The 144,179-nt window shown below is 41.9% G+C and overlaps 1 protein-coding gene across 1 annotated transcript; it reads right to left on the bottom strand.

Annotated features, from left to right (window-relative positions):
• Positions 1-60,608: 60,608 nt before the first annotated feature.
• LOC135528174 (adherens junction-associated protein 1-like) lies at positions 60,609-138,173 on the bottom strand. The gene is made up of 6 exons (XM_064957074.1): positions 137,294-138,173; positions 97,783-98,534; positions 70,374-70,461; positions 69,981-70,223; positions 68,517-68,649; positions 60,609-67,662 (listed from the first exon to the last, which is right to left on the bottom strand). Exons 1-5 carry the CDS (start codon positions 137,320-137,322, stop codon positions 68,577-68,579), a joined length of 1,185 nt encoding a protein of 394 aa, XP_064813146.1. The 5' UTR covers positions 137,323-138,173; the 3' UTR covers positions 60,609-67,662; positions 68,517-68,576.
• Between the last annotated feature and the right edge of the window lie 6,006 nt (positions 138,174-144,179).

Below are 144,179 nucleotides of genomic sequence, written 5' to 3'. Positions count from 1 at the left end.
CACTCTTAATTTGCCTTTATGTCTAGGCACATAATTAATGTTGGCCATCAAATCAATCTCTCCCGTGGACGTGTTCAATGGGACGTGGGGAAGGAGTGGCACGCCTAAACATACTTGTTTGATCCATGTCAGGTAGCCGTATTGTAACTGGCCATAACGATAATCAGAAATGAGCTAGGGTAGGTAGAGAGAGAGGGAGAGGTCCCAGGGTAAGATACATATTTGATGGAACTCTTGATAAAAGGGCTAACAACCTGAATTATTGAAGGGACAAGCTTCTATTGAACTGAACCCAGAGCCAAACAATGTACTGTTAATTATTTACCTCCCACATTTAACTCCAGAACACCTCACCAGTTTAGCTGACCTGTGACCTCTAGGAGCATCCCTCACCTGAAGTGAAATTTGTCATCAGACTGGACTGGTATTAATGTGGGGATTAAAAGATACCAGATACCAGATTCCAGATTTAAATGCCATTTTCTGGAGCATGAGTGGCTGTGGTCGGGGCCAACAGATCTCATGGGACTGAGTGATCTCGTTCCATATGTGTGGCTCAGTCGGTAGAGTGTGGCTCAGTCGGTAGAGCATGGCGCTTGCAACACCAAGCGTCGTGGGTTCGATTCCCGCTGGGGCCACCCATATGTAAAAAGTAGTGGCCCCAGCCGACTTGTAAGTCGCTTTGGACAAAAGCGTCTGCTAAATGGGATATATTATTATTATTATATGGAGATACAAATTAGTGAGCAGATATGGCAACCATGATCCAGATGTTAGCTAGCTGTACCTGTGCTGCTGGTGCTCTGTGCTAGGGATTAACACCAGTAACGGGGATCCTGGGGACTGTTCTGAGACCACTCTTCACATTTCCCGAAATATATTTTTTGTGCAATTCCACAAAATACACAACATGCTGAGCAGCAGATTAGAAAAATATGAAATAGCACATTATTCAAACAGGTTGACACATGTAAGCCTTTAGCCTAATTTATTTACTTCACACAAAGTCGCCTTGAGACCTGAATGCAGTTTAGAGTTTTCATCAGAACTGAAAATTTGATCCAGGTCTGACCCAAACTGGTGAGCTGAAGCACGAGTCCAGGCCTGGTTCGACCTAAAATAAATTGAATTAGCCTGAATCTGAAAAAAATGACAGATTTATAGAAAACAGGCTACATTGATTTAATCTGATGTTGAGAACATCGCGGCGGAGGCTGGTAGCAATGGAGTGAGGAGAAGAGGAAACAGATATTAGGTCTATAAAAAGCTCAGAGAGAGGAAAACTAATCTTAGTTATTATCAATTAAATTATGAAAATGTTGGATAAAAAGTAGTTGAGGGCATGTATCAAATTCTTGTTTATACTGAAACTTCCAAAGTCATGTCACCTAGATCATCATTAAGCACCGTTTTTATTGGGACAGCGCAGGCACGCTACTTTGAGACAAGTGTGGGGGACTCCTCTAGATAAATCAATCAATGTCAGATTTTTGTTTTCACTGAATCTCCGTTTGGATATTAGGAAACAATTAGGCTGCTGAAATGTTAGCTGAGTTGAGATGAGTGCTAATGATCATCTTTATTCTAGTTGCTCATACATTAGTTGATCAGAACATTTTGCTAGCATGTTATACAAGTCTGCTTGCTCTTCACTCGTGTAGTAGCCTGTCGTACTCCCGACCAAAATCCTGTGTCTCATAAACAATCAATGTTTCACCGAATCTTTGTCTATATATTTGGTTAGTGGTAGCTCATTTATTAGTTTGCTCATCTATCAATGATCAGAAACATTTAGCATGCAATAATGTAGCCTAAATCAAGTGTAGCATATTATTTATTAATTGACTCACGCAGTAGCCTTATGAGCAACATTTACACTTCAGGTCAAAGGTTAGTTCCCACATATTCTGAGCACTTGTTGGCTGCTTTTCCTTCCCTCTGCAGTCTGACTCATCCCAAACCATCTCAATTTGGTTGAGGTCGGGGGATTGACGGGACCAGGTCATCTGATGCAACACTCCATCACTCTCCTTCTTGGTCAAATAGCCCTTACACAGCCTGGAGGTGTGTTGGCTCATTGACCTGTTGAAAAACAAGCGCAAACCAAATGAGATGGCGTATCGCTACAGAATGCTGTGGTAGCCATGCTGGTTAAGTGTGCTTTGAACCATAAATAAATCTTAGACAGTGTCACCAACAACCCCCCCCCCCCCCCACACACACACACACACCCATAACACCTCCTCCATGCTTTATGGTGGGAAATACACATGTGGAAATACACATCCGTTCTGGGAGACACAGCAATTGGAACCAAGAATCTCCAATTTGGACTCCAGACCAAAGGACAAATTTCCTCTGGTCTAATGCCCATTGCTCGTGTTTCTTGGCCCAAGCAAGTCTCCTCTTATTATTGGTGTCCTTTAGTAGTGGTTTCTTTGCAGCAATTCGATCAGGAATACCTGATTCACACAGTCTCCTCTAAACAGTTGATGTTGATGTGTCTGTTACTTGAACTCTGTGAATAATTTATTTGGGCTGCAATTTCTGAGGCTTTTAACTCTAATGAACTTATCTTTTGCAGCAGAGGGAAGTCTGGGTTTTCCTTTCCTGTGGCGGTCCTTATGAGAGCCAGTTTCATCATAGCGCTTAATAGTTTTTGCAACTGCACTTGAAGAAACTTTCAAAGTTCTTGAAATGTTCCTGATTGACTGACCTTCAAGTCTTAAAGTAATGATGGACTGTCGTTTCTCTTTGCTTATTTGAGCTGTTCTTACCATAATATGGACTTGGTCTTTTACCAAATAGAGATATCTTCTGTATACCGCTCTACCTTGTTACAATACAACTGATTGGTTCAAATGCATTAAGAAGGAAAGAAATTCCACAAATTAACTTTTAAGAAGGCACACCTGTTAATTGAAATGCATTCCAGGTGACTACCTCATGAAGCTGGTTGAGAGAATGCTAAGAGTGTGCAAAGCTGTCATCAAGGCAAAGGGTGGTAATTTGAAGAATCTCAAATATATCATATATTTTGATTTGTTTTACACTTTTTTGGTTACTACATAATTCCATATGTTTTATTTCATAGTTTTGATGTCTTCACTATTATTCTACAATGTAGAAAATAGTAAAAATAAAGAAAAACCCTTGAATGAGTAGGTGTTCTAAAACTTTTGACCGAGTGTAATTTAACAATGATATGTCAGCACACTGTACAGTGGATGGCGAAAATATTCACCCCCCTTCTCATTTTTCCTATTTTGTTGCCTTACAACCTGGAATTAAAATAGATTTTTGGGGGGTTTGTGTCATTTGATTTACACAACATGCCTATCACTTTGAAGATGCAAAATATTTTTTATTGTGAAACGAACAAGAAATAAGACCAAAAAAAACGGAAAACTTGAGAGTGCATAACTATTCACCCCCCAAAGTCAATACTTTGTAGAGACAGCTTTTCCAGCAATTACAGTTGCAAATCTCTTGGGGTATGTCTCTATAAGCTTGGCACATCTGGCCACTGGGATTTTTGCCCATTCTTCAAGGCAAAACTGCTCCAGCTCCTTCAAGTTGGCTGAGTTCCGCTGCTGTACCGCAATCTTTAAGTCATATCACAGATTCTCAATTGGATTGAGGGGATGAAGTTCGCGGGGTGATGAGAGGTGTTGGGTTTGATGTTCAAAAAGCTACATTTTAGTCTCATCTGACCAGAGTACCTTCTTCCATATGTCTCCCACATGCCTTTTGGAAAACACCAAACATGTTTGCTCATTTCTTTCTTTAAGAAATTGCTTTTTTTCTGTCCACTCTTCTGTAAAGCCCAGCTCTGTGGAGTGTATGGCTTAAAGTGGTCCTATGGACAGATACTCCAATCTCCGCTGTGGAGCTTTGCAGCTGCTTCAGGATTATCTTTGGTCTCTTTGTTGCCACTCTGATTAATGCCCTCCTTGCCTGGTCTGTGAGTTTTGGTGGGCAGACCTCTCTGGCCAGGTTTGTTGTGGTGCCATCATTTTTTTAAATAATGGTGCTCCGTGGGATGTTCAAAGATTCTGATAATTTTTTATAACCCAACCCTAATCTGTACTTCTCTACAACTTCATCCCTGACCTGTTTGGAGAGCTCCTTTGTCTTCATGGTGCCCTTTCCTTGGTGGTGCCCCTTGCTTCGTGGTGTTGCAGACTCCTATTTATCAAATTATGTGACTCCTGAAGGTAATTGGTTGCACCAGATCTCATTTAGGGGCTTCATAGCAAAGGGGGTGAATACATATGCACGCACCACTTTTCTGGGTGTTTTTTTGTATAATTTTTTGAAACAAGTAATTTTTTTCATTTCACCAATTTGGACTATTTTGTGTATGTCCATTGCAGGAAATCCAAATAAAAGTCCATTTAAATTACAGGTTATACTGCAACAAAATAGGAAACCACCAAGGGGGTGAATAATTTTGCAAGGCACTGTAATAATTTCAGTCTATAAAACCATCAACTTGTTGAAGGACACACTCGTAATTTGAGTGATGCAATTTATGTTCCACTTTTAAATAATAAAATGAGCATGAAATTCATCAAAGGGATAGTTTCTTAAGGAGATCTGCTTCAAAAGTAGCTTTTATTTACATAGGCATGTACTGTAGGCAATTTCTCAATCAATTAAAAATCTTTCTCTGGTATATACGTTCAACTTGAAACCCTATGTTTTAGCGTATTACACGGACCAAGTTCCCTGATCTTTTATTTCTGACAGGTTTGTGGTTTTTGTGGTTTATGCAAGTTTATTACAAACTGAAATTTGGACAAAAGCCAGGGCTGCACTGTATCACTCAGACTGAAGAGTCTGCAGATTCTACTCTGCTAGTTTGTAGTAATTAGCTTACTAACATAGCAACATCTAACTGGTAATTAAGAGGGAAATTAGACTGATGTCTTGATGTCTGATATTATGAGAAACCAACATGTTGTTCTGTCCGGGTCTGCTCTAACTATAGACACCTGGATGCTAATCAGATGTTATAATTCAGTGTGTCATGAGAAAAACGGTTGTTCTTTAAAGGTACACACCTGCATCTCTGGGAGTCCTGCAGCATTCTCATTTAGATAGTAGAATTGGCCTGATTTAATATATCTATGTTGTATTCTCTGGTTGTTATCCCAGTGTACTCAAGTTTAAGGGTTGAACTGAAGATTGTGCCAGAATCTTCAGTTCAATCAGGAGAGACTGTTTCAGGACAGCTGTTTTCAGTACAGCTGGTTTCAGTACAGCTGTTTTCAGTACAGCTGGTTTCAGGACAGCTGTTTTCAGTACAGCTGGTTTCAGTACAGCTGTTTTCAGTACAGCTGGTTTCAGGACAGCTGTTTTCAGTACAGCTGGTTTCAGGACAGCTGTTTTCAGTACAGCTGGTTTCAGTACAGCTGGTTTCAGGACCACTGTTTTCAGGAGCTTTATGGTCAGGATATGACGATGCTTTTCTGCAGATCTCTTTTAACCGGACAAGCTTGAGTGTTTTGTTGCAACTTCATTTGAATAGACAGAGTTGATTTTCGATGGTATTTGGAGCATGATACTGTACCTTGGGTCCAATGATGTCATGGAGGGAAGATGCTAAGCTAATGTTAATCTCTGTGTACTGTAAGTAGGCTTTTTGGCAAAGTCTGAATCCACAGATTACATTACTTGCTAGTTAAATATTATTTGTAATTTGGAAGGACATCCACTTTAAATCTACTAGCATACAGTGCTCTCTCCAACAACATCCTTTGTTTTCTTTCAGTCAAATGCTCAGAAACCACTCTGTCAAAAAGCTGTAGTAATGAGGTCATCAAAATGTCACTTTCCATAAGCATCCCTCTTCAGTAGCGTACAACAAATTACTTCATTATGATGGTGTCATGAGCTCCATGTTGTGCCAGATGACATTTAGCTTTTGACTCTAGCCATATTACTGTTTCTTGAGTTTATCCCCGCTATCATCCAGAAGGCGAGGTCAGTACAGGTGCATCAAAGCTAGGACAGAGAGCCTGAAAAACAGCTTCTATCTCAAGGTCATCAGACTGTTAAACAGTCATAACAAGCACATTAGAGGCTGCTGCCTAGACTAGAAATCACTGGCCACTTTAAGGAATGGAACATTAGTCACTTTAATAATGTTTACATATCTGTCATTTTTCATCTCATATGTATATACTGTATTCTATACTATTCTACGGTATCTTAGTCACTTAATAATGTTTACATATCTGTCATTTTTCATCTCATATGTATATACTGTATTCTATACTATTCTACGGTATCTTAGTCACTTAATAATGTTTACATATCTTGCATTACTCATCTCATATGTATATACTGTATTCTATACTATTCTACGGTATCTTAGTCACTTAATAATGTTTACATATCTTGCATTACTCATCTCATATCTATATACTGTATTCTATACTATTCTACGGTATCTTGGTCACTTAATAATGTTTACATATCTTGCATTACTCATCTCATATCTATATACTGTATTCTATACTATTCTACAGTATATTAGTCACTTAATAATGTTTACATATCTTGCATTACTCCTTTCATATGTATATACTGTATTCTATACTATTCTACGGTATCTTAGTCACTTCATAATGTTTACATATCTTGCATTATTCATCTCATATGTACAGTATATACTGTTTTCTATACTATTCTACTGTATCTTAGTCTGTTCCGCTCTGACATATATGTATATAGTCTTAATACATTCCTACTTAGATTTGTGTGTATTGGGTAGGCGTAGAAGCACATGCATTTTGCTAACATCTGCTTATCACGTGTATGTGACCAATACAATTTGATTTGATTTGATTAGCCATATTACTGTTGCCTCATTCCAAATGTGACATAATTAGCTGTTAGTGTTTTCTCTGAAGTGAGAGACGAGTCTGCTACAGAGGAATACGAGAACAAGGAAGTACACACCATCTCTGTTGGAAAATTAGGCTAAACAGGCCTGGGCCTGTTTGTTGGTAGGCCCTCAGGCAAAATCACATTCCTGCTGAAAGTGGTGTTAGCAGGCCAGTAGGGGGCAGCTTTTCCTCCAATGCCCCGAGGCAGTCGTGACAGGGATACTGTGCCCTGTGGGGTGTTGTCATTTGGTTTGGTCGTTAGCAGAGAGGAAGAGGCGAAGCGAGAGGTTCGACTCTGCCCAAAATCTGTCCGTGCAAATAACAAACTTGTACCGTTAAGCAGACCAAGTGAGGAGATTTTGTATGGGGGGCAATGAGAAAGTAGAATCTGGTCAAGATTAAAGTTAATTGATGTTTTGATAAGTGAGACTTATTTGATTAAATCTAAGTTTCATTCAAAAAAAATACCTTTATTTAACTAGGCAAGTCAGTTAAGAATAAATTCTTATTTTCAATGACGGCCTAGGAACAGTGGGTTAACTGGCAGAAACAACAGATTTGTACCTTGTCAGCTCAGAGATTTCAACGTGCAACCTTCCGGTTACTAGTCCAATGCTCTAACAATTAGGCTACCCTGATGCGTAGGTTGTTACGAGTGTATTGATATTTCGACAAGATCATTGGCTAGAATGTTCCCACCTGATCTCGTCTCCTCCCGCCTGCCTTTCACCTTAGCGAAAATGTATTTCCATTCTTAGAGCGGAAGGGTCCAGTCAGGAGTCATCAAGCCAGGTAGTCCTGAGTCATGGTCCTAGGGCTCAGGTCCTCCGGGAGGGGAGAGAGAGAGAGATGGGAGAATTAGAGGGAGAATACAGGACAACAGATAAGACCAGAGAATTTCACCAGATATGACAAGGACAGAGTGACCCTAGCCCCCTGGCACATAGACTATTGCAGCATAAATACTGGAGGCTGAGACAGGGGAGGTCGGGGGACACTGTGGCCCTGTCCGACAATACCCCCGGAGAGCACCAACCAGGCAGGATATAACCCCACCCACTTTGGCAAAGCACAGCCCCCACACCACTCGAGGGATATCAACAGGCCACCAACTGACTACCCTGAGACAGGCTGAGTATATCCCACAAAGATCTTCTCCACCTGACAGGAAGATCACGTCAGTGACTCAACCCACTCAAGTTGAGTATAGCGAAAAAAGCCTGGCGCGATGTGACGCACACCTCCTAGGGACGGCATGGAATTAACTATATGCCATGTGCATTTGTTTATGTCTGATTTTGAGACATGACACATGTAACAGTTCCTAGGCTGTCATTGTAAATAAGAATTTGTTCTTAACTGACTTGCCTTGTTAAATAAAGGTTCAATTAAAATAGAAAATAAAAACCATGAAATAGCTCCCAAATGAAATGTTTATCTTGTGCACTAGAATTTCATGTTTGTTTAATTATATAAAAGTGGAACATGAATTGAATCATTCAGGTCATGAGTGTGTCCTGAAGTTGATGGGTTTATTGATCCCCTTTCCACTCAATGGAAGTCACCCTCGGAGTTTCGTCAGTAACACATGACAACAGGTGGTTTGCTGTTCACTGTATGTGTCAGGACCCGGTTTCGAACCTGGGTCTCCGGAGTGAGAAACAGTCACTTAACCAACTGAGCCACGAATAGACAGCAGAACCCAGAAGATGAGGCAGACACAGCAATACTTAAGACGGTGTATTTAATAAAGAAAAAATCCTAAAAAACAAAAAATGGCAAATCCAAAAGGTGGTAGGAAAAAACACAAAAAGACCTCAAAAGAAACTCACCAAAAATAAACAAAAACAAAAAACAGAATACCACAAGAACTTCACCCGGAATCGACAAGAGCACACAGAACACTAGGGCAGGGTGCTAACATACAAACACAGAGCACAGAACTGAGGGAAACAAAGGGTTTAAATACAATCAGGGGAAACGAGACACAGGTGCAAATAATAATGGGGATCAAGGGAAAAACATAGGGACAAAAAGCACAATGCGCATCTACTGACAAAAACCCGGAACAACCCTGGCCAAATCCTGACAGAATCCCCCCTAGGAACGGCTCCTGACGTTCCTACCAGCTCTCTCAGGGTGGAGGACCCTGAACTGACGAATGAGGTCAGGGTCCAGGATGTCTTTGGCAGGAACCCAGGAGCGCTCCTCAGGACCGTAGCCTTCCCAGTCCACCAGATACTGCCAGGACCGCTGCACCCGGCGGGAATCCAGTATCCGGTGGACGGTATAAGCCGGCTGGCCTCCAATGACACGAGGCGGAGGGGGAGGTCTGTCTGCCGGGACAAGGGGAGAAAAACAACAGGTTTTAACAATGACACATGAAATGTGGGATTAATCTTAAGGGATCTGGGTAAGTGTAGGCGAAAAGAAACTGGGTTAACTCTCCTGGCAACCTTGAAGGGACCGATGTATTTTTGGGACAGCTTGCGAGACTCCACCCGTAGAGGTAAGTCTCTTGTGGAAAGCCAGACTCTCTGGCCGGGGCGCAGGGTAGGCCCGGGACGGCGACGTCTGTTGGCTTGTTGTTGATACCTCTGTGAGGAACGCATCAGATTAAGACGGGTCTTCCTCCACATAAGCCGACAGCGTCTGACGAACCTCAAGGCTGAAGGCACTCTGACTTCTGCCTCCTGGTCCGGGAACAATGGAGGAGCATAGCCAAACTGACACTCGTGCGGGGACATACCAGTGGAGGAGGAGCGCAAGGTGTTGTGCGCGTATTCGGCCCAAACAATAAAGGATGACCATGTGGACGGGTTGTCACGAGTCATACATCGGAGGGTGGTTTCCAGCTCTTGATTCATCCTCTCTGTTTGGCCGTTGGACTCCGGATGGTACCCTGAAGATAGACTGGCAGAAGCTCCCATGAGTTGGCAGAAGGCCTTCCAAAACCTTGAGGCGAACTGGGGACCTCTGTCAGAAACCACATCTTGAGGAATGCCGAAGACTCGGAACACATGATTAATTACCAACTCAGCCGTTTCCTTGGCAGAAGGTAACTTAGTCAGAGGGACGAACCTGGCCGCCTTTGAAAACCTGTCGATTATGACTAGGATAGTAGTATTGCCATGGGATGGAGGAAGTCCAGTAATAAAGTCCAATGAGATATGGGACCAGGGTCTGTGGGGAACAGGTAAAGGGTGAAGGAGTCCTTGAGGGCGGAGGTGAGAAGATTTGCCCTGGCAGCACACGGGGCAGGCATTGACGAAAGTGGCAACGTCTTCTCTTATGGTAGGCCACCAGAACTTACGCTGGATGAACTCCAAGGTGCGACCTACGCCCGGATGACAGGTGAGGCGAGAGGAGTGCCCCCACAGAAGGACCTGAGTCCTCACTGCCTTGGGGACAAACAACCGATTGGCAGGGCCTCCTTTAGGGTCCGGTTCGCTAACTTGAGCACGTCTCACGGTATCCTCAACTTGCCACGAGATCGGAGCCACAATCTTAGCAGCAGGAAGGACAGGCATGTCCGTGTCATCTCGAATGGCAGGAGCGTAGACTCAGGACAGGGCATCCGGTTTGAGATTCTTCGACCCGGGCCGATAGGTGAGGATAAACTGGAATCGATTGAAGAAAAGAGACCATCTAGCTTGTCTAGAGTTCAATCGCTTCGCCTGCTGGATATACTCCAGATTTTTGTGGTCCGTAAGCACTTGAAACGGGTGAGAAGCCCCCTCGAGCCAGTGTCTCCATTCCTTCAATGCCATCTTAACCGCTAGGAGTTCACGATCCCCACATCGTAGTTCCTCTCAGTCGGGGTAAGCCGGTGTGAGAAGAAAGCGCACGGATGAAGCTTCTTGTCTTCACCCTCTGAGACAGGACAGCTCCAACACCAACCTCTGATGCGTCTACCTCCACCACAAATGGTTCATCCGTAGTCGGTAGTATCAGGATGGGAGCAGAGAGGACGCGCTGCTTGAGTCCTTGGAAGGCCGTCTCAGCTTCTCTTCCCCACAAAAACCTTGCATTGCCACCTTTGGTTAAAGCTGAGAGAGGAGCTGCCACCAAACTGAAGTTCTTGATGAACTTGCGGTAAAAGTTTGTGAAGCCCAGGAAACGCTGAACATCCTTAACGGATTTGGGGGTGGGCCAATCCGCTACCGCCCCTACCTTCCTAGGGTCCATTTGGACTCGACCGGGTTCCACTACGAATCCCAGGAATTGTACTCGGGATGAATGGAATTCACATTTTTCCGCTTAACGTACAGATGGCTGTCCAGGAGGCGTTTGAGTACTTGTCTGACATGCTTAGTGTGTTCTTGAAGGGAGCTCGAAAAGATGAGGATGTCATCCAAGTAAACGAACACAAATATGTTAAGCATATCCCTAAGCACATCGTTTATGAGCGCTTGGAACACCGCTGGGGCGTTGGTCAGGCCGAAAGGCATCACCAAGTATTCATAGTGACCAGTAGGCGTGTTGAAAGCGGTCTTCCACTCGTCACCAGGTCTGATCCGCACAAGATGGTATGCGTTCCGCAGGTCAAGCTTAGTGAAAACAACTGCTTCCTGGAGCAGCTCGAAGGCTGTGGCCATAAGGGGTAGCGGGTAACGGTTACGGACGGTTATGTCATTGAGTCCCCGGTAGTCGATGCAAGGACGTAATCCACCGTCTTTCTTGGCCACAAAGAAAAACCCTGCTCCCGCCGGGAGGTGGATGGACGCATGAGGCCTGCTTCCAGAGCGTCCTTGATGTAGGTATCCATAGCAGCTCGTTCGGGTGGAGATAGGGAAAAGATCCGACCCCTGGGGGGCAAGTGCCTGGAAACAGGTCGATGGGACAATCGTAAGGTCTATGGGGTGGTAGCATGGTGGCCCTCTGTTTGCTAAACACCAGTTTGAGGTCATGGTAACACTCGGGAACTCGGGTCAGGTCGATGGATTCTAAAGACTCGGGAGTAGAACTCGGGGAATTCTGGAAAATACAAGTAGCTTGGCACGTAGGACCCCACTGCTTGATAGTGCCCACAGACCAGTCGATGTGAGGGTTATGGCTGTGAAGCCAGGGGTATCCAAGGACGAGAGGGAACTCGGAACAGGAGATCAAATGAAAGTTCATCAATTCCTGGTGTTGTGAAACTGAAAGTCTCAAGGAGGTAGTGACATGAGTGACAAGTCCAGATCCCAAAGGGCTTCCATCCAATGTAGTAACCCTCATGGGGTCACTTAGAGGTTCAGAGGGAACGCCATTCTCCTTCGCCCAGACACCATCCATGAAGTTACCTGCGGCTCCAGAGTCTACCAAGGCTTGAAGGTGAAGCTTGTGGTTGTCCCAGGAGAGGGTGACTGGAATGAGCAGACGGGAGTTGGACGGATGGGAGGAGGTTATGTTTCCCGTTACAGTTCCCCCGGTCTGTACGGGACAGAGCGTTTCCCTGGAGCCCGGGACACGTGGAACGGAAATGGCCCGGTTTGCCGCAATATAGACAGCGTCGCTCCTCATCCGGCGGTCTCTCTCAGCCTGGGAGATGCGTCCAATCTGCATGAGTTCCGGTGGAGCCAGCGATGATAAAGGTGGGGACTCGGAGCTGGGACTGATAGGAGCTAGAGGTCTACGGTTGAGTTCTCTCTCTCTCAGACGCTGGTCAATGCGTGAGGCCAACTTGATCAGGGACTCGAGATTGTCCGGTGGTTCCCGAGTGGCCAGTTCATCTTGGATAGTGTCGGAAAGGCCTTTCAGAAAGCACACCGTGAGCGCCTCGTTGTTCCAGCCACTCGCTGCTGCCACCGTGCGGAACTGGATGGCATAGTCCGTCACGCTGCGCCAACCTTGATGGAGAGTCAGGAGCTGTTTGGCTGAGTCAGAACCACTGCTTGGGCCTTGAAACACTCGTTTGAATTCCTCAGCAAAGGCAGAGTAGCTGGCACAGCAGGAACTATGGGCATCCCACACAGCAGTAGCCCAGGCCAGGGCTTTTTCCGACAGCAGGGTGATGATATATGCGATCTTAGACCGGTCGGTGGGAAACGACGAGGGTTGCAGCTCAAAGGAGAGAGAACATTGAGTGAGAAAGCCTTTACAAGCACTTGGATCACCTGAGAACCGTTGGGGAGGTGGAAGACGAGGTTCAGCCAGGGGGTTAACTGCCATGGGTACGTGAACCTGAGGTACTGGGACGGAAACTGTTGCCGGGGTAAGTCGATCAGATATTTGCTTAATGGAAGTCAGCATCTCCGACAGAAGATGAGAATGTCTAGCCATTAAGGCCTCTTGCTGAACCAGGGCGGCTTCGTGGCGTTGGACAGTCTCCTGGTGGTGGGACAGCGTGGCAAAAAGGTCCTGGGAACTGGCTGCCTATGGGTTCATTTTTGGCTCTATGTTTCTGTCAGGACCCGGTTTCGAACCTGGGTCTCCGGAGTGAGAAACAGTCACTTAACCAACTGAGCCACGAATAGACAGCAGAACCCAGAAAATGAGGCAGACACAGCAGTACTTAAGACGGTGTATTTAATAAAGAAAAAATCCTAAAAAAACAAAAAATGGCAAATCCAAAAGGTGGTAGGAAAAAACACAAAAAGACCTCAAAAGAAACTCACCAAAAATAAACAAAAACAAAAAACAGAATACCACAAGAACTTCACCCGGAATCGACAAGAGCACACAGAACACTAGGGCAGGGTGCTAACATACAAACACAGAGCACAGAACTGAGGGAAACAAAGGGTTTAAATACAATCAGGGGAAACGAGACACAGGTGCAAATAATAATGGGGATCAAGGGAAAAACATAGGGACAAAAAGCACAATGGGGACATCTACTGACAAAAACCCGGAACAACCCTGGCCAAATCCTGACAGTATGTCTAACATAAACTTTTATTTTCCATGATAGAATTGGCTGTGATCCGCCATTAACTGATGTATGGTGAGAGTCCTTGAAGAAAATGGCTGCTGTGTGTTACCCGGTGGGGTGTTGAACATGGAAGATGGATGAGATGGGTTACCAATGCAATATACAGGACCTGGCGAATGACATAATATTAACCTTGTCCATCATGAAAATCCATCATGATAAAACTCCATCTTTATAGTCAAGAGCGACATGCTGCTAAAAATATAAAATACATTAGGCATGGTATTTCATTCATATCATTACATGCACCCTACCTACATGTACAGTATTTACAGAAGCCAGAAACACTAGCACTATGGTATTCTATGAATACCATGAAGTGTGGAGGAATTACTTGTGATGCGGAAAGTGTTAAACATTCTAATTGCCCCTCCTTTGGGGATTTAATCTGGAACAAACCTCATCATCACTGATGTGAACCAGCCTCTAATACAATTAATCCTTCCTGTTCACTCCAGCTCCACACATGCACATACAGACACACACGCACACACACGCACACACACATGCACATACACGCTCACACACTCAGTCAAAGGCAGACAAAAACACTCATTCAAATGCACACATACACACACACGCTCAAGCACTCATTCAAATCAAATGTTATTTGTCACATGCGCCGAATACAACAAGTATAGACTTTACCGTGAAATGTTTGCTTACAAGCCCTTAACCAACAGTGCAGTTCAAGAAGAAGAAAATATTTGCCAACTAGACTAAAATAAAAAGTAATAATAAAAAGTAACACAATAACAATAACAATAACGAGGCTATTTACAGGGGGCACCGGTACCGAGTCAGTGTGCGGGGGTACAGGCCAGTTGAGGTCATCTGTACATGTAGGTGGGGGCGAAGTGACTATGCATAGGTTACAAACAAACAGCGAGTCGCTGCAGTGTATAAAGGGGGTCAATGTAAATTGTCCGGTGGCGATTTTTGTGAATTGCTCAGCAGTCTAATGGCTTGGGGTAGAAGCTGTTGAGCCTTTTGGTCATAGACTTGGTGCTCCAGTACTGCTTCCCATGCGGTAGCAGAGAAAACATTCTATAACTTGGGTGACTGGAGTCTCTGACAATTTTATGGGCTTCTTCTGACAGCGCCTATTATATAGGTCCTGGATGGTAGGAAGCTTGGCCCCAGTGATGTACTGGGCCGTTCACACTACCTTCTGTAGTGCCTTACGGTCAGATGCCAAGCAGTTGCCATACCAGGCAATGATGCAACCGGTCAGGATGCTCTCGATGGTGCAGCTGTAGAACCTTTAGAGGATCTGGGTCTTCTGAGGGGGAAAAGGTTTTGTTGTGCCCTCTTCACGACTCTCTTGGTATGTTTATACCATGATAGTTCATGGTGATGTAGACACCAAGGAACTAGAAACTCTCGACCCACTCCAGAACAGCCCCGTTGATGTTAATGGGGGCCTGTTTGGCCCGCCTTTTCCTGTAGTAAACGGTCTGCTCCTTTGTCTTGCTCACATTGAGGTAGAGGTTGTTGTCCTGCCAGTTGTCTGACCTCCTCCCTATAGGTCGTCTCATCATTGTCAGTGATCAGGCCTACCACTGTTGTGTCGTCAGCAAACTGAATGATGGTGTTGGAGTTGTGTTTGGCCACGCAGTTGTGGGTGAACAGGGAATACAGGAGGGGACTATGTACACACCCCTGAGGGGACTATGTACACACCCCTGAGGGGCCCCAGTGTTAAGGATCAGCGTGGCAGACGTATTGTTGCCTACTCTTACCACCTGGGGGCGGCCCGTCAGGAAGTCCAGGATCTAGTTGCAGAGGGAGGTGTTTAGTCCCAGAGTCCTTAGCTTAGTGGAATGCACACACATATATGTACACACACACTCATTCAAAGGCACACACAAACACACTTTCATTTTCCACAGGAAAATCTATCATCCCTCCAAGACTAGAGAGGAGTAAGCAAGTCACGACACTGACAACCCGGCTCCTTTGTAAACAGATACTTTTACACTTAGTTAGTTTTAAGGTTGACTGCCCCAGTTACTGTACTGGGGGAAAAAGAGACTTACAGCATTTCAAAGGCATGCCCCAAGGGAGGCGTGAGGCAGGCGGCTTAGAGAGCTAAAATGAATGAGATCTGGTAGAGTGGAACAAATGTATTGGAATTGGAGTCTAAAAAGATACTCAAAGAGCCCGAGATGCAAAGGCGAGCTCCCAGGGGGAACTTGGCACAGTGTGGCGTGGCCCACGTGTACTGGAAGGGGGAGCGAGGGGTTATGGGACACAAGGACGGGAACATTAGCTCCTTTTCTCCTACACAGGAAACCAACACCATCATAATTTGCCGTTCTAATAGAGCAAGGTGCAGGAGCTAATGCACACTGTCACAGGAAATTCAAGAGACAGCCCCCGCCCCACCTTACGTGGGCTTAATGATAGTCTTCTAAATGTTTCTCCTCATTTAGATGTAATCAGGACAGTCTTATCCGAAAAGATGAAAGACTCCTCTATTCTGGGGTTCATTCCCTTTATACTCCATAAATGACATAGCCACTTAATTCATCAGCATGATATCTCACCCTTACACTGGAAAGTGGAGCAATCCATATTTCGTGAAATGGGCGGCGGCAAGAATGGCGCGATCCAACAAGACAAGAATTATAACACTGATAAATATTGCAACCACACGAAAATAAGACACCTCTCGTCACATAATGGATAAGCTCTAATTAGGTTTCCTTGATTTAGATGTATGACTACCATCCGTAATGTGTTGCTTTCAGGCCCTTTTTTTTGATCAAACGTTTCATTTTACAATTTTGTACGTCACAGGCACTTTGGGGAGACGGAGTGACTCAGTGTTCTGGGGACTGTGCAATACATCAGAGCATCGTCACATACTCGATTTACCCAGTATGCAGTGTGATGAGAGGACAGGGTCACGTAACGAAGAGGAGGGTCATCTCCTGTCTGTGAATAGACATTAGGACAGTGCCTTCAGAAAGTATTCACAACCCTTGACTTTTCCATTTTGTTGTTGATTCAAGTGAGATTTTGTTTTTAGACTTTTTTTACACATTTATTTTAAATTAAAGCAATAATAGTGGTTACTGTAACATGATCTTTGAATTACTACTAAGATTAAACCTCACAAAATAAAAAATGTATCTGAAATGATCTGATTGGTCCCTCATTGCAAGCACAGATTCAACCAAAAAGACCAGGGAAGTTTTACAATGCCTCGCAAAGAAGGGCACCGATTGGTAGATGGGTTAAAAAATAAATAAAAGCAACCAATGAATATCCCTTTGAGCATGGTAAAGTTGTTAATTAAGCTTTGGATGGTGTATCAATACACCCAGTCACTACATCCTTCCTAACTCAGTTGCCAGAGAGGAAGGGAACCTCTCAGGGATTTCAACATGAGGCCAATGGTGACTTTTAAACAGTTACAGAGTTTAATGGTTGTGATGGGAGAAAACTGAGGATAGAGCAACAACATCGTAGTTACTCCACAATACTCACCTAAATGAAAAGGGAAATGAAGGAAGCCTTTACAGAGTACAAATATTCAAACATGCATCGTGTTTGCAACAAGACACCACAGTAATACTGCAAAGAAAATGTGGCAAAGAAACAACCTTTTTGTCCTGAATACAAAGCATAATGTTTGGGGCAAATCCAGCACAACACATAACTGAGTACAACGCTTTCCAACAGACATTGGGAGACAGATTCACCTTTCGGCAAACAATAACTAAAAACACAAGGCCAAATCACCACTGGAGTGGATTACCAAGACAACATTGAATGTTCCTGAGTGGCCCAGTTGCAGTTTTGATTTACATCTGTTGGGAAATCTATGGAAAGAAATAAAAATGGCTGTCTAGCAATGATCAACAACCAACTTGACAGAGCCTGAAGACTTTTTTACGGAATAATATTGTACGCCCCAGGTGTGCAAAGGTCTTAGAGACTTACCTCAAAAGACCCACAGCTGTAAAGGCTGCCAAAGGTGTTTCTAACATGTATTTACTCTCCGGGGTGAATACTTATCAAATTAAGATATACTATTGTTTTACTTTTCATCAATTCCTAAAGAATTATAGAATTGTTCTTCCACTTTGCCATTACAGATTGTTTTGTGTAGATCGTTGACAAAAAAATGTCAAATCCATTTTAATACCACTGTAACATAACAACATTTGGAAAAAGTCAAGGGGTGTGAATACTTTCAGAAGGCACTGTATCTCTCTCTCAGTGTTAATGTATGGGAGGAACCAGTCTTAAATGTGAAAATGTATGCACTCACTACTGTAAGTCGCTCTGGATTAGAGTGTCTGCTAAATTACTAAAATGTAGAAAATATCAAATATAAAGTCAGTGCCAGCGCCTCATTTCAGATCAAACCGTTTCAATTCAACGGCTCAGACACGAGACGTATGTGGAAGCGTCTACAGTCACGGATAACAAAAAGAAGACCAGCCCCGTCGCGGACACAGACGTATGTGGAAGCGTCTACAGTCACGGATAACAAAAAGAAGACCAGCCCCGTCGCGGACACAGCCGTATGTGGAAGGGTCTACAGTCACGGATAACAAAAAGAAGACCAGCCCCGTCGCGGACACAGCCGTATGTGGAAGGGTCTACAGTCACGGATTACAAAAAGAAGACCAGCCCCGTCGCGGACACAGACGTATGTGGAAGCGTCTACAGTCACGGATAACAAAAAGAAGACCAGCCCCGTCGCGGACACAGCCGTATGTGGAAGGGTCTACAGTCACGGATAACAAAAAGAAGACCAGCCCCGTCGCGGACACAGCCGTATGTGGAAGGGTCTACAGTCACGGATTACAAAAAGAAGACCAGCCCCGTCGCGGACACAGACGTATGTGGAAGCGTCTACAGTCACGGATAACAAAAAGAAGACCAGCCCCGTCGCGGACACAGCCGTATGTGGAAGGGTCTACAGTCACGGATAACAAAAAGAAGACCAGCCCCGTCGCGGACACAGCCGTATGTGGAAGGGTCTACAGTCACGGATTACAAAAAGAAGACCAGCCCCGTCGCGGACACAGACGTATGTGGAAGGGTCTACAGTCACGGATAACAAAAAGAAGACCAGCCCCGTCGCGGACACAGACGTATGTGGAAGGGTCTACAGTCACGGATTACAAAAAGAAGACCAGCCCCGTCGCGGACACAGCCGTATGTGGAAGCGTCTACAGTCACGGATTACAAAAAGAAGACCAGCCCCGTCGCGGACACAGACGTATGTGGAAGGGTCTACAGTCACGGATTACAAAAAGAAGACCAGGCCCGTCGCGGACACAGACGTCTTGCTCCAAGACAAACTAAACAACTTATTTGCTCGCTTTGAGGACAATACAGGGCCTCTGACACGGCCAGCTATCAAAACATGCGGGCTCTCCTTCACCGCAGCCAACGTGAGTAAAACATTTAAACGTGTTAACCCTCGCAAGGCTGCCGGCCCTTCCCTAGCCGCGTCCTCAGAGCATGCGCAGACCAGCTGGCTGGTGTGTTTACGGACATATTCAAACAATTCCTATCGCAGTCTGCTGTTCCCACATGCTTCAAGAGGGCCACCATTGTTCCTGTTCCGAAGAAAGCTAAGGTAACTGAGCTAAACGACTATTGCCCCGTAGCACTCACTTCCGTCATCATGAAGTGCTTTGAGAGACTAGTCAAGGATCATATCACCTCCACCCTACCTGACACCATAGACCCACTCCAAAAGTCCCAATAGGTCCACAGAAGACACAATCGCAATCACACTGCACACTGCCCTAACCCATCTGGACAAGAGGAACACCTATGTAAGAATGCTGTTCATCGATTACAGCTCAGCATTGTCGTGTCTTTACTATCATTAACTGAAGACTGATAGTTTTTATCAAAGATTCTCTGTAATTAGTTATTATGCGATCAACTGATTAATCACGTAACTAATTAACTAGAAAGTCGGGGCATCAAGGAAACATATTCCGATTACAAAGTTATAATTTCCTAAAATAACTTTTCAGATATTTTATCTGATCAATTAGTCTTCGAATTAATGAATTATTTACTTTACCTGACATTAGTCTCATTCCAAACGTCGTAAATGGTTGGTTATCTGCACGAACCCAGTCTTTACTATGAGTCATCCATACATCAATTGTCTTAAATCATTTATTTATTACTAACTATGTAATTCACAAAAATGCATAAACAAACAAACAGGGTAAATGTGGTTACATTATAGGAGAATGTGCCCTAGTGGGCTAAACCGGCATGGCGGCTTGTTAGACAAAAGGGAAAGTGGGGGTCGACTAAGAAGTCACTCAAAGTGATAATTATAACAATTGAAATGCTAATCCTTTGCACATGAACGCTCACTCATTCGAGAGCAATTGCAATCAATATATATATTTACGCTAATTGTGTCATCTTGATCGCTGGTGAAAAGTTCATTTCTTTTGTAGAATTGTCCGTCTCTCTCCCTCTCTCTCTCTGTCATGGTTATAGGAGATAGTTCAGAGTGACATTCATTCGTTTTGTTATAGAATGGATGTTTCGGTGGTTGTCATTCTTCGCGTTCAATGATACCGAATTCCTAGCTGCAGACTAGTAATTAATATCAAAGACTTGTTCTTTTTCTGTCGGTATCGATAGTCTAAGAGTTTAAAAGTATTGCATCAGAGCCAACTTAGTACTTAGTACGCTCGTTAAGAGAGAGCTGAGACGGTGTCAAAAGCCATTGTAAAATGGCTTAACTTCTACCTCAACAAGAGTAACTGAAATGGTCTCAGCCATTTGCACCACCCCAGGGCGTGGTAAACTAGACATTTGAGACACACACCCTACAATGAATTAGAGGGTTTTCAGCCGTTCCTGTACATTACCATAATCTAAGTGATGAACGAAGCCATATATTATTCATAGATTGGTGATTAATTGGTTGCCCGCCATATTCTCTACCATAAAAAGCTGTCATTACATTCTAATTAATTGTACATGGAGTAACAAAGGACCTGGTAACTTTAAACATACACATTTATGACGCTCAACTCACAAAACAGTTAGAGAAATACTGTAGACAGATAATTGCCTTGGGGAAAAAAACTCTTACTTGCTGTTGATCATGGACTCGTGTAACAATACTACATAACAATTAGGAAGAGCGCACACAGCTTCTCTGCTGATGAATTACTCTCTCCATAAGTGTGCTTTCATATTTATTTATTTTGAATCTAACTATAACAACAGATCACACATTCTTCCATGCATGTAAGGCCGGGTTGTGTTTATTCCACCCAATCTGGGAACCACACGGACTGTGGTTGGTTGAGCTGTAAGCTCACTAAGACCTGTCCAGGGAGATTTGCCCATTGACAGTGAGAGAATGGAGATTCATTCATTTAATGGGTTGCCAGATGCAAACACGAGGCTTTTGACATAGCCTGTATGGCCAGAAGGGGAACTGAATCACTTTTCAGTGACCGAAGGTGATCTGGTGAACTTAAAAACCTCAATAACCCTGAGCCTCGCATCAACCCGTATGGTCAAAGCTCCATCAGAGGCCCGGCTGACATCTTGCATCTGGGACCCTGAGTAGACCCTGTTTAAAACATCAGAAGGAATAGGGGGATTGATTGAACACAAGTGGGGCTCAGAGGCGTTAACCCTCAGTGAATGGGAGATTTACTAAGAAGATGGATGGCGTTTTTAAACGTCCTTTTTAATCCTGACGGGTGAAGGGAGGGGGGGGTCTTATACCTTGGCTTGACTCCAGCGAGGGCTTCGTCTTGCCTCAAAGGCAGCTCTACATCAGCATCCTAATCATGGAGACATTACTTCCTGGCCGATGCCATGACAGTGTAGCCTGAAAATATTTGTGATGTCTCAGATTGTTCTGGACATTCTCAAATAAAAAGTGAATTGGGAGGAAGGATGTTTGATAGATATGGTTTTTACATTTGTAACACAAACCATTTTTAAGAAAATCATGATGAAAGCGGCCCTTTACAATGATCTGTGAACCGTACATAATACAGACAACCCCTTGGTGGCATTATACTCCTAATAATGTGCTCTAAAATAAATGTTGCAACATTCTGAAATAAAATTTTAAAACTATTAATATTAATATCTCAAAAGTACCCTTTTTGATTTAGTTCATTTTTTGACATATTGTTTTAAACTATATATTCTACAAGTACATCACGTTTGCAAACAGGGCTCTCGGATACTTTTAAAGTTACGATACATTTTATGAGCACCACCAACACAGTTAATGGCAAAATCCTTTCAAAGGAAATTCCCTCTGCTGGTGATTTGCTGAATGTGCAATCCTACAGGAAGGCTGTGAAAAGTTAATTACCTATAATGCCAATTTCTATGTATAAAATGTATAATTTCATCAAAAGTAGCTTAGAGCCCACTCTGGACACATTATGTGTTTGAAGAGTCTAAAAATAAGCTAAATCACAAAGGGTACTTTTGAGATATGAATATTAACATGTTTAATGTTGAATAAATTAATGTGGAAAATTGCATTTCAAAATATAGACATACTCCATATTTTAGAGCCCACTATACGGAGTATAATGACACCAAGATGTTGTCTCTACCATGTACTGTTCACAAATTACAAGGTCTTATAGATGGCATGTTAACAGTGCATTTGGAAAGTATTCAGACCCCTTGACCTTTTCCACATTTTTGTTACTTTACAGCCTTATTCTAAAATCGATTAATTAAATAAAAAATAACATCAATCTACACACAATAACCCATAATGACAAAGAGAAAACAGTGTTTAGAAATGTTTGATAATGTATTTATTTTTTAATTATGAAATACCTTATTTACATAACTATTCAGACCCTTTGCTATGAGACTCGAAATAGAGCTCCGCTGCAACCTGTCTCCATTGATCATCCTTGAGATGTTTCGACAATTTAATTGGAGTCCACCTGTGGTAAATTAAATGTATTGGACTTGATTTGGAAAGGTACACACCTGTTTATATAAGGTCCCACAGTTGACACTGCATGTCAGAGCAAAAACCAAGCCATGAGGTCAAAGGAATTGTCTGTCGAACTCCGAGATAGGATTGTGTTGTGGCACAGATGTGGGGAAGGGTACCAAAAAATGTCTGCAGCATTGAAGGTCCCCAATAACACAGTGGCCATCATTCTTAAATGGAAGAAGTTTGGAAACACCAAGACTCTTCCTCGAGCTGGAAGCCCTGGACAAACTGAGTAATCAGGGTACAAGGGCCTTGGCCAGGGAGGTGACAAAGAACCCGATGGTCACTCTGACAGAGCTCCAGAATTCCTATGTGGAGATGGGAGAACCTTCCAGAAGGACAACCATCTCTGCAGCACTCCAACAATTATGAGATACATTGGCTAGATGGAACCACTCCTCAGATAAAGGCACATGACAGCCCGCTTGGAGTTTGACAAAGGACACCTAAAGGACTCTCAGACCATGAGAAACAAGATTCTCTGGTCTAATGAATCCAAGATTGAACTCTTTAGCCTGAATGCCAACCATCACGTCTGGAGGAAACCTGGCCTCATCCCTACGGTGAAGCATAGGGTTGGCAGCATCTTGCTGTGGGGATGTTTTTCAGCAGCAGGGACTGGGAGACTAGTCAGGATTGAGGGAAAGACGAATGGAGCAAAGTACATATTCGAGTCCATATTAACAAAGAAAATGGAAAGACTAATAGTACAGATATATAGCAATAAATACTGATGCTCAGAATAAGTTAGAGGAAAAACAAAAATAAATGTAAGAACTTATTCAAGAAAGATCAAGTGTAATATATTACAAAAATAAAGCGAACTGGAAGGAATATGGGGATAATTGCACCAACTTCTTTTTTAATCTTCCACTTAAAAATGGTCCCAAAAATAATTTACTGAAACTTGTTACTCATGATTAACCAAACAATAGAGCAAGTAAAGTACTTTAAGGATATGTTTTCGTTTTAGTCTTCTCCATCACCACTAACCGAAGCTAATTGTATGGAGAAGAAAAAAAAGTATATTAATAATGTAAAATTAACAGCTGTACAGAAAGACTCATGTGAAGGCCAAATTACAGAGGAGGACCATCATGACGCAATTAAAGCCTTTAAATCTGGGAAAACTCCAGGGCTGGATGGCATACCAGTGGAAGTATACCAAACCTTTTTTGATATACTCAGAGGACTGTTATTAGAATGTTTTAACCACTTCTATATACATCGTAGATTATCAGACACTCAACAAAAAGGACTGATTTCATTATTACTGAAACAGGATTAGTGTGGTAAATATAAAGATCCAGTCCATTTAAAAAAAATTGGAGGCCTGTTCTTGCAAAATGACTAGCGCATAGAATTAAAAAGGTATTGTCGGATACTATTCATCCTAATCAGACAGGTTTTTTACATGGACGATACATTGGAGGTAATATAAGACAAGTACTGGAAACAATAGAAAACTATGAAAAATCTGGGGAAACAGTCCTGGTATTCATAGCTGACTTTGAAAAGGCCTTTGATAAATTACGACTGGAATTCCTGGAATACATTTTGGAGAATGGGTTACAGTTTGGTATAGTAACCCTAGGTGTAAAATAGTAAATAATGACAACTTCTCAAAAAGTTTTAAACTGTCAAGGGGAGCAAAATAAGGTTGTCCACTATCGGCATATCTATTTATTATTGTCATCGAAATGTTAGGGGTTGAAATCGCTGATTCATGTTTTCTTTTAAACCACAATTTTGACCCCTCCACAGCCATAGAGGATCTAGATACTTTTTCTAACCTCTCTGGATTATAACCAAATTATGATAACATATTGGATCACAAAAAATACAACTTTTACAGTATTGTGTAGTTTACCATGATGGGGATGTGGACATACTCGGTATACATATCCTGAAAGTAAGAAATTATCTCACTCCAATACATTTTTTATAGAAGATCTTGCTACCATGGAAAGAAAAATACCTATGTCACGACTTCTGCTGAAGTCGAAGCCTCTCCTTGTTCGGGCGGTGCTCGGCGTTGATGTCACCGTTCTTCTAGCCATCATTGATCCATTTTTCATTTTCCATTGGTTTTGTCTTGTCTGCCTACACACCTGGTTTCAATCCCATTCATTACCTGTTGTGTATTTAACCCTCTGTTTCCCCTCATGTCTTTGTCAGAGATTGTTTGTTATTCAGTGTTGTTTTTGTATTGGTGTGTGACGGGTCCTCGTACCCACTTTGTTTATTGTTACATTTAGTGTTTGGAGTATGTTTAATTTATTTGTTATTAAATACTCCATTACACTCAGTTTGATTCTCCTGTGCCTGCCACCTATACACACGACTCTGACAACCTGTCTATTTGTGGAAAAATCACCCTGATTATCTCTTCAGTTAAGTCCCAGTTTACCTATTTGATTATGGTCTTGACTACACCTAGCGTCCTCTTTTTTTATAATTATATGAGCAAAAAAGATTCAATTTTATTTGAAATGGCAAGCCAGACAAAATTAAAAGGGCCTGTTTATATAATGAATATGATTTTAGAGGGCAGAAATGATAATGGCGTCAGTCACACAAAAGATATGCTTAAATCTGAACTGGTTCTTCAGCAAATTAATAAGAATGTCTCACCCCATGTTCAAGAATGGCCTTTTCCCCTTTATTCAGATTACAAGCTCTCACTCTTGGATATTTGAAAATTAAGTAATATCCAAAATATTGTGATTTTTAAAACAAGCCATAGAAACGTTGTTGCAATTTCAGTTTAATTCACCAGAAAAGACAGAACAAATCATACAACAAATATTGTGGTTAAACTCAAATATACTAATTGACAAAAAAAACATTATTTTTCAATAAAAATGTTTTTTTTTAAGTATAATCTTTGTAAATTACAGTGGGGCAAAAAAGTATTTAGTCAGCCACCAATTGTGCAAGTTCTCCCGCTTAAAAATATGAGAGGCCTGTAATTTTCATCATAGGTACACTTCAACTATGACAGACAAAATGAGAAAATAATCCAGAAAATCACATTGTAGGATTTTTAATGAATTTATTTGCAAATTATGGTGGAAAATAAGTATTTGGTCAATAACAAAAGTTTATCTCAATACTTTGTTATATACCCTTTGTTGGCAATGACAGAGGTCAAACGTTTTCTGTAAGTCTTCACAAGGTTTTTACACACTGTTGCTGGTATTTTGGCCCATTCCTCCATGCAGATCTCCTCTAGAGCAAAGATTTTCTATGGGGTTGAGATCAGGAGACTGGCTAGGCCACTCAAGGACCTTGAAATGCTTCTTACGAAGCCACTCCTTCGTTGCCTGGGCGGTGTGTTTGGGATCATTGTCATGCTGAAAGACCCAGCCACGTTTCATCTTCAATGTTTTTGCTGATGGACGGAGGTTTTCACTCAAAATCTCACGATACATGGCCCCAATCATTCTTTCCTTTCCACAGATCAGTCGTCCTGGGCCCTTTGCATAAAAACAGCCGCAAAGCATGATGTTTCCACCCCCATGCTTCACAGTAGGTATGGTGTTCTTTGGATGCAACTCAGCATTCTTTGTCCTCCAAACACGACGAGTTGAGTTTTTACCAAAAAGTTATATTTTGGTTTTGTCTGCCCATATGACATTCTCCCAATCTTCTTCTGGATCATCCAAATGCTCTCTAGCAAACTTCAGATGGGCCTGGACATGTACTGGCTTAAGCAGGGGGACACGTCTGGCACTGCAGGATTTGAGTCCCTGGCGGCGTAGTGTGTTACTGATGGTAGGCTTTGTTACTTTGGTCCCAGCTCTCTGCAGGTCATTCACTAGGTCCCCCCGTGTGGTTCTGGGATTTTTGGGGTGAGATCTTGCGTGGAGCCCCAGATCGAGGGAGATTATCAGTGGTCTTGTATGTCTTCCATTTCCTAATAATTGCTCCCACAGTTGATTTCTTCAAACCAAGCTGCTTACCTATTGCAGATTCAGTCTTCCCAGCCTGGTGCAGGTCTACAATTTTGTTTCTGGTGTCCTTTGACAGCTCTTTGGTCTTGGCCATAGTGGAGTTTGGTGTGTGACTGTTTGTGGTTGTTAACAGGTGTATTTTATACTGATAACAAGTTCAAACAGGTGCCATTAATACAGGTAACGAGTGGAGGACAAAGGAGCCTCTTAAAATAAGAAGTTACAGGTCTGTGAGAGCCAGAAATCTTGCTTGTTTGTAGGTGACCAAATACTTATTTTCCACCATAATTTGCAAATAAATTAATTAAAAATCCTACAATGTGATTTTGGTACGGAAACTGCACTGCCCACAACTGCAAGGATCTCCTGACGGTGGTGTGGTCTGCACAACGCATCGCCGGAGGCAAACTACCTGCCCTCCATGACACCTACACCACCCGATATCACAGGAAGGCCAAAAAGATCATCAAGGACATCAACCACCCGAGCCACTGCCTGTTCCCACCTCTACCATCCAGAAGGCGAGGTCAGTACAGGTGCATCAAAGCTGGGACCGAGAGACTGAAAAACAGCTTCCATCTCAAGGCCATCAGACTGCTAAACAGCAAGCACTAACTCAGAGAGGCTGCTGTCTACATTGAGACCCAATCACTGGCCACTTTAAGGCCATCAGACTGCTAAACAGCAAGCACTAACTCAGAGAGGCTGCTGTCTACATTGAGACCCAATCACTGGCCACTTTAATAAATGGATCACTCGTCACTTTATACAATGCACTCTAAATAATGCCACTTTAATAATGTTTACATATCTTACATTACTCATATTACATGGTATATACTGTATTTTATACCATCTATTGCACCTTACCTATGCAGCTCGGCCATCGCTCATCCATATACTTACATGTACATATTCTCATTCAGTCCTTTAGATTTGTGTGTATAAGGTAATTGTTGGGGAATCGTTAGATTCCTTACTGATATTACTGCACCAACCTCAACAGAGGAGGAGAGATCTAGGGGTCTGAAGATGTGGGGGTTTTATGACCCCTCACGTCCCTGGTAAATCTTAGGCCACACAACATTCCTGTGTCCCCTCAAAATGGAAAACCAACCTCAGAACATTAAACATGAAATATGAAACATGAAATTTTGGAACAATGGTTTCCGTCAGCCACAATGGTGGTCATGACAATAGATGGAATATGAAAATGTACATCATTTTTGTTTTGTTATTGAAGGTTAATAGATGACGTTATTACAAAAACATTGTAACGTGAAGAGTTTTCCTAGTATAGGTTTGATGTTTATACATTGTACGTTGTGTGGAAAATGGCCAAATCATAGAGAATGTTTTGGTAATTTGTCATTGCAGGCAATCTCAACGCTGTGCGTTACAGGGAAAACAGGGAAGACATCCTCCTCCCTCATGTGGTACCCTTCCTGCAGAATTATCCTGACATGACCCTCCAGCATGACAATGCCACCAGCCATACGGCTCGCTCTGTGTGTGATTTCCTGCAAGACAGGAATGTCAGTGTTCTGCCATGGCCAGCGAAGAGCCTGGATCTCAATCCCATTGAGTACGTCTGGGACCTGTTGGATCAGAGGGTGAGGGCTAGGGCCATTCCCCCAGAAATTCCCAAGAACTTACAGGTGCCTTGATGGAAGAGTGGGGTAACATCTTACAGCAAGAACTGGCAAATCTGGTGCAGTCCATGAGGAGGAGATGCACTGCAGTACTTAATGCAGCTGGTGGCCACACCAGATACTGACTGTTACTTTTGATTTTGACTCCTCCTTTGTTCAGGGACACATTATTCAATTTAAGTTAGTCACATGTCTGTGGAATTTGTTCAGTTTATGTCTCAGTCGTTGAATCTTGTTGCGTCCATACAAATATTTACACATGTTAAGTTTGCTGAAAATGAACGCTGTTGACTGTTTTTTTTTTGCTGAGTTTATGTGAATATACATATATTTATATACACAGTACCAGTCAAAAGTTTGAAACACCTACTCATTCAAGGGTTTTTCATAATTTTTTACTATTTTCTACATTATAGAATAATAGTGAACACATCAAAACTATGAAATAACACATGTGGAATCATCTAGTAACCAAAAAAGTGTAAAACAAATAAAAATATATTTGAGATTTTAGATTTTTCAAAGTTAACACCCTTTGTCTTTTCAACAGCTTTGCACACTCATGGCATTCTCACAACCAGCTTCATGAGGTAGTCACCTGGAATGCATTTCAATGAATAGGTGTTCCTTCTTAAAAGTTCATTTGTGGAATTTCTTTCCTTCTTAATATGGTAGAGCCAATCACGTGTGTTGCGACAAGGGGAAGAGTTGGTGTGCACAATATAGCCCTGTTTGGGAAAAGACCAAGTCCATATTATGGAAAGATCAGCTCAAATAAGCAAAGAGAAATGACAGTCCATCAGTACCTTAAGACATGAAGGTCAGTCAATGCGGAAAATCTCAAGAACGTGCAACAACCATCAAGCATTATGATGGAACTGGCTCTTATGCGGACTGCCACAGGAAAGGAAGACCCAGAGTTACCTCTGCTGTAGAGAATACATTCATTCGAGTTACCAGCCTCAGAAAATGCAGCCCAAATAAATGCTTCACAGAGTTCAAGTAACAGATACATCTCAACATCAACTGTTCAGAGGAGACTTCTGAATCAGGCCTTCATGGTCGAATTTCTGCAAAGAAATTACTATTAAAGGACACCAGTAATAAGAAGAGACTTGCTTGGGCCAAGAAACATGAGCAATGGACATACACCGGAAATCTATCCTTTGATCTGATGAGTCCAAATTTTTGATTATTGGTTCTAACCGCCGTGACTTTGTGAGACACAGAGCAGGTGAACGGATGAGCTTCACATGTGTGGTTTCCACAGTGAAGCATGGAGGAGGAGGTGGAATTATGTGGGGGTGCTTTGCTGGTGACACTGTCTGTGATTTATTTAGAATTCAAGGCATACTTAACTAGCATGGCTTCCACAGCATTCTGCAGTGATACGCCATCCCATCTGGTTAGTGAGACTATCATTTATTTTTCAACAGGACAATGACCCAACGCACCTCCGGGCTGTGTAAGGGCTATTTGACCAAGAAGGAGAGTGATGGAGTGCTGCATCAGATGACCTGGCCTCCACAATCACCCGAACCTCAACCCAATTGAGATGGTTTGGGATGAGTTATATTTCAGTTTTTTATATTTTATACATTTGCAAAAATGTATTAAACACCTATTTTTGCTTTGTAATTATGTGGTACTGTGTGTAGATTGATGAGGGAAATGTTTTTTTTAAATCAATTTTAGAAGAAAGCTGTAATGTAACAAAATGTTGGAAAAGTCAAGGGGTCTGAATACTTTCCGAATGTACTGTAGATCTATAAAGGCCCTAAAATGGCCACTTTCATTATGATTAAAAAAAGTATTATTGTTTGTGATACAAATGTGAAAACAATATGTCAAACATCTTTCCTCCCAATGGAATCGCCCTACTCTTGAGAAGATTCCGCCTACATCTGAGAGTATTTATTGCTCATTTGATGGTTGTCAGATCCAAGACTCTCCATTATATGAAGCCACTTTTTTAAATGTCCTACGTGTTCAGTTATGCATGAATTCTTATACTATATTACATTTGATAATCTTGTATAAAAAATATAGCTGACGTGTCTTGATACATTATCAAATCAAATTGCATTGGTCACGTACGTGGCAGGTGTTATGGCAGGTGCATCGAAATGCTTATTTTCCTAGTTCCTATCAATCAATGCAGTAAATGTCAACAAGCATAAAATATATAGTACAGCATTAGATATATAAATAGTATAGAAACATTATTAACATTATTAAAGTGACCAGTGTTCATGGCTATGTACAAAAGGCAGCAGCAGTCCCTAAGGTGCAGGGTAGAGTACCCGGTGGTAGCCGGCTAGTGACAGTGACTGAGCGGCAGAGTAGGGTACTGGGCAGAGGGCAGGGTACTGGGCGGAGGTTGTCTAGTGGAGGCTGTTTAGCAGTCTGATGGCCTGGGGATAGAAGCTGTAAATCAATCTCTCTGTCCCATCTTTGATGCACCTGTACGATCTCCGCCTTCTAGATTTTAGTGGGGTGAACAGGCCGTGGCTCAGGTGGCTGAGGTCCTTGATGATCTTCTTGGCTTTCCTGTGTCACCTGGTGCTGTAGATGTCGTGGAGGGCAGGCAGTGTGCCCCCAATGGTGCGTTGGGCTGACCACATCACCGTCTGGAGAGCCCTGCGGTTGCAGACAGTGCAATTGACATACCAGTCGGTGGTACAGCCCGACAGCATGCTCTCAATGGTACATCTGCAAAAGTTGGTGAGGGTCTTAGGGGCCAAGACAAGTTTTGCCACCCTCCTGTGGTTGAAGAGGCATTGTTTCGTCTTCTTCACCACTCCGTCATTGGGAAGGGACCATTTCAAATTCTCAGTGATGTTTACGCCAAGGAACTTGAAGCTTTTGACCCTTTCCACTATGGCCCGGTTGATGTGGATGGGGTCGTGCTCTCTCTGCTGTATCCTGTAGTCCATGATCAGCTCCTTCACTTAGTTGACTTTGAGGGAAAGGTTATTTTCCTGGCCCCACTTCGCAAAGGCACTCACCTCCTTCTAGACTACAGAGGCTTTCTAGTCGTCGTTAGTAATTGTTGTAAGTTGTAATTTAATTTGATGATTGAATTGGAGATGTGCGTTGCCATGCAGTCATGGGTGAACAGCGACTACAGGAGGGGGCTGAGCATGCACACCTGTGGGGCCCCCATGTTGAGGATCAGCGTAGGGGGGGGGGGGTTGTTGCTTACTTTCACTACCTGGGGTCGACCAGTCAGGAAGTCTAGGACCAACAGTTGAAGTCGGAAGTTTACATACACTTAGGTTGGAATCATTAAAACTCGTTTTTCAACCACTCCACAAATGTCATGTTAATTAACAAAATACAGTTCTGGCAAGTCAGTAAGGACATCTACTTTGTGCATGGCACAAGTAATTTTTCCAACAATTGTTTACAGACAGATTATTTCAATTATAATTCACCATATCACAATTCCAGTGGGTCAGAAGTTTACATACATTAAGTTGACTGTGCCTTTAAACAGCTTGGAAAATTCCAGAAAATTATGTCATGGCTTTAGAAGCTTCTAATAGGCCAATTGACATCATTTGAGTCAATTGGAGGTGTACCTGTGGATGTATTTCAAGACCTACCTTCAAAGTCAGAGCCTCCTTGCTTGACATTATGGGAAAATACTAAGAAATCAGCCAAGACCTCAGAAAATAAATTGTAGACCTGCACAAGTCTGGTTCATCCTTGGGAGCAATTTCCAAACACCTGAAGGTACCATGTTCATCCGTACAAACAATTGTACACAAGTATAAACACCATGGGACCACACAGCCGTCAAACCGCTCTGGAAGGAGACGTATTCTGTCTCCGAGAGAAGAACGTATTTTGGTGCAAAAAGTGCAAATCAATCCCAGAACAACAACAAAGGACCTTGTGAAGATGCTGTAGGAAACAGGTACAAAAGTATCTATATCCACAGTAAACGAGTCCTATATCGACAAAACCTGAAAGGCTGCTCAGCAAGGAAGAAGCCACTGCACCAAAACCGCCATAAAAAAGTCAGACTATGGTTTGCAACTGCACATGGGGACAAAGATCATACTTTTTGGAGAAATGTCCTCTGGTCTGATGAAACAAAAACAGAACTGTTTGGTCATAATGACCATCGTTATGTTTGGAGGAAAAAGAGGGAGGCTTGCTAGCTGAAGAACAACATCCCAACCGTGAAGCACGGGGAGGGGGGGGCAGTATCATGTTATGGGGGTAATTTGCTGCAGGAGGGACTGGTGCACCTCACAGAATAGATGGCATCATGAGGGAGGAAAATTATGTGGATATATTGAAGCAACATCTTAAGACATCAGTTAAAGCTTGGTCACAAATTAGTCTTCCAAATGGACAATGGCCCCAAGTATACTTCCAAATTTGTGGCAAAATGGCTTAAGGACAACAACGTCAAGGTATTGGAGTGGCCATCACAAAGCCCTGACCTCAATCCTATAGAAAATGTGTGGGCGGAACTGAAAAAGCACGTGCAAGCAAGGAGGTCTACAAACTTGACTCAGTTACACCAGCTCTGTCAGGAGGAATTGGCCGAAATTCACCCAACTTATTGTGGTATTGAGTGTATGTAAACATCTGACCCACTGGGAATGTGATGAAATAAATAAAAGCTAAAATAAATTATTCTCTCCACTATTATTCTGACATTTCACATTCTTAAAATAATGTGGTGATCCTAACTGACCTAAGACAGGTATTTCTTTCTCTGATTAAATGTCAGGAATTGTGAAAACTGAGATTAAATGTATTTGGCTAAGGTGTATGTAAACTTCCAACTTCAACTGTAGTTGTGTAGGGAGGGTTTCAGACCCAGGGCCCTGAGATTAGTGATGACCTTGGAGGCCACTATTGTGTTGAAGGCTGAGATATGTTACGTTGTTATTTAACCTTTATTTAACGAGGCAAGTCAGTTAAGAACATTCTAATTTACAATGAAGACCTATTTATATGCCACTATAATTACACTTAGATAACGTACGGTTAATATTAGCAGAAATGTGAAACCACCATAACGTTATGTACCTGGTAGATGACAGTGTTCCATGTTCTCATGTCAGCCCTAACATTTACCTGCCCTTAATATTCATCTTCATCCACTTCAGATGTGATCCACTTTTGGACAGTGAGACTTGGTGAGAGCGAAAACAACTTGGATTCGTCTGGGCGGCTGTTTCTATTGAGCGATTCATGGGTGGCGCAATCATCTTTTAATGGCCATGCTTGGCGGGAGCTTGAAGTGGCCTTTTGCTGATAGTCCTTTCCCAGTGATTCGGCTCTGGATTACACTGGTCTCAAGTTACATCCACTGGCTATTGACTGCAGCCACAGACACTATCTAATCAATATGTGAAAGAGTGCACTATAGAAGTCGTAAGGCCATTGCAATTTCATTGATCCCTCTTGCATTCTACAAAAGGTTAGAGAAATAATGAAGTTGCCTTTGACTGCAACAAGTTTCCTAAGGCTATGGTTTACAGGCAATTTTCAGCCAGCGGGAACAATCTTCTGAGAGTGGTCTTACAGCGTGTAGTGCCATTATCATCACATAGTTGTTCACATTTTAGAAAATCCTCATGTTTTGTAAAGGGAGGCTGTCTCTGAGAACTGGGCCTGTGGCTTGTTATAAAGATATTTAAATAAAGAAAACACCCAGTTGGTTACAAAAGTATTTCAGGTTAGTTTTGTCTTTAAAACATCAATGGTTTAATTGTTTCTAATATGTGGGCAAGAAAACTGTTTATGACACACCAAATGCCAGTCATCATATTGCAGTTTGAGACACCATAAGATTCTAACTAGCTAAATAAATCTGTGCATGTTGGCTAGGCTAAATACATATTTCTGAACACAAAACCCCAACATGATAGCTGATGAACTAATATCAGGGTGCAGTGCCAGACAAACAATGTTGTGATGCCGAACGAAAACCATAAAAAGAACATTCAGAGTTTGACACATCACCTTTTTTTCTCTCTGTGTCATAGAGTGATATTGTCACGCCCTGACCTTAGAGATCATTTTTATGTCTCTTGTGGTTTGGTCAGGGCGTGATTTGGGGTGGGTGTTCTATGTTGTGTAGTTCTATGTTTTAGCCAGGTAGTGTTCTCAATAAGGGACAGCTGTCTATCGTTGTCTCTGATTGGGAACCATACTTAGGCTGCTCTTTTTCCCACCTGTGTTTGTGGGTAGTTGACTTGGTTTAGGGCACATAACCTTTAGCTTCATGGTTTGTTTTTGTAATGTTTATTGTTTTGTTCGGTGTCATTTTCCAAAGAAAATGTACACTCACCACGCTGCACCTTGGTACTCTTCCTTCAACAGACGTGACAAATATGCTGTTCTTCAACAGCATACCATTGTTTAGAGTACTATGAAATAATGAGTCAGTACTCTATATAAGCGAAGCCGCCTGTGAATGATGCAAAAACCCTAGCTTGTCAGTGGGCATCAGTAAACACAAACCACTCTATGGAAAAAGCCAGATGCTGCATGTAATGTACATGTTCTGGGCTACCATATTTATATTTGCATTTAGGAACAACCCGTATTAATGTAGGCTGGCATGTAGAATAGGCAATCAAGGGAAAAATATATACTTGTCTATAACATACCGTACAATTCTGTCTGCCTGTAAAAACATCAAGGTTTGATAATTTGAATCAGCTGTGTAGTGTTAGGGCAAAACCCAAAATGTTCACCCCTTGGGGATTTAGCCTACTGAGGAAGTCAACACAGGAAGTGGGAAGAAACCTGGCTCAATGACTTAGCAAGTGCTCCAGAATGGGCTGCCATTGAAACATGCCCAGCCAAAGTGATGGACGCCACACTAATTTGTATCCATGCTGATGGGGAGGATAAGGTTTGTCTGGGCCGAGCAGACCTCAGGTGCAAGACCCAGAGCAACTGTTACTGGGCCAGATACACCTTTGCCGGCTGCGCACGGACAGCCCTCTCCAGCTGAGCCAGGGTCTGTTGTCTGTGCTATATATGACACGGCCGTGGTTAATTAATAGGCTTCTAATAATAACAATGGGAGCTGTTAGAGATCTCTTTCCTCACAGCTCCCTGCTGTAGTAGAACAGCCCCGCAGCCATTTGCACTGCATTATTGATTAAGCCAATGACTCTCAAAGAACTGCAGATAGAAACAAGACTATATCTCTGTATTACCATTACATTTTTTTGTAATTTCTCTTGATTGTAACACACACTTGCATCCATTTTTTATAACCTGGTTGCATCATGGTATGAAAACCAGTTGTATTTACTTTCCCTGTCCATCTGAGTTGCTAACAGCCTCAAGGGGTTGGATGAAGCTGTGCTGTGATTTAGCCAACACAGCGAATCTCCCTTGTCAGACTCCCCCAGTTTAAGCCAATGGTGTGAGTGCTAAGTTGAGGAGTTTGGGTGGTTGGCTTATGGACACAGTCCATTACTTCCTAATACAGTGGAGAGGGAATTTTGGGAAATCTAGAGAGGACTTTAGACTCCCAAAAGCTCCTCCTTGATCGGTCCAGCAGAACTCTTCAAGCTTGGTAAACAAAAATATACTTCCTCGGCCTAAATAATAAATGGCCAGATTGGTATTCTCCCTGGGGAGCCCATTCCCTAGTAGTTGCTGTAATTTCCGTGCCCTCCCTCCCTCCTTTACAAGGAAAAAGCTCTCAACGAGCGGTAAATGTCAGCAATTCCATTCAGATGACTGACTTCACTTTACCTTTGTTGACCCATTAAAGGTACATTTCAGCTGAACTCTGCCACTGTATCTAGTCAGAACTATTAACCACATTACGGGGCCAATTGCTGTATATTTGAAACACATCCCACTGACCTAGAAGTGATACAAATGTTTTGGGGGGAAATTTCATTTTAAGGAACCCAAGAGAAGCTGAAGCGATCTGGGAGTGTTTTCTGGTCCACAAAGTGGTTGATGAGCACCAGGATTTTTTAACTTCATTTTGACAAATTGATGTTCTGGTGATTGATGAACCAACATTCCTGAAAATATTGTGACCATTGACTGAAGTTTAACATGCTAAATCAGCTCACACAATACTATGTGGTAACAGCTGAGTCAAAATGACTAAAAAATAAATGGGCAAATAACAGTCATTATGTCGCTCAGCTTCTGGTCTTGATCCATTTTGGAACCTTTAGTCGTCTTTTGAAATGTTGGACACCACATTCTGGGCCTTATTTACTATAGCAGGAGGCTCCAAGAGTCTTCAATCATTCCTCTTACCCTTCCTGCTCTAAAACGGTTGAAGGATTTGGATGAGCAGGCTGTGACTTCAATGAGATTAGAGCAGCTAGGAGAACTAAGAGACTAACTGGGAACTCTCCCTGACAACCAGTCAGATGGGATGGGAGTTCTGGAGCGCCAGGTAATTGGTTTGTTGCAAACATAGTTGACTCGGGTATGTCTTGGGAGCACAAGCCTGGGAAAAACACTCGCCAGTGTCGATTACAGCCCAAAACTAATGTGGACAAACTCAAACATCCCAAGGTCCCAGCGGGAGAATCCCACAGAGCCAAGGAGCTATGCTTCAAGACATTGTTTCCGTTTTTTTCTGCTTCATGATTGTTTGTTTTTAGCAACGAGGAAGGTATTTCCGTGCATCAATTGACACCGAGACAAGAGACACTGAGAAGTTACGGCCTCTCAATATTACTGTTATTATACATGTTCTATATTCTGAAGATTAAATTGAGGGTTAAGTAAGTTGTTTACAGTAGTCAACCATTTTTTTTTCCATTATTGTAAATCGACAGAAGGGTATCACAGTTGGAGACTTACACGTGCGTATATAGGATGGGAAGTGTTTGTCAGATGCTACAGTATGTAGTAGTTCTCAAACCAAATCAAGCAATCAACAAATAAATATACAAGTGGAAATCAGTTATGAGCTTGGCATAATCAAAATGTGACATTAAGTAGTAATCATAATACATTTAAACAATCTCATATATAATTTTTTTGTAAACAACTACAAAGCCAATTTTCTCTGTTCCAGGTAGGGAAAAAAAGTGTTACTTGATTGCGTTATGTTTAAATGTGCTCAGATCTTGATTTATAGGCCTGCATGTGACACTGGGTGGTGGGTGGCTTCATCATAATCACCAATCTCATTGTGAAAGACATTTTTTCTGTACTCATTAGCAATGCCTGATGAAGTTCGCAATCAATATGCAGATGAGGAGCACATCAATTTGTTTTGACTCTGTCATGATTTTCACTACCCTGCCGTCCTCTGGATTGCTGGAGCGAAGATGTCAACATCCTAGATTCCTATCTTAATTTTTGATTCTCGGCGCTGTGCGTGATGATGTACGTTTAATGTTTTGATTGGAATTTTTAGTTCTAAGAAACCGTAGCTATAGTGATATTTTACAAATACTTCATCAAAGATCTAAAACTCTATAGACACTATTCTTTCCAATTCTCTCTTAAAACATGGTGCTGCAAAATTCATAAATATTTAGTGATCTTTTGATGAAAATCTTTGAAAGCTTATCAGGAAGTGTTTGTGCCATTACCAATCAGTCCATAATTTGCCAACACTTTGACGATCTGCCTTTGACAAGGGCCAACCACTTCTTTAGCCCAGTGATTCGGCCGTAAACAACTCTATGATTTCTCCATGATCTCCGGCACACAATCTTCTCTCTCCTCTCTTGTGTGGCTGTGTAGCTTGATCCCTGACAGGGAGGGCTGCCGCTCTGTGTGAGGGGGTGAGTTATTAACGCAAAACCACCAGATCAGCAAACACTGCCAGAGAGACTGATGAGACTCTCCACCAGACTCAGATATTCTCATCACTCTTAAACCAGAGGAATTTACCTCCCTGTCATCGAAGCAAGAGGAGGGCCCTCTCACCATGCAGCATGAATACATAGAATCTCTGTCAGAGTGGAACATGGCTGCATTTCAAAACACTTCAAGTCAAAAAGCACCAAAAGAGCTTTGTTTATTTAATGAAGAATACTTTAAGTTTCAGAGATTTCACTTAACAAATTCCATCACCTAAACTCAGCAGGTGTGGGGTGGGGTTGGGGGGTGGGGGGTTCTGCATAGGAAACTGCATTACTCATCACCTCTTATAATGCTGCTTCTTCTCCCTTTGGAGTAGTCTAAACATGTCCACTGATGCACAGCACTCTCTAAGTGGTAAGCAGAAAGTTTGCATAAAGGCTGAGTCATGTAAAACATCTTGTCATGTGTGAGTGCGAAGTACCCGTTAGCACATCAGAGGAGTTCATTCTCAGATGCATTCGTTTTACCAGCGCTGAGTGGGGATATCAAAGGAATTGCGAGTGCTCCTCGAAATTCCCAGAGACGAAAAACCATACAATGCTATTCCGAGACATATTGAAAAAAACCTTGCACATGTCACTGCAATGGCTGAGGGGAAAACAAACAATTAAGTCAAAGTATTTGATTCACTCCCGGCTTGTAAAACAACATTTTGTGGAGATTTTTTCAAGCCGTGGTCAACTCGGATGATTGGCACCTTATCCTTGATAGTCGCTAACAACCAGAGGAAAGGGTCAACCTTTCTTCTCTGACTGTTGTGTTCGTTCCACACATGCATCCTCATTCTTCCTTCCTTTTCACACCTTCCGCTCTGAGTACACTGTCAAAGACTCTCTGACATCAGTGCTTTGCAAGACCTCTTTTGAACAACTTCATAGATCTCTGCCATTGCATTCCGAAATGTCAGTCACATATTTCAGAGCATGGTCTCCTTAATTGAAACAACAAATGGAAGCCAGCCATCTAGCAATCAGGATGGATTCATTAACACAGCCTAATAACATTCACTGTCCTGTTGCCAAACTGGTTCTTATTCAAATGGATGCTCTGCATATGAATAATTAATTGTGGAAGACAGGGAACAAAGGCAGAGCGCTGTGGAGAAAGTTTGGTGTATGTTGATCAGCAGTCTCAGAGGCTGCTTCATTCTTTACACCCTTGTTTGACTCTTCCCTTGTGAACAGTGAAGGGGCTGTATTTCCTGTCTGTCAGAAAAGAGCAGTCTCTGGCATCAGTGCGGGACATGTAAATTACAGCTTCACAAACCTTACAAGTTTCACAAGAAACAACTGTTCCTCACAGTGATTGGGTTGTGTTGTGTCTCTGCAAAGCGTTTCAGAAGGTCTGAAAGACTTTATCTAAGACATTGCAAATGCATTTTCAACCATTTTTTTGACACACTATTTGAGACTAACAGCTCTCAGTGTCAAAGCATTTTCAAGCCATCAAAGCTTGACACTTTGTAAACATGTTGCTTCTTTATTGTTTCCATTAAGTTCCTTGCCTTGTTGACATTCAAGGTAATGTGTACTGATTGATTGATCTAAAATGCTATGAGCACAAATGAGGAAAAAAAAATCCTCAGTAAAGGATAAACATCCTTATTAGATTCTTAGATTGCAGCCTTATTTCTTAGAATGTATTGATGTCAGATATATCTGGGACAACTGTCTCTATTTTACTACTACATGTAATACTTATAATTTGTACCTGCGCAAATATGATCTCACAGCATAATCCATTGAATCCGGAAGGATATGATTGCACTAAAAAGGTTTCTGATTATATGCATTTGAAGACATGCCCAGAGATTTTTTGTACGTGATGCTGCTGGTGTCTCTCCTAATTGTGGAATGCTTGAACCATCTTGATTCAGAGCTCCAAGCATCCTGACATGTCAACACTCATGATATTTCCCAACCTTGAATATTCCCTTTTGATAATCTTTGACAGAAATGTTTGAACTCGGATTGATGTTTACATTATTCAGAGGATTCCATTTCCTTGGCTTCAGAGACAAGATTGAGTGTCATGTTACGTCCTCTCAGTAAGCCACTGGTCATAGTTGCAGATGCAAAAACAAATCAATAGATACATATTTACACAGTGATTCACCATCTGAAACCATGGCCACACACTCTTAGTAAAAAACATTCTAACAGGGTTCTTCGGCTGTCCCCATAGGAGAACCCTTTATGCTTCCAGGTAGAACCATTTTGGGTTCCATGTAGAACCCTTTCCACAGAGGGTTCTACATGTAACCCAAAATAGTTCTACCTGGAACCAAAAACGGGTTCTCCTATGGGGACAGTCGAAAAAGCATTTTGGAAACCTTTTTTCTTAGAGTGTAGTGATATGATGAGTAGAATACAAGGAGCGAACCAGCCAACTGAGTGCTAGCATATAGCATATAGTGATAGCATGTATCTAACTTGCTATAGTGTAGGTATATAGGTGATACTAACTGGTGCTAACTGAATGTTAGCATATAGCTGACACAAACCGAGTGTTAGCATATAGTTTATTTGCTATATAAATGATGAGTTTAGCACAGGGACATGTACTTGTTTTAGTATAAGGGGCTGGGGAGTGACCAGCAGATGAACATAGTCTTTTTTATCTTTAAATGTTCCTCACTTTTTAATTGCTGCGTGGCTCCCCCGCACGGTGACTGTACTATGAGTGCTGGGTAAATGGCACAGTTGTGTAGATTTTTATGTCACATCTAATGGAGGACAATGCATGTAACATGTATTCAATGTTTGTAAGCAGCTACTAAATCCTTTATCACCACCAGTTTGGCAATTACTTGATTCCTCATACAATACATGCCCAATATTAGGATCTTAATAAACTAGGGACCAGGTTGCCATTGATAACTGGTATTTTGCTGCCTGTTCAAAAGTGTAACGTTTTTAAATGAGCTATTCCACTTTACAGAACTGTCACAGCATCTGCCTTTATGCATGACTATACTGAATATAGCCCAATTTTACTAATGCAGATGTTGGTCATATATCAAATTATGACCATGAACACACATCTACATAGAGACATGCAGATGTGCTGTAATGCACTGTTCAGCCTTGTACAAACACATTGAAGGGTGACAGTAAAAAATCTATACGTTGTGTGTAAAGGTGTGAAACATCAAGGTCTCTAGCACTGGCCTACTCACTCAGTCATTCAAATTCTCCCTAAAAGCCACAGGTGAACAGTCGAAAACCTTTATCTCTCCATCTCGAGGCCCACTTTACAACGACATCAACAGAGAGCAAGTAATGAATACATGTCACCCATTCCTCACACTCTCCTCTGTCAGCCTGTCCATTACATTTTCCTTCAGTGATCGCCCCATAGACTGGAGGTGGGAGACTTTAATAAGGCAATGGTGTCTTTGGCAGGGTGAATACATTTGGGAAATCCATAGAGGCACCTGTGATTGAGTGAGAGTGCCAGCACTAAAACCCCCTCATCCAGATGGGAGTGATGGGTAATGCATCTGGTAGAGGACAACTGTCCCTTTGTTGTTGCCTTTTTTATAATAAAGAATCAGTGTGGAGAAGGTTGGATGCACGTGTCCACTATGGGTTTAACGTCAATAGATTATCTTGCCCCATTAGTGTTTTCTTATGTTGTTTTTTGGACTCAAAGGACAAAAGTTAGCGGACATCTAAAGTTTGCTGGAATTCCTGGAAGCCTATCATCATCTCCGTGGTGCATAAGTGCATGTGGCAATTAATAATTAACAAATTGCTCTTTCGAGGGCTTTTTCATTCAAAATAGCATCGACAATGACGAGGACTTGGAAGCATTTCCTGAAATCGGTCAAAGAAGGACCTTCATGAATACATAAGGACGAAGGGGAGGGCTGACATTCAAACTACTGTAGGTGAACGACCAAATAAAGGACTACCATAATGCCTTACAGGATTAACCTACTCCAAGCATGTACTCTTAGTGATAAAGTCTGATTAGGGAGAGAGACTGTTTTTGTAATGTTACCTGTAATGTTCCCCTGATGTTTGAGTGTCCAGTTTTCCCTTCTGAATTCTGCTCATCCAAAATCATGGTTATGAATATGTAGTTGGTCTCCCTTATGCTGCTATAACAGCCTCCACTCTTCCGGGAAGGCTGTCCACTAGACGTTGGAACATTGCTGCAGGGACTTGAATCCACGTTCTCAGAGTCAAATGGTGGCGAGCTTTACACCCCTCCAGCCAACGCTTGGCATTGTGATCTTAGGCTTGTGTGTGGATGCTCGGCCATGAAGCTCCTGAAAAGCAGTTCTTGTGCTGACGTTACTTCCGGTGACATTTGGAACTCGGTAGTGAGTGTTGCAACCGAGGACAGATTTTTACGGCTACACACTTCAGCACCTGGCAGTCCGGTTCTTTGACTTTGTGTGGCTTATCATTTTGTGGCTAAGCTGTTGTCAAATCCCAGGTTAAAACATGTTGAATAATATTTCCTGTATAAATGAACATCCACAATGTAATTATTTCAGTTGAAAACATTGTATGTTAAAAGCACTGTGTGTGGGTGTCCCTAACCTTGACAACAGACAAATAACTAGAAATAGATCAGTGGTACAACAATTAGACCCTGATGGGCTTGTGTGTACAGAAATACATATTTTTGGGGGGTGAACTTTTCTTTGGGACCATCAAGCTAGATCCTAGAAACATCTTTAGGGATGTCCCGGAACATGCTGGACAAAAACCTAGACAAAAACTAGACTAGACAAAACCTCCAGGGAACCATGACAGAAAGCCCTATGTTTTAATTGGACACAGAAATGCTTTTGCAACGTTCCCATGAAACGTGTCTAGAACATTAAAATAGTTTATTCTGACAACATGGCAACTATGTTCTGTGTATGTTTGATGTGATGTTGATGGAATATTCTCCTAACCCTCAGAAAACTAGACACTGGAATATTCTTGCAACGTTCCAATGAAACATGTTTAGAACATTAATCTAAAATATTCTCAGAACATGGTAACCACGTTCTAGGTAAGTTCTGTTTGACATTAAGGGAATGGGCTCTTAGAAACAGTCCTTGCACATCACTGGAACAATCCTATTAAAAAGTGATGTAATGACCTAATGAGACTCTTATGAGAACATTTTCCAAAGTTGTGGGAACATTTATTGTTAGCTGGGCTACTATATCAAACGCTGCTGTCACTGTCGTCATCATCATAGGCTGTGACCACCATCTGGTTGTAGAAAAGACACACCATACAGACTTCCAGGTGATTATTCTAGTCCTATAGGTTTCTATCAATTCTAATGATTAATAATTCACTTGGATCTCATGGGCCCAAAGGACTAATGATGATTAGAGTAAACTAGTAATTGTCAGATGCATTATTGAATCCTCTGAGCCAGTACCAAAACATGACGAGTCGTACACATAAGGACTATTGTACTGCAGAGACCTCCTAACATACAGTACAGTAGTTATGTTTCCAGCCAGGTGGTTGGTTCTCCGTGCAGTCAGCCCTGGTATAGTAGCTAGTAGTGACAATGCACTGACCATTTTTTCTCCATGTTCATTTCACTGGGTTATATTCCCCATAAATCCTAACTAAGAAGGGTGTCTTGCTTCCCTGTTTATTCCCCCACTCTGTCATCGTGCTCGGGGTGCTGCAGTTACTTATCTAGCCTGTCCGGACATCTGAATCTGGGGCCTGATTGGAATGTACCATCATAAACCCCTGAGTGGGTCCCGCAGCCCGCCTCGCTAGGGGAGCCAAATGCCAGGGCTCTAGATCATAACAACCATGATAGTGGTTTCCTATGACAGTGGGAACAGGGAGCTATTGAAGGGCCCTATAAAGGGCTCCATTCAGGCCCCTGGCAGTCCCTATGTGCCCCTAAATGCACCTGCGGCTGCTGCGGGGACCCGGAGACCAGAGAGAAGAGCAAGAGAGAGAGAGGAGAAAAATACAAAAAGAGAAAGAAAATGGCAAAAGGAGAGATAGATGGGATTTAGCATGTGCAAAGCATCGCCGGAGGGAGGGACAGTCAGTCAGTCCGCTGGGGTTAGGAGAAGGAGACTGCCGCCAGAGCTGCTGGGATATGGATGATAATTCAACCGGAGTGAATCATTTCCACTGTGGAATTCCCATTACAAATCTGTTGAAGCAGGCCGATGACCCGGGAGTGAGAGATCAGCGTCAAGCAGGAGAGCCTGATTACAAATGTCTCCATTAGCTTCCTCAGTAATGTCCACCCTCAGGATTAGTGGATGGCCTGTCGGCCTGTGTTTAACTCTAATAACCCTTCATTTAGGCAGTGTGGCTCCAATTCTAGGGCATCTACAATGGGCTGCACCTCTGCCATTGTCGTGGGAAGAAAACGCTACTGGTGAATGAGGGAGGAGGTCAAGAATTTGCTTTAGTTCTTCCAAAAATGTCTAAACGTTTACTCCAGAGTGGTTATGCAATGGCATAGTTCACACAGTTTGTACCACTTATGTACAGTGCATTTGACACATCGTTTGTGATACAACAGATCATTTTCATGAGTTTGTCTGCTCAAAGCTGTTTACCCAACCGTTGTGGAGACACCACACAACCGATATGGTTACGCAACATGTTGATGTTTCAGGTCGCTTCTCCTGACAAAATGGGTGCATCCTTTTCTATAGTCACTTGAAAATAAATGTCAGTACCATAATGTTCCCTGTTTTTTTTTAATCACTTGACATTAATATAAAACTTGTACTTAATTCAAAGTGCATAATTGAATTCATGAAAGGAAACTCCAATGAGTTACCAGTGTGGTTATTGTGTGTAATCACACAAATGCATTACAATATTCTAGTCAACTATGTTACCTTCATGTACAGCATGACCTCCAAAATCTCTGTATAGCAGTCAGACTGATGATTAATAGGGACACCCATAGGTGCAGAATAATCACAGAGTGGCCACCGGGGTTCTGGGGTGTCGGCCCCAGCGTGCCCCTCTCTCTCTCTCTCTCTCTCTCTCTCTCTCTCTCTCTCTCTCTCTCTCTCTCTCTCTCTCTCTCTCTCTCTCTCTCTCTCTCTCTCTCTCTCTCTCTCGCTGTGCATGCAGCTCCTCTAAAAGCACTGCTATTCTAGGAGCAAGGTAACAATCAACATGGCCAAGATCATTAGCCTCAGTTTTCCCTGCGGGCCAGACACAGAAAATAACTTTCCCTTATTCCTGGCATCTGCAGATACTGGGGTAAATGAAGACATACAGCCCCCAGGTCCAGCGGCTGGCTCAAGGTAACCTCTGCTGTCTGTGCACATTTACTAATGCCGGCTGCAAGGGGCCGAGATAAATAATATGCCACTGAGGTAATGCCCCTGATATAAATAAAGAAATAGGCCCATTTCATTTCCAAGAGTGAATTTATGGAGGCGAAATTTACCTTCAGATTTTTCATAACTGGTTTTCTTGTTTTTTTCTTGCGTGATGACACTTCTCGCCTCGCTTCTCTGTTTGGGTTGCACGAGTGATAGACCACCAGGGACTAAGCAGCGCACAGGAAAGAGACATGCTACACTTTAGAAATATGCATGAATACCTGTATTGAAATTGAGCGTACTGTATTGAAGGGAGATGATCGAGTTGAGTTCTCTTCATTATTCAGTATAGAAGGGAACATTTTTTTAGTGCTATGACAATAATTGTTTCCCAAAATATACTAAATCACTAGAGTCTCCCTCTGATGAAATAACATTGGGCTTGTAAGTGACATACAGTCAGGTCCAAAATTACTGGCACCCTTGATAAAGATTAGCAAAAAATATACAAATACTGAGCTATATTGTATGCAAAAAAAATGAAATTATATTATATTTTATTAATACAATGCCTCAGAGAAAGAGATTTTGTTTAATAATAAAACATAGAAAAAAAGAGAGGTAAAATTTGTTTTCAATACTCCAGCACCCTCCCCTTACATGGATAATGACATTGAGCCTTTTTCTAAAATGTTTTATGAAATTGGAGAACACATTGGGAGGGATCTAAATCATTCCTCCATACAGAATGTTTCCAAATCCTTGATATGCTTTGTCTGCACCTATGGATATCCCTCTATAATTCAAACCATAAGCCTCACTGCTATTAGCCTATACAAACACATTGAATAACAGATTCACCTCATGGAGCAACAGATTGTCCCCCAAAAAATCTAAAGGAAGTTGTTCTTTTTGTTCTGAATTGTCTGTCCTATATCTGAGAGATTATATATATATTTTTAACTTATATTTAACCCTTTATTTTTAGCGCTAAACGGTTTCTATATATACTTCCATTCCTTTTTTGCAACTGGTACCGGGGGACCTTCAGACCAGTCTTGTGAGGCCTGTGGGCCTCGTAGAGTAAAATAACCGACATGTACGTGTTTCCACAGAGGTGTCATATTAGTGTGTAGCCCAAACGGTTCGGACACTACAGACAGAAGCTGGCAGATCAGCTGTGCCGGCTTCAGACAAGTCCCAAGACACTTGTGGGGGTCGTAGAGCAAAACGGAGAACACCATCGTGTTGTTGAGAGTATCATCTATCCATAGATGGGTCATAATAGTTTGGACTATACAGATGATTTTGTGAGAAGACCGATTTTCGGGATGTCTCATGGTCTGACAAACACTTCTCTAGATATGTCACCTTTCACTGCAGATGAGTAAGTGTGACATAGGTGGATGCGGTTGATTGCATATCCAATGCAAAAAAAACATATTGTAGTAACCACGAGCACAACTCTAGCTTAAACTGACAGATTTTTATGGGGACTTTTTTACTATGCTAATTAGACTTCCACAGGGGCTCAGACATCCACCTTAGTAGCTTTCATTGGGGTTCAAGTAATAACTTTGGACCTGACAGTTTGAGACGGTTTGCCAAGCATAGATCCACAGTTAAAACAGACTCTCTGTAATCAATGAGACACGCTATACTGGCCGCAGAAGTAGCATGTCAGTGAAGCGAGTGTCATTTTAAGCTTCAACACAATTTCAAGTGTTTCTACACGTCTCTAAAGTAGTCTCAACTGATAAAGTGGCTTGTACTTCTGATGTCTGCCTCTGTTAGCTGCTTCTGGTGTAGCAGGCTAAAAACAATGCTAACATCAATGCTAACGGAAGGTAAATTCAACACGTGCAGCGCACTTTTCAGAGTGGGAATCCAACAAAATGAGCAAGTCTTATCTGTCAATACAAAGTAATGGTGAAATATTATGATATCTCAAAGAACCATACTTACACTTGATAAATACTTCATTAACTACTTTAAGAGGAACCATGAGGTTCTGAGCATGGTTTTGTCCAGACCAACATGGCCTCCCGAGGTTTACCAATCAAGTTGCTTACTGAGACCTGCAGAGAAATGTTCAACAAATGCAATTAGTTATGCCATTATTCCAATTTCGACATCAAAATGTCAAGAGACTACAGTAACACGGCATGATGAAAGAGTTATTATATGCTTATGCTATGATCAATTAGATCTAGCCTCTTTGGAGAGGCAGCGGGCTGATACATTTTTTTTAAGTGCATACTGGAGATGTGCGCATTATTACCACTAAGATAGCTGAAGTGACAGCCAACATGGAGCACAGGGCTGAGAGAGGGATTGCATGCATGTCTCTCTCTCTCTCGCTCTCTCGCTCTCTCTTTCCCTCTCTCTGTCTTCTTCTGCTCTATCCTCTCTCTCTCTCTCTCTCTCTCTCTGTCTCTCTCTCTGTCTCTGTCTGACAGCAGCATAGCTCCTTTGGGAGGTAATTAGGAAAACCTCAACAGAGACACACACAGCAGCTGCTGAAAAAAGGCTCTCAACATTTTTCTCTCTCCCTCCATATTACAAAAATGGAGGGAAGGGAGGTGCAGGGGGGTACAGGGGAACTTTGAGGTCCTCTTTGGGGAATGGTGTAAAAAAAATGCAGCTTTTGTACTCCAAACTTTTAGGTGGGAAGGTTCTGATGCAACTTTTGACTAACTTGTTCTTGCACTGTTTGTGCGAGAAGTAGGTAGCGATTGATGTTTTTGAAGTAATGTGATGGAAGGCTAGGGAGATAAATAGCAAAGGAATTAACAGGAACAGTATTCCCGTTGAGGAGATGCTGGCGATTGATGGCCAGGTTCTGTAGGACGCTAAGGATGGATAGATGGCCATGCTGTTGGAGATAGTGAGGATGAATGAATGGTTAGTCTATGGTACAGAGAGGATGGATGGATGCTCATATGATGTGCCACAGTAACGAGGTGCAGAGGATGGATGATGCCAATAGAAGTCAGTGACTCCCCTTTCCCCACCCTTGTGTGCTTCCAAATGGGCAGGGGAAACATGTATAGATACCATACCATATACAGTACTACTGTGTAGCATATTACTAAATGTAATGCAACCTGCTCTTACAGAACCAGACACACAACAAATTAATAGGTACCCTTTCCTCAGAGTTAGATACAGTACAACACAGTACAATCCCCAAATCTTTGTTCTAGTCTATGCATCCCCATAACATAAAATCACTACTAAATCAGCAACTCAGAAATGCATTCATAATCAAATTGTACAATAGCTGCGCTTTGTTGATGACAACTGAGAAGCTAAATAACTAAAACTGCATTACTCCAATAAGCCTACCATTGGTATTATATACCGAATCCATAAAACCACAAGTATTGCAGTGGAGACAGGAGGCAAAAACAAAGGTTGGAACATGCCAAGGAAAGAGAAAGCAAGAAAAAGGGGAATCTGAGGAGTTTTTTTGTGATTTATGGAAAGATGTCTGCATGCATCGTTTGCATCGGAGGACCACTCACGGGGGCATACTGTACGAGCAGCAAAGGGATGTATTGCCTTTCCTGGTTATTAGATGGGAACTGTGATACACCAATTCTTGCTTTGTAGTACCTACAGATTAAACATGCTATAGTCTTAAAGGAGGTCTGGGTAAGGCCAAAATGTCACAAGTGTACTTTCAGTTACAAATGTAAAATATATGTCAACAATCCTTCCTCCAAAGGACCCTTCCTTCTATGGATTACATTTTGTGAAAATGTTTTGTGTTCTAGTTTCATGAGGAATCACCCATTAGTGAGATGAAAGCAGCCTTTAGCCACCGTGTGTATTGGGACCCACAGCTCTACTGTTGCTTTAATTTAACAGGTTAGCTTTTTAGAGAGGCGTTAATAATCCACAGCTTTTAATTTTCCACTTAAGTCAGTAGAAACCAAAGGCGGACAGCGGAAAAGGGAGGACGTGAGTCTTGTAGATAATGTTGACACAACAGAGCACAGTGGGGCCAAAACATTAATCTCATCACCAAACAATAAAGGCTCCCACGAGCATGTTCAAAGTAGTGATATGGCTCCGTTGGGGAATACAGACAGGCACAGGTGAGTTTACTAGGTCTCAAGTATTTACTCATAAGGCTCTGGGGAGAGGAGAGGAAACAGGAAGAATAAACAGCTTCACAAGTGTTTTTGTTAGCTCAATAGAGACCTATAGTACATGTACGTACAGATGGCTAATGCTTTCGCCTTGAAAATGGAGCTAAAATAGACTTTTTTATCACAATCATATAAAATAACCCAATTCAATGCAACCATTAGGACTTGTGAGACTACATGAGACGTATAGCTCTGCCTGAAGTGGTTGGGAGTCCATTATGTGTAGTCAGATATCTGTTTAAGTTAAAGGCTCAACTCAACAGACACAAATAATTAATATTAATTTACAAGACTCGATAAATTGCAAAAACAAACCCTTCTGACACACAAAACTCTTAATAGCTCCATAGTCATACAACTGACAGAGTTTTGCTTTCTCTACAGAGGTTACTGAAATGGTCACAGGAATAGATGGAATTATTAGGATGAGGATAATAAATTCAGAGTGCGGGTCTCTATCCCCTGCAGGGGCTTCAGTATGTTGATCATATAAATGGAAAAGTCCCCTGAAAACAGGAAAAAGGTCAACCTGGCGGGGCACTGTCTGCAAAATATGAAAATCTTCAATCTGTGATTACAATCACAACGCACAACGTCTTCTTCACATCTCCCACTGCCTGTGTCCAATTATCACCTGTAGCTGTAGGAAGGCCTTTGTGAGGAAAGGTTTGTAAAATGCCTTCATTACAACGCATGATGCACTGTCAAAAAAACTAATAATCTATGCCTTTTGCAATACTTATGGAAGACATCATTGTGTTTGTTGTTGCTGCGTGTGGTTGAACATGTTATAAGATTTGTGATGACAGGAAATTACACTTTATTCTATTGGCATAGTGTGTTGTTGTTGTGTGTTTTAAATCTCAATGGCCTGTGACCTGTCCGCATGCATACATCAACAAACTTGCTTATGGTTTTATTTGTACTGATTTACTGAAATCAGTCTATTGGGCAATCAGCATCACTCTTGTCAATATCTCTGTGTGTTTTCTGCAGTGAAATATGCCCACAAACACTTAAACAGCACTTTAACACAATAATGTCCATGATACAACTACAAGACAAAATAAAACTCCCTTCCATGCATCCACCAAAGTCATCTACAAACGTAGGTTCCCTTCATTGTTTTAACCTCACTTGACTCTTTTGTTCACGAAGAGCAAAGGTCACAATGAGCAAAACTGTCAGGAAAGACTTTAGCTAATACCAACCCAAATCTGCTCTCCCGGGGTAGATAGAGGCTATGACTTAAATATTAAACTCTTAGCTAGCTTTGCTCTTACTTAGCCCTCTGGTGTGATAGATGGCGAGTAAGTAGTTTATACTGCTGGGTGACCCGAGCCGCCCTGGAAGTTCTGAGAGCATGTCCGCTATAGTCAAACGTTCAAAAACAGAATAGCCAATAACAGTAGTGCTATGCTTTGTGTGTTTTTCGAGATGGAACTGATGCACTTCCACTGCTATGTCCAGTGTAATCTATTGAGCAGTTTCGACCAATCAAAATTAACCTAAAATCTCAACCTGTTGAATGAGGCCAAGCCCATCATAAAGCACTCACTGTTGTTTGACTGTGCAGTTATTTATTCAGAACAGAACACTTAGCTGAGCCAATGAGGAGAACTAATGTAGGTCCTACAGAGTGTAGAGGTGAGAAGATCAGGACTGGGATGATCTGGACTGGTCTCCTGGGCAATGTTGTCTTTAGGACCGCTCCTAGACAAGTGTTATTAGACTCCTAACACGGTAATCCAGGCATTGAGAAGCAGTGGGGTGAGATGAGGTAATCAAAGACCTCTGTGGGTGGAGGGGATCCATGATGATGAGGAGGAGAACCAGGAAATGCCCTGGAGATGGACCGAAATAGAGAAATACATTAGGCCCCCCCATCTCAGCTGTTCTCCAGTCAGTCTGGGCCTGCTCTCTCTTTCTCTCTACCCCCACTCTCTCTTTTCTCTCTCTCTGTCATTCTTTCTCTTTTTCTTTCTTTCTTTCTTTCTTTCTTTCTTTCTCTCTTTCTCTCTGTCTATACTTTATTTTGCTCTTTCTCTTTCTCTCTCCTCTCTAACTCCCCTTGCTCTCTCTCTCTTTCATTGTGAAATAAGGATAGCCTACGGGGCTTCCTTCCTGCTTTACTGCAGCTCACCGATAACTATTTTAATATAAACTCAGGACCCTGTCTTTCAAAGATAATTCGTGAAAATCCAAATAACTTCACAGATATTCATTGTAAACAATGTTTCCCATGCTTGTTCAATGAACCATAAACATCAGCTGGACTGAGGGCTTGTAGGCCTGTTGTAAGGCAGGTCCTCACCAGACATCATCGGCAACAACGTCGCTTATGGGCACAAACCCATCGTCCGTTGCTGGACCAGACAGGACTGGCAGAAAGTGTTCTTCACTGACGAGTCGTGGTTTTGTCTCAACAGGGGTGATGGTCGGATTCGAGTTTTGTTGTCGAAGGAATGAGCATTACACCAAGCCCGCATCTCAATCCCATTGAGCTTGTCTGGGACCTGTTGGGTCAGAGAGTGAGGGCTAGGGCCGTTCCCCCCAGAAATGTCTAGGAACTTGCAGATGCCTTGGAGGAAGAGTGGGGTAACATCTCACAGCAAGAACTGGCAAATCTGGTGCAGTCCATGAGGAGGAGATGCACTGCAGTACTTAATGCAGCCGGTGGCCACACCAGATACTGACTGTTACTTTTTATTTTGACCCCCCCCCTTTGTTCAGGGACACATTATTCCATTTCTGTTAGTCACATGTCTGTGGAACTTGTTCAGTTTACGTCTCAGCTGTCTCAATCTTGTTATGTTCATACAAATATTTACACATGTTAAGTTTGCTGAAAATAAACGCAGTTGACAGTGAGAGGACGTTTCTTTTTTTGCTGAGTTTACATTGAACTTCCACAGGGCAGAACCAATACCTTGAAGAGGCTAGTCCCAGACTGAAATGTGTTGACTCTAACAATGAAATGTGGACAAAAGCTTGACAGTCAGTGTACTATACATATCAATAATCACTAACATCATGTTTGATAAGGAGAAATGATGCCTTTGTCCCTAGTGCAGATAGGGTGTGATAAAACTATAGTGATAAAACTATTTTAACACTGGACCAGTTACGAGTTTTACCACTGCATCCGTTCTGCATCTATGAATGTTCTCCTGTATACTGCAAAATAAGCTTGGAAGCCCTATTTGAAGGAGATTGAATCAGAGAAGACAGTTCATGCCAACATTATACAGTTTAGGACCAAGAGGTTTCAAAAACCCATAATGACTTCTCTTTGTATTATTATGTCAACAGTGAGTCATTTGTTCACATAATGACTTCTCTTAGTATTATTATGTCAACAGTGAGTCATTTGTTCACATAATGACTTCTCTTAGTATTATTATGTCAACAGTGAGTCATTTGTTCACATAATGACTTCTCTTAGTATTATTATGTCAACAGTGAGTCATTTGTTCACATAATGACTTCTCTTAGTATTATTATGTCAATAGTGAGTCATTTGTTCACATAATGACTTCTCTTAGTATTATTATGTCAACAGTGAGTCATTTGTTCACATAATGACTTCTCTTAGTATTATTATGTCAACAGTGAGTCATTTGTTCACATAATGACTTCTCTTAGTATTATTATGTCAACAGTGAGTCATTTGTTCACATAATGACTTCTCTTAGTATTATTATGTCAATAGTGAGTCATTTGTTCACATAATGACTTCTCTTAGTATTATTATGTCAATAGTGAGTCATTTGTTCACATAATGACTTCTCTTAGTATTATTATGTCAATAGTGAGTCATTTGTTCACATAATGACTTCTCTTAGTATTATTATGTCAATAGTGAGTCATTTGTTCACATAATGACTTCTCTTTGTATTATTATGTCAACAGTGAGTCATTTGTTCACATAATGACTTCTCTTAGTATTATTATGTCAACAGTGAGTCATTTGTTCACATAATGACTTCTCTTAGTATTATTATGTCAACAGTGAGTCATTTGTTCACATAATGACTTCTCTTAGTATTATTATGTCAACAGTGAGTCATTTGTTCACATAATGACTTCTCTTAGTATTATTATGTCAACAGTGAGTCATTTGTTCACATAATGACTTCTCTTAGTATTATTATGTCAACAGTGAGTCATTTGTTCACATAATGACTTCTCTTAGTATTATTATGTCAACAGTGAGTCATTTGTTCACATAATGACTTCTCTTAGTATTATTATGTCAATAGTGAGTCATTTGTTCACATAATGACTTCTCTTAGTATTATTATGTCAATAGTGAGTCATTTGTTCACACGTGACTTGTTCTAATTGGACTGTAATCCTTAACAATGAATCGTAAGGTTTAGGTGTGAAAAGGAGTCTTTAACATGCCTAGTTATATGAGATATATATATATCTACAGTACAGGACAAAATGCATATTTGTATTTTTAAAAAGGTAGTACAATGTACCCTTTAACTTTGACACAGTACACAGATGTGCTCAGTGGTTCCAATGCAGAACATGGGGATATGGGAAACTTAATCCTCAGCCTGAGGAATCCCCATTTGCGCCTGCTATTAACTAGCTTTTTGGGTGCCACTGACTGGTAGGACACTTCAAGAGGGCAGTCATGTGTGCTAGCAAGGCAGAGTTCCTGGGTTCAAGCCTGGGTGTGAGCCAAATCAGTAGGAAGTGGTACTCGCTAAGCAGCAGCGTGACATTCTTAACACCAGAAGCTATGGTTGGTGATGTGTAACCTGCCCGGCTTGGCCCTATAGTATGAATCAAGCTTGAAATTGGCAAATTATTTGCTTAACCTGAAATTATTGCTTAAACTGAAAAGGCCATGGCGGTGCACCTCATCATCGCTCTCGGACCCCACGGCATCTCACAGCTCTCCCCGGAGACAGACGTCCATTAGTCAATCGCTCCAAAATGTTTTGTCACTTGCAGATTGGACTGTAAATAATTGAAGACAGCAATCTGTCGAAATACATCAGTGTTGACTCAAATGGCTTGATAGAAGCAATAAACTATATTCTCTTGTGACAGTCCTTTGTGGATTAGCTAGCTAGTTTAGGGTTGTTTGATCCATATAGCCTAGATTAGAAACCAAGTGGCTCTGCACTCAATCATATGCAAACGTAGGGCTAAGAAATATATTAATTGGAGCGAAGACTCAGGTTTCTATTCAATCACAACTTTCCCCTGATTTACATTGAGTTTCACTTTGTTTGACACTTTAAATATTATTTAGCAGATTTTGATGATTCCAATTGTGTGTACTCTTGATGAGACATGACAAATGCTGTTATTGACTTATTCTAGAAACCCAGGAGTCATTTGTATCCAGAGCAGCATACAGTAATGAGTGCATACATGTTCATACTTTTTAAAATCACCATACTGGGTCCCCGTAGGAATCAAACCCACAACCCTGGAATTGCAAGCACCATTCTCTACCAACTGAGCCACATGGGACTGAGCCACAAACATAGCCATAACTTTGTTTATACAGGTCAATGACCACATATTCTTTGATATTCACAGATTGAGGCTAGGCCTAAACCAGTCTCAGTCATCCCTGCACCTTTCCCATGCAGGGTATGAGCTTTGAGCAACAGGGGATTCTCACCATGCACAACAGAACCCTGGCCATCATAGCCAACAGTCAAAAGTGGACAGAGTATACACCGAGACAAGCTGCAAACTAATCAACTCTGACTGGAGTGTCTGGGCTGGCAGTGGAACCTCCTTTGACGGGCACAGGTTGCAGCGGGTACTTTATCTTGCCACACTAAAGCATCTCGCTGGCAGCTGTTGGCATGTGCTATCCACCTCATTGATCCAAGTGTCTGTGTGGGGCTGCATAATTCTGTTTAATGTATGAGGAGCGAGGGGCTCAGAGATTGTCAGAGGGAGTAGAAACTGATCTGCCCTGCCTCATACTAATGCCGTGTGGCAGCCCTCCCTGAGGGGACCGGGGGGAGAGGAAACCAGGGCAGGCAGCGGTGAGGACTCACTCTGCCCATGCACATTCATCAAAGAGGGGCTGGAGAGAGGGATTACGCCCTGGTGGTGGAAGACCATGTCTCCAGGTGATACCCAATTTACAAAGGCCTTTTTAAATATGAAAGTAAAGTCAGACCTTTGTGTGTGTCAGGTGAGAAGTTGAAGTGGTTGACTGTTTGGTCAATCCAGAATCCAGAATAATATTAAAAGTATGAATGAAATGGAAATATTGTTTGCACAAGCAGTAACACACTTAATTTTCTTAAAACAAACATGGGTAGAGCTAGTATTAACTATACAATTAACAGCTGACTGCTTTAGCAGTTTTTTTGTTTAAAGGCAGAGAAAAAGCTAATTATATTTGTGTATATCAAATTTTCTTAGAGGGATACTTTGGGATTTTGGCAATGATGCCCTTTATCAACTTCCCTAGAGTCAGATGAACTCGTGGAAATAATTTTTATTTTATTGTATTTAAAAATGTTGTGTCCAGTATGAAGGAAGTTAGAGGTACAGTAGGTTCGTGACCCAATGCTAACTAACATTAGCACAATGACTGGAAGTCTATGGGTATCTACTAGCATGCTACCAGATACCCATAGACTTCCAGACATTGCGCTAACGCTAGTTAGCATTTGCGTTAACGGTAGGTAGCAACTTCCTTCAAACTGCACGCAGAAACATGGTATCCACTAATTCATCTGACTCTGGGGATGTACTGAAGATAAAGAGCCTCATTGCCAAAATCCTGATGTATCCCTTTAACCCATAAACTACTGATTTATTGATTATTAAGGCATTCTGTACTGTAAATACACTGATAATACAGGTAAAAACACTAAAGTAAAAACAAAAATCTAATATTAATGATTTATTGTTTTCCGGGCACGACATTTAATCAATAAGGTCAGAGGGGGTGTGATATATGGGCAATAGCCCTTAGCCGTGATATATTGGCCATATATCACACACCCCAGAGGTGCCTTATTGCTATTATAAACTATTTACCAACGTAATTCATATTCTTATCGGCAGACTCAGTAGCCTCGGTTTTTCTGATGACTGCCTTGCCTGGTTCAACAACTACTTTGCAGACAGAGTTCAGTGTGTCAAATCGGAGGGCATGCTGTCCGGTCCTCTGGCAGTCTCTATGGGGGTGCCACAGGGTTCAATTCTCAGGCCGACTCTTTTCTCTGTATATATCAATGATGTTGCTCTTGCTGCGGGCGATTCCCTGATCCACCTCTACGCAGACGACACCATTCTGTATACTTCCGGCCCGTCCTTGGACACTGTGCTATCTAACCTCCAAACGAGGTTCAATGCCATACAACACTCCTTCCGTGGCCTCCAACTGCTCTTAAACGCTAGTAAAACCAAATGCATGCTTTTCAACCGTTCGCTGCCTGCACCCGCACGCCCGACTAGCATCACCACCCTGGATGGTTCTGACCTTGAATATGTGGACATCTATAAATACCTAGGTGTCTGGCTGGGCTGTAAACTCTCCTTCCAGACTCATATCAAACATCTCCAATCGAAAATCAAATCTGGAGTCGGCTTTCTATTCCGCAACAAAGCCTCCTTCACTCACGCCGCCAAACTTACCCTAGTAAAACTGACTATCCTACCGATCCTCGACTTCGGCGATGTCATCTACAAAATAGCTTCCAACACTCTACTCAGCAAACTGAATGCAGTTTATCACAGTGCCATCCATTTGTCACTAAAGCACCTTATACCACCCACCACTTTGACCTGTATGCTCTACTCAGATGGCCCTCGCTACATATTCGTCGCCAGACCTACTGGCTCCAGGTCATCTACAAGTCCATGCTAGGTAAAGCTCAGCCTTATCTCAGTTCACTGGTCACGATGGCAACACTCACCCATAGAACGCGCTCCAGCAGGTGTATCTCACTGATCATCCCTAAAGCCAACACCTCATTTGGCCGCCTTTCATTCCAGTTCTCTGCTGCCTGTGACTGGAACGAATTGCAAAAATCGCTGAAGTTGGAGACTTTTATCTCCCTCACCATCTTCAAACATCTGCTATCTGAGCAGCTAACCGATCGCTGCAGCTGTACATAGTCTATCGGTAAATAGCCCACCCATTTTTACTTACCACATCCCCATACTGTTTTTGTTTATTTACTTTTCTGCTTTTTGCACACCTATATCTCTACCTGTACTTGCCCATCTGATCATTTATCACTCCAGTATTAATCTGCAAAATTTTAATTATTCGCCTACTGTCATGCCCTGGTCTTAGTATTTTGTGTTTTCTTTATTTATTTGGTCAGGCCAGGGTGTGACATGGGTTATGGTATGTGGTGTGTTTTGTCTTGGGGTTTTTTCGTAGGTATTGGGATTGTGGTTTAGTGGGGTTTTCTAGCATAGTCTATGGCTGTTTGAAGTGGTTCTCAATCAGAGGCAGGTGTTTATCGTTGTCTCTGATTGGGAACCATATTTAGGCAGCCATATTCTTGTGTTTTGTGGGTGATTGTTCCTGTTCATGTATCTGTGTTAGTTTGCACCAGTTTAGGCTGTTTCAGTTTTGGTGTTACGTTTTTGTATTGATTCGTGTTTCCTTTGTTTCATTAAACATGAATCGAAATAGCCACGCCGCATTTTGGTCCGACTCTCCTTCACATGAAGAAAGCCGTTACACCTACCTCCTCATGCCTTTTGCACACAATGTATAGACTCTTTTTTTATTTTTTATTTTCTACTGTGTTATTGACTTGTTAATTGTTTACTTCATGTGTAACTCTGTGTTGTCTGTTCACACTGCTATGCTTTATCTTGGCCAGGTTGCAGTTGCAAATGAGAACTTGTTCTCAACTAGCCTACCTGGTTAAATAAAGGTGACATAAAAAAATTATAAAATAAAAGTAATTAGAGCAGTAAAAATACATGTGGTATACGGTCTGATATACCACGGCTTTCAGCCAATCAGCATTCAGGTCTCGATCCACCCAGTTTATAATATCCAATAAGTCATTTTACATTAGGGATGTTGAATATATTTAATATGTAGAGTTATAGAAATAATCTGATGAGTTATACTGTATGTACGTGTGATTGAATTACACAGACAGACAGATGCAGGCAAGCAGGCAGGCAGGAAGAGCAAACTTCAGGGTAAGTTGGCAGACTGACAACCCCCCTGGGTGCTTTACATAGACGGGTTTGGTTTGAGAGAGATCTGGGAGGAAATTAGCTTATGAGACTTATGAGGCAATGAGGCTCTTTATCTACAGTACTTCTCCACAGTGGGTACTACTCCCCAGCTAGCCGATTCCGACTGAGAGTTGGGGCACTCTGCTGAGAGTCAGCCTCGGCCAATGTCATGTGGGCCGGCTTCGGCAGTATTACTTATGGCTAGGATGTTGGGATTGAGCTCGGGCTGATTCCGGTGTGAGTTATCTGCCCCTGTATTACTTGAGGCTCGGACCGATTGGGGCTACTCTCTGACATATTAAATACACTACCGTTCAGAAGTTTGGGGTCACTTAGAAATGTCCTTGTTTTTGAAAGAACTAATTTTATGTTCATTAAAACAACATACAATTTATCAGAAATACAGTGTAGACATTGTTAATTTTGTAAATGACTATTGTAGCTGGAAACAGCTAATGTTTTATGGAATATATACATAGACTGATGAGTTTCAGAAGAAGGTTCATAGTTTCTGGTCATTTTGAGCCCATAATCAAACCCACAAATGCTGATGCTTCAGATACTCAAATAGTCTAAAGGCCAGTTTTATTGCTTCTTTAATTAGAACAACAGTTTTCAGCTGTGCTAACATAATTGCAAAAGGGTTTTCCCTTTTTTTTCAATTAGCCTTTAAAATGATAAACTTGGATTAGCTAACACAACGTGCCATTGGAATACAGGCTTGATGGTTCCTGATATTGCGCCTCTGTATGCCTACTGTATGTACATATTCCATTAAAAAATCTGCCGTTTCCAGCTACAATAGTCACTTACAACATTAACAATGTCTACACTGTATTTCTGATTAAGTTGATGTTATTTTAATGGACAAAAACGTTGTTTTTGAAAGGTAGTGTAATTTACATTTCATTATTTATTTTTCCATATTTTCTCATTGTTTCTGTGTTAAAAAAAAATGTACATTTAAATTAAATTCTTTAAGAATTCTGCGTAGTATTTTAGTGTTTTCAAACTTGTGCAAAGCAATTGATAAGCATTAAAAACATTGTGGATGAAGCCTCCTGAGTGGCACAGTGGTCTAAGACACTGCGTCATAGTGCAAACTGCATTGCTACAGATGCTGGTTTGAGACCCGTGCCGGCCGCCACCGGGAGACCCACGAGGCGACGCACAATTGGCCTGAGTTAGGGGAAGGTTTGGCCAGCCGGGGCTGGCTTTATCCCATCGTGCTGTGGCGGGCCAGGCGCATGCATGCTGACACAGTCACCAGGTGTATACTGTTTCCTCTGACACAAGATGTTTTTTTTGTGGATGGCTATAATTTGTATAAAATTGTAATATTTAAATCGGGTAATTTTGTATACATTCATGTAAATTTGCATCGGGCAGCTTCTTGGGGCATTCTGGTAAAATGCCAGCCAAGTCGGCTGAATTCCGGTAGACCCGACGGAAATGGTCCGATGTACTTGGGCCGATTCTGGGCAGTTTTGATTCCGGGCCGAGTCCGACAACCGATTCCGGGCCGATTCAATCAGTTCCGGCCCCCCGGAAGAGGGACGCTTCTCGACGGATTCCTCATTGTTAGCTGGGTCATATTCAAATTGTTTATTTGTTAATTTGTGTTGTTTCCCTAAATCCACACCTATAATTATTAGACAAACTCCCCAGCATGACTTTAGGCAGACAGTCTGTTGTGTTTGAAATTTTATTAATAGCAACATCAGAGTACTAAATGTACAGAGGACGAATCCAATGAGAATCGCATTTACAGTGCTTGCAAATACAGAGCTTAGAAGTACAAGAGTAACCAAATCAAGATCACCTGGAAATTCAAACGTTACCAATACCTACAAAAAGAAGAGAGATGTGATCCATAAGACACAAAATAAAAGTATACAACATTTAGCTGACACAGAAACTTACTGTTTATAGTACAGTCCTTCTGTGTGCGTATGTGTGTATGTGTGTACTATATTCATAGATCTTATACAAAATTAACATAGGTACTCATTGATATATTAAACACAAATATAAAAGTTTAAGAGTCACAAAGTACAAATTTTCAGTTGTTATGGCAACAACACTTCAGTCAGTTCTGTGTAGTAGTAGTAGTAGTAGTATGGATTCTTGTGATTATTTATCTGAACAAATTGTTGTTGTGTGGCGCCGTGTGAAAAAAACACCAGAAAGAAAAATATGTCGTCTCGGTCAGGTGTATGTGTGTGTCTATCGTTTAGCTTTGTGAATGATTTCAATACCTGAAGAAACCTCTTCCCAATATCTCCCAGACATATATCGGCTTGGCTTCGTCTTCTCTGAGAGAGTGACAAGGCAATGCTGAGGCAATGCCTCTGTCAGGGCTGACTCTGTTCCATTCTGATGACCCGTCCAGTGATAACCATGTATCGATTGAGTCGTGCTATCTCAAATATCAACGTTAAACCAGTCCAGATCAATATACACTCCATTTTCAAGGCGTCATACTGAATGTCAGTCCGAGGCCCTTTTTTGTGCAGTGGCATATAGCTATGCTCATAGGCAGATGCGTTTCATGTAACCAGACTCCGCTTGACCCAAAACGGCCGTATAGGAAACGGTTACGTCATTAAATGATAGTTCAAGTCATTGACACTATTGATAAGCACTGGTGATCATGTCAGTACAATAGCTCTTATGAATAGAAAAATAAAAACATGATCTGGGAGGAGAATCGGAGCCCTCCGCTTTAGATACAGTTTAAGCGCACAATACGGGAAGTCATAATAACACGATGAGGGAAGCAGTGTGTGAACGAATGACACTATGTAATGCAAAAATATGCACCACAAAACAACCCAGACACCGTATTTATTCCCTTTCTCTAAGTATTTCAGAACAACTAGGAGTATCCGTAACACCCCTGTGCCGAAACTAGCCTGTGGCCAGAAGAATTCTAATGATATCAATCAGTCACAATGTTCATTATCATAACATGTCCTCCCCCATCAGTATAGTGCCATATTGAAAAACTTTAACCCCCTGGCCTGTGATTAGACTGAGAAACAAGACAGATTGATTATTTTAGTTCTGGAGTGTTCATCATATCTCATAGATAGAAAAGGCCTCTTGGGCCATTGAGACGTCAGGCATACGTCAGGCATACAACTAATATTCAATACAATATTGACATGAAGCGAAATACTGCCCAATATGTGTGTGACATCTGCTTTCCTCTTGCTGATGGCACTGACTGACTGCATCCTTTTGTTAATTGACAGTTTGTTTGTCATAGGTGACACATTGGGGACATTCTGTACCGTTAGTGTCAGGGATCACTGAAGAGACAGCTGGAGCAGATATGTCTCTTATGTAGACATTTGTTTGTTCACAAAAGTTGTTCAGTCTTTGGTGTCAACTTCATATTTCTCTGATCTTACTCCCCCTCCCATTCAGAGTATACACAAGTCATCTTCACAGTCAAGTGGGCTAACTGTGAAATCAACAATGACATAAAATAGTCACGTTAATGTATGTCCAAGTTGCCTAAAATGATAACTTAGTGTTACACATTGTGAAAAATAAATAGGTTTTGCATGAGCTAGGTATGTTCTTTCGTGTTTCCTGATTTTGACCTGCCACAAGAATTGATAACCTCAAACAACTTTCTTGAAATACCGATACAAGGTATCAGGTCAAATGTGGAGGAAGGATGAGTGTACTGTGAAAACATTAGTGAACTACAGCACAGGTCTGGTTCAGTGCATCATATTCTTCATAACAGATTGAGCAGAGAATCATGGTTATTGTAGTTGGCATTGATATTTCACACTGAGGGAAGAACTGAAATCCTGTGAGTGGCTTATGTCAAGTTACATTTTCTTTGCCATTCCAGTGCTAGTTTAGGTACTCAAGTGACGACCCTAAAGAAAGGTAGGTACACACTACATTTGGAAGTCCTATGGGCGTATTACCATTCATATTTCAAGACACTTGAGAGAGTTATGATATTAATGTTGCAAGGTGCAAGGCTTTCACATGTAACAATTTCACAGTATATCAGGAATTTAAGAAATGTGCATTCAGGACAATGTAATATCACGTTTTGATAATTGATTGAGAGCATATACGAACATCTGAGGCTTGTAGACAGCACTCGAGGAACCTTTCACATGAAAGGAATTGTGCCACTGATATTCCTATGATGTCTCAAACTTCCTTCAGAATATTGAGGCAAAAATATCCAAAGATGTTCATGAGAGGGGAGAATTTTGTGGAAAACAATTAGCGGTATTTCAGTCATCATCATATGAAAGATACACATAATTACATAACTGATACATTTCAGTACAAGCATAAAACAATGTACTTGTTCTCTGCATATGCATCAGCAGGTGTCCCTTTTTTAAAATCTTGCCAGTGTTACCATTTCATCAATGAGTGGTTTACCATGAAAGGGGAGTGAAATATTTACACTAAAAACCCATTGAACCCTTAATCTTTGTTTTCTTTACTACTCTATTTCTTTCTGATAATGTATCTATAACTTCAACTCATGCTTAATAATATTGGGGTCATAGGTCTAATAGTTTCCCCTGCCTTTAAAGAGAAAAATAACACGTCTAGATCTCTAGACTAGTTACATGTAGTAAATATTACAACACTAATTCTTTAAAAAGAAACTCAGTTTCAGTGTCGGACTTTCTCTCATTCCAATTATTATTGGGTTAACATTACTTCCCTTTTCACCATGACTAATCATATTTCCAGAAGCAAATAGAATTCCTATGAAAATGGTGTGTCAGCATTTGATAATTGCACATAGTTTATCAACCAAACCCAAGGCAGCAGCATTCTGATCTCAGCCTAGTATACAATCAAAATAACTTCTCACGTCTGTGTAGATTCTCATGGACGGTGGCTCTGTAACCTTTCACAACCCAAATCCTTTATCAGTATTTAAAATATTGCAGCTTCTATTTAAGTATTGTATTAGTTAGCTAAATATATAATACAAGTACTGCTTGAAAGTGCAGGTAGGAAGCTTGGCACAATGTTAGTTTGTGTTGTGAAAGAAATACTGTAGTTACACATGTAAACAAAGACACTATCCCCGACCTAGCTGAACCTTTCCCAAAAAGGGACAGGTCTTTAAAAATAGAACACACCAGTACACAAATAGAAGCAAATATATATAAAATACATTTACACATGTATAATATACAGTAATTTAGTAACCCTCCGACTATCAGGATAACACTCTTCATTCCAAAAATATATGTTATGTTGACGTAACTCAACCTCAACGTACATGTTGGGCCAAATTGGCATTGTCATTCATGGTGTTTTGGTGTGTGAGGGGAGAGAATAGTGTACTTGGAGTCAATATTGCACCGCAGCCTCTGATCCAAGGTCAGTTCTTTACCCCTCCAGGTGCATAAACATATGATTTAGTGATTTAGGCTAACTCATCTTGGACCTATACTAAAGGTCTACTTCTGCCTTGAGCTCAGGGAACAGAATAGCAGAAGCCTGAATCTTGTTTGTCTCCTTGAGTAAGTGCAGATCTCAACCCAGGACAGAATCCAGTCCATCTTTACATCTGTACATATTGCGTTCCACACAAAATAATTGCAATCGAGTGTTGTTGTTTTTTGTGCTTTCTACCAACCCACTAGTGTAATGAAAGATTTTTTGCATTGTCCAAGTGTCCTGACTTACCAAATATGGAATTGAATTAACTTATCAATTAATTAATGTATTACATGTGGCCCAGACTTATTGTTTTTGATTGGCTGCTCCCAATCCCCCTGGTTCTGCATCTCATTGATGATGCTGGAGGTTTTGACGAGGCAAACACACTGATATTCCACAAGCACACATCCATGAGCAACCCCCACGCACCAGGAAAGGACATTCCTGTACAGCACTTGGCATGAAAGAGCTGAGATTGTATTCCTTCATACAGTAGAGGTGAGGTTTAGGGAGGTACATTATTATACATGGTTGTGACTGCATTCACAGTGCAAGATATACAGCTAATTTGGACCTAATTTGAAGGGATACCTTTTTTTAAAAATTGCTGGAGGGGGATGTGCAGATATCAATTTCTTGATTGCATGCATTTCTGACATTATGGTATAGAAAAGACTACTTCCAATTGTAAATACATCACACACCTTTATAAATCTCCTGTGTGAGGAGATGTTAATATGATAATTTCAATTATAATTTCAATTAGCATGTGCTTGATAAATACAACACAAAAAAAGTATTACAATTCCCCAAAAACACACAATAGTGGCCTTAGAAGCACTGTTTGAAAAATCTGAACCTTAGTTATTTTAATATATAATCCCTGAATAATTAGGTACAGCACATTCACTTTTTCTACATTTTGTTACATTACAGCCTTATTCTAAAATTAATTTAAAAAAAATCTCAAATCTAAACACAATACCCTATAATGACGAGAGAGAGTTTTTAAAATACATTTTTGCAAATGTATTAAGTATTCAGACCCTTTGCTAAAATACTCAAAATTGAGCTCAGGTGCATCCTGTTAACATTGATCATCCTTGAGATGTTTCTACAACTTGAGCACCAGAGTTCCTCTGTGGAGATGGGAGAACCTTATAGAAGGACAACCATCTCTGCAGCACTCCACAGTCAGGCCTTTATGGTAGAGTGGCCAGACGGATGCCACTCCTCAGTAAAAGGCACATGACAGCCCGCTTGGAGTTTGCCAAAAGGCACCAAAAGGACTCTCAGACCATGAGAAACAAGATTCTCTGGTCTGATGAAACCAAGACTGAACTCTTTGGCCTGAATCCCAAGCATCACTTCTGGAGTAGCACAATTCCTACGGTGAAGCATGGTGGTGGCAGCATCATGCTGTGGGGATGTTTTTCAGAGGCAGGGACTGGGAGACTAGCCAGGATCGAGAGAAAGATGAATGGAGCAAAGTACAGAGAGATCAATGTTGAAAACCTGCTCCAGAGCACTCAGAACCTCAGACTGGGGTGATGGTTCACCTTCCAACAGGACATCAACCCTAAGCACACATCCAAGACAGCACTGGAGTGGCTTTGGGACAAGTCTCTAAATGTCCTTGAGTGGCCTAGCCAGAGCCCGGACTTGAACCCGATCAAACATCTCTGGAGAGACCTGAATATAGTGTGCAGCAACACTCCCCATCCAACCTGACAGCGCTTGAGAGGATCTGCAGAGAAGAATCTGAGAAACTCCCCAATACAGGTGTGCCAAGCTTATAGCGTCATACCCAAGAAGACTTGAGACTGTAATTGCTGCCAAAGGTGCTTCAACAAAGTACTGAGTAAAGGGTCTGAATACTTATGGAAATGTCATATTTCAGTTGTTTATTTAAATACATTTGCAAAAATGTCCAAAAACCTGTTTTTGCTTTGTCGTAATGGGGTCTTGTGTGTAGATTGAGGAGAGGGAAAAATTTTTTTTTTTAGAATAAGGCTGTAACATAACAAAATGTGAAAAAGTTAAGGGGTCTGAATACTTTCCAAATGCACTGTAGTTGAGGAGATATTCAATATTTCTTACTAACTGTAATTGTAGAGTTAGAATAATTATATTCTTACAAGTTAATTCTAAATTGACACCCTTGTGCAGTACTGCTCATATCCTACCACCACTCATAGTAACTGACCATGTCTTATCACTTGTGAATAATGCTTGGGATGGAAGAGGAAATGAAGACTTATACATTAGACATGACCTGAGGCAGTATATATGTAAACATACTGCTAATCCTCTCTATTTGCCTTAGCTATCTGGATAACCATTCAGATTGAACTGACCACAACAGGATATAGGGTATGCACTGTTCGACAGCCATCGAGACAGAAGTTGAAGAAATGTAGTAAGCACAATCAAAAACCACTGAGAAATAGGTCATACCGAATGGGGAATTCATCTGGGCTTGGATTCGATAAGTGTTTTGAAATTGTCCCCTTTGCTTTAATATCTGATTGGACAACGGCACGTCATTAACAGTCCAAACATTGTGTGGCATGGGAACTGCACTGCTTGGGTTGTGACTGACCTCTTTTTATGTATAAAAATAGACAGACTATTCTGGTTTTAAAATGGGACCTTAAACAATGCCTTAAATGTAAGTGTTGGATAAAGCATTTACCATTCTTTTTTTTTTCTTCTTGGCCTCAATGAATAGTGCTTCATATAATAAACATTTTTGGGACTTTGCAACACAATTCTTAAAACTACATCAGAAAAGATATTCAAATACTTAACTTTTTTTTTCTTCACTTTTCTTTTAAAAAAAGAGTTGGTTTGATACAGAGTTAATATAGCAATATTTTAGTTGTCCATAAATTGTCGAAAGTTCCTTCTGTACAGATTGTGGCACATAGTGGCATTATTGGCACATTGTTCAGTAATACAGGTCAGTTTCTTCCACTGTGCGCAGCGTCTCAGAGTCTCCTAGCTCTCCAAGGCAGCTAGTCTTCTTCAAGGTGTCGCTGACGTCAATGGTCTTCTCCTGCACATCCAGTAATATAGCTACACATTAACTCTAACTACATATCTAAACTACCACAGGTCTCTGGATAATAATATGAAGTGGCAGCGGTATGGCTGCTCGGTTTGTCATCATTTTTAGAAAAATAAATATCTTCATCAGTGTCCAGAGAGAGAGTTCCCACTATCTTACAAAATGGGCCATTGTTTGAGTCACTTCTTTCTCATGGTTGGAAAAGTTGACCAAAGTGTCCTGTGGAGAAAAATCATGACATACTTCATTAAAATTGTCAAAATATCTGTAGAAAATCAATAGGTTTGAAGCAGTAGTTGGAGCAAAATAAGCATTTATGTGTCAAACTCATCATAGAGCACATCAAATAGCCTACAGCATGTGCCATAACTCCCAGTTGTAAGTACCATGTCACAATTCACCCACACTGCAATACATAGTATATGCTCATCGAACTACCGTGGCTCTCCATGTCTTTTAAGACTGCCGTGCTGGAAGGAAGAACTGGGGCGTTTGGGTTCTTTCTCCAAGACCAATGTTTGTATAGATACAATGGTTTTGGGCCTCTTCCTTATTCTATGGTACCTACAGGCTTTCTATTCCTTTCTGAATCTGGGTCAATAACAGACGTGTGGTATTTCAGCCACACTCTGGGCCGGAGCATGTGTTTAACTTTCACGCTTTCAATTTCAAATGGAGGCAGTCCAGCCTATCGTGATGCATAAAAAAATGCAGGAAAGTCACGTGAAAGTGCCCCTTTCCCATAACAAAACATTCAAACAATATTGCACTGACCACATGAATGAGGGCTGCAACTTCAATAAATGCTTAATATATGTTTCATAAAGGCAAATAAAGACACACTAGGCTGTCAAAGGAAATTAATCAAACATAATCAAGCCTAAACTTCTAATAAACATTTTGAATTATAATAGCTAATGAATGACCTTTGGTGATCTTGCCATTTAAATTGCATTTAGCAAGGCAGTTTATGAAAAATCATCTACGAAATAACAACCATATGCCAAGTTCCCTTCTATTCCCAAACTGGGACAAAAATCACCCAGGGACCAAGGGGGAAAAGTGGTACTCACCAGAGCATAAATACAGGAAGTCTATTCCACCCACGTGACGTAAAAAAAGACTTCAACTGGTCAGCAGGAGATCTCAAACCACTTCTCTGACACAAAGGCCACAGGAATCAGCTGCCTCTCAGTGGGAGAAGGTCTGTAGGACAAAGGATTGAGACAAAAAGACAGTGAGAACCTGACATTTACTCATCAACTAAGTCCAGGACACACTCTTAAAGAGGTACTTTGGAAAGGAAACCATACCAGTTACATTTGACCCTCTCACCAGGCTCGATTTTGACTCACGATATTACCTTACTTAGAATATCTCAACAGCATGGGATATTAGGTGAGAATGACATGTCCAATAAGAATCCCTATTGTAAAATATCTAGGGTGATGACAACTAGGGTATTAACTTCAGATAGAATGATTATAGATTTGTTATTATATAAGGACATGCTTACCCATGCATTACATGAAACCGAAACAGTAAATGACTCCACCAATGCAACAGACATACGTTTCAAGATCTGTATTATCACATTTTCAATGTACCACATAAAAAGATATATAAAAAATAATGAACCCCAATGAGTCGTGCATAACCCATGTCCAAATGACTTGCAAGCTTGCTTAAACCCGTTGGCACGCGTTGGAGCTCAACAAAAATGAAGACAGACAAAGTCCCGAAGCACCCCACCGTTGTGGTTACTCACTACTCCTAGATATTTCCTCAGTGAAGTATGGCAGTTCCGAACAGGTGTCCTCACAATATCCCCAGCATGCACAGCTATCAATGCAGACAGTGCTCCTTAGCAGCAACAGATATCCCATGGAAACATGAACTCGTTAATCTTCCACAAGCAATTCTCTCCAGGTCTCGCACGTTGCTAGGCTAACCACAAGGCTGTCAAATACCTCCACGATGAGACGGTAGCTTCAGTCTAAGTTTTTCTTAACAAAATAAAAATACTCTTATAAAATAAACATTTCCCCTCCAAACTCAGTAGGTATGGGGTTTGTTCTATTTATCGTCTTCTTTCTAGTTTGTTTTTTCTTCACCAGCACTGATAATGTCTCCATCTTTCTTTCTGTTCAACTCCTCTCTTTCTTTCCCAGGCCTCCTATTAACCAGGTCAACTCTCCCATTGGCTACCTTAGTGGTCAAAACTTAAACCTTAAAGTAAACCAACCTATTCATTTGTACATTAAATCAATATTTATTCAAAGGAAATGCATTAACAGCATTGCAAACCCCTTTTAAACCCCTTTTAAATGTAATACCAATTATTTGTAACACTATACTTGGTTTTAACAAGGGTATTACATACAAGAGGGATTTGCACCATTTCCCAAAGATAGGGCCAGGACTTTTTCCCAAATGTGATTTTACCAGGAAAAACTCATAACTAACTCAACAGTGAGAGGGAAGCACTTAAACTGACCCAGAAACCTAGAGCCAAGAGCAATTTAAAGCCGACATACCTATTTCCATTGTAGGTGGTCTTGTATATAGGGGTCTGCTGGATCATCTCGTCCGTGTAGACGGGCACGGCGGTGCGCACACACTCGTGCGAGCACTGCAGGCTGTCGTTGTAAGCGGTGAAGATGTCCACCTTGCTGGGCACGCGGGCAGGGGTGAAGTCGGTCAGGTTCTGACAGCTCTCCTCCTGCTGGTGGATCTTCCGCTGATGGCTACTGTGACGGCCATTCCCCGACTGTGCACAGCTACAAAAACACGTACCAAAGACAAAAAACAAACATAAAATCATACCTTGTACCACTGGATGAGTGGCTCTGGTAAGAGCTTCATTGGCATTTCAAAAGTGGTGTATTGTGTGTCAGGAAGTAGTTGCAAAGTAAAGGAATCTTTCCTACCAGTTTTTAAGGACAAGTGTAGTTATCAAGGCTGCAATGACCATAATGAGAGACACAGTGATTGTAATAATCTGGTGAACTGCCAGACCTGCAAAGAGACAAAGACACAAAACACACAGAAACGCTTAGTTCCGAAGGGAACTGTTTTAAAGGCAGGTGGTGATTTTCCATGTTATAGAAAACTATATAGTGATATTTTAAAGATGTTTTTGAATGAGGATATGTGCTCCACATTGCACCTTGGGTGACCACATGTCCCGGATTGTGTGGGACAGTTACGCATTTTGTCCCACATTCTGCAACCAAACCATCATGTCCCCCATTTTATCAACAAATTCAAACACCACTCATTTAGAAAAAAAAGGTTGATTTGTCCTCTATTTCAGTCAAAATGTCCAACCTGTCTCTTGAAGTCATGTTGCGCTTATGAAAAGATACACACTTAGTATACCAAACATTAAGAACACCTGTTCTTTCCATGATTTAGACTGATGAGGTGAATCCAGGTGAAACCTATTATCCCTTATTGATGTCACTTGTTAAATCCACTTCAATCAGTGGAGATGAAGGGGAGGAGACAGGTTAAAGAAGTATTTTCAAGTCTTGAAATAATTGAGACATGGATTGTGTTTGTGTGCCATTCAGAGGGTGAATGGTCAAGCCAAAAGGATTTGAACAGGGTATGGTAGTAGGTGCCAGGTACAACGGTTTGTGTCACGAACTGCAACGCTGCTGCGTTTTTCAAGCATAACCATTTTCCGTGTATCAAGAATGGTCCACCACTCAAAGGACATCCAGCCATCTTGACAACTGTGTGAAGCATTGGAGTCAACACGGGCCAGCATCCCTGTGGAACACTTTGGAAACCTTGTAGAGTTCATACCTCGATGAATTGAGGATGTGTTGAGGGCAAAAGGGGGGGTGGGGGGTTCAACTCAATATTAGGAAGGTGTTCCTAATGTTTGGTATACTCAGTGTCAGGGGTGCAACTTTGGTTTTAGAAGTGGGGCGGCATATTATTATTTTAATTTATTTTCAGCCGGATAAACACTCCAAACATCCTACCCGGCCGCTCGGAGGCGTCAGCAGGGCCCTAAAGCACACCGTTGCCTCGTTTTGTATCACATTACAATTATTAAAATGCGGGGACTTCAGAATGTTGACATGTCCCCCCCGTACCCAGTGAAAGTTGCGCACCTTCTCAGTGTATGGATGTGGTAGCCTAAACCTACTGATAATGTTAAACACTCGTTGTTGAGATCTAATATTCTGCACAGTGCTAAGATGAGACGTAGGCCAATGTCATAGGCCTATCTTCAACTAATCGTATTTATAAAATCCTTTCGAGCTAAATTCCACCTGAACTTGGAAAGTACAGATCGGCTTACCACAAAAAGTAAGTAAATAGCCATATTAGACTGACTGATGTGAGGTAATTTAGTCAAAATTGTGAGGCTCTCCATGCTCATTAGTTCCTCTTTCAACATATTTTCTGCAACTTTTTCATAAAACAGCCACGTGGTCTCTCTTTCTGCATCCCCAACTTTTCCGTGAGGTAAAAAAGTAGGCTAGGTGCGCTTCATTTGCTCATTCAGTGCAACAGACTGCAGGTGTGTAGTGCTGCCAGAGCATCGGTGACTCCACCACTTCTCCAAATGGTGCTTGTTTAGTAAAGTTACATCAAAGCTGAATCGATGTCTCGGAAGTTCACACAATGATTCATTAGTATTCTACATAATATAACCAAATATAATAGCATAGTATAAGTATTTGTAAGTTGCTCTGGATAAGAGCGTCTGCCAAATGACTTAAATGTAAATGTAAATAACATTACTAGCTAGGTTTCCATCCAATTTGCGACAGATTTTCATGCGGATATTCTAAAATCTGCATAAAACAATATGCAAATATTTCCACCAGAGATGTTTCCATCACACTGAAATGTTGCAGTTAGTGATGACATAGTTCACATAATAGTAACTTTTGCCATTAAATTATTTTCTCACAAAAACTGTTGCATTTTACAGCAAACGTGCCCACTCTGGTCTTGGCACACGTGCTCTAGCCAACAGCTGGCAGATACAGTGCAGGTAGGCTACCTACATTATGAGATTATTATGGAGAAGAGCGATATTATTTGTATTTGTCAAGCATCGTTATCCATGTCACCAGAATAAGACTCTCATTATATATTGGTAAGGAGCATCAAATCAAATGAAATCACATCAAATTTTATTAGTCAAATGCACCAAACAGGTGTAGATCTTACTGAAATTCTTACTTACGAGTCCCTAACTTACGAGTCCCTAACCAACAGCGCAGTTTTAAAAAATACAGATAAGAATAAGAAATAAAAGTAACAAGTAATTAAAGAGCAGCAGTAAAATAACAATAGCGAGACTATATACAGGGGGGTACCGGTACAGAGTCAATGTGCAGGGGCACCGGTTAGTCGAGGTAAAATGTACATATTGCACATTCACCACCCTGTGAAGTTCATCATAACGTATTTAATATGTAGACACATTTTTATTCTTTTTATTTAACTAGGCAAGTCAGTTAAGAACAAATTCTTATTTACAACGACGGCCTAGGAACAGTGGGTTAACTGCCTTGTTCAGGGACAGAACAACAGCATTTTACCTTGTCAGCTTGGGTATTCAATTTAGCAACCTTTCGGTTACTGGCCCAACGCTCTAACCACTAGGCTATCTGCCGCCCCTAAGCTATCTGCCGCCCCTAGGCTATCTGCCGCCCCTAGGCTATCTGCCGCCCCTAGGCTACCTGCCGCCCCTAGGCTACCTGCCGCCCCAATAAAAAACTGCATGCTTTCCCGAATCATAGTGGGAGGACCACACAACATATCATTACATGACTCCAAGTTTACTTCAATATGATGGTTATTATTTCAATATATGCGCATAAAGGCGTTTCGAACGACATTTCTCGCATAATTAATTTTACCGATACAAAAATATCCAACTATGTCGTAGGAACAAATTGTCTGTCTGCATTTATAAAATTGCAGTGGCATTTGATGTTTCCATTAGTCCGGTCGTGACTTTTTTCATGACTCAGGTAATTAATCTGCATGGAATGCTTGGATGGAAACGTGGTTACTGTTACACACACACAAAAAAAACACATTTCGTATGAGATTTTAGGATGGTTAGATGAATAGTCAGAACAAATTATCCTGTGGCCAAAACTCAACAGGGCGTGCAACTTGGCAGAATGTGCTTTGGTGCTGTCAAATGTGTTTATTAATGTAGGCTACACTGTCCCGCAAATGTCCCGCAAAATCATCCTGTTGTCCTGCATTTGCGTATTTTATATGTGGTCACCCTAATTGCACCAAGGGCAATCAACTCAAAGTCAGAGGAAGATATCTGTGGAGAGTTTTACTTTAGGTATTGATAAAGATATGATTATTCTCTTTATTAAATAACAGAACATTAAAATATTCAAATGAAGCCATGCACCCACATGTTCGATTAGAGTTCTTTTATAACTTTTACAACTTCTCTTGAACTGGTGGGAACCTTTAAACTTACATTGAGTTTCTTAACACTTTCCTGATTCCTTATTAGTGAATTCAAAGCCCTAATGCTTGTCACTTGTCAATGTTTGTCAGTTTACCTCAAAAATACATCTAATTCAATTGAAATACAAATATACATGTTTTTATCTTTGCCCAGGCTTTTTTTGATGGACCCATACAGTTTTTAAGTTCATATTTCGAGTTAGCTATGTTTCAACAGCCTCTTGCATGGCTTGCATTAGCCTCATTGGACCAAATTGAATTAAACCAATGGGAAATGCTACATTTTGTTTTCCTCACCACGCATCTAAATTATAATGTTTTGAATATTGAAGTCTGTATACTTTGAATTTTGAATCAATTCAATTTGTGTGTAACAACCAATTATTTATATATACACTAGATGACTGATAAGTGGCGCTGTGTTGAAGCAACCGTGCCTCCATCTTGGCACTGCCCCAACATTGGCAGCAGCATACCACCCTGCATCCTACTACTGTCTTGTCTCTGAAGCCAAGCAGGGTTGGTCCTGGTCGGTCCCTGAATGGGAAGCCAGAAGCTACTGGAAGTGGTGTAGAGGGCCAGTAGGGGGCTCTCTGGTCTCAGGAGATATTACCCTGCGTAGGGTGCCGTCATTCCACATTTTGTAATGTTACAGACAGAATTCAAAATGGATTGAACGTCAGTTACAACCCCAAAAATCAAATAAACACAGAAACTGATTGGATTTACAAAAAGTCATTAAAGGAAGGTCATTTAATATTTTTTTCACCCAAATTTAAATCCAATAACATGGTGAAATGTTTTGTTGATTTCATGTTCAATTCACATTAGTTTACAACTCAACCAAATGCAAATCAAAACTAGATGTTTAACTGACATCTGTGCCCAGTGGGAAGACTGTAATGAGAACAAAAAATAAACATTTGCACATTTCTACAGGGCAAATTACATTGTCCACAGTGTTGCCCCCTTTCTGAGTTTTGGATCACAACCCTCCATCCCTTAATCTCCCTCCACCAATCGCAGCCTTGCTATTGCACAACGCCAATTCACAATAATTCACCAGTAGTGGGCCACACGCAGCAGAACGCAAAGCCCTTCATGATGAAAATGTCCTCGTGGGCCCATACATCCAGACCCTCTCATCAGCCAATTGTCTGCTGATCCAGGCCAGTTTGTTTTAAGAATATCTCAAAAGGAGCTGCCACTCCTCACGGACGTGCCAACGCTCCTGGTGTCTGCTAGCTAGCTCGTGCTACTCTAGCTCCCTCATTGTGCTGCATATGCACTTGGATAGCAAACTTCTGTGGGCAGGGCACAAAGCAGCCAGGTCAACCTTGGACGACTGATATCTCTGGCTGGCTCAGGAAAGCCTCCTTTCCTTCGCTGCAATCACAGTCCCTCTGCCGCAAAGGCACTTTCACTTATCTGGCATTTGCATTTCTCGCTCTCACTGCTCGCTCCTCTCCCTCCCGTCCTGTCTGACATCAAGGCTGAAGTTGAAAGTGTGGAGTAATAAATTAACAGCTGTCCAAGTTCATGGATAATATAGCTTGCCCTTGAACTTGATCAATAGTCTACGTCTCCATAGAGAATTGTTTCGTTTTACATTTGTGTCACAGTGAAAGGCTTTTCTGGCAGAGATTTCCGGCTTAATACTATACCAAATCAATATCAGGCTGAAGCACTGGCCATACAAACCCAGTCTTAGGTCTAATTTTGACCTAATTTCAGGGCAGTGCATTAAGCAGAAAAGATCAAGTCAGGTAATGACTCCACTGACACAACCGAGAGTCAGTCCAGACTATTTTCTATTCCCGTCCAGACCTGCCAGCTGAAGGGAGAAATATTTGGCCCTGCTAGCTCAAACTCATTGTGCTCTGGCAGCGAGGCTTAAAAATCACCTTTGGCAGTCACCTTGCTTCAGAGGTGCTGGGTTAGGTTTTATTTGGACGAATCAGTGCCAGACAAGAGAGGGGGAGAAAAGAGAGAGAGGAATAGAGAGAGCTACACCAATGCTCCCAGAGAGAACAAAATGAGGTTTTCACCTTTGTGGTCTTGACAGTTTGATGAACATGCCATTGACAAGCACTGTGTTTTAATAAAATCGCCCCCGCTACCTGCCTTTATTAAAATAATAGCTGGTGCAGCCCACGTTTGCTGCTGATATCATATTCTATCAAACACATTCAGCTTAACATAAATATATACTTATGTCTATGCACATCCAGTTCATTAAATAGTAGTGGATACAAGCCAAGGCCAGCATCCCAGAGTCGCCTCTTCACTGTTGACATTGAGACTGGTGTTTTGCGGGTACTATTTAATGAAGCTGCCAGTTGAGGAATTATGAGGCGTCTGTTTCTCAAACTAGACACTCTAATGTACTTGTCCTCTTGCTCAGTTGTGCACCGGGGCCTCCCACTCCTCTTTCTATTCTGGTTAGAGTCAGTTTGCGCTGTTCTGGGAAGGGAGTAGTACACAGCGTTGTATGAGATCTCCAGTTTCTTGGCAATTTTTCACATGGAATAGCCTTCATTTCTCAGAAGAAGAATAGACTGAAGAGTTTCAGAATAAAGTTCATTGTTTCTGGCCATTTTGAGCCAGTAATCAAACCCACAAACGCTGATTCTCCAGATACTCAACTAGTCTAAAGAAAGCAAGTTTTATTGCTTCTTTAATCTGAACAAAAGTTTTCAGATGTACTAACATAATTGGAAAAGGGTTTTCAATGATCAATTAGCCTTTTAAAATGAAAAACTTGGATTAGCTAACAAAACGTGCCATTGGAACACAGGAGTGATGGTTGCTGATAATGGGCCTTTGTATGCCTATGTAGATATTCCATAAAAAAATAATCTAAAATAGTTTCCAGCTAGAATAGTCATTTACAACATTAACAATGTCTACACTGTATTTCTGATAAATTGTATGTTATTTTGATGGACAAAAAATGAGTTTTTCTTTCAAAAACAAGGACCTTTCTAGGTGACCCCAAACTTTTGAACGGTAGTGTATATCTGTGGCAAAATACCACAGCCAGTTGATAAAAAGCTAGCAACACTTTAGTTCTTAACTCAGCCTGGTCTCTTGATGTAGCATAGACTAACCCTAACCCTAACCTTAACCCTGACCTTAATCCTAACCTAGCTAACGTTAGTGTTAGCCACCTAGCCAATGTTAGCCACAACAAATTGCAATTAGTAACATATTATACCATTTGTTATTCATAACATATCATACCAAACGGATGATGGACATCCACAAATTAAAATATACTATATGAAACGTAACATATACTGATTGAAGTGGGCTGGATTTACATTTACTATGTTACATCTACCCCTGAGTCCAGGCTGCTTAACTGGCCAAAATATGAACCATATTCTAGCCAACCTCGATAACGAAACGGGACACTGATATTGAGCTGAAAACTCTTACCTGTTAAGTCAATGGTACCAGAAGCAAACAGTGTATTTAGTAAAGAAGCCATCCACTCTGTGCTCTCCATAGAGATAGAGAGGACTCATCTTTGTCTCTGTGCCATTATAGCGTCTGTGACAACATACAGTAGGCAGTCCCATTCAGGCAATTTCCATTTTGAAGTAGTCAATTTTCTTCTTCACGATTGGCTGATCCCTCCTGATGACCCAGTTGAACATGACTCATCCAGTTGACTACATTAAAATAGTGGAAGCACTCATTGACGCTGCTCATATTACAATGGCTTTTTGGCCACTAAAGGTCTCTATCATTCTCTATGATGCTCCTCAATAACTGAACATTGGCTTTGCTTCACATTACAGCTGTTTACCCTCTCTCACATCTGTGTTCCCGATAGCAGAGCCTGTCAATTTTACAGCCTGGCTATTTGAATTGCTTGTGGGCAGCGATTTGATACTCTTATAATACCATTTGTACACAGACCGCCTTCGAGCGGTTAGTCCTCACAAAATTGCCTCAATAACGAATGCATAGTTAAGGCATAGTTAAGTACTGCATCCGCTAGCAGCTTAAAAGCTCATGAAAAATGTAAATGGAGCCGTTGTGGAGATCGAGCCAGCCAACGCACTCCCTCCCACCCACCCACTGCAAATGTCCGGAATCTGCCTCTCATTTATAATGCATTAAACTTACTGGAGAGTGTGAGGGGTGACATGTAGTAGAACCCACCTATCCCCTCCGTTCTCCTCTGTGGCCCCTCTCCAATCCATCCTCCCATGCGTGGTACTTGAGGGAAGGGAGGGATGGGGCGGGGGAAACCTTCTATGGAAGCCTGCTGATGGCTCGCAATGGCCAATTAACACTGATGTCAAATTGTCAATCTGGCCTGATTTCCACTGAGTCACCGAGCAATCTAAAACACTTACAGAAGAAGAGAGGATGCTTTTGAAGAGAGAAAGTGGAGAGAAAGAGAGCTACAGAGAGAGAGAGAGAGAGAGAAGAGAGAGAAACATCAGAGTCAATTATTCCAAACTCCTTTTCTCCCAATGTCAAAGGCAACACTGCATAATTCAATCACTCCGGATAGCAAACTTTGACAGGAGAGGAGAGGTGGTCGGATTCGTGCTCATGTTCCGCTCATTTTATTACTGACCAGGAAATGCAGTTGTCCTTCATGCTTGTACTTTATTTGGGGAAATTTAGCTATAAAAGACTGGCCTGCTCATCTTCTAGTTAACTCCACTGAGGCTAGGACACACTTTCACCACCGATAAATCCACGATCATTGAGAATTTCAAAAAACATTTTTCTACAGCTGGCCATGCTTTCCACCTTGCTTCCCCTACCCCGGTCAACAGCCCTGCACCCCCCACATCAACTTGCCCAAGCCTCACCCATTTCTCCTTCACCCAAATCCAGATAGTTGATGTTCTGAAAGAGTTGCAAAATCTGGACACCTACAAATCAGCTGGGCTAGACAATCTGGACCCTCTCTTTCTAAAATTATCCGCAGCAATTGTTGCAACCCCTATTACTAGGCTGTTCAACTTCTCTTTCGTATAGTCTGAGATAACCCAAAGATCGGAAAGCTGCCGCGGTAATCCCCCTCTTCAAAGGGGGAGACACTCTAGACCCAAACTGTTACAGACTTGTATCTATCCTACCCTGCCTTTCTAAGGTCTTCGAAAGCCAAGTTAACAAACAGATCACCGACCATTTTGAATCCCACCGTACCTTCATCGCTATGCAATCCGGTTTCCGAGCTGGTCATGGGTGCACCTCAGCCACGCTCAAGGTCCTAAACGATATCCTGCCATCAAGAAGAGACAATACTGTGCAGCTGTCTTCATCGACCTGGCCAAGGCTTTCGTCTCTGTCAATCACCACATTCGTATCGGCAGACTCAACAGCCTTGGTTTCTCAAATAACTGCCTCGCCTGGTTCACCAACTACTTCTCAGACAGAGTTCAGTGTGTCAAATCGGAGGGCCTGTTGTCCGGTTTTCTGACAGTCTCTGTGGGGGTGCCACAGCGTTCAATTCTTGGGCCGACTTTTCTCTATATACATCAATGATGTCGCTCTTGCTGCTGGTGATTCTCTGATCCACCTCTATGCAAACGACACCATTCTGTATACGTCTGGCCCTTCTTTGGACACTGTGTTAACTAACCTGGAGAAGAGCTTCAATGCCATACAACTCTCCTTCTGTGGCCTCCAACTGCTCTTAAATGCAAGTCAAACTAAATGCATGTTCTTCAACCGATCGCTGCCTGCACCTGCCCACCCGTCAAGCATCTCTACTCTGGACAGTTCTGACTTAGAATATGTGGACAACTACAAATACCTAGGGGTCTGGTTAGACTGTAAACTCTCCTTCCAGACTCAGATTAAGCATCTCCAATCCAAAATTAAATCTAGAATCGGCTTCCTATTTCACAACAAAGCATCCTTCACTCATGCTGCCAAACATACCCTTGTAAAACTGACTATCCTACCGATCCTTGACTTCGGCGATGTCATTTACAAAATAGCCTCCAACACTCTACTCAGCAAATTTGATGCAGTCTATCACAGTGCCATCCGTTTTGTCACCAAAGCCCCATATACTACCCACCACTGCGACCTGTATGCTCTCGTTGGCAGGCCCTCGTTTCATATTCGTTGCCAAACCCACTGGCTCCATGTCATCTATAAGTCTTTGCTAGGTAAAGCCCCGCCTTATCTCAGATCACTGGTCACCATAACAGCACCCACCCGTAGCACACACTCAAGCAGGTATATATCACTGGTCACCCCCAAAGCCAATTCCTCCGTTGGCCACCTTTCCTTCCAGTTCTCTGCTGCCAATGACTGGAACGAATTGCAAAAATCACTGAAGCTGGAGACTCATATCTCCCTCACTAACTTTAAGCATCAGCTGTCAGAGCAGCTCACATATCATTGCACCTGTACATAGCCCATCTGTAAATAGCCCATCCAACTACCTCATCCACATATTGTTTTTTTGTTTGTTTTGCTCCTTTGCACCCCAGTATCTCAACTTGCACATTCATCTTCTGCACACCTATCACTCCAGTGTTAATTGCTAAATTGTAATTACTTTGCCACTACGGCCTATTCATTGCCTTACCTCCCTAATCTTACCTCATTTGTAAACACTGTATATATATTTTTTCTATTGTGTTATTGACTGTACGTTTGTTTATTCCATGTGTAACTCTGTGTTGTTGTTTGTGTCGCACTGCTTTGCTTTATCTTGGCCATGTCGCAGTTGTAAATGAAAACTTGTTCTCAACTGGCCTACTTGGTTAAATAAAGGTGAAATAAATCAAATAAATTAACAGAAAGGGGATTGCCACCAATAAGTGGGACTTTAGAAGAGAGAGTTCTATGGGTTGGATGTATTCAAACGAAATACCTCGCATATCCTCCCCACTCAATTATCTGGCTTGATGGTTCTTCACACTGAAATTTGAATTTGTGGGGAAAAAAACTAATGACGGACACAGTGAATACTTGCTGTTAGAAATTACCAAAATAAAAAAATACATATTTCTTGTCAACAGAGGGTAAAGAAACAATTTGCTAGTTTTTTAAATGGTTGCTTGCCAGTAGTGTACCTTTTCTTCTCAGAGAAAATGACAGACATGAAAGAGCTGAGCATTAGAAATATGAAGTAAAGCAGCATCTGTTCATTCTGGCTACTCTTCATCTCCTCTTGGCTGAGTTTCTGTAAATCAGGAGGATTGACTGTGCATGGCTGTCACCAGGCATCAGCACTTAAGTCCATATTTAACACTCGGGAAGAAGATTCATTTTTACCCAGTTTATTGAGAGTCAATATAGAGTAATGGCGAGATAATTAGATTGCCATGGTAACCAGTGGGGAAAGTGTTTCTCTCATTTTCTCTCTCTCTTTTCTCTTGCTCTTTCTATCTGTGCCTGAAGGGCCTCTCTCTCTACAGAAGCCTACGCCTCTACAAGTCCCACCGAGGTCACAATGTAGCATTAGTGGCATGGCATTTGCCACATTTGCACACCTCTTTAAATATAGATACAAAACTGAAGCACTCGAGCACTTAACATACATTTTTATATGTGTTCACTTTGCTTTGGCTGGATTCTACCCTTACTTATTTACTGTTTGTTTAACCTCGTCTCTTCAGAATGTGATAACAAAACACAAATTAGCAGCAGGTTCTATACATTTCTGTTGCGTCCATCACATTTTTGGCAGGATTTCACATTTACTTATTGACTCCATTGCGTTGTTTAACCTATGCAATAACAAGACCTGAACGATCAGCCAGCAAGATGGACGGTAGTTTTAATCATCTCATATCCATAATGAAGCTGACAGCTCCATCTGTGCGGCTTTGAGAGAGCAGAGCGGAGTTAGCACAATATCATCGGGAACAATCAGCCAGCATCTGGAGGCTCCACAGCTGTACATCTGCTTCACATGGTGGGCCACAGGACCACTAAAGCATAATGATCTACAGCACACCCTGTCCTCCATCATCCTAACTGTACTCTATGGTATTGTCTTCCACGTCATGCTATGTGTGTGCTAGCCACCCCCGGTGGCTCTGTCTTAACTCTCTGAGTCACAATGAAGTATGACCACAGTGTGGATGTGAATTTACATAGCGGCACACTTATCTGAAATCTTCAATCTTTATGGAAGATGACATATTGATTTTTGAAGCATGTGCAGTGCATTCAAAATAATTTGTATAAGGATGGGCTTATGCCTCTTCCTCCACATATTTTTCCCCATTCTTTTGAATGCACTGATAGCTGATATCAACTGTTTCCACTTTCACTGCTAAATGCTCCAAATTATGCTAGCAACATAACCAGCTAACAAACTTAAAAAATTGTCTGGATTGAACGTAAACACAATATTAAGTTGAAAATAAGTTAAAACGTATGTAAAAATATAGAAATTCCCCTATAAGTGAGAACTGCAGTTCTAACAACAACAAAGCATAATCCCGCCACTGTTTTGGAAAAAAACGGAGTGATGGGCCTGGACAAATGTAACCACTCTCAAATTCATTGATTGAGCTCTGGATATAAGGACTGACCATCCATGAAATCAAAATGATAGTTTTAAGCATGTTTTGAGGCTATACGGTGGTTGTTAAAGTTTACATTGTTTACAAACATTGGCATAAAACAAGCTTATATTTTGGGTTGTGATGGGGTACGACAGTTGAAGTAAGCTCATGAGGCATTTCTAATTTATATTCTTCAATAAGCAATGCATACACACTTAGTTTATTAGGTACACCCATCTAGTACCGGATCAAACCTCGCTTTGCCCCCAGAATAGCCTGAATTATTTGTGCATGGAAACATTGCTTAATTGGTATCAAGAGACCTAACATGTGCCAGGAAAAAATTCCCCACACCCTTACAACACCCCCACCAGCCTGTACCGTTGACACCAGACAGGATGGGCTCATGGACTCATGCTGCTTACACCAAATCCTGACTCTGTCATCAGCATGACACAAAAGGAACCGGGATTCATCATCCCAGGCAATGTTTTTCCACTCCTCAATTGTCCAGTGTTGGTGATTGGATGCTCACTGGAGTTGCTTTCATCTTGTTATAGCTGATAGGAGTGGAAACCGGTATGGTCGTCTGTTGCAATAGCCAATCCGTAACAAGGACCAACGAGTTGTGCATTCCGAGATGCCATTTTGCACACTACTGTTGTACTAAGCCATGTTTGTGGCCTGCCTGCTAACTTGCACAATTCTTGTCATTCTCCATCAACCTCTCATCAACAAGTTGTTTTTGCCCACAGGATTGCCGCTGACTGGATGTTTTTTGTTTGTCACACTATTCTTGGTCCTGGACTTCCTGATGGGCCGACCCCAGGGGGTAAAGGTAGGCAACACCTCCACTACGATGATCCTCAACACGGGGGTCCCACAAGGCTGCGTGCTCCGCCCCTTCCTGTACTCCCTGTTTACCCATGGCTGCGTGGTCACGTACGTCTCTAACTCAATCATCAAATTTGCAGATGTCACAACAGTGGTAGGCCTGATTACCAAAAATGATGAGACAGCCTACAGGGCCCTAGGGGAGTGGTGTCAGGAAAATAAATATTTAAACAGCAGCAGTAAAATAACAATAGCGAGGCTATATACAAGGGGTACCGATAAAGAGTCAATGTGCGGGGGCACCGGTTAGTTGAGGTAATTGAGGTAATATGTACATGTAGGTAGAGTTAAAGTGACTATGCATAGATAATAAACAGAGAGTAGCAGCAGTGTAAAAGAGGGGTCTGGGCAGCTCTTTGATTAGCTGTTCAGGAGTCTTATGGCTTGGGGGTAGAAGCTGTTAAGAAGCCTTTTGGACCTACTGTAGACTTGGCGCTCCGGTACCGCTTGCCGTGCGGTAGCAGAGAGAACAGTTTATGACTAGGGTGGCTGGAGTCTTTGACAATTTTCAGGGCGAACTTCCTCTGACACCGCCTGATATTGCGTACTGGGCCATACGCACTACCCTCTGTAGTGCCTTACGGTCGAATGCCAAGCAGTTGCCATACCAGGCAGTGATGCAACCAGTCAGGATGTTCTTGATGGTGCAGCTGTAGAACCATCTGAGGATCTAAGGACCCATGCCAAATCTTTTCAGTCTCCTGATGGGGAATAGGCTTTGTCGTGCCCTCTTCACAACTGTCTTAGTGTGTTTGGACCATGATAGTTTGTTGGTGATGTGGACACCAAGGAACTTGAAGCTCTCAACCTGCTCCACTGCAGCCACGTCGATGAGAATAGGGGTGTGCTCGGCCTCAGTTTCCTGTTGTCCACAATCATCTCCTTTGTCTTCATCACGTTGAGAGAGAGGATGAACAGTTATTGTGCTGATGTTGCTTCCATAGGCAGTTTGGAACTCGGTAGTGAGTGTTGCATCCGAGGACAGGCGATTTTTATGCACTACGCACTTCAGCACTCAGCGGTCCCATTCTGCGAGCTTGTGTGGCCTACCAGCGCTGAGCCGTTGTTGCTTCTAGACGTTTCACCTTCACAATAACAGCACTTACAGTTGACCGGGCAAGCTCTAGCAGGGCAGAAATTTGCTGAACTGACTTGTTGGAAAGGTGGCATCCTATGACAGTGCCACGTTGAAAGTCACTGAGCTCTTCGGTAAGGCCATTCTACTTCCAATGTTTGTCTATGGAGATTGCATGGCTGTGTGCTCAATTTTATACAGGTGTAGCTGAAATAGCTGAATCCACTAATTTTAAGGGGTGACCACATACTTTTGTATATATATAATGTATATTTCATCATATCACGGTACCACAACCATGCTGTAAGAACATTTTAACAATGCTCTACCTGCAAATCACATAGGCCCATTAGTTTATATGCCAATCTACAGAGGTACAAATATGGCAGAAGCCTATTCTGAAACAGCAAACTGTTGAATAAAACAAGACAGTTTGCTCTGAATCACAGCTCCTATCAGTTCACGGGAAAGCTTCGCTAAAATATTAATTGGCCGATGGTTAGGGAGGATGTACTTCGAATAGTTGAATCATTTTGAGGGGCACAGTCCTATCAATACCCTAGATAAGTCCAAAGGAGTAATCTTTCATCGCTGAATGATATTTCACTTTTTTTACACACATATTCACCACACTCTTACTTAGTGGCTTCAAGAACTATTCACACCCCTCGACTTTTTCCACGTGTTGTTGTGTTACAAAGTGGGATTAAAATTGATTTAATTGTAATTGTTGTGCCTTAATGCTATTATAAACTGGTTACCAACATAATTAGAAGAGTAAAAATCTGTTTTGTCATACCTGTGGTATACCACAGCTTTCAGCTAATCAGCATTCAGGGCTCAAACCACCCAATTTATAATAGAAAATAAAAGACTAATATACACTATGTTGATCAGATAAGTATTCAACCCCCTGAGTTAGAATCACCTTTGGCAGTGATTACAGCTGTGAGTCTTTCTGGGTGAGTCTCTAAGAGCTTTGCACACCTCGATTGTACAACATGTGCCCATTATTCTTTTAAATTATTCAAGCTCTGTCAAGTTGGTTGTTGACCATTGCTAGACAACCATTTTCATGTCTTGCCATAGATTTTCAAGCCGATTTAAATCAAAACTATAACTTGGCCACTCAGGAACATTCAATGTCATCTTGATAAGCAACTCCAGTGTGTATTTGGCATTGTGTTTTAGGTAAAAGTCCTGCTGAAAAGTGAATATTACAGTGTCTTTTGGAAGCAGACTGAACCAAGTTCTCCTCTAGGGTTTTACCAGTGCCTAGCTCTATTCCGTTTACTATTATTATTATTTCTAAACTCCCTTGTCCTTGTCGATGACAAGCATACCCGTAACATGATGCAGCCACCACCATGCGTGCAAATATTAATTGGTACTAAGTGATATGTCGTGTTGGATTTGCCCCAAACATTGCTTTGTATTCAGGACAAAAAGTAAATTTCTTTGCCACATTTTTTTGCATGTAAAAGCACCACTGGAGATACACCTCATCACTTGAACTGGGCCTCTGTTGCCTCCCTGTTGTGCAGTCTGTCTCTGCAACTTCTCTGCTGTCCCTCTGTCTGTCTCTCAATCTGTCTCTCTGTCTGTCCAGCCATTCGTCTGTCACTCTGTCTGTCTGTGATTCTCCTTTTGCTCCTCTGTTGTCGCTTTGTCTGTCTGTCCGTCTTTCTTTCTGTCTGTCTGTCATTCTGTCTAACACTCCTAAATGTTAAATGCTATAACATATAGAGCCAACATATAAAGGAACTTGCAATACATCGGTGTCTCTCTGTTTTCTTCCTACTTGTACTGCACTCACCTCTGAGCTCAAATCAAATCAAATTGTATTGGTCACATACACATGGAAAGCAGATGTTAATGTGAGTGTAGCTGTCACACCCTGTTTGCTTTGTATGTTTCTATGTTTTGTTTGGTCAGGGTGTGATCTGAGTGGGCATTCTATGTTGTGTGTCTAGTTTGTCTGTTTCTGTGTTTGGCCTGATATGGTTCTCAGTCAGAGGCAGGTGTTAGTCATTGTCTCTGATTGGGAACCATATTTAGGTAGCCTGTTTGGTGTTGGGTTTTGTGGGTGATTGTTCCTGTCGCTGTGTTTGCACCAGATAGGGCTGTTTAAGTTTTCTCACGTTTATTGTTTTTGTTAGTCTATTCATGTATAGTTTTCTTTATTAAAGAACCATGAATAGAAACCACGCTGCATTTTGGTCCGCCTCTCCTTCGACTCAAGAAAACCGTTACAGAATCACCCACCACAACAGGACCAAGCGGTGTGGTGACAGGCAGCGGCAGCAGGAGCAGCGCGAGGAGGACTGGACATGGGAGGATGAGTTGGACGGTAAAGGACCCTGGGCACAGCCAAGAGAATATCGCCGCCCCAAGGAAGAGCTGGAGGCGGAGAAAGGCGGAGAGGCGCTGGTATGAGGAGGCAGCACGGCGGCGTGGACGGAAGCCCGAGAGTCAGCCCCAAAAATTTCTTGGGGCACACAGGAAGTGTGGCGAAGCCAGGTAGGAGACCTGCGCCAACTTTCTGTGCTCCTGGGGGGCGAGAGCCCGGGCAGGCACCGTGTTATGCTGTGAAGTGCATGGTGTCCCCAGTGCGGGTGCATAGCCCGGTGCAGTACATACCAGCTCCGCGTATCGGCCGGGTTAGAGTGAGCATCGAGCCAAGTGCCATGAAGCCGGCTCTACGCATCTGGTCCCCAGTGCGTCTCCTTGGGCCGGCTTACATGGCACCAGCCTTGCCCACGGTGTCCCCGGTTCGCCTGCATAGCCCAGTGCTATTCCACCTTGCCGCACTGGCAGGGCGACCGGGAGCATTCAACCGGGTAAAGTTGGGCAGGCTCGGTGCTCAAGAGCTCCAGTGCGCCTGCACGGTCCGGTCTATCCGGTACCACCTCCACGCACCAGCCCTCCGGTGGCAGCCCCCCGCACCAGGCTGTCTCTCTGTCTCAACCCCACAGGTGGTCCCGCCAGTCCGGCGCTGCCGGAGTCTCCCGCCAGTCCAGCGCTGCCAGAGCCTTCCTATCCAGCTTTGCCGGAGCTTCCCGTCTGCCCAGCGCCGCCAGTGCCGCCAGTCTGCCAAGCACCGCCAGTGCCGCCAGTCTGCCCAGTGCCGCCAGTCTGCAAGGAGCTGCCAGTCTGCCAGGGGCCGCCAGTCTGCCAGGGGCCGCCAGTGCCGCCAGTCTGCCAGGGGCCGCCAGTGCCGCCAGTCTGCCAGGGGCCGCCAATGCTGCCAGTCAGCCAGGGGCCGCCAGTGCCGCCAGTCAGCCAGGGGCCGCCAGTCAGCCAGGGACCGCCAGTGCCGCCAGAGCTCTGAGGACACGGCTAGGGATGCTGCCTGGGCCGGCAGCCTTGCGAGGGTTAACACGTTTTAATGTTTTCCTCACATTGACCATAGAGAAGCAGAGCCCACAGGCTTTGGCAGAGGGCTGTGTCAGTGGCACTGTATTGTCCTTAAAGCGAGCAAAGAAGTTGTTTAATTTATCTGGGAGCAAGACGTCGATGTCCGCGACGGGGCGGGTTTTCTTTTTGTAATCTGTGATTGACTGTAGACCCTGCCACGTGTTTGAGCCGTTGAATTGCGACTCTGCTTTGTTTCTATACTGATGCTTTGCTTGTTTGATTGCCTTGTGCAGGGAATAGCTGCACTGTTTGTATTCGGTCATGTTTCCGGTCGCCTTGCAATGATTAATAGTGGTAGTTCGCACTTTCAGTTTTGTGCAAATGCTGCCATCAATCCACGGTTTCTGGTTAGGGAAGGTTTTAATAGTCACAGAGGGTAGTCTCCGATGCACTTGCTAATAAACTTGTTCACCGAGTCAGAGTATACATCAATGTTGTTGTCTGAGGCTATCCAGAACATATCCCAGTCCACGTGATCGAATCAATCTTGAAGCATGGAATCCGATTAGTCAGACCAGCATTCTATTAACCTGAGCACGGGCGTTTCCTGTTTTAGTTTCTGTCTTTAGTCCGGGAGCAACAAAATGGAGTCATGGTCAGACTTGCCGAAGGCAGGTCGGGGGAGGGCTTGTATGTATCGCGGAGGTTTGAGTAGCAATTATCCAGAATACTACAAGCTCATGTCACGCATTCGATATGCTGATGGAATTTAGGAAGTATTGTTCTTCGGTTAGCTTTGCTAAAATCCCCAGCTATAATAAATGCAGCCTCAGGATGTATGGTTTCCAGTTTAAATAGAGTCCAGTGAAGTTCTTTCAGGGCTGACGAGGGATCTGCTCGGGGGGCATATACACAGTTGTGACTATAATCGAAGAGAATTCTCTTGGAAGACAATGCAGTCGACATTTGATTGTAAGGAATTCTAGGTCAGGTGAACAAAAGGACTTGAGTTCCTGTATGTTGTTGTGATTACACCATGAGTCGTTAATCATAAGGCATACACCCCCGCCCTTCTTATACCAGGGAGCTGTTTGTTTCTGTCAGCGCAATGCATGAAGAAACCGAGTGGCTGTACCGACTCTGACAACATATCCCGAGTGAGCCATGTTTCCATGAAACAGAGAACGTTACAATCTCTGACGTCTCTCTGGAAGGCAACCCGTGCCCTAATTTCGTCAACCTTGTTATTTATAGATTGGACATTGCGAGTAATATGCTCGGAAGCGGTGGATGGTGTGCTCTGAGTCTGACCAGTAGGCCGCACCGTCAGCCTCTCCTGCGTCGAACACATCGTTTTGGGTCGGGCTCTGGGATTTGATTGCATGTCCAGGATGGACAAAGGATCCGCATCGGGAAAGACGTATTCCTGGTCATAATGATGATAAGTTGACATCGCTCTTATATCCAATAGTTCTTCCTGGCTGTATGTAATAACACTTGAGATTTTCTGGGCTAACGGTGTAAGAAATAATACATAAAAAACAAATAACTGCATAAGGAACTGAAGCGAGGCGACCATCCTGTTGGCGCTATCTCTGCTAAGCTTAGCATCTTTTCCCACATCACTGGTACCAGAAGACCAGGGGACAACACTGCATTCTAGTTGTGAATGAATAAACACATGTATTAGATGAAGAAGAAAGATTACTGAATAAATGCCTAATAGATCATTGGCTCATAATACCTGATAGACTTATGATCCACCCCCACCCCTCTCCCTCCCCCCCAAGTTCCAAAGGCTGGGCCTTAAATAGTGTATATGGGGTCATACAATACGTTTTGTAGTGATTCCTATGTTGAATATGTAAATAATATTTGCTGGTGTGTGGTATGTAATGAGGAGCAACAGGCTCTGCACTTGACACATTTATGAAATAGCTTATTCCAGATACTAATAAGCATGTACCCATTAAGAATATTACTGTAAAAATGGTTTAATCCCCAAGGATTGATGAGGAATTGAAAAATTGTATGGTCAAGAGGAATTAGGCAAAAGGAATGGCAAATAAGTCTAGCTGCACATGTGATTGGCAAACATACTGTTAATTAAGAAATCAAATAACTAATAAAAGTAGGAAATTGTACTATGAAACAAAGATGAATGATATAAAGAATGATAGTAAAAAGCTTTCGAGCACCTAAAATGAAATGTTGGCAAAATGGCGAACTCGGCTCCATCATTCATTGAATCAGATGGCTCATTCATCACAAAACCCACTGATATTGCCAACTTCTTTAATGATTTTTTAATTGGCAAAATTAGCAAATTTAGGCATGGCAACAAAATATTCTGAACTCTCACAGCCATGCATAACTGCACCAAATTATGAAAGACACGCTTTGTAATTTTGAATTCCGTAAAGTGAGTGTGGAAGAGGTGAAACAATTATTGTTGCTTATCAACAATGACAAGGCACCTGGGTCTGACAGCTTGAATGGAAAATTACTGAGGATGATAGCAGACCATATTGGCACTCCTATTTGCCATCTATTCAATCTAAACCTACAGGAAAGTGTGTGCCCTCAGGCCTGGAGGGAAGCAAAAGTAATTCCGCTACGCAAGAATAGCAAAGTACCCTTTTCTGGCTCAAACAGCCGACTAATCAGCCTGTTACCAAGCTTTAGTAAACTCTGGCAAAAAATTGTGTTTGACCAGATACAATACTATTTCACAGTAAACAAATGAACAACAAACACACTTATAGGGAAGGGCATTCAACATGTACTGTACAGCACTTACACAAATGACTGATGATTGCCTGAGAGAATGTTCGAATAAACAGATTGTGGGAGCTGTTTTGACATCAGTGCAGCTTTTGATATTTTCGATGATAATCTGCTGCTTGAAAAACGTATGTGTTAAGGCTTTAAACCACCTGCTATATTGTGGATCTAGAGTTACCTGTCTAACAGCACACAGAGGGTGTTCTTTAATGGAAGCCTCTCCAACATAATCCAGGAAGAGTCAGACATTCCCCAAGGCAGCTGTCTAGGCCCCTTACTTTTTTCAATCTTTAATAATGACCTGCCACTGGTTCTAAGTAAAGCCTGTGTGTCTATCTGTGTACAGTGCCTTGAGAAAGTATTCGGCCCCCTTGAACTTTGCGACCTTTTGCCACATTTCAGGCTTCAAACATAAAGATATAAAACTGTATTTTTTGTGAAGAATCAACAATCAGTGGGACACAATCATGAAGTGAAACGACATTTATTGGATATTTCAAACTTTTTTAACAAATCAAAAACTGAAAAATTGGGCGTGCAAAATTATTCAGCCCCTTTACTTTCAGTGCAGCAAACTCTCTCCAAAAGTTCAGTGAGGATCTCTGAATGATCCAATGTTGACCTAAATGACTAATGATGATAAATACAATCCACCTGTGTGTAATCATGTGTCTGTATAAATGCACCTGCACTGTGATAGTCTCAGAGGTCCGTTAAAAGCGCAGAGAGCATCATGAAGAACAAAGAACACACCAGGCAGGTCCGAGATACTGTTGTGAAGAAGTTTAAAGCCGGATTTGGATACAAAAATATTTCCCAAGCTTTAAACATCCCAAGGAGCACTGTGCAAGCGATAATATTGAAATGGAAGGAGTATCAGACCACTGCAAATCTACCAAGACCTGGCCGTCCCTCTAAACTTTCAGCTCATACAAGGAGAAGACTGATCAGAGATGCAGCCAAGAGGCCCATGATCACTCTGGATGAACTGCAGAGATCTACAGCTGAGGTGGGAGACTCTGTCCATAGGACAACAATCAGTCGTATGTTGCATAAATCTGGCCTTTATGGAAGAGTGGCAAGAAGAAAGCCATTTCTTAAAGATATCCATAAAAAGTGTTGTTTAATGTTTGCCACAAGCCACCTGGGAGACACACCAAACGTGGAAGAAGGTGCTCTGGTCAGATGAAACCAAAATTGAACTTTTTGGCAACAATGCAAAACGTTATGTTTGGCGTAAAAGCAACACAGCTCATTACCCTGACCACACCATCCCCACTGTCAAACATGGTGGTGGCAGCATCATGGTTTGGGCCTGCTTTTCTTCAGCAGGGACAGGGAAGATGGTTAAAATTGATAGGAAGATGGATGGAGCCAAATACAGGACCATTCTGGAAGAAAACCTGATGGAGTCTGCAAAAGACCTGAGACTGGGACGGAGATTTGTCTTCCAACAAGACAATGATCCAATACATAAAGCAAAATCTACAATGGAATGGTTCAAAAATAAACATATTCAGGTGTTAGAATGGCCAAGTCAAAGTCCAGACCTGAATCCAATCGAGAATCTGTGGAAAGAACTGAAAACTGCTGTTCACAAATGCTCTCCATCCAACCTCACTGAGCTCGAGCTGTTTTGCAAGGAGGAATGGGAAAAAATTTCAGTCTCTCGATGTGCAAAACTGATAGAGACATACCCCAAGCGACTTACAGCTGTAATCGCAGCAAAAGGTGGCACTACAAAGTATTAACTTAAGGGGGCTGAATAATTTTGCACACCCAATTTTTCAGTTTTTGATTTGTTAAAAAAGTTTGAAATATCCAATAAATGTCGTTCCACTTCATGATTGTGTCCCACTTGTTGTTGATTCTTCACAAAAAATACAGTTTTATATCTTTATGTTTGAAGCCTGAAATGTGGCAAACGGTCGCAAAGTTCAAGGGGGCCGAATACTTTCGCAAGGCACTGTAAATACACACACTACCGTTCAAAGGTTTGGGGTCACTTAGAAATGTCCTTGTTTTTGAAAGAAAAACTATTTTTTTGTCCATTAAAATAACATCAAATTGATCAGAAATACAGTGTAGACATTGTTAATTTTGTAAATTACTATTGTAGCAGGAAACGGCTGATTTGTTATGGAATATCTACATAGGTGTACAGAGGCCCATTATCAGCAACAGTCACTCCTGTGTTCCAATGTCACGTTGTGTTAGCTAATCCAAGTTTATAATTTTAAAAGGCTATTTGATCATTAGAAAACCCTTTTGCAATTATGTTAGTACAGCTGAAAACTGTTCGTCTGATTAAAGAAGCAATAAAACTGGCCTTCTTTAGCCTAGTTGAGTATCTGGAGCATCCGCATTTTTGTGTTCGATTACAGGCTCAAATTGGCCAGACACAAGAACCTGTCTTCTGAAACTCGTCAGTCTATTCTTGTTCTGAGAAATGAAGGCTATTCCATGCAAGAAATTGTCAAGAAACTGAAGATCTCGTACAATGCTGGGTACTGCTCCCTTCAGAGAACAACGCAAACTGGCTCTAACTAGAATAGAAAGAGGAGTGGGATGCCCCGGTGCACAACTGAGCAAGAGGACAAGTATATTAGAGTGTCTAGTTTGAGAAACAGACGCCTCCCAAGTCCTCTACTGGCAGCTTCATGAAATAGTACCTGCAAAACACCAGTGTCAATGTAAACAGTGAAGAGGCGACCCTGGGATGCTGGCCTTCTAGGCAGAGTTCCCGATGTCCAGTGTCTGTGTTCTTTCGCCCATCTTAGTCTTTTATTTTTATTGGCCAGTCTGAGATATGGCTTTTTCTTTGAAACTCTGCCTAGAAGGCCAGCATCCAGGATGTAGCAACTACAGATTGCCCCTTTAAATCTATCAAAGCGTGCAAGTTTGGGCATGTGTCCATTAGGACTATGTATTTTTATGCAGCTGTTGCAAGAGCACTTTTTCAGTGGCTGTCCACTGGTTTCAAAAACAAATGATAGGCAGCTTAAACTTCTTGAATTCAACCATTATTGGATTCAAATACACATTTAGATTTGTGAACAACCATTTACAACAACCACAGTCCATACAGCGCAAATAGCTAAATGAGAGAGCAGCAGTGTGATTCACATCAATGCTATGTAGATACCAATAATTAATAAGTGAGATCTGTAACACCGTAGACTTCACCACTGCTGTCATCCTTTACCTCCAAGCGTTTATTCAAGGTGGATAATCTTTGGATGCCGACAGCAGTCGCACCATTGAATGACATAGCTTGGACTATAAGCCTACAAAACTCTATTCCTGCACTTTTCCCTCGATCCATCAAACACATTTGGTGTGTCATCATAGTGGTCTCTGACTTGTGGTCAGACTTTCTCAGGTGGAACAAACTTAAACTTGCGCCTTTTTCAATGCTGATTTGAATGTTATTGAGAAAACAGAGAAGTGTCAAAGATGTTTTTTTCAAACATCCTTTCTGAATTTGAAAGTAATCGTTGAAGTAATCATCTAGTTTTTCTGAAGTATCCCTCTTTATAGCTGACCATTGGTTTATATAATACCTTATAACAGCCTAACTACATTCCTTAATGTTAAGGAACTGGCAGTCTCACTCTCTCCCTCGCTCTCTGTTTTCTTCTATTGAATTCAATATACAAGCTTCTGTGTTTGTCAAAGAACGATGCTGGGACTAGTTTATGTGGATGCGGATAGAGTTCCAGTGTTGTGATTTGTTTGACGGTGCCACACGCATATGCGTATCTTTCTGCCAAGAAGTGACAGGGTTTTTTTGTGAATGAAATAAGCAGGACTTTCCAGCCTTCAGTGCAGTGTCTATGAAATGTAATCTGCCACCAGAGTCACTTGTTACTACAATTTATAAACTCACCCGCTGGGCTGAAGAGGTTGAGATTCAGAAGTAAATGAAACAATTACAATACACTGATAGTCCCGGATTGACATTTATTGTAATACTTGATGATGTTTAGTAAAAAGCACAGTATAAATGTCTAGTAGATGGCTATTGGCTTACCTACCGTATGTTATAAAAGATAATCTAATGACTTGTTAGGCTATATTGCAAGTAGCCTACTGTCTACAGCGCATTGGAAAGTATTCAGGCCCTTTTCCACATTTTGTTATGTTACAGCCTTATTCTAAAATTGAATAAAAAATGTTTTTCCCCTCATCAATCTACACCCAATACCCCATAATGACAAAGCAAAAATAGTTTTTTATACATTTTTGCAAATGTATTGCAAATAACATTTACACAAGTATTCAGACCTTTATTCAGTACTTTGTTGAAGCAATTCTGGCAGCGATTAAAATCTTGAGTCTTCTTGGATATGACGCAACAACCCTGGCACACCTGTATTTGGAGAGTTTCTCCCATTCTTCTCTGCAGATCCTCTTAAACTTTATCAGGCTGGATTGGGAGCGTCACTGCACAGCTATTTTCAGGTCTCTCCAGAGATGTTCAATCAGGTTCAAGTCTGGGCTCTGGCTGGGCCACTCAAGGACATTCAGAGAGTTGTCCCGAAGCCACTCCTGCGTTGTCTTGGCTGTGTGCATAGGGTCGTTATCCTGTTGGAAGGTGAACCTTCGCCCCAGTCTGAGCTCCTAAGTGCTCTGGAGTAGGCTTTCATCAAGGATCTCTCTGTACCTTGATCTGTTCATCTTTCCCTCGATCCTGACTAGTCTCCCAGTCCCTGCCACTTAAAAACATCCCTACAGTATGATGCTGCCTGCCACCACCATGCTTCACCATAGGGATGGTGCCAGGTTTCCTCCAGATGTGACACTTGGCATTCAGGCCAAAGTGTTCAATCTTGGTTTCATCAGACCAGAGAATCTTGTTTCTCATGATCTGAGAGTCCTTAGGGTGCCTTTTGGCAAACTCCAAGTGGGCTGTCGTGTGCCTTTTACTGAGGAGTGGCTTCCGTCTGGCCACTTTACCATAAAGGTCTGATTGGTGGAGTGCAGCAGAGATTCTTGTCCTTCTGGAAGGTTCTCCCATCTCTACAGAGGAACTCTGGAGCTCTGTTAGAGTGACCAATTGCTCGGGCAGCTAGCTCTAGAAAGAGCCTTGGTGGTTCCAAACTTCTTCCATTAAAGAATGATGGAGGCCACTGTATTCTTGGGCACCCTCAATGCTGCAGACATTTTTTATACCCTTCACAAGATCTGTGCCTCGACACAATCCTGTCTCGGAGCTCTACAGACAATTCCTTCTACCTCATGGCTTGGTTTTTGCTCTAACATGCAGTGTCAACTTTGGGACTTTATATAGACAGGTGGGTGCCTTTCCAAATCATGTACAATCAATTTATAAAAACATCTCAAGGATGATCAATGGAAACCGGATGCACCTGAGCTCAATTTCGAGTCTCATAGCAAAGGGTCTGAACACTTATGTAAATAAAATATTTCTGTTTTTATTTTTAATATATTAGCACAAATTCTACAAACCTGTTTGTGATGTGTCATTATGGGGTATCGTGTGTAGATTGATGAGGAATATTTTTTTTAGAAGAAGGGTGTAACATAGCAAAATGTGTTAAGAGTCAAGGGGTCTAAATACTATCCGAATGCAATGGATATATATCACTGTATATACAGTGATGCACATATATTTATTTATTTTTGTTAATTTCAACCATAAAATATGGTCTTTGTAGTGACTGGGTGTATTGGTACACCATCCAAAGGGTAATTAATAACTGCACCATGCTCGAAGTGATATTCCCTCCCCCTCCCCCAATGAATCGATAGGTGGCTTTCCTTGCGAACCTCCCTGGTTTTTGTGGTTAAATCTGTGTTTAAAATTCACTGCTCAATTGAGTAACCTTACAGATAAGTGTATATGTTGGGTACAGAGATGTGTGGGGTATAGAAATCATGTTAAACACTATTATTGCACACAGAGTGAGTAATTTTTACTCCTGAACTTATTTAGAAGTGCCATAACAAAATTGTTGAATACTTATTGATTCAAGAAATGTCAGCTTGTCATTTTGTAGTAATTTGTAAACATTTCTAAAAATCATAGTTCCACCTTGACATTATGGGATATTGTGTGTAGATCAGTGACACAAAATCTGAATGTAATCCATTTAAAATTCAGGCTGTAACACAACAACATGTGAAACATTAAAGAGGTGTGAATACATTCTGAAGGCTCTGTATCTGTCCCAGACAACAGCACTTCATGCCATAATGTTGCTTCTCGCAGTTAGAAATAGGGTTGTTCCACAAAATTATATTGATATTTTAAGTAAAAATTGTGCACTAGTTATTTTGTTACATTGACAAAGTAATTTCTGAATATTATAATTTTTATTCATGTGATTAGTGATTTAATTTATGTCTGTCCCTCATTTTAAGGTTCAACCCTGTTACGGGAACTGAACTCTCATTTTATTATGGTGAAACTATTCCTTTTTAAATATGATTTTCTTTCAAAATGAACATTAAACATCTTATAGTGAAATGATAGTGTAAAAGCAGGTGAGGATGTTCAACACTTAGAAAGAGAGGTTCCAAAACGGTTCTTTAGCTGTCCTCATAGGATAACCCTTTTTGTTTCCAGGTAGAACCCTTTTTGGTTTCAGGTAGAACCCTTCTCACAGAGGGTTGTACATGTACATTGAACTCAAAAGGGTTTTACCTGGAACCAAAAGGGTTCTACTTTGAACCAAAACATTGTTCTTCAAATGGTTGTCTTTTGGGGACTAATGAAAAACCTTTTTAGAGTTTAGATATCAATTTTTCTCAAAGAGTGTACTCTTATTGGCCATTTTCTGGTGTTTTGTGGTGGAAATTTGAGCATAACAAGTCGTGAAGCTTGCATTCAATTGCCACTGCCTGTTGCACACAACAAGCTTCCATTCCCCCTGTCACAAGGAGATTTATGGCTGATTTAAGATGAAATCGTCAACCCTGTTACTTTATTTGGCACTGAATAGGCACTTTCTTTAGTCATTATTTTATTTAAACCTCTTGAAACAGAATGCTAGATTTTTTTTTTACCAAGTTACACATCTCAAAAGGCACCGAATTGGTAGATCGACCCAATAACGTCCTACTCTCCTACTGTCTTTCTGACTATTCTAGCCTTGACAAGCCAAATCCAACTCCACTCCTTCAAGTAGGACTATTATTCACTTAACAGTGGAATGCAGGATAGGAATACAAATGAAAGAGTTTTAAAATAGCATGATCATAAACAGAGGAGAGAAGTTTTACCTGATGTGTCTCCATATGGCTTTGGTGGTTTGACAGTCTCCCCTAGACTGACACTGGCCTTGGTGGTGCTCAGCCTTCTGGGGTGAGGGGTGGTCACCACTGCGAACGTCCTCTGGGGGCTCTTGGTGGTTGTGGTGGTGGTGGTGGCCATGGCAGTGGTCAAGGCCTTGGTGGACAGCGTGGAGTTGGCCGCCGTTTTACCCTCACTGTTCTCAAAGTTGTCCTCTGTCCCCGTGGGTCCCCAGTCGATATATCCAGCCACCGTCGTGGTCCTGCCGTCCTGAGATTTGTCATCGCTGTCCCATTTCAGCTGCCTCCTCGCCCTCAGTAACAACCTCACCACGTCTGTTTTGTGCCCCATGGGAAGATCTAGCACCGCTGCTAAATCCCCCACCTCGGTGGATGTGTATTTCAACCAGCACTCCTTACATGGCTGTCCTTTATGTGCCAGTCTCCTGTGCTTTTGACCCCTGAACTTTGGCCCTGGCCCTCCCATATTGGCTGGCGGTGGGACGGGGTTGAGGAGCCGGCGCGCCGGCGGCCTCACTGTCCTCCAATGGAGCATGTTGGGAGTATCCCAGAGGGGCGCCGAGCGGGGCCGGGGACGAGGCACAGGTTTGGGGATGAGCTTGATTCCTAGGCCCTGACTGAGGGGGCTACACAGGGAAAAATCCAGGGTGAGGTGGGTCATGGCCAGGAGGATCCACACCCGAAGCCCTACACAGCTCCCCGGCCGTAAAGCCGACATCTGACTGGGGAAAAGAGGACAGAGGAAATTTTAGATTTCGCATTGGTTCACATTTAAAACCAAAAGGGATAGTAGTAGTTTTGTAGATGAAGGGTTGGTTTCCCGAGCATGGATTCAGCCTAGTCCTGGACTAAAAAGCACTTTCAATGGATTGAACATGTTTTTTAGTTCAGGACTAGACCTAATCTACATTTGAAAACCATCCCAAAGTGCTTTTTAACTGTGAGATTGACACCACTGAAGTTATGTTGATGGAAATCTAATTACCTAGACGATGAAACTGTTGTAAAATGTATGTCGATGTAACATTGTGTGGGTCTGCATCTGTATTCTGCACTGACCTGCTTCTCAGGCAACTTTCTGCTCTCTGACTAAGTCAACTCTGGCAAATTGAACTCCGATAATAATTTGTTTAGCGGAGCACCTGACATTACAAAGGTCAAACACAAAATAAATGGTGTAATTCATTTTCAAAGATTACGGCTTTAACCTCTATTGCTATGTCCTGTCAAACGCAGCAAGGATTTATCCTTGATTTTAGAGGTTTACTTTTTCAATCCCGCCATGATTAACTGTCGAAGGACAAGGTCAGCCCTATTTTAGCTGATCATAATATTCAGCATAATCATGTAGTATAGAATGTCATCTTGATTCCCAAAGGGCAATTTGATTATGCTGCGAGAGCACTGAAAGATGTCATATAATATAAAGTCAGAGTTAGACATGGCTTGATGTGAATATGATATTGAATATGAAAACGCAAAGCATACACAGCGAGGCGACTTTGTGCTTATAAAATATCAACAACAGACTTCAAATCTCTTCCTTATATGGGTATGTCTCAAGGGAGGGCATGGTGGTCGTATTGGCAGATTTTAACATTTTGTTTTTGTTATTATTGATATCTGTAAACAGGACACCGCCCCACTACTACCTTTTACATTAAAATTAATACATTTTGTATCACTTTAGTCATCATCGTCATTAAAACTGAATTCATACTAGTATTGTCTCAACAAAAAGAGTAATTTATAACCTTTGCATTTTAACAACTGTGAAATTGTACCCTGTTCACAAACCTTCGCTTATTTCACAATCCTGACTAGAACATAAAGAAGAATTGATCTGCTGAGTGCAACCTTCTATGACCACAATGTGACAAAGCAAAACTTGATTCCAGAGGGAACAACCTCATCATGAGGTATCTCTAATCGTTATTGTCCTTGGTCAATTTATGTCAGTTGAATTGCACAACTAAACCAGGACTACTGTAAACAAAGTCACGTTAAAAGAGGCAACCACCCACCCACTGAATCATGAGACTGTAAACATAGTGAAAGTAGACTGAGACTCTGCACACTAACCAGCAGTTGTTTTCCATGCAAGTTTTTAGAATCACAGTCATCATCAAACATCAAAAAAGCAAAACTGCACAGTGGAGGACAAATAACTGTAATTCATTGTGTGAGGTCCTTTTGAAGTTCTGAGAGAATAAAGATCAATGAATCAAGTTTCTCATCGGAAGTCCCATATGGCGGCGCACAATTGGCCCAGCATCATCCGGGTTAGGGGGGAGTTTGGCTGTCATTGTAAATAAGAATTTGTTCTTAATTGACTGCCTAGTTAAATAAAGGTTAAATAAAAAATAAATGGTAATGTCTGGTGACTTGGATTGGTCCTGCTCTCAAGCCAAATTGTGTTAAATTCCTAAAAAATACACTTGAAGTGAATCCATTCTCACCTAAGACTATTGACTGAGGGCTCTGGAATGAGTATAATCTCCAATGAGGGAAGCAGTTGTTTCCCGTCCTGAGTAATATCGATTCTAGCAGGGGATGGGAATGTTTAATGACCACCTTGGTTCAGCATGTACCCCACTGCTCTATTGGGTTCCAACACAGCCACAGGGAAGAGTGTTCTGTTACAGACCTATCTGAGTGTGAGTTAATATGAGTATTAAAGGGAAAGGGTTGTTGTACAGATGTAGGATCTTAATTTGCAGGAATGCAGAACATTTAGAACATGTTGTGTATTTGACGTTTAAAAATGATTCTGAAGTTTGTAATTTCCACTTTGACATTTTTGACAGATTTTCCTTTATGAAAAAAAATGTCCATGAATTATACACATAATAATTCACATTTTGTGTTGCTGCAGGATTCTTTTCCTGCTGCAGCAAACTGGCTCAGATTAAGATCCTACATCTGTAGGTCTAATGGTTGCCATATCTAGCCACATTCCCTGTTACAGTCGGTCATATTGATCACCTACTTTGCCGTAATCAGGAATGTGCTGCTCTGTGAAAGCAGTAAGGTCATTGTAATTGGGGATTGTAAACAGGATGACATATGTAGCTTGATAGATACCTCTGCATCATTAGCATTAGCATCTGATTCGCCGCCATCAAGGAAAGGGAGCATGGCTATTGGCAGAAAGAACTCTGTGGGCTTAAATTACAATTTCCCAGGATTTGAATTTGTTTTATATTACAGTAATCTAAATATATATTCTATAGGTGATGATGTTGGGGATAGCGAAAGCCATAAAAGGAGAGGATAGCCCTCTAGCTTATAAGTATCATGATCAGCTGACATTGACATTCAGCTTGACACTTGTGATGAGATTTCTCTATGGGAGTACAAACTCACATCATGGGAAAGTTATTCTGCTTTGAAAGTTGATACATTTGTTATCCCACTTAGGAAACAAGTAGGAGAAAGGGCCCTTTGAAAGATTTGTATGAGATTTTCACACTTTCAAGAGACACTTTCTTGTCTTTGTTTATGCCCATTCAGAAGGTAGCAGGTTGCCTAGAGAGTAGAGGTCGACCAATTAATCAGAATCGGAAATCTATAATTTTGGACACCGATTTTGCCGTTTTTTTTTTTACACCTTTATTTAATCTTTATTTAACTAGGCAAGTCAGTTAAGAACACATTCTTATTTTCAATGATGGCCTAGGAACGGTGGGTTAACTGCCTTGTTCAGGGGCAGAATGACAGATTTTCACCTTGTCAGCTCGGGGGACCCAATCTTGCAACCTTACAGTTAACTTGTCCAACGCTATAACGACCTGCCTCTCTCTCGTTGCACTCCACAAGGAGACTGCCTGTTACGCGAATGCAGTAAGCCAAGGTAAGTTGCTAGCTAGCATTAAACTTATCTTACAAAAAACAACCACAATCACTAGTTAACTACACATGGTCGATGATATTACTAGATATTATCTAGCGTGTCATGCGTTGCATATAATCTGACTGAGCATACAAGCATACAAGTATCTAAGTATCTGACTAGGCGGTGGTAGGCAGAAGCAGGCGCGTAAACATTCATTCAAACAGCACTTTTGTGCGTTTTGGCAGCAGCTCTTCGTTGTGCCTCAAGCATTGCGCTGTTTATGACTTCAAGCCTATCAACTCCCAAGATGAGGCTGGTGTAACCGATGTGAAATGGCCGGCTAGTTATCGCGCGCTAATAGCATTTCAAAAATCACTCGCTCTGAGTCTTGGAGTGGTTGTTTCCCTTGCTCTGCATGGGTAACGCTGCTGCTTCGAGGGTGGCTGTTGTCGTTGTGTTCCTGGTTCGAAGCCAGGGAGGAGTGAGGAGAGGGACGGAAGCTATACTGTTACACTGGCAATACTAAAGTGCCTATAAGAACATCCAATTGTCAAAGTTTAATGAAATACAAATGGTATAGAGGGAAGTAGTCCTATAATTCCTATAATAACTACAACCTAAAACATATTACCTGGGAATATTGAAGACTCATGTTAAAAGGAACCACCAGCTTTCATATGTTCTCCTGTTCTGAGCAAGGAACTTAACTTAATGTTAGCTTTCTTACATAGCACATATTGCACTTTTACTTTCTTCTCCAACACTTTGTTTTTGCATTATTTAAAAACTTCTTCGATATAGGGGCCGCTCTTTAATTTTTGGATATAAAAACGTGCCCGTTTTAAACAAGATATTTTGTCACGAAAAGATGCTCGACTATGCATGTAATTGACAGCTTTGGAAAGAAAACACTCTGACGTTTCCAAGACTGCAAAGATATTGTCTGTGAGTGCCACAGAACTAATGCTACAGGCGAAACCAAGATGAAATTTCATACAGGAAATGCCCCAGATTTTGAATGCGCTGTGTTCCAATGTCTCCTTATATGGCTGTGAATGCTCCAGGAATGAGCCTACACTTTCTGTCGTTTCCCCAAGGTGTCTGCAGCATTGTGACGTATTTGTAGGCATATCATTGGAAGATTGACCATAAGAGACTACATTTACCAGGTGTCCGCTTGGTGTCCTCCGTCGAAATTATTGCGCAATCTCCAGCTGCGTGCACTTTTCCATTTGGTTCAGAGGAGAAAGGCAACTGCCACGAATGATTTATCATCGAATAGATATGTGAAAAACACCTTGAGGATTGATTCTAAACAACGTTTGCCATGTTTCTGTCGTTATTATGGAGTTAATTTGGAAAAAAGTTTGGCTTTGTAATGACTGAATTTTCATTTTTTTTCTTAGTCAAACGTGATGAACAAAACGGAGCGATTTCTCCTACACAAATAATATTTTTGGAAAAACTGAACATTTGCTATCTACCTGAGAGTCTCCTCATTGAAAACATCCGAAGTTCTTCAAAGGTAAATTATTTTATTTGAATGCTTTTCTTGTTTTTGTGAAAATGTTGCCTGCTGAATGCTAGGCTTAATGCTATGCTAGCTATCAATACTTTTACACAAATGCTTGTGTAGCTATGGTTGAAAAGCATATTTTGAAAATCTGAGATGACAGTGTTGTTAACAAAAGGCTAAGCTTGTGAGCCAATATATTTATTTCATTTCATTTGCGATTTTAATGAATAGTTAACGTTGCGTTACGCTAATGAGCTTGAGGCTATGATTACGATCCCGGATACGGGATTGCTCGACGCTAGAGGTTAAACCAAATTGAACATGTTTCATTATTTTTTGAGGCTAAATTGATTTTATTGATGTATTATATTAAGTTAAAATAAGTGTTCATTCAGTATTGTTGTAATTGTCATTATTACAAATAAATAAAATTGTCTGATTAATCGGTATCGGCTTTTTTGGTCGTTCAATAATCGGTATCGGTATCGGCATTGAAAAATCATAATCGGTCGACCTCTACTAGAGAGGGCTTAAGAGGGTTGGGCCAGTAACCAGAAGTCGCTGGTCCGAATCCCGAGCCGCCAAGGTAGAAAAATCTGCCGTTCTGCTTTTGAGCAAGGCAGTTAACCCCCAACAACTGCTGACTTGGATGTCGACTAAGGCAGCCTCCCACCTCTCTAATTCAGAGGGGTTGGGTTAAATGCAGAAGACACATTTTGGTTGAATGCATTCAGTTGCAACTGACTAGGTACCCCCCTTCCTTAAATCTAGATGTGCCGAAAGTGTCATTTTAAAACAAAATAAATTTACATTTTTATTTGCTCTGCCATTTTTAAAATCATATCCCCGTCCTTGACTTTTCCTAAATAAGTATACAGTATATAACACACTGTTGTTGTTAGAATCTTAATATTAAAAACATTAATTGTGTTATAAGCTGAAATAAGAGGACATAGAACGCCAGTCATCGAAACTACACCTAAACTATATTGAAACTAATTTCAGACACATAATAATAGAGTTATCTTAAAGACAAGATTAAATTGACAATAGTCTAATGGGTGACAACATTATAAATTTTTACATTTTATAAGAAAAATCTGATTAACAGCGCAGCTTGGAATTGACACAGAGGCAGGGAAACAGAGTTTCCAAAAATGTTATTTTTCAAGTCCTCCTACAGAGTTACAAGCAGGTAAGACGTTTTGATGTCTGTATAGTTTCAGAAAGAGCAGATTTGGCAGTTTCCAAATCACCTATCCTTGCCAAAAAACTCTTAAAAATGCTGTGATTCCATGCGCTCCACAAGTGCACTCAGAACACTCAAAGCATAGTAGTCTTTGTGACTAGTTTCAGGAAACTAGGTGTATGTAGCACGTCACTACTTTAGAGGAGGCATTTGAAAGTAAACATACATTTTCGATAAAAATGTGTTTTTTTGGCAGAAATACCTTCTGGAGCATGTGAACTTCCATGTGCCTTAATAATAAATGTGAATGCCATCTGTAAATATGCAAAAAATGTTAAATTATGAGCCTAGATGGTTTAGCCAAGGAAAAAGACAGGAAAATTGTTTTGAATTCAGTGGAATGCCCGGTGGAAGCTGAGTATGATAGCTAAGGAGATGCCGAATATTCTGCTGTTTGTTTGCAAATATGTGGATGGAGTCGGAAAGACAACCCACAGAAGGCTGTTCTATAAATCAAATCAAATCAAAAAGTATTTGTCACATCCGCCGAATACAACAGGCGTAGTAAAAGGGCTTACAAGCCCTTAACCAACAATGAGATTTTAAGAAAGATACATGTTAAAAGTATTTACCAAAATGAAATGAAGTAAAAAAGAAATACATTAAAAATCTATATAAATGAAAGAGCAACAATAAAATAACAGTAGCGAGGCTACAGTTGAAGTCGGAAGTTTACATACACTTAGGTTGGAGTCATTGAAACTCAACAAATTTCTAGTTAACAAATTATAGTTTTGGCAAGTCGTTTAGAACATTTCCTTTGTGCATGACACAAGTTATTTCTCCAACAATTGTTTACAGACAGATTATTTCACTTATAATTCACTGTATCACAATTCCAGTGGGTCAGAAGTTTACATACACTAAGTTCACTGTGCCTTTAAACAGCTTGGAAAATTCCAGAAAATTATGTCATGGCTTTAGAAGTTTCTGATAGGCTAATTGACATCATTTGAGTCCATTGGAGGCCTGCCTTCAAACCCAGTGCCTCTTTGCTTGACATCATGGAAAAATCTAAAGAAATCAGCCAAGACCTCAGAAAAACAATTGTAGACCTCCACAAGTCTGGTTCATTCTTGGGAGCAATTTCCAAACACCTGAAGGTACCACGTTCATCTGTACAAACAATAGCACTCAAATATAAACACTATGGGACCACACAGCCATCATACCGCTCAGGAAGGAGACGCATTCTGTATCCTAGAGATGACCGTACTTTGGTGCGAAAAGTGCAAATAAATCCCAGAAAAACAGCAAAGGACCTTGTGAAGACGCTGTAGGAAACAGATGATACGAGTCCTACGTATATCGACAACCTGAAAGAACGCTCAGCAAGGAAGAAGCCACTGCTCCAAAACCACCATAAAAAATCAGTTTGCAACTGCACATGGGGACAAAGATCACACTTTTTGGAGAAATGTCCTCTGGTCTGATGAAACAGATAGAACTGTTTGACCATAATGACCATCGTTATGTTTAGAGGCAAAAGGAGGATGCTTGCAAGTCGAAGAACACCATCACATCCGTGAAGCACGAGGGTGGCAGCATCATGTTGTGGGGGTGTTTTGCTACAGGAGGGACTGGTGCACTTCACAAAATAGATGGAATCATGAGGCAGGAAACTTATGTGGATATATTGAAGCAACATCTCAAGACATCAGTCAGGAAGTTAAAGCTTGGTCGCAAATGGGTCTTCCAAATGGACAATGACCCCAAGCATACTTCCAATGCTGTGGCAAAATGGCTTAAGGACAAGGTATTGGAGTGGCCATCACAAAGCCCTTACCTTAATCCCATAGAAAATTTGTGGGCAGAACTGAAAAAGCAAGGGGGCCTACAAACCTGACTTGGTTACACCAACTCTGTCAGGAGAAATGGAACAAAATTCACCCAACTTATTGTGGGAAGCTTGTGGAAGGCTACCTGAAACGTTTGACCCAAGTTAAACAGTTTGAAGGTAATGCTACCAAATACTAATTGAGTGTGTGTAAACTTCAGACCCACTGGGAATGTGATGAAAGAAATAAAAGCTGAAATAAATCATTCTCTATACTATTATTCTGACATTTTACATTCTTAAAATAAAGTTGTGATCCTAACTGACCTAAGACAGGGAATTTTTACTGGGATTAAATGTCAAGAACTGTGAAAAACTGAATTTAAATGCATTTGGCTAAGGTGTATGTAAACTTCCGACTTCAACTGTATATATAGGGGGTACAGGTACAGAGTCAATGTGCGGGGGCACAGGTTAGTCAAGGTAATTAAGGTAATATGTACATGTAGTTAGAGGTAAAGTGACTATGCATAGATAATAAACAGATAGTAGCAGCAGCGTAAAAACGGGGATGGGGGGGCAATGCAAATAGCCGGGTGTAGCCATTTGATGAGCTGTTCAGGAGTCTTACGGCATAGGGAAAGAAGCTGTTAAGAAGCCTTTTGGACCTAGACTTGGCGCTCTGTTACCACTTTCTGTGCAGTAGCAGAGAGAAAGGTCTATGACTAGGGTGGCTGAAGTCTTTGGTAATTTTTAGGGCTTTCCTTTGACACCGCCTAGTATAGAGGTCCTGGATGACAGTAAGCTTGGCCCCAGAGATGTACTGTGCCGTACGCAATAACCTCTGTAGTGCCTGGCGGTTGGAAGCAGAGCAGTTGCCAAACCAGGCGGTGAGGCAACCAGTCAGAATGCTACTCGATGGTGCAGCTGTAGAACGTTTTGAGGATCTGAGGACCCACGTCAAACCTTTTCAGTCTCCTGAGGGGGAATATGCATTGTCGTCTCTCTTCACGACTGTCTTGGTGTGTTTGGACCATGATAGTTTGTTGGTGTTGTGGACACCAAGGAACTTGAAGCTCTCATCCTGGTCCACTACAGTGCCGTCGATGAGAATGGGGGTGGGCTCAGTCCCCCTTTTTCTGTAGTCCACAATCATCTCCTTTGTCTTGATCACGTTGAGGTAGAGATTGTATATCCTAGCCCCACACAGCCAGGTCTCTGGCCTCCTCCCTATAGTTTGTCTCATTGTTGTCGTTGATTAGACCTACTACTCTTGTGTCGTTGGCAAACTTAATGATGGTGTTGGAGTCGTTCTTGGCCATGCAGTCATGGGTGAATAGGGAGTACAGGAGGGGACTAAGCATGCATGCTAGCTAGCTAGCCACAAGCTAGCTAGCTAGCCACATGTCTAAACAATGATGTTTACATGACCAAGTTAGCCAGGTTTATCTATTGAATTTCAATTTTGATATTGCTACTATGCAAATAACCATTTCACTGTACCGTTTACACCTTCTGTATCCTGTACATGTTACAAATAAACTTGTATTTTATTTGATATAGACTAATGTGAAGAACAACATGCCCCGCACCAAAGTCAGATTAGGATGTAGTCCAAGGACTAGATAAAGTGCATTTTTGCTACTACTTTCACCATTTTTAGTCTTGAAACATTTGGTTGTTTACTACACTACCTTACTCTGTTTAGCACATGGCCTCACATGTGAATTATTAAAGAGATGGGTGGGGCTAAGGCTTAAGACGGTGTGAACAATGCTGATTGTGTGTAGACAAAGAAAAGCTCTCCAGTAGGTGTACCAAAAATATTCAAGGGCCATTATTTTGAAGCAGAATTACTTTCCCATTGTTCCTCAACTGCAGTGGATGAATAACCATTATCTAGCTCCGAGTCTCTACTTTTATCCAACGTAAAAAACACCATTTCAGATTTTGCTACATTGTGCCAAATTGAGCCGGTTAGTCATTCAAACTCAAAATATTTTATCCTGTTCTTTTGAAATGCATTTTCTTAGACCTGCGTATAAATAATTAATAATGAATGATCTTTCCGATGGTGTTCATAGACAGAGCTATGGATGCAAGGACTAACCATCCATGATATCAACATAATAGTTTTAAACTATTTTGAGGATATATAGTGTTTGCTTACATTTACTTTGTTTACAAACATTGGAGTAAAACAAGCTTATATTTTGTGTTCGGGTGGGGTACAAAAGTTTAACTAAGCTCATGAGGCATTTATAAGTTATATTCTTCAAGAATCAGTGGGTGCAGCAACTCCTGATTGCCCCTTTAAGTGTTAAGCCTTAGCCCCACCCATCTCTTTAAGAAATCACATGTAAATGCATGGCCAACTGTTAGCATGGTCAACCCCTATTATCTCAGCCAATTAGGCATTTTTGCAAATTAATTACAATAAAACTTAAATATCACTTTTACATAAGTATTCAGTCCTACTCAGTACTTTGTTGAAGCACCTTTGGCAGCAATTACAGCCTCAAGTCTTCTTGGGTATGACACTACAAGCTTGGCACACCTGTATTTCGGGAGTTTCTCCCATTTTTCTCTGCAGATCCTCTCAAACTCTGTCAGGTTGGATGGGGAGCGTCGCTGCACAGCTATTTTCAAGTCCGGGCTCTGGCTGGGCCACTCAAGGACATTCAGAGACCTGTCAAGAAGCCACTTCTGCGTTGTCTTGGCTGTGTTCTTAGGGTTGTTGTCCTGTTGGAAGGTGAACCCTCACCCCAGTCTGAGCTCCTGAGCACTCTGGAGTAGGCTTTCATCAAGGATCTCTCTGTACTTTGCTCTGTTCATCTTTCCCATGATCCTGACTATTCTCCCAGTCCCTGCCTCTGAAAAACATTCCCACTGCATGACGCTGCCACCACCATGCTTCACCGTAGGGATGGTATTGGCCAAGTGATGAGCGGTGCATGGGTTCCTCCAGGCGGGATGCTTGGCATTCAGGCCAAAGCATTTAATCTTGGTTTCATCAGACCAGAGAATTTTGTTTCTCCTTTAGGTGCCTTTTGGCAAACTTCACGTGGGCTGTCATGTGCCTTTTACTGAGGAGTGGCTTCCGTCTGGCCACTCTACCATAAAGGCTTGATTGGTGGAGTACTGCAGAGATGGTTGTCCTTCTGGAAGGTTCTCCATCTCCACAGAGTAACTCTGGAGCTCTGTCAGAGTGACCATTGGGTTCTTGGTCACCTCCCTGACCAAGGCCTTTCTGCCCCCTTTGCTCAGTTTGGCCGGGCGACCAGCTCTATGATGAGTCTTGGTGGTTTCAAACGTTTTCCATTTAAGATTGATGGTGGAGACTGTGTTCTTGGGGACCTTCAATGCTGCAGACATTTTTTGGCACACTTCCCCAGATCTGTGCCTCGACACAATCCTTTCTCAGAGGAGACAGGATTAGCAAAAATGTGTAGATTGATCAGGGAAAACAATTATTTAATCCATTTTAGCTGTAACATAACAAAATGTGGAAAAAGTGAAGGGGTCTGAATACTTTCCTAATGCACTGTATACTGTGGATATATTGCCTCCTAATATTGTACAATCTGTGTGTTGCTTCATTGGACTGGGCCAGTGTTTGTTTGAATTCAAGACCAGATTGATCTCAGTGTCAGAGTAGCCACTGATTTTCGTCAATTTTGTGGTATTAAAAAAAATTCAGCTAATGTCTTCTGTCGTGTAAATGATGAACTGCATGAAATTAGTTTTTAAAAGGCCAATTTTTTTCCTCAGACCCCGCAAAAATCGCCTCTGCTCAACTGTAGCGCATGCCACATGGCAAACGTTATTATGGCTTTATTATAAAGGGCCTTTTTCTTCAACAGTAAAGATAGCACGTATCGAATTGCATCTTGATGCACAGATTTGTTTACAGAAAATGATGGCGTGCCGGGAAGGGGGGCCTATTTTTTAATTTTTTTTTAAACAAAGCTCCGGGGCCTTTGATTTCTAAATCCGGAACTGGATCCCATTCAAGATTCTAATTAAGGCGCATGAAAGTTCACATGTTCAAGAAGGCATTTCTGCAACCCCCCAAAAAAATATTGAAAGGACCTACTGTGAATTTGGAACTAGCATCAAACGCCCCCGAACCTGTAACCAGTCACATTTAACCCAACCACCACAACTCCCACCCCCTACCACAATACACTCAGATGGTACTGTGGGATCATGGTAGTGGGAGTCATTGTGGATGGTACAGCCTCATTGATCTTCATACCCAGTAAAACAGCAGGAAGAACAATTACTCAGAGAGGGAGCCCACATATCCACATTCATATGCACTTCTTAGTGCCGAGAGACTGGCAAAGGGCAAGTTGATTGTAAACAATATGCATTATTCAGGCTCTCTTTAGACATCCGGCAGATAGCATGCACACACAGGCTCACACACAAGTGAAGGTACACACACACACACACACACACACACACACACACACACACACACACACACACACACACACACACACACACACACACAATTTTTATCCAGAACAAAGATTAATTTTGTTTTCTTTCAAGCCGAAAACATTGTCTAATTGAATGTTAATTACCGGTTAGTACTTCAAATGTGTTTTTGTATGAGGCAGGGACAATATTATTTGTGTGGGTGTAAGAGAGTAAAAACACAGCGGAGATGAATGACTCAAAGCAGCGGGTGGCCGCAGTGTGTTAGCGATGACCTGCAAGGTGGTGATGAACAGTGGTGATTCAACATGTAGAATTGACTGGAAATTAACAGAAATTGGTGGCAGATATTCTGATCAGAGGTGAAAGGAAGGCAACCCACTCGGCCGACGTACGTTGCTCTGGTGTGCTCTCCTCTCTAAAGCACTGAGGTTATCATTGAATTCTAGCCTTTTGAATTCAACAGTTTTGATTGCCAATAACATTGGCCATTTTTTTTTTTATGCATTTTGGATAAAACAACACTTGAATCTGCTGAAGGAATGTTCTCAGTTAATATTCCACATACAGAGCCAGCCTTAGCCTGTCAGTATAGAGTAAATCCACTGTAACGTTATTTTGCAGCTCTATATAAATTCCATTGTCAAGGGGGTTAGGATTAGGCCTAGACAGGCATTCTAAATTAAGCACATGAGCCTCATCCTAGATGAACGTCAATCTGCAACACATTCATAGGTTTTCATTTTAGTAAAAAATATAATTGGCATATGACTCAAAACATGGATTATACTGTTAGGGTAAGTTGTAAATAATACTCTGTGACTATGTTTAAAACATGCCTGTGGACAAAAAACCGACTCTTGAATATCAGGCCGTGTTAACAAACTGGCACCTTGGAGATTTGACAAAGAAGATTAAAGTATATACTCTGAAAATGCATTCAACTGAAAATGTATAATAAATGATGTAGGACATGTTATGAGCAAGAATGACCCCCTTATAATGTCTTCTGTCATCTAATAATGATCCATTTTGAGTCCGTTGAAATGTTAATACATAAAGAAACAACATTTTATACGCCTGATTATAAGACATTATAAATGCTCGGGCAGCGTTATACCTGCAGGCTTTATGTAAAGTGTTACCAAACTTTAAATTCCAGTGTACAAGAAACTGTGACCCATAGAAAATAAATGCATATTCTACTTAATTACCTGCACTTGAAACTTGAGTGTTCCATCAGTCAACACAAAACTATCCAAAAGCTAAATGAGCATAGAGTATCATAACCTTCTTTGATGTCAGTTTGCAAAAATCTATAATCCTTATTTGAATGTTTAGAGGATAAAAAAAAGGATTCATTCAATGTGTTTATGGAATTACAGCTCAGAGCATACTGTGCAAAGAGGATGTGGCCTATATTATGATATTATCAACTCATTGACATTGTGAAGTAGTGAACTGGGCTGCATGTTTGCAGCGATTTAAGCCTGAGCTCTCTGTGATCTATGCATTCTGAGAGAGCGCAAAGAGGGTTCAATGGTCCTCATGCTCAATGGCAGGATGACTAAGACACTTGTGACAGAGAACCAGTGACATTTGACTCCCCCTTCGTCACTGTTTGTAGTTCAGACGGTCTCAGTCTTGGCCTTCAGGGCTTTACTCAGGAGCCACTGACGAACGCACAATGGACTACTATAGTTTAGAGTAATCAAACGTGGCTGGCTAAAAGAGCTGGTTAACGTTTCCTGAAAGGTTGAGAGGAACGCAACTGGAAGACAGGGAGAGACATACATCACTGGTGTAATCAGAGAGTAATTGAATGGATGGTTAGGTAGCAATTCCCTGTTTGGGAATGGATTTATGAGAGCTTGTGCCTGGTGTACAGATCTCAGGTGTGTAATGAGGTCAGGCTGGACAATGTTCTGTGGTTATGAAAAAACAAAGGGCAGAGACAAGGCACACCATCCAGGACAAGGCACACAGGGACACACAGTTTCATGAAATTCCATCACAGCTGAGATGTATTAGTTTCAAGGTAAATAATGCCACGTAACTGGTTGTGCACATCACTCAGCAACTAAGGGAAAAACCAAATTAAGCCATGCAAGATACAGACAACACAAAGGATCAAGGGCAGTTGCTTGCAATATGCACGTTACTATACACAAGGTCTGAACATAGTGCTCTCCTGTCAGTTCTCTCTCCTGTCAGTTTGCAAGTGATTGAATGTGGTCTAGAAAATAAAGGTTTGTTCTTTAGAGGCATTGTATCTCCAGCATACTCTAAGTCGCCGACCCAGTGATGTAGAAAAATATGCAGTCAGCAGTCACCTACTCAGTGACGTAGAAAAATATTCCATTGGCAGTCACCTACCCAGTGTCGTAGAAACACATAATATGCACAATATGCATAAAAACAAAATATACAATTTTTCTTTTTTCTTTATTTAACCAGATGGGACAGTGGAGAACAAGTTTCTCATTTACAACTGCGACCTGGCCAAGAAAAAGCCAAGCAGTGTGACAAAAACAACAACACAGAGTTACACATGGGATAAACAAACATAAAGCCAATAACACAATAGAAAATCTATATACAAAGTGTGCAAATGAAGTAAGGAGGTAAGGCAATAAATAGCCCATAGTGGCAAAGTAATTACAATTTAGCAATTAACACTGGAGTTATAGATGTGCAGATGAGGATCTGCAAGTATACTGGTGTGCAAAAGTGCAGAACAAAAATAAAAAATAAATATGGGGATGAGGTAGGTATTTGGTTGGATGGGCTATTTACAGATGGGCTGTGTACAGTTGCAGCGATCGGTAAGCTGCTCTGACAGCCGATGCTTGAAGTTCGTAAGGGAGATATAAGTCTCTAATTTCAGTGATTTTTGCAATTCGTTCCAGTCATTGGCAGCAGAGAACTGGAAGGAAAGGCGGCCAAAGGATGTATTGGCTTTGAGGATGACCCGTGAAATTTACCTGCTGGGTATGGGTGGGTGTTGCTATGGTGACCAGTGAGCTGAGATAAGGCGGAGCTTTACCTAGCAAAGACTTATAGATGACTTGGAGCCAGTGGGTTTGGTGACTAATATGTAGCAAGGACCAGCCAACGAGAGCATACAGGTCACACTGGTGGGCAGTATATGGGGGTTGGTGACAAAATGGATGGCACTGTGATAGAATGCATCCAATTTTCTGAGTAGAGTGTTGAGGCTATTTTGTAAATGACATCGCCGAAGTCAAGGATCGGCAGGATAGTCCGTTTTACGAAGGGTATGTTTGGCAGCATGAGTGAAGGAGGCTTTGTTGCAAAATAGGAAGCCGATTCAAGATTTAACTTTGGATTGGAGATAGAGACTGCCAGAGGTCCGGACAACAGGTCCTCCGATTTGACACACTGAACTCTGTCTGAGAAGTAGTTAATGAACCAGGCGAAGCAGTCATTAGAGAAACCAAGGATCTAGGGTGTCTCCCCCTTTGAAGATGGGGATGACCGCGGCCGCTTTCCAATCTTTAGGAATCTCAGACGATACAAAAGAGAGGTTGAACAGACTAGTAATAGTGGTTGTGACAATAGCGGTGGATAATTTTAGGAAGAGAGGGCCTAGATTGTCTGGCAAAGCTGATTTGAAGGGATTCAGATTCTGCAGCTCTTTCAGGACATCAGCTGTCTGGATTTGGGCGAAGGGGGGGTCTTGGGCCAGTTGCTGCAGGCGGTGCAGAGCTGTTGGCCGGGGTTGGGGTAGAAAGCGTGCCCAGCCGTAGAGAAATGCTTATTGAAATGAACGATTATCGTGGATTTATCGGTGGTAACAGTGTTTCCTGGCCTCAGTGCAGTGTGCAGCTGAGAGGAGGTGCTCTTATTCTCCATGGAAGTGTCCCAAAACCTTTTGGAGTTAGTGCTGCAGGATGCACATTTCTGTTTGAAAAAGCTAGCCTTTGCTTTCCTAACTGACTGTGTATATTGGTTCCTGAATTCTCTGAAAAGTTGCATATCGCAGGATGTTTTTGTGCTGGTCTAGGGCAGTCAAGTCTGGAGTGAACCAAGGGCTATATCTGTTCTTAGTTCTATATTTTTTGAAAGGGGCATGCTTATTTAAGATGGTGAGGAAGGCACTTTTGACGGGATAAGGTCAATATCCTTCCAGGATACCCGGGCCAGGTCGATTACAAAGGCCTGCTCACAGAAGTGTTTTAGGGAGCGTTTGACAGTGATAAGGGATGGTCGTTTGACCGCGGACCCATAACGGACGCAGGCAATGAGGCAGTGATCGCTGAGATACTGGTTGAAAACAGCAGAGGTGTATTTAGAGGGCAAGTTGGTCAGGATGATATAAATTAGGGTGCCCATGTTTACGGATTTAGGGTTGTACCTGGTAGGTTCCTTGATAATTTGTGTGAGATTGAGGGCATCTAGCTTAGATTGTTGGACGGACTGGGGGTTAAGCATATCCCAGGTTAGGTCACTTAACATTACAAACTCTGAAGATAAATTCGGGGCAATCAATTCACATATGGTATCTAGGGCACAGCTGGGAGCTGAGGGGGGTCTATAACAAGCGGAAAAAGCGGAAACAGTGAGAGACTTATTTCTGGAGAGATGGATTTTTAAAAGTAGAAGCTTGAACTGTTTGGGCATAGACGTGGATAGTAGGACAGAACTCTGCAAGCTAACTACTTTTAGCATTTCTATCTAGGCGGAAAATGTTGTGTTTGTTTTCCGGTTACAGAAGTCAACAAATGAGAGCGCCTGGGGACACACAGAACCTGGGTTAATGTCTACATCGCCAGAGGAACAGGAGTAGGATAAGGATACGGCCAAAGGCTAGCAGAACTGGTCGTCTAGTGCGTTCGGAACAGAGAGTAAAAGGAGCAGACTTCTGGACGTGGTAGGATAGATTCAGGGCATAATGCACAGACAAGGGCATGGTAGGGTGCGAGTACAGTGGAGGTAAACCTAGGCATTGAGTGACGACGAGAGAGGCTGCATCTCTGGAAGCGCCAGTTAAGCTCGGTGCAGTCTCCGCATGTGTGGGGGGTTGGGCAAGGGAGCTAACCAAGTCATGTAGAGCAGGACTAGGGGCACCGCAGTAAAACAAAACAATGAGAGCTACCCTAAAAAACAGTATACAAGGCATATTGACATTAGAGGGAGGCATAAAACAATCACAGGTCTTGATTGGGAGGGCTAAGACAACAACGGGTAAACAGCTAAGACAACAACAACGGATAAATGGCATTGAATGAGCAGAGAGGGTCAGTTAGCTACACACAGGGCCTGAGTTCGAGACTGGGGCTGACAGATAAACAAAATGAAGTACCGTGTTAATTAACAGTCTAGTAGGCATCAGCTGTGCAGCCAATTGATCATAGGTTCCAATAAGCAGAAATGGATGAAACAGGGAGCCGCACGGCAGTTGTCACAACGCTAGATGAGCAGAAGACACGGCGCTCAGAGAGTTAGCGGGCCGGGGCTAGTAGCCGGTCCAAAACCGATATCAACAACGCAGAGGCCGGTTGAGAGAACATCGGCCGAAATATGTCAGCAGACCAGTCGTGATGGATCGGCGGGGCTTCGTGTCGACAAAGGGGTCCAGGCCAATTGGCAAGAGAGGTATTGTAGTTGGTGTACTTAATTTGTTAGCTGCGGGAATGGGCCTAGCTCGAGGCTAACTGATGCTTGCTTCTGGACAAGGGCGTTAGCCATGATAGTCACTCGGTAGCAGATAGCTAGCTGCGATGATCCAGTGTAATGGTCCAGAGCTTTCAGCAGGAATCCGGTGATGTAGTGGGGGGAAAAAGCAGTCCGATATGCTCAGGGCTGATATCGCGCTGTGCAGACTGGCAGATATTATCTGGGCTATCCGAGCTAAAGCGGATGGTGTCTGTGCTAAAGGTAAAGACTGCTAGAAGTGGCTAACAATGACCAAATAGCTAGTAGCTAATTCGCTGGGTATCTTCTGAAGGCTAGCTTCTGATGGAGGTTCCAGTTATAAGGTCTAAAAAAAATTGCAGATCCGTACCACATTGGGTGAGGCAGGTTGCAGGAAGGTATATTTAATTTCAAAATGGAAAAAGAGAAAAAAGCTGAAAATTTACACGGGACAAAACACGGGACAAAAACAAACACATCTTGCTGCTCCTCCATCTTGGGTGTGAATGCTGTACTATACAAAGTGCTAAAGAAAAACATTGCCTATGAAGCTAATCAGTTATTCCACTATAATTTTTGTCTTCTGGCTGGGCAAGCGGAGGTCTGCCGTGCTCACAGTATAGTAATGCTGTGTTTAATATAGGTTGTAATTAGAACTCTTCCTGGGAGTCAGGTAGCAGCAGAAACAAGGCCTTTGGCAGATCCAGGTTCTTCACCGGAGGGAGGTGAGAAAGGCAGGCCTTTAAATAATCTAGTTCACCCCCCCCCACCCCACCAGCCCCTCCACTCAGCTCCCCACCACTCAGCTCCCCACTGCTCCACATCGCCATCAATAGACACTATATCAGCATTGCCCTCGACAACTCTTGCAATGAGTACACATAATTTCCCTTCCAAACACAGCCATTGAAAGGTGCTTTGGTGAAAGCACCTCCCTCTGCTTGGCTGAAAGAGCTTCAGTAGGTGCGATGGCAGGTAGGCGGGTTCCCACTGAATCAGTGTTTCGTTTTTTCTACGTGATTTATAGCCCCAGAGGCATTGTCTCGTGGTTTAAGCTGTTGGCATTTTCAGAGCCTATACAGTAACTGAGGCTTTTTGTTAGGAGGTGTGTAGCAATTGATGGTGTATTTATGCCAGCTATTGTTGTATCATGCTCTCTCTCCCACACAAAGTTTAAAAAAATGGCATTGAGGTCAAATCAATGGGCAACGATATGCAAGCCTCGGAGAGCATGAGTTTCATTTCTACAGTAGGTGGTACAGTTTGGAAGGTACATAAACGAAAACATCTGAGGGTTAAATTTGAATTTTTAGGGGATGAAACTCAAAATCAGTTTTCCTGTCATTTTCAACAGAAATCCATTCCGTTTCCCACCCTAAGATGGTGGTGGTGCCCTGTTGCAGTCCCTAATCTCACCTCTGCTTCCAACAACATGTCATAGGAGCAGGGGCATTGGTGCAACTTGTTGTCAATAATATTTCAATAACCTTGAGATTGTTATACAATACCAAAGGACATTACAGCTGCTAAAATGGAAAAATTGTCTCAAGTCTTCATCAATCATGTCAGCTGCAACACTGTAAAAATCGTTTAATATCGTCCATAGTGCACCACGAGGTGGAATGGTTTAAATGGAGTTTCTAATTCACCCTTCCTTAAGCTCCACCCCCTTGCTTACTGTTGCTACCTATTTATTCAACCTGGACTCAGGGTTAGATGTAACATAGTAAATATAAATCCACGACACTCCATTCAGCATGATGTTACGTTTTGTATTGTATGCATTAGTATGTGGATTTCCATCATCCATGTATGATATGTTATGAATTACAATTTGTGCAATATGTTACGAATTTCAATACGTATAATATGTTACGAATTCTGATTTGTTGTGGCTAATGTTAGCTAGGAGGTTTTGCTTCTAACGCTAAGGTTATCTAGGTGGCAAACGTTAGCTAGGCTAGGGGTTAGGGTTTAAGGTTAGGGTTAAGGTTAGGGTTAGAGGAAGGGTTAGCTAACATGCTAAGTAGTTGCAAAGTTGCTAATTAGCTAAAATGCTATAGTTGTCCGTGATGATTCGAAAACGCAACCTTTGGATCGCTAGAGGGGTGGGTGTATATAACGTTCACTTTATGCACCCACCCATCCACACTGACCACTCTGCTTTGGCTTTTGTCTTAAGTAACTTTCTATCCTATGTAACCATACAAAATGTAACATATCATACTCAATTCAGTGTCCCAGATTTGTGTTTACTATATATTTTTTTTGTCTCAGCAGCTACTCCAAAAGTGCTGTGCAAAGTCAGTACAACATTTAATTGGTGACATGTATTTTGGAGACCTTACACTTAAGGACCACACACACCAAACTGAATGTTGATCTGCTGTTCATCTGCGATTTGACGGTGTGCTGGCAAATTGTTCACCATTTTCATATATGCCTGCATTCATAAAGCCATTATAACACCTACATAGGATATTATAACATCATACACAGTGATAAACTGTAAGTATCTCTTTGTGTCACGCCTGCCCCCACTGCCCATCATTACGCACACCTGTCACACCTAATGCACTACAGAGTGTAGTGTGTATGGCCCAGTACATGGGTCCAAGCTTCCTGATATCCAGGACCTACAGTATATACAAGGCGGTGTCAGGGGAAGGCAAGCAGTACAGGAACGCCAAGTCTAGGACCAAAAGGCTCCTTAACAGCTTCTACCCCCAAGCCATAAGACTGCTGAACAATTAATAAAATGGCCACCCGGACTTTTTACGTTACACCCCCACCCCCCCTTTGTTTTTACACTGCTGCTACTCACTGTTTATTATCTATGCATAGTGACTTTACAAATTACCTTGACTAACCTGTACCCCTGCACAGTGACTCAGTACTGTTACCCCTCTATATAGCCTCGTTATTGTTATGTAATTTAATTGTGTTACTTGTTTATTTTTTTTAAATCACTTTCGTTTATTTAGTAAATATTTTCTTACCTCTATTTCTTGAACTGCATTGTTGGTTAAGGACTTGTAAATAAGCATTTCAAGATCTACACATGTTGTATTCGGCGCAAGTGACAAATTATTTGATTTGATTCAAGCGGCCAGACGGAAGTCAATTCTCAGTTAAGGGCACATGACAGCCCAATTGTACCTGAAGATTCTCAGACCATAAGAAACAAGATTCTCTGGTCTGATGTAGCCAAGATTGAACTCTTTGGCCTGAATCCCAAGCGTCACGTCTGGAGGAAACCTGGCACCCTCTCTACGGTGAAGCATGGTGGTGCATGTTTTTCAGCGGCAGGGACTGGGAGACTAGTCAGGACCGAGGCAAAGATGAACAAAGCAAAGTACAGAGAGATCCTTGATGGAAACCTGCTCCAGAGCGCTCAGGACTTCAGACTGGGGCGATGGCTCACATTCCAACAGGCCAAGACAATGCAGGAGTGGCTTCAGGACATGTCTCTGGATGTCCTTGAGTGGCCCAGCTCGAGCCCTGGCTTGAACCTGATCGAACATCTCTGGAGACCTTGAAAATAGCTATGCAGCAAAGCTCCCCATCCAACCTGACAGAGTTGGAGAGGATCTGCAAAGAAGAATGGGAGAAACTCCACAAATACAGGTGTGCCAATCTTGTAGCGGCATACCCAAGAAGACTCAAGGCTGTAATCACTGCCAAAGGTGCTTCAACAAAGTACTGAGTAAAGGATCTGAATACGTATGTAAATGTGATATTTCCGTTTTTAGATATTTTTTTAATAAAGGTTTTGCTAGCAAAAAAAAACTTTAAAACTGTTTTTGCTTTGTCATTATGGGGTATTGTGTGTAGATTGATCAATGTGGAAAAAGTCAAGGGGTCTGAATACTTTCCGAAGGCACTGTATATTTATTTCCTGAGTTTTGTTATATCTCCTAGATTTAGGACAGACACTTCAGAACCTTGTTTTTTATTATAGATGTTTTCCTTTTTTCCATTTATGTGTGTTATTCAATTCCTTTCTATGGGCTACAGTAGTACAGTTCAAAATCAATATTTGATCAAATAATTTTGTAATATTTTTGGGTATACCTCAAAGGGTCCTAAAATTCCAAATCAAATAGATAAATTATCCATAGTATCCATCTTAAAACAATTCCATATGTCATCTTAGCGTCGCCCCTCCCCACAAGGTTTTAGACTCTAAAGAATTAACAGGTGCCATCAATAAGGGATCATAGCTTTCACCTGGTCATTCTGTCATGGAAAGAGCAGGTGTTCCTAATGTTTTGTACACTCCGTGTATATTACAAAGCTTGTTGTAATTACATATTTCACAACTCTGGAAGAGTATAGTGATTTACGTAACAGGATCAATTTCCAGTTGACTGGGAGAGAACGGCCTCTGTCATTTTACGCCTGTGTGTATTCTGACATAAGACCAAGTTGTCTGAAAAGGCTGCTTTTTATTCCTTATTTTTCATTGCAAAGACACAGCATTGCCAAGGCCTTCCATCACCTTTAGGGTACGCGGGGGTAAGGAGCGACATTCTGAAAACCACAGTCGTGGCACTAAGAACCAGGTTCATCTCTGCATGGAGAGCATTGAAAGGGCATTGAAAGGCATCTGACACTCAAGCAAAATATCAGCAGTAGCTAATACAATGGGAATCCATTCATTCTACCTCACCTCTCCTGAAACTGGCAGCCTCGAGCACCTGCCCACATGAGGGTTGTGATACTTAAAATAGAAGAGTGGGGGAAATGGGAGGGAGGGACGGGAGGGACGGGGGGTAGCATTTGCTTTACCTTGAGAGGAACTCCTGAACAGTTGCAGAGTGGTGTAGCGGGGGAAACTGTGTGATCACATACAGCCCATGGAACAAGGAAGGATCCCTTTCATCTGACTCACGGGGGCAGTGCAGGCAGAAACAGCAATTGGGAGCCCACTGGCAGCAGGACAGATTTGACTGCTTCATCAAATTACAACAATGGCCCCACGAGTGTAGTTAAGAGGAGAGCAGAAGAGAGCCCGAGGCCCCGGGTTCTATGAATAGCTTCAAGCATGCAAGGAGAGGGACCGGGGCTCTGCTATTGTTTTTGGTGCAGCAGCAGATTGTGGTATTACAAGCTGACATCATGTTGATGCATTCCCCAAACAACCATGTGTCAATGCACCATCGACAGTGAGTCTGGATGGAAAATAGCACAGTAGTCTTGTTCCAATGAATGATGCTATAGCTACATCTTAAAAGGATTTGTCGACAGAAACGAATGAACATTATTAGGATTAGGACAATGTAGTTGACCTTGATTGGAATTGGAAAACATGTGTGTGCGCACCAACATGGGTTTGGAAATTACAGTAAACCCCCCAAAGTCTAAATTGGCACACAAAACACACACATGCACCATAGGATGGCAATTACCCCATAATTAATTATATCTGAAGCGTAAATTAACCAAAATATCCACAGTGGGTGGTTGTATCGCCGCGATTCATAAGCAGCCTTTTCTTTTTACATTACCCTAAGTAGATAAGGAAGAGAGCAGGTCATGAGGTTTCTTTCGCTCCTATTTTGAGGGGTACGGCAAAACAAGGGCAGGAAAACAGTCCTTCACTGCCTTCCCACTTCGATTAATACGAGCATTGCCGCTTTAAGGGAGTCTGACCCAGAATAATCACTGTTTTTAAGACGAGGTCAGTGGAGATGCACTTTAAAGCCCGAATAGCCTTAAGCAACCGTGCTCCAAACGACTGAAATAAACGACTGACCACTATGAAAAAAATATATAGAAAAACAAGGAAATTACAGAGAGATTACAAAAAGTCCAATTTCTGTTCCCCTATGACGTCTTTGCACATTGCACCGACATCAACCCCCACTGCAATGTAGTGAAGTGAATGAGTCTCCATGGCTGATTTCTCTATCGCTACCTCTATCAGAACCTTGAAACAGCCAAGTGATTAATAACTTTCTCAAAGAAGCCTGTGGTTTCATACTGTTTTGAGTTTCTTTGAAGGGCTGGTGCTCAAGATGTAGGTTTAGGAATGGGGTGGGGTGGCAGATGATGTGATCCTTCCTTGCCAAGAACTCACATCAACAAATGAGATACAATCTCCACCATCTCCACTTTAGGACACAGGTATCATTAGGAAAACGAGAGCTATATTACAGCGCTTAAGACTGGGGCTTGGAGATGGTTAGGATGGAATTATTAGAGCACTTATGAAGATCTACTGCACCATTCTCCGCTTAATTACTTTCTTATTCTCAGTCACCCTGGTCAGGGATGGTTAACATGACATTCAAGGGAAATGCTGATTCTGCAGATGATCAATGAATCACTGGTAAATTGTTATTCTACAGATAGTTAGAGTGAGACTAACAGTTAGCTCACTGGAGAGAATGATGGGGAGAACGTTAATTGGCAATGGCATCTTCTTCCCCTGAATTAAGCTTGATGGAACGACGCTATAGTACACTGTAATGCAAGTGTCTCTTAAGAGCTGAATTGATGTTAATCTCCAATGTTACTTAGAAAGGAACGTGTACAATTAAGTTAATCATCCGTGATGTTGGTAAAACACCAGCTATAATTTTCCGGAGATGCATAGACATTTACAATAGCCGGACTTCACAGAAAATGGTGTTATTGAAATGAAAAATATGGCAGCCCGTCTTTCAGTCCAAGAAACTCAATGAATTACTAACGATAAGGCAAATTGAATATGTCAGGGTGTATACAAAATACTGACAGGGATTCGGAGGGACCCTGATGAATGCTGCCGCATTTGGAATTCATGAACGATGAGGATACATGGCTGCTTCTTTTATTACATTAACCACTCCCCCAGTTTATCTAGCTACAGCACTACACTCCTCCAGACAAAATCTCTTCCTTCATTGAATGTGCCATCTTCTGACACGAGTAGAAGAGAAAAAACTTGTTATTCTTTCATACAGTCATCACAAAAAAAAAGGTTAGGCCTATTTTATCACACTGTCAGATATTGCACAGTCACAGACAATAAGTAAATGCGGTGCCAGTTGTCTCGGGATACAGAATTAGGAAATACAAGATATAAAGTGCCTCATTCCATATTAGCTTGCATTCTATCCAATACTACCATTGGCACTGAATCTATTATCAAAGCCTGGAAAACATTAGTGTTCTTTTGAGACATCAATGCATTACTTATCTCCTACATATAATCCCCTGAGAAAATGTCACATTGTGGCAGTGCTTCAAATTAGGGCCATTAGCAAATTTGTCTATAGTTATTTTAATCCTTTATTGCCTCTGTTGTTTCCCTTTTTTCCAATAACTGTCTTAGCGTCTGGACCAGAGATAGAACGGGCTCAGCCTTGACCCCCGTTAAGAGTAGCAGTGTTGTGGAGGGGGGATTCAGGGGGAAGGTGGGCGATTGGGGGTGTTCTGGAGAAGAGTATCATTCTCTGGCAGGCTTTAGATAAGTGGCTAAATGGTTGCGATAATCAGCCCATCATAAGATAATTGTTGAAAATGTTTGGAAGTGTGCATAGAATTTTATAATTGATAATATTCTCTAAGCTTCTGTTTAAAACATTTAAGAGGTTATATGCCAAACTTAAACCATGGAGACTAGATTGAGCATACTGGTGATATTGTCATACTGGAGATATTGTTCATTTAAGTCTAATATTTAAGTCTTGTCTGTTTTTGTTCTCCCTTATGTTATTTTTAGTACTTGTTTTTTTGTGTTTTTTTATTTATTTTACCCCTTTTTCTCCCAATTTCGTGGTATCCAATTGTACTATCTTGTTACATCGCTACAACTCCCGTACGGGCTCGGGAGAGACGAAGGTTGAAAGTCATGCGTCCTCCGATACACAACCCAATCAAGCTTCTTAACACAGCGCCATTCAACCCGGAAGCTAGCCGCACCAATGTGTCAGAGGAAACACCGTGCACCTGGAAACCTTGGTTAGCGCACACTGCACCCGGCCCGCCACAGGAGTCGCTGGTACGTGATGAGACAAGGATTTCCCTACCGGCCAAACCCTCCCTAACATTGACGACGCTAGGCCAATTGTGCGTAGCCCCACCCCCCTTTTGTCACTTGTTCATCAACAGAAAAGTAACAGCAAAATACTGTTTTTTGGTAGGCCTAGTGGCTTGTACTTGCTCAAGAAATCCCATTTTGTGAATATTGTTAGCGGTCTGTGTGGTTTCGATAAGTCTGTTTAAAATGGCAAGTTTTAGGAAAGGCTGAGAGCCCATTGAGCCTCCATTTGGAGCCTGTTGGGAGGCCTGTGTGCTCAACCTCTTAGAGTAAGCGTTAGAGCAAACACCACCCAGCATGTTCTCACATACACACACACTACAGTATACACACTCCTCCCATCGCAAGACATTTTGAAATCATGAATCAAACAGTGTTATTTGAGAAATAAGTATAAGCTGGAACTTTAATTAGAGTGTGCAGTTTCCAGCTTCTGGTCAGTGTGGAAACATTGGGTGGGATACATTTTTGTAGTCTAAAAAGCTAATTTCCTGCAATTCTACACATTTCGTCATGACATGTACATTTGATATTTGAGTTAACGTGACTAACAAAATCAATGGGGGACCCCTGAACGTCAGAACACTTGGAGGTCAGGACCCCTGGAGGTCAGGGCCCCTGGGCACGTGCCCTAAGTGCCCTGGTCGGTAACTTTGCCATGATTACTACAACTTTACTGTAAATAGCTGACTAGACTAACTAGACTAAGGGCACTTTCACATATCCTCTTATGATCCGGATCATGGAGAGCTTGGCACCCTGATCCACGCAATAAAGCATGTGTGAAACGCAAACGAACCCTGGCTGAAACTAATCCTGGACCTGCGTGAGTAGTGGGTCCAAGATCTAGGACCATAGTACCAGGTATTGTGACGCAGCAACGCGAGTCGTATGGAACTTTTTTTGCCCATTGTAAACAAGATAGCTCACTAACGTCATGTAAAATGTGTGTCTTGCTAATCATACCCTGAAACTGTTATTTTCAGATCTTGCAAAACGTATTTTGTAGAATTCTCACAAACACTACCGTAAACCAAACCAGGGTGCCGAATTTCATGTGAAAATGCCCTAATTTAACAATCAACTTTTTTTGTTAACCCAGAGAATTAAAAAAAGTTACTTTTTTTTGCCAAGTGTATGCAAAAGCCTTTATGTATATTTCCACACTATGACGTTGCAATAATACTGTGAAATGGTGAAAAGAGCTGTTTGAAAAGACTGCCTGAAATTTCTGCCTGTTTTGGTAGGATGGAGTCTTGGCCGTCCATGGTGACATCACCATGCAGTAAATTAGTTAATAGACCAATAAGAATGAGAGTTCCAAACCTCTCTCACAATATCAGCTAATTTTCTTGCTAAGAATACATTTTTGTTTATTTTTCCCATTTTAATTGAAAACAACCACAGTAATGTACATAATTGTCACCCATAAAGGATTCGATATTGAGATAAAACAACTACATTGGACTTTTAACTGACATGGGGTAATTGAGTGACCGTTGATGCATAAACCAAGAGGGTGGTGCGGTCTGCCCAACGCATCATCAGGGGCACACTGCCTGCTCTCCAGGAACCTAAAGTGTATGCAAATAAAGTAAGATTAGGGAGGTAAGGGAATAAATAGGCCATAGTGGTGAAATAATTACAATTTAGCAATTAAACTCTGGAGTGATAGATGAGCAGAAGATGAATGTGCAAGTAGAGATACTGGTGTGCAAAGCAGAAAAAAACAATATCGGGATGTTGGGTGGGCTATTTACAGATGGGCAACAGACAGGGGCAATGATCTGTAAGCTGCTCTGAAAGCTGATGCTTAAAGTTAGTGAGAGAGATATGAGTCTCCAGCTTCAGTCATTTTTGCTATTTGTTACAGTCATTGGCAGCAGAAAACTGGAAGGAAAGGCGGCCAAAGCAGGAGCTGGCTTTGGGGGTGACCAGTGAAATATACCTGCTGGAGCGTGTGCTACGGTGGGGCTGCTATGGTGACCAGTGAGCTGAGATAAGGTCGGGGCTTTACCTAGCAAAGACTTATAGATGACATGGAGCGACAAATAAGTGAGGGAATAAGTGAGGGCCAACGAGAGCATACAGGTCGCAGTGGTGGGTAGTATATGGGTCTTTGGTGTCAAACCGGATGACACTGTGATAGACTGCATACAATTTGGCGAGTAGAGTGTTGGAGGCTATTTTGTAAATCGCCGAAGTCAAGGATCGGTAGGATAGTCAGTTTTAAGAGGGTATGTTTGGCAGCATGAGTGAAGGAGGCTTTGTTGTGAAATAGGAAGCCGATTCTACATTTAATTTTGGATTGGAGATGCTTGATGTGAGTCTGGAAGGAGAGTTTACAGTCTAACCAGACACCTATGTATTTGTAGACGAAACAGTCCCGTAATGTGAACACAAAACACTGGAACACTGGAACAGGAACAATCACACACAAAATACCCAAAGAATATGGCTGTCTAAATATGGTTCCCAATCAGAGACAACGATAGACAGCTGCCTCTAATTGAGAACCAATCTAGGCAACCATAGACTTACAAAACACCTAGAATAGGAAACACCCCCATAAACCTACAAAACCCCTAGACAAGACTAAAACATATACATCACCCATGTCACACCCTGACCTAACCAAAATAACAAAGAAAACAAAGAAGACTAAGGTCCCCCCCCCCCCGCCGACCACGGACTAGAGGACACCACTGGACTGATGGTCGAGTCTGGAGTGAGTGGCGCCTCTGGATTGGAGGGAGACTCTGGCGGATCCGGACTGGAGGGAGACTCTAGCGAATCCGGACTGGAGGGAGACTCTGGCGGATCCGGACTGGAGGGAGACACTGGTGGATCCGGACAGTGACCCGTCACGGTAGGTTCCGGACTGCGACCCGTCGTGGTAGGTTCCGAACTGCGACCCGTCGTGGTAGGTTCCGGACTGCGACCCGTCGTGGTAGGTTCCAGTCTGCGGCCCGTCGTAGGAGGTTCCGGTCTGCGGCCCGTCGTAGGAGGTTCCGGTCTGCGGCCAGTCGTAGGAGGTTCCGGTCTGCGGACTATCGCCGGCCGCTCTGAACTGGGTACTGTTGCCGGACACTCTGGACTGGGCACTGTTACCGGAAGCTCTGGACTGGGTACTGTTGCCGGACGTTCTGGACTGGCGAGGCGCACTGTAGGCCTGGTGCGTGGTGCCAGTACTGGTGGGAATGGGCCGAGGACACGCAGCTCATGGCGAGTGAGGTGTGGAGGAACAGGGCATACTGGACTGCCGAGGTGCATGGTGCCAGCACCGGTGGTACCGGTCTGGGGACACGCACCTCAGGGCGAGTGTGAGGAGCAGGAACAGGGAGTACTGGACCCTGGAGGCGCACTGGTGGCCTGGTGCGTGGTGCCGGCACTGGTGGTACTGGGCCGAGGACACGCACCTCAGGGCGAGTGCGGGGAGGAGGAACAGGGCATACTGGACTGCCGAGGCGCACTATAGAACTGGTGCGTGGTGCCAGCACTGGTGGTTCCGGGCTGGGGACACGCACCTCAGGGCGAGTGTGAGGAGCAGGAACAGGGAGTACTGGACCCTGGAGGCGCACTGATGGCCTGGTGCGTGTTGCCGGCACTGGTGGTACCGGGCTGGAGACACGCACCTCAGGGCAAGTGCGGGGAGGAGGAACAGGATGTACTGGGCTGTGGAGGCGTACTGAAGGTCTGGTGCGTGGTGTTGGCACTGGTGGTACTGGATAGACCGGACCGTGAAGATGCACTGGAGGTCTCGAGCTAATGGCCTGCACAACCCGTCCTGGCTGGATGGTGACTCTAGCCCGGCACGTGCGGGGCGCAGGCACAGGACGCACTGGGCTGTGCAGACATACGGGAGACACAGTGCGCAACACCGGCGCAGGATATCCTGGCCCGAGGAGACCCACTGGCTGTCTGAAGAGCAGGGCTGGCACCATCTGCCCTGGCTGGATCCTCACCCTAGCCCGGCAGATGCGGGGAGCTGGGATGTAGCGCACCGGGCTAAGCACGCGTACTGGAGACACCGTGCGTTCTACCGCATAACACGGTGCCTGACCACTACGACACTCTCTCTCTCCACAGTAAGCACGGGGAGTTGGCTCAGGTCTCCTACCTAACTTAGCCACACTCCCCGTGTGACCGCTGCCTCTTGGGCTTCCAGCCGTGCTGCCGTGCTGCCTCTTCATACTGCCGCCTCTCCGCTTTGGCTGCCTCCAACTCTGCCTTGGGGCGGCGATATTCCCCCGGCTGCGTCCAGGGTCCTTCTCCATCCAGTATCTGCTCCCAAGTCCAATAGTCCTGATTGTGCTGCTCCTCCTACTGCTGCCCGTTACCACGCTGCTTGGTCTTTTGGTGGTGGGTGATTCTGTAACGATTGTCTTCGGGTGAAAGAGAGGAGGACCAAGATGCAACTAAGGTCAGGTGTGACATGAACGCTGAGCTGTAGTCAATGACTAGAATTCCCACGTCGGTACAGTTGAAGTCAGAAGTTTACATACACCTAAGCTAAATACATTTAAACTAAGTTTTTCACAATTCCTGACATTTAATCCGAGTAAAAATTCCCTGTCTTAGGTCAGTTAGGATCACCACTTTATTTTAAAATTGTGACATGTCAGAATAATAGTAGAGAGAATGATTTATTTCAGGTTTTATTTCTTTCATCACATTCCCAGTGGATCAGAAGTTTACATACACTCAATTAGTATTTGGTAGCATTGCCTTGAAATTGTTTAACTTGGGTCAAATGTTTCAGGTAGCCTTCCACAAGCTTCCCACAATAAGTTGGGTGAATTTTGGCCCATTCCACCTGACAGAGCTGGTGTAACTGAGTCAGGTTTGTAGGCCTCCTTGCTCGCATATGCTTTTTCAGTTCTGCCCAAACATGTTCTATGGGATTGAGGTCAGGGCTTTGTGATGGCCACTCCAAAACTTGACTTTTTTGTCCTTAAGCCATTTTGCCACAACTTTGGAAGTATACTTGGGGTCATTGTCCATTTGGAAGACCTATTTGCAACCACGGTTGGGATGGTGTTCTTCGGCTTGCAAGTCTCCTTCTTTTTCCTCCAAACATAACAATGGTCATTATGGCCAAACAGTTCTATTTTTGTTTCATCAGACCAGAGGACATTTCTCCAAAAAGTACGATCTTTGTCCCCATGTGCAGTTGCAAACCGGCTTTTTTACTGCGTTTTTGGAGCGGTGGCTTCTTCTTTGTTGAGTGGCCTTTCAGGTTATGTTGATATAGGACTCGTTTTACTGTGGATATAGATACTTTTGTACCTATTTCCTCCAGCATCTTCACAAGGTCCTTTGCTGTTGTTCTGGGATTGATTTGCACTTTTCGCACCAAAGTACATTCATCTCTAGGAGACAGAATGCATCTCCTTCCTGAGCGGTATGATGGCTGCGTGGTCCCATGGTGTTCATACTTACGTACCATTGTTTGTACAGATGAACGTGGTACGTTCAGGCGTTTGGAAATTGCTCCAAAGGATGAACCAGACTTGTGGAGGTCTACACTTTTTCCTGAGGTCTTGGCTGATTTCTTATGATTTTCCCATGATGTCAAGCAAAGAGGCACTGGGTTTGAAGGTAGGCCTTGAAATACATCCACAGGTTTACCTCCAATGGACTCAAATGATGTCAATTAGCCTATTAGAAACTTCTAAAGCCATGACATAATGTTCTGGAATTTTCCAAGCTGATTAAAGGCACAGTAAACTCAGTGTATATAAACGTCTGACCCACTGGAATTGTGATACAGTGAATTATAACTGAAATAATCTGTCTGTAAACAATATTTGGAAAAATTACTTGTGTCATGCACAAAGTAGATGTCCTAACCGACTTGCCAAAACTATAGTTTGTTAACAAGAAATGTGTGAAGTGGTTGAAAAATTAGTTTTAATGACTCTAACCTAAGTGTAGGTAAACTTCCGACAACTGTAGCTACGAACCTGGGAACTAGCCCAGCGTCATGGTTTCTCAGTAGAAATCCACTATTTCAGAGTAAATTGCTCTAGCAAAGGTTCTGCTGATTTATGGATTGCCTCAGTGCAGGCCTCTAGGTGGTAAATATTTTACAACATATATCAAGTGTTTCAATACAATGCTTGAGGTTCTCACATGAAAAGCTGTAAAAAGTCAACCCTGCCATAGACACAGACAGACACACACACACACACACACACACACACCCACACACACACACACACCATGCCTGTAAGGCAGAGCAGGCAGCAGCTGCTACCACGGGCGGATGAAGTAATGTTGCTTCTCCGCTAGCTGTGGGAACCTACGCCTGGAAAGACAAAAAATGTGGAGGATCCAAGATGCAACAGCCAAGGGCGCTTTGACGTTCCATTAATTAATCCCTCAGCACAACGTCCTCCACTACTGTGTACATGACCCACATGCTGAAAAAGATAAGCGGGGGATGAGGCTGCATGGCGAAAGGAGAGGGATGGGGGGAGGACCACCCCAAGCTTCCTGATTGGACTTATGGGACAATGTTAGAATCAACTCAGTTCTCATACTCAAGTTTTCCGCCTCCTATCCAGCCATCTCAATTACTGTACCGTCGGACTGGATGGAACAGGGAAAAGGGAAACCGTTCCCAGAAAATCCCTGTTGTTCATTTATGAAGTGTTTTCGGAAAAGCAGGCCGCTGAGAGACGACCTCCATGCCTGCATGCAGCCGGCCAGTTAGTGGAGGTGCCCTGACGGATAAATCTGGTCCTTTGTAGAGGCAGTATTGATCCGACAAAAGCTCACTACATGAATCAAGTATGAGCTCCGCTGCTTCCTCTCCCAGGCTCGGTTCAGTGCGATGGGTGTGCTTCAGTGAAATAATAATCGCATATCCTCCTTCACATGCTCACACACTGTGGCAAGGCTTGGTTACAGCAGTGGTCATTAAAACCACTCACAAATTCGCTATGAACCTCTTCTCTGCAGTTAGCATATTGTGGTTGGAATAGATTATGTTTCAGTTGCATGGAATGGCGCTAGGCCTATATTTCGGATAAGATTGAGAATATTTGTAGTTGACATGCATGGTGTTTAGTTCAATAAATTGATGGTCTGAAATATTCATTTTGATTCTAACTATTCTAAGTAAACCTTTGTCATGCACATAACATGTGTAATTTCTTCAAATGTTAGGCATATTTTACCATGACACAACAATGTAACAACATAACCTGACTAATGTCTCAAAGTCTTGTTCTGTTGTGGTGGTATTTCAATTCCCTTAAAGAAAGGCGAGGCAACTTCCTGCCTACAGAAACCAACAACAAAATTCAAATCTGCCAAGACTGCCACTATTGGCTCTTCCCAACATGTGCATGCCTCAAGGTATGGCCAAATTAGTGTCAGTCTTGAATCCTGGTGTTGTTGTTTCTGTAGGCAGAAAGTAACCCCGTTGTGAATGCTGATGTCATTATGCTGAGTCTAACTTTAACACCATTCAGGGAATCACAATTCTGACTTAGGTGCCCCACATTAACAGCCAGTGCTGTGCTACAGTAAGAGGTCTGATCAACTCCACTCTATGTTGTGGCAATTCTTAAGCTATACAACGCTCTAATGAGATTCAGAAGATCAGGCTGTGTGGTTTGGGCAAACTGAGATGTATACTGTTACGTCAGGTGTTAATAGCATGGTCCAAGTTGGCGGTTTGTGTTTTGTTGTCACTGCTGTGTGTCACAGGGACCAGCTCTCCTCCCCCTCCTGGGTTTAGCAGACTGCTGAGTGCAGGGTGTTTGTAAGCACGCACACACACACACACACACACACACGCAAGCACGCACGCACGCAAACACACACACACACACACACACACACACACACACACACACACACACACACACACACTTCTCCAGAGATGGGAAGCTCAGAGACGCAACACAGCCTCACACGACTTGTCTGAAGGTCCCTCTGGTACCAGTTGAAAAAATATATGGAAGTATATATAGAGACTGTCAGTGCCAAAAATAAGGGGTTAAATACAAGTTTAAAGAAATAAAGACAAATGTTTCCTGATCTTTCATATCTCTCTCAGATATAGGACAGACAATTCAGAACAAACTTCCTTTTCATTTTTTGGGGGGACTAACTGTTGTTTCATGTAGTAAATCTATTATTCATGTGTTTGTATGGACTAATAGAAATAAGGCCCAAAATATTTTGTCTTTTTTTCCCCTTTCTATCCTTCAAGGGGTCTTAAAATGTCAAATCAAATGCAAAATGATCCTCAGTATGACCTTCTTCAAACGATTCACGATAACTTAGTAGAACCCCCCAAATGTTTAATGTGTAGGATCCATCTATAATTTTCAGTTTCACTTTTTATTAGTCGTATGTACGAGATACATCGTCATAAAATGATTACTTTCAGGTTCCTTCTCGAGAATTCAACACAATTAAAAATAAATCAAGTTGATTTTAGTTATCAAATGGTTATACATTCATTAACGAAGACACACACAAAAAAAAACACCCCTAAACCCCTCCCGAAGGATCCGGGCAGCCCTGCCAAGTCTTCCCCTCCAGTAACAGTAGCAGAGGCTGTCTGGTCTATCTAACTACTGCCAGGGCTCACCGTCGGGGACATCACATGTGTGACATCCATGAAAGGAGCTCAAGATAAGGCCCATTGATGCCAAGGAGGAGGAGAGCGGGAGGAATCCCTATTGGTTAAGATGAGCCATGCATGCTGACTGTATTATTCTATACCATCACAATGAGAGGGAGAATGAAGATTATCTTTAAATATAACAAACCATTTGGGGCCACTTTTAAAAACATGAATATCTTGGGGCACTCCCACACACTATGCATATAGGTCCCAGGAGAAACTCTGGGGGGGAGGGATTCAAGGGAACAATGTCTACTTTGAGTTTATCTAATTTGAAACTGTTCACGATGAGTCAATCATCTATATTCCCGAAAATAAAGCATTTTTATTCATATTTAGTAGCAACTGGCTTTGGTATAAAATGTACAAATAGGTGACGTGCTGTCCGACCACATTCTCACTAGTCTGTGAAGAGGACAGATTAGATTAGAATAATGAGCAATATATTCGTGCTTGGTTAGTCAATACTGTGTTGATTGTTTTGTCGTTTCTAGACAGCCATATTTCCAGCCCAATGGAGGAACTTGTGCAGCAGGAGGTGTAGGAATTTGGTGTTACATTTGAAGAGCTTTTTTTCTAAAACCCTATAAATCCATTTTCAGAAATGTTGGTCAATTAGCTTTTATTGTTTAAGGAATTTATGAAAGAGATTTGTGTGTTTTTCACTATCTAATCATGGCATGGGGTTGTTCAATGACATCCATGTATTTGTTTGAAATCTATCACTTGATGGTTTCATTTCAGAGTGAAAAATAATCATGTTTTCTTGCAAAACGCTATATAACCACTTCACTCTCAGATAATGTAGTACTGTTATATTTTAGCAAATGTAGCAAATAACATTTTTTATAAAGATTTGTGATACCAAATTTAAACATTTACATTTTAGTAATTTAGCAGATGCTCTTATCTAGAGTGACTTGCAGTTTGTGCATTCATCTTAAGATAGCCAGGTGAGACAACCACATATCACAGTCAAATATACAGTATATGCGAACATTCCATTCCAGCTAAAGAATGGATGAATAGCGTTTTGCAACAACAACAAAAAACATTTTAATCAACACCTAAAATCTATGAATCAAAATTCTTAGAACACTAATATTTTACACACAGATGAAAGCGCCCATAAGCCACATGTGTCAAACTCAATGCACAGAGGGCCAAGTCTCTGCAGGTTCTCACTCCTCCCTTGTACTTGATTGATGAATTAAGGTCACTAATGAGTAAGGAACTCCCCTCACCTGTTTGTTTAGGTCTTAATCGACAGGAAAAATCAAAGTCCTGCAGACACTCAGCCTTCCGTGGAATGAGTTTGACACCCCTGCCATAAGCTATAATTTCTGGTGAAAAAACACAAATGTGAAATATTGGTGTATATAGTGATTTGGAAATAAGCTCTTCATTTGTAATCATCAAAGTATTATTCAATTAAACCCTGTGCTTGTATGTTCATTTAAGCCAATTAAACTGTAATGTCATTGATAAAAACATTATATATACAAAAATAAGCTTCCAGTTGATGAGGTTGTTTGAACAAGGTCCAAAATGTCTCATTTCCATTCTACAAACAACAGATGTTAGCAGACACATTACTGTAGCTACTACACTATTTATGTTGCCTGTAGTATGTGACTATTACAGCAACACAAGGTGGTATTAAATCTTCATAGGTTAACATCAACAGCTTCTTATGCACTTTACTAGCCTAAACACACACACACACGCACACACATGGTAACACGCATAATGATATAATCACATGTTAGAATTAGGGAGACCAAATTGTTGTGGCTTTCCTCTAGGATCATGTTTCGTAAAATAACCAGAGTGATAACACTGAACAGTAATAACACAATAATAGAATCTCAATATGGAATGCTGCGTCTGAAAACTCTCAGAATTGTTTGAATAATATTTCAGCCTGATGAAACCAACTCCTATATAAAGGTCATTAATGGCATTTTAAAGCAGGCCAGGAAAATGTGGTGGGTGTGTGTTGAGGGACTTGATCTCCAGCTCTCTAGCTGTGATGTCACTGACCTGACCAATCATTTTATAGGCATTCTGCCTTTTCATTTCTAAATCTTCCAAAGCAATGATTGCTCTGTCCACAATTATTATCGTTTGACTGTGAAGTCAACCCTCAACATTATCCATAATGTCTAACTAACGTTGCTTCAGTGGGAAATAAATAAATGTCTGGTGATTAAAAACACAATTCAGCATGAAATCCTATTCCAATTGACAGAGTCCCTCCCATTCTGCATTCAGTGAATCACCTGAAAAGCTTGTTCACTCCCATACTATTACTTTCCTAATTAAATATTCCTTCTGAATAAAAAACAAATAAAACACCTCTCATCTACCTCTCACAGGGGGAACCTGTCTCAACCAACCAACCAACCAGCCTCATCCTATCTGAACACCACAGAAGTCAGTATGCATCACTGGTTGTGTGGCTCTAATGGTGTGATGTTGAGTTCATGTAGAGTTGATGTTAAGTTGATGTTGAGTTAATGTTAAGTTGATGTTGAGTTAATGTTGAGTGTGTGAGAAGGGGTAGCTAGTTCATTAGGGGCATTTAACTAGTTGTGCGTTCTGAGTAACAAGGTGTGCCACGATAGATGTCACTTGGCTTTTGATACTTTCCAATGTAACTGCTGTCATAAACATTAGCATACTTGGCAAGAGGGATGTGCTTACATTAGCTCTGCTCTAATGTGGGCAGCCACAGGAACAAACTTCAAAGAATCTAGTGGTGCCGGATGATGCTATCTCATAGACATATTAGCCACCTAATTCATGCAATAAATATGACTAGGCATGTAGACATTTTAATATGTATCAAAAACACAACATTGTCATATACATGTAATGTCACCCATTTCAAGGGTTATTATAAACTGGGTGGTTCGAGTGCTGAATGCTGATTGGCTGAAAGCTGCAGTATATCAGACTGTATACCACAGGTGGAAAGCAGGTAGACTAGCGCTTAAAAGCATTGGGCCAATAACCAAAATGGTCACAGGTTTGAATCCTGAGTCAACTAGGTGAAAAATCTGTTGATGTGCTCTTGACCAAGGCACTTTAACGCTAATTGCTCCTGTAAGTTGTTCTGGATAAGAGTGTCTGCTAAATGACTCAAATGTGTTTGACAAAACATTTATTTTTACTGTTCTATTTTCGTTGGTAACCAGTTTATAATATCAATATGGCACCTCGGGGGTTTGTGGTATATGGCCAATATGTATTTATTTATTTTACCTTTATTTAACTAGGCAAGTCAGTTAAGAACAAATTCTTATTTACAATGATGGCATAGGAACAGTGGGTTAACTGCCTTGTTCAGGGGCAGAATGACAGATTTGTACCTTGTCAGCTCGGAGATTCGATCTAGCAAACTACCATGGCTAAGGGCTGTATCCAGGCACCTCGCGTTGCGTTGTGCATAAGAACAGCCATTCGTCGTGGTATATTGGACATATATCACACCCCCTCAGGCCTTATTGCTTAATTATAAACTGGGTATATCAGACCATATACCACGGGTATGACAAAACATGTATTTTTACTGCTCTAATTTAGTTGGTAACCAGTTTATAATATCAATAAGGCACCTCGGGGTTTGTGGTATATGGCCAATATACCACGGCTAAGGGCTGTGTCCAGGCACTCTGCGATGCGTCATGCATAAGAACAGCCCTTGGCCATGGTATATTGGCCATATACCATTCCACCTTGTGCCTTATTGCTTAATTATAGCATAGTCTCTTTGGAACAAGGTTGGCAGTTCTGGTACAACTTATGGTTTGTAATTCCTACATATTGAACTTGGCAATGACAAAATATAGCGTGTGTGTGTGTGCGTGTGTGTGTGTCTCGACCTATTTGCCAGCTAGGGCTTGCAGTCGTGTCGTGCAACAGCATGTACGTTTGGCGACCCCCAGCGTGCGGTAAGTGAAGGTTTTGCTCAGTTTCTTCACATAGCTGGAAACCCGATTCTTCGTACGACTGATGCCCACATTCAAAATATTGAATGAACAATCTAAAAACCATTGTGACAGTAAAGACACCATAGAAATATATAAATAATATTTATGTATTGTGTGAGCCCTGCAATTGATAAAGTAATATTAAATTCCAGCAAACGCTCATAACTCTTGCCATGGCGTAGTTTATAGAGAGCATTTGTCGATAGGAGCGTATATGAAATATGAAACAATAATATACTATAAATTGAAAAACACCAACAGACATGTTCCACTTACCATAAAACGTATATAATGCAAATTATATCAGGTAGAGACTAAATTATTCTTACCTGCGTGCAATACACCGTTTTATCCACATTTTCTCGACAACAATTTCGAGTCAGTTCTTCAGGTATTCTCCCATTTAGATGGCTTCCACAAAAGTCGATAGTGGCTAATACACTCAAGTGACGAACCTTACTCCAAATGTCATTAATGCAAACATTCTAAGGCTATATCCTTCAACATTGCGCATATACAATTACTCCATATATGATGTCAAGCCTGATATTACACCACCAAAGGAGAGAATATGCAAATATCTTGGACGTTGCTTGCTTATTCTAACTTGGCAATTATCTTCCCATTAATTTGATAAGGTTGATAAGGACGCACCGAGTCCGTGGACAGGTGGTCCACTGTGCTTTTACCAAAAGGTGTCCTCTGACCACTTGTGTCGGTCAAACTTTGTCTTTATATAAATCATCGAATTTACTCCACTAGACAGTCAAAAAGCTATGAAAAAGAACACCAGAGAGGCAAGGTGATTCGTTGGCATCCTCAGTGGATTCGGCGCTGAAAATGACCACGCACTTTTCTACATTATTGAGAAGCAGAGCATAGCAAAACATCAGGAAATATACCCAGCTTGGACGGTTATAACAGTCAATCCCGAAAATATGCGCCGAAGAATTTCGAAATGCTGATAGGTCACCGTTGGCCAAAATTCCACATTTCGCACATCTCTGAATAAATGAATGTAAGTACTAGGTTAAAATGTTTAAAAAAAGAAACAGGAGACTAGGTGAGAGAACGGGTTATTTTGGAAGAGAGTCTGTGAGCGCGTCAGCGCGAGATGTTGCGTGTGGTAAGCGGTATAGGGAAAAATAAGCACTTGTCATTTGAAGAGAGAGAGTGCAATATTATCACACCGTGCTATATCTCCGTGCCTTTCCGTTCCTCTCGCAGACTGAATAACAACCTGCCAGTCCTACTTCGGCTGACACCCATCTGACGTCATTTTAAAGTAAAATATGTGATATTAGAGACCACACTGCAAACTCAAACCTTCACTCTGGTCTTGCCCTCGGCCATCTGCACACCTGTATTACAAGATGTTGGAGGTAGGCAACCTCCCATCACATTAGACTCAACATACTGATATGACCACAGCGAGATAAGTGAAAACATTACATAGGACAAGCTCAGCTCTTGCGTGATACAGAGAGAGCACGTGGTGGTCTTCTTTTGCACCTCAGGGTCAATGTGTCAAACAGGTGCAGTCATCTGTTGAAATCACCTGTTATAGCCTATATGATTTGCACAGCAAACATTGCATTACCAATTTGTTGTGTTTGAAGGTGAGCTATTAGGAATGTGATAGTGCATGAGAGGTTGATTTTGCTCTATCGCTCTCTCAGTGGACTAACATTGACAGATAAAGAAACCTCTACACTCAACATTTATTTTGGTTGCCCTTAAGTTTTGCTCTATCATATTTCATTAACATTACCACAATCCATTAATGTTTTATGGCGGAATGTAATTGTCTCTTGTAGAACTGATTTAACTCGGTGGAACTTGATGTGCACCAGATTAATTAATGTAGAGTGAACTGACCAAATTTTGTTTGGACAAAGAGTTTCTATTGTTGTGGGACAGAGGTCATTAGACTAATACCCAGCATACTTTGCAACTGTGCATTTGGACATTTACATTTACATTTTGGTCATTACATTTTGGCAGGTTAGGCAGTGAAATTAAGGTAGATAAACAACCACAAGTAAAGATGTAAAATTTTATGTAACTGTTACTGAGAATGTGTTGTTGTTAAATTGGTCTGTTGGTTAGCTGGCAAACGCAATTGTCTCTCCAGCAGATGGAGGTTGTCATTTCTCTCTCTCTCTCTCTCTCTCTGTCTCTCTGTCTCTGTCTTTCACCACTCTAAAAAGGCTGTGTTAAAACCAACCCAACTTGCATTATATCACTAACCCAGCGCTGGATTACTATAGCACAGTACACACATTTAGTTATTTTGACCAATCACCGCTGGGTTATGTGACTATCTCAATGGGGCTTATTTTGGATTGTTCTACTTTCTTTCTCACTCTCACACATATTACACAAAGTGTGTGTGTGTGTGTGTGTGTGTGTGTGTGTGTGTGTGTGTGTGTGTGTGTGTGTGTGTGTGTGTGTGTGTGTGTGTGTGTGTGTGTGTGTGTGTGTGTGTGTGTGTGTGTGTGTGTGTGTGTGTGTGTGCCTGTGCGTGTGTGTGTGTGTGAATCTGTCTGAGTGTATGTGTGTGAGAAAGAGAGAGTGTGTGACAGGGAGACAGAGAGAGAAAGACAGCGTTGATGAGGAGAGTGCTGTTGTTTTACCTCAGAGATAGTCACTGGTTGCTGTGCATCAGTCAGACTGTGGGTGTTATGGTTCACATGGAGGAATCATAAGCCCAAATGCTACTGGTGAAACAGCTGTTGTATAAGTCATTAACGCCCCGCAATGAGGACTAGAATTAAAGTGAGAGGGATTTGGGCTGTGCAGCGTGTCTGCATTGCTCTTCAGTGCCTCACATTGGCATTTCTGTGTTTCTTTTGTGTAAAGTAAAAGTACTCGCAGTATTAAACAAAAACAAAAAATAAGAAATGTTTTATTGTCACATACACAAGATAGGTGCAGTGAAATGTGTTGTTTTACAGAGTCAGCAATCGTAGTACGGTACCCCTGGAGCAAATTAGAGTTAAGTGCCTTGCTCTAGGCCACCTAGAGCTTTCCCAAACAGTAGGCTGCCTTAGACTAGTGTGGATTAGAGTGGATTCCCCTGTACTGCATGCTGCGATGGAAAACAAAAACTCTGAGTAAATTCCTTTACTCACAAAGAAAATTCCTTTCTATCTCTATGAGCTTCTCAATTTCTACATAACAAAGTGCTAATACACATGAAGAAATCTAGGAGGAGTTATTCAGAGGAACTTTATTCACAGTGTCACAATGATGGCCTTTTTGGTGTATATACTAATTATATGTTTTTTTTATTTTCCTTTATATGGGAAGTCGTCCTGAATAATGTCTACTTATTGATTGGTGTTTTATGCCAAGGCTTGCTCATATGAAGGGAGGACAGAGAGAGCAGCAACTCTACCCTGCTATGATGAATGGTTTGTATTGAACTTGTTTATACTATACTATGGGGAAATCCTTGCGAAATCCACTCTGCACAAAAGCAAACAATGACATCAGGGATCTTGTATCGGAATATTGTTGTGAATGTTGGATGCAATGCATCTCCATTCACTCAAAATTTGGCAAGTTTGTGCACATATCAACAGACAATGTTAAGCTAAGATTGTGGGTTCATTATTTGAAAGGTGTGCTGTAGTATTACCCTTTTCATGTCAGGTTAGTGCTGTCTTGAGGTAGTCATAACTGCATGTTAATGCATGTTATATAATTGATATAATTGTGTGTACATGCACGCACACACACACACACACACACACACACACACACACACACACACACACACACACACACACACACACACACACACACACACACACACACACACACACACACACGAGGTAGCAAACTTGTCAGAACACACTGGACCTGCTAAATGTTAAATGTCATATATTGTCAATTCAGAGACAAACACACTTTCTTCAATAGTGTTTATTGATATACTTGCATTCCCCTAAAAATGTATAATACAGAATGGCAGTATCATCACATGTATCAAGTATTATCCTCACCAAAACGTTGTTCATCAGCTGGATGTCTGATGATTCAATAGAAAATGTAAATGCATTAGTAGGCTAAGCTTCATGAATCATGGCATCAGTGGGAATCAATGCCTAGTGTGGGAAGACAACTCCTACTCTTTCCAAAAACACAACCGGAATTGGGATCACTTCTCAGGAGCAAGCACCAACTGAGAAAAAATACCACAGAAGAAGCCCTGAAAACAGAAAGGTGATGCTATAACATCCATTGTGTGTGTTGTTAAAAGGAATACGTCTTGTTGAAGTGGCATTTTACTGTTATTATAGCTAGTAGGTGCTAACACCTATCTACCGTGCTAAAATCACTTACCATTTGCACAAAGTCAGCAGAACTGCAGTGTGTTTGAGATATGAGGGAACCAACCATTTTTGAAAACTTTACTTCAAAAGATGTGTTCCCTTACAATACTAGAGCACCATTCTGTAAATGTGAGACTTATAACATAGCATGCTGGCCCTCGGTCAAAGCAAATACATGTTTGTTCTAGCTATTGTCTGAGATTGTTATGCAAATACACACACATAAGTGTACGTACTAACACATTTCTAAATGTTTTCTGCACTCTGCGCTTAATGTGTTTTAAAAGACAAGGCCAAGCGTAAACGTTCTGTTATTAAAACATTTTAAAGAATGTCTGCTAATAGTGCCTTGGGCCCCCTCAAGGTCATGCCACTTATGTATATGGGAATGTCTCACCATAGACTCTAAGGGAGGTCTTGTAGTCTAATGATCAGAGATCTACCAGTTTATGATGTCATCCTGTGAGTGCCTACCTGGGAGGAGAGTGAGCGTGGGAGCACAGAAAAAGGCATTGCTATGGAAACAAGGAAACAAGGGTAACGGTCAAGGAAAAAGGCATACATAGGCCACAGCTTAAAGAGAAACTGTGCCGAGGAAGAAATCGTACCAAATAGGTTTGTCGATGGAACTGAACAAAGTACATGAATGGCATGAACTATTTTACTTGGTCGTCTATCGAGACAGATACAGCAGAACAACAAGCTGGCATCCATGCCTGATGAAGACCTAAGGGTAGAAACATTGTAACAATAAAATCACCCTGAAGCATGAAGAGTAGTGTACGGCATTTTCCTTTTTATTTTTCATGAGTTCACCTATAACTCCAGCAACTGCAAAATAAAAAAAATAAGGAAATAATTTATGGGTTTCACATGACTGGGTTGGACGTACAACCAAATTCTACAAATGACATTGGGGCAGCTTATAGTAGAGAAATGAACATTCCTGCCAATTGCATGCTCCCTCAAAACTTAATATATCTGTGACATTGTGTTGTGTGCACATTTTAGAGTCTCCAGCACAAGGTGCACCTGTGTAATGATCATGCTGTTTAATCAGCTTCTTGATATGCCACACCTGTCAGGTTGAAAAATACTCCCTAACAGGGATGTAAACATTGAGAAAAATAAGCTTTTTGTGCATATGAATCATTTTTGCAATATTCTATTTAAGTTCATGAAACATGGGACCAACACTTTACATTTTTGCTTTACATCTAATTGTATTATATACACTATAAACTCTGGAACCTATATGATCCTGTGTTCAGAGTCAACTCGTCTCTTTCACCATGATTCCCTTTGGTCTTCTCAACATCAACAGTGATTTGAAAAGATGGCAGTGTACAGTAGGAGCACCGTTTTGTGAGTTCCAACCCAACTTGCTATTTTGTGATTCTATTGGCGTTTATTTTTCATTCCTTAGAACCACTATCATTTCTTAGAAACTACAATAACTTTTCAACATCAGATTGGCAGTTACTTACCTCAATTCTGGCTTTAACTTTGACTCATCTATCTGCCTTTGGCTTTTTCTATAATTCTGACCAGGGTATCCAAGAGGAAATGCCGGCATTACAGAGGCAAGACCGGGGGGTCCGGGTGAGATTAAGGCAAACGGAAAACTGGCCACCTTTTCCCTCCATTCCAGTCACCAGTCACTTGATAACAAGATGGATGACCTCCGATTACGGATTTGCTACCAATGGTACTGTTGTAACTGCAATATTCTCTGCTTTTCTGAAACATGGCTTTCAGACAAGATACCCCCCATGGCTCATTCGATGGATTCTCCATTCGCCAAACAGACAGGCCAGTGGGTCAGGCAAATCGAGAGGGGGAGGGGTTTGCCTCTCGATTTTCCTGACTCTAATGGCCTGTCCGTTTGGTGAACAACAAATGGTCTGCTGACTCAAGTGCAGTGGAAGTCTCTATCCATTGTTTACCCGTCTTGGAATACCGGATGGTCAAATGTCAACTTTCTACCTCCCGAGGGAGTTTTTAGCTGTTATCGTGACTGTTGTATACATTCCACCTCAGGACAAGAAAAATAATAAGCTGCACTAAACTAACTGTACCAGGCTATAAATAATCAGGAAAATGTGCCGTTTCTGCTTTTCTTGTTGCTGGCGATTTTAATTAATTTAGACATGTGATGACCCACTTCCATCAACACGATAGGGGCGAAAAAGTCCTAGAGCACTGTTAGTCTACCCAGAAGCAAGCATACAAGGCACTCCCTCATCCCCCATTCGGCAAATCAGATCATGCCTCCGTACTCCTGCTTTCTGTTTACAAGCAGAGGTGATGTTGTCCCCACAGTGAAGGTTTGTTTCCTCCCCAATCAAAAGTCCTGGATTAACACCGAGCTAAAGGACATGGCTGCTGCACACAGTGCTATTGCAAACAACCCTGAAGACAGGAACAAGTACAAGAAGTCCTGCTACTATCTCTGCAGAGTCATCAAATGAGCAAAAGGACAATGTAAGAATAAGGTGGAGTCATAGTACACAGGCTCCCACGCCTGCAGCATTTGGCAGGGGCTACAGTCCATTACGGATTACGAAGGAAGACTCAGCCGTGATCTACCCAACAATGCCTCTCTACCAGACGAACTCAATGCATTTTATGCACGCTTAAACAATAACAACACAGTGCCGTGCGTGATAGGCCCCCACTAACCCAGAGGACTGGGTGATCTCGCTCTCTGAGGCCAACGTGAGTAAGGCCAGATGGTATTCCAGGGCGTGTTCTCAAAGCTTGCGCAGAACAGCTGGCAGGCATATTCACTGTCATTTCCAACCTCTCGTGTAACCAGTCTGTAATCCTCACGTCTCAAGAAGACCACCATCATTCCTGTCACCATCATTCCTGT

This window comes from Oncorhynchus masou, chromosome 33 (assembly GCF_036934945.1).
Source record: "Oncorhynchus masou masou isolate Uvic2021 chromosome 33, UVic_Omas_1.1, whole genome shotgun sequence".
NCBI classification, from domain to species: Eukaryota; Metazoa; Chordata; class Actinopteri; order Salmoniformes; family Salmonidae; genus Oncorhynchus; species Oncorhynchus masou.
This window is presented reverse-complemented; position numbering and strand designations above follow the sequence as displayed.

Coding starts and splice junctions, on each gene's coding strand:
- LOC135528174 (XM_064957074.1), bottom strand. CDS start 137,322: ATGTGGATAAAACGGTGTATTGCACGCAG. Junction 70,462..97,782: donor GCCATATGGAGACACATCAG/GTAAAACTTCTC, acceptor GTCTCTTTGCAG/GTCTGGCAGTTCACCAGATT. Junction 70,224..70,373: donor ACACTTGTCCTTAAAAACTG/GTAGGAAAGATT, acceptor GTGTTTTTGTAG/CTGTGCACAGTCGGGGAATG.